The sequence below is a fragment of the Microchirus variegatus genome (assembly GCF_963457635.1).
Source record: "Microchirus variegatus genome assembly, chromosome: 17".
Taxonomy (NCBI): Eukaryota; Metazoa; Chordata; class Actinopteri; order Pleuronectiformes; family Soleidae; genus Microchirus; species Microchirus variegatus.
This window is the reverse complement of record NC_139818.1, coordinates 9,690,504-9,834,682: the sequence shown is the minus strand read 5'-3', so window position 1 is coordinate 9,834,682 and position 144,179 is coordinate 9,690,504. Positions and strand designations below refer to the sequence as shown.

The 144,179-nt window shown below is 40.2% G+C and overlaps 6 protein-coding genes across 6 annotated transcripts; 4 read left to right on the top strand and 2 right to left on the bottom strand.

The window, feature by feature from the left end:
* Positions 1 to 736: 736 nt before the first annotated feature.
* On the top strand, positions 737 to 1,927 carry adrb1 (adrenoceptor beta 1; the record flags this gene model as incomplete). The annotated part of the gene is made up of 1 exon (XM_083903897.1): positions 737 to 1,927. One exon carries the CDS (start codon positions 737 to 739, stop codon positions 1,925 to 1,927), a length of 1,191 nt encoding a protein of 396 aa, XP_083760023.1.
* Positions 1,928 to 24,682: 22,755 nt separating this feature from the next.
* On the bottom strand, positions 24,683 to 49,777 carry ccdc186 (coiled-coil domain-containing protein 186). Its single transcript, XM_083903520.1, has 16 exons — positions 49,713 to 49,777; positions 47,243 to 48,245; positions 46,827 to 46,953; positions 45,046 to 45,174; positions 43,230 to 43,442; positions 42,234 to 42,353; positions 41,442 to 41,546; positions 40,292 to 40,390; positions 38,707 to 38,793; positions 38,476 to 38,618; positions 37,127 to 37,382; positions 36,412 to 36,601; positions 34,010 to 34,108; positions 33,576 to 33,795; positions 28,601 to 28,820; positions 24,683 to 25,654 (listed from the first exon to the last, which is right to left on the bottom strand). The coding sequence occupies exons 2-16, from the start codon at positions 48,223 to 48,225 to the stop codon at positions 25,571 to 25,573; spliced, it is 3,075 nt and encodes a 1,024-aa protein (XP_083759646.1). The 5' UTR covers positions 48,226 to 48,245; positions 49,713 to 49,777; the 3' UTR covers positions 24,683 to 25,570.
* A 766-nt stretch (positions 49,778 to 50,543) lies between these two features.
* On the top strand, positions 50,544 to 62,764 carry tdrd1 (tudor domain containing 1; the record flags this gene model as incomplete). The annotated part of the gene is made up of 23 exons (XM_083903519.1): positions 50,544 to 50,706; positions 51,761 to 51,786; positions 52,057 to 52,126; positions 53,005 to 53,119; positions 53,242 to 53,308; positions 53,429 to 53,509; positions 53,607 to 53,786; positions 53,882 to 54,025; positions 54,167 to 54,332; positions 54,437 to 54,526; positions 55,253 to 55,429; positions 55,513 to 55,620; positions 56,517 to 56,687; positions 57,308 to 57,565; positions 57,663 to 57,794; positions 58,084 to 58,191; positions 58,291 to 58,458; positions 58,619 to 58,981; positions 59,069 to 59,185; positions 59,289 to 59,417; positions 60,534 to 60,701; positions 60,829 to 61,239; positions 62,727 to 62,764. 23 exons carry the CDS (start codon positions 50,544 to 50,546, stop codon positions 62,762 to 62,764), a joined length of 3,450 nt encoding a protein of 1,149 aa, XP_083759645.1.
* A 9,143-nt stretch (positions 62,765 to 71,907) lies between these two features.
* Positions 71,908 to 87,170, top strand: vwa2 (von Willebrand factor A domain containing 2; the record flags this gene model as incomplete). The annotated part of the gene is made up of 13 exons (XM_083903518.1): positions 71,908 to 71,959; positions 75,624 to 75,698; positions 77,438 to 77,571; positions 77,656 to 77,765; positions 79,149 to 79,349; positions 79,672 to 79,805; positions 80,767 to 80,896; positions 81,084 to 81,139; positions 81,551 to 81,658; positions 82,797 to 83,378; positions 83,809 to 84,360; positions 85,210 to 85,332; positions 87,040 to 87,170. 13 exons carry the CDS (start codon positions 71,908 to 71,910, stop codon positions 87,168 to 87,170), a joined length of 2,388 nt encoding a protein of 795 aa, XP_083759644.1.
* Positions 87,171 to 88,465: 1,295 nt separating this feature from the next.
* On the bottom strand, positions 88,466 to 140,792 carry afap1l2 (actin filament associated protein 1-like 2). Its single transcript, XM_083903891.1, has 19 exons — positions 140,702 to 140,792; positions 121,679 to 121,807; positions 114,323 to 114,388; positions 111,289 to 111,380; positions 99,891 to 100,002; positions 97,664 to 97,869; positions 97,375 to 97,554; positions 96,263 to 96,340; positions 96,078 to 96,156; positions 95,877 to 95,981; positions 95,228 to 95,439; positions 93,570 to 93,715; positions 93,348 to 93,459; positions 91,852 to 92,112; positions 91,488 to 91,773; positions 90,647 to 90,820; positions 90,363 to 90,550; positions 88,834 to 89,046; positions 88,466 to 88,759 (listed from the first exon to the last, which is right to left on the bottom strand). Exons 1-19 carry the CDS (start codon positions 140,715 to 140,717, stop codon positions 88,733 to 88,735), a joined length of 2,682 nt encoding a protein of 893 aa, XP_083760017.1. The 5' UTR covers positions 140,718 to 140,792; the 3' UTR covers positions 88,466 to 88,732.
* LOC310939207 (kelch repeat and BTB domain-containing protein 13) lies at positions 107,818 to 111,564 on the top strand. Its single transcript, XM_083903892.1, has one exon. The coding sequence runs from the start codon at positions 107,959 to 107,961 to the stop codon at positions 109,474 to 109,476; it is 1,518 nt and encodes a 505-aa protein (XP_083760018.1). The 5' UTR covers positions 107,818 to 107,958; the 3' UTR covers positions 109,477 to 111,564.
* Positions 140,793 to 144,179: the final 3,387 nt, after the last annotated feature.

The window sequence follows — 144,179 nt, the reverse complement described above, 5'->3', positions numbered from 1 at the left end:
ATCGCAGCAAGCTGCAATGTTGAGTACTTTTGTTTAGTTGATTCCGTCTTCTTCTCAGCCATGACTTCATCCACAGTTTTTTGCATTTCTCAGCACAAAATATATCACACACAACAGCTATTAACCGAGGACACAGACAGTCCACCTCCATGACTGTTTACTTTCTGAAGTCACGTTAAATCGTGTGAGTTTCTGTGAGATCCAAAATCCCTGGAATCTCTTCGCTGAAATGGTTTGATTAAGCACCATGTGTGTGGTCCTGCATCTTGACTGGATCGTCGAGTCTGTGCTTTCTCAAGAATAAAACATTGACAATCAGTTACAAGGTTTTCCTGGCAGTCTTACATTGTTGATGCTTCCTTTAAAAAAAAGCTCAGTGAAAGTGGTGTGTATTTATATCCATTGATTTCGTCTATTGATCATATTTTAAGCTTCAAGTGCTGTTTGCGTCCTTAACCTCAGTGTTGGGACAATTAGTGGTTTGCGGCTCTCTGATTGGTCGCGAGGATCAGTGATGTCACAGCCTGTTGACGTCCTGAATGATGTGCAGCAGCTCCCGCTGCAGGTCCACGGTGAGAGAGAGAAAGAGAGAGAGAGAGCGTGAGGAGCAGTCTGTGGAGCCGGAGCGCGTCAGGAGCGCATCACCCACTCATGGCTCAGGAGAGCGCGTGGAAACGCTGCGTGGATCTGCGTTCATGAACCCGACCTGGATCCGCACTCAGCGCAGTAGCCCGCCATGGGGGACGATGGTGCGTCCTCGCCGCTCAACTTTCAGAATGGCACCGGGGGCGAGGAGTCGGACGCACCGGCGTCCTCCTCCGCGTCCGATCAGTGGATGGCGGGCGTGAGTGTGGTGATGGCTCTCATCGTGCTGTCTATTGTGTTCGGGAATATTTTGGTCATCGTGGCCATCGCCAAGACACAAAGGCTGCAGACGCTCACCAATGTCTTCATCGTGTCACTGGCGGGCGCGGACCTCATCATGGGGCTGCTGGTGGTGCCGTTTGGCGCTGCGCTCGCGGTGCACGGCTCGTGGCTGTACGGCTCCTTTTTCTGCGAGTTCTGGATCTCCGTGGACGTCCTGTGCGTCACGGCCAGCATCGAGACCCTGTGCGTAATCGCCATAGACCGGTACGTGGCCATCACCTCGCCTTTCCGCTACCAGAGCCTGCTGACCAAAGCGCGGGCCAAAGCCGTGGTGTGCGTAGTGTGGGGCATCTCTGCGCTCGTCTCCTTCCTCCCCATCCTCATGCACTGGTCCCGGGACAGCGCGGACACGGACTGCTACGAGAACCCGGAATGCTGCGACTTTGTCACCAACAGAGCATATGCCATCTCCTCTTCCATCATCTCTTTCTACATTCCTCTACTCGTCATGATATTTGTTTACGCGCGCGTGTACAGAGAGGCGAAAAAGCAGCTGAGGAAAATCGACAAGTGCGAGGGCAGGTTTCACAACACCTTAACCGGACTCACCTCCAAGTGCAAGAAGAAACCGTCCAAGATCCTGGCGCTCAGGGAGCAGAAGGCTCTCAAAACCCTGGGCATCATCATGGGGACGTTCACTCTGTGCTGGCTGCCCTTCTTTATAGTCAACGTGGTGCGCGTGTTTTGCGCAGAGGTGGTGGACAAAGACCTGTTCGTGTTCCTCAACTGGCTCGGGTACGTGAACTCTGCGTTTAACCCCATCATTTACTGCCGGAGCCCGGACTTCAGGAAGGCATTCAAGCGGCTGCTGTGCTGCCCGAGGCAGGCTGACCGACGGCTGCACATCAGCTCCTGCGACCTGTCCCGCTGCACAGGCGGCTTCGTCTCAACGCTGGAGCCCGGGACGTTGGGGATGTGGTCAGAATGTCCCGGTCTGGACAACAGTGACAGCAGCCTGGTGGGGCCCGCAAAGCTCCCTCACCGTGAGTCACAGTTGTGAGGAAAATTGTCTATAAAAAAGAAAATAAAACTTTTTATTGGTATGGGTTTACAACAGTCTGGACAAAGATGAGGCACTGACTGATGCACCTTGTGCGTCTTTTCGTGGAAAACATGAAAAGTCGTTTCTTTTTGTTTTATTATATTTATTTTTTTACATTGAAGAAACCAAACATCACATCACCAGGGACTCAGCTGGAAGCCATGTTTATTATTTGGACAAATTATTGTTTCCAAATGCGCACCTGCAGGGCCGAGCCAAGACTTTATGGGGCTCAAAGCAGAATTTGATTTGATCCTCCTTCACAGCACCAACACTTGACTATTGTCAATGATTGATGATTCATGTCAGGGGGTGATTGAAATGCTACTGAACAACGAAAATGGGTGACAAACTTACTTCAGTTGAGAACACCTAAATGAATTTAAACTGTGTGTAACTTTGAAACATAATCAAATGTCAGATGAGCCCATACAACTCCTTAAGCTTAAGCTTCACGTGACTCTGTCTAAGTTTCTCGGCGGAGCAGTGTTTAGACCTCGTGTCACATGGCAAAATCCTATACTGCACTGCACACAGGAATTGATTCATGTAGAGCTGAAACGATTAATCGATTAATCGAGAAAATAATCGACAGATTAATCGATTAAGAAAATAATCGTTAGTTTCAGCTCTAGATTCATGTTGGTAAAGCGAACTCCACAAAAACATCCAGCAAGCAGTTTTATGAGCTTAACCCTTCTTGTCCCCGCCCACCCCTGCTCTGCTGCTGTATGCACACAAACGTTCCCTCAGTCAGGTATGATAGTATTGCCTGACACAGCATACATGTAATGGTACTCAAATCCCCTAAAGTTACACAGCGCAGCTTTAATTTATATGAAGACAACTTTCCTACTAATAAGTTTGAATGAACTTCATTAATTTAGGTGTAACCAACTGAAGTGTGGTAGAATTCGTTTTCAAGCTGTTGACATAATAATTGCATCTAAATGCAATCATAATTGACACAATATGATAATATTTGACAAAAGTGCCCTTTGTGGCCACAGGGGCCCCGAATCTTGTCAAAGTGATGATCCAATTCTGCCAAATTTTGAGTTTTGAATTACATGTTTGTAAGCACTGTTTTTGCCATAAAGCAGGTTTCACTGAAGTGAAACTCGGGTCACAAAGTGTACGGATTTTTGTTTTTTTATTGGGTTAATGTTAAGTTGGATGATACACAGTATGTTAATGGTGGTTATTTATTAAAGGGAGTGGGGACAGTGTCACATGGCCTAAGTTACAGCCCCAGCTCCTTGAGGGGTCACAGGTAATTGTCCCCATGGTTCAGGCGTACTGTGATAAACTGATGGTTATGGGCTATTTGAGGAGAAGTGACTGTAATGTACTCATAGTGCTCACACTATGTTTTACCTCACAGGCATCGGCAAGTGCAATTTGTACGACAGATATTTGTTTATATTAAACATTTCACATTTGTACAATAGACATGTATTTATTCTCTTTAAACTCCTTTTTCAACTACTCGAGTCAATGTGGGGCCCAGTTTGTACATATACAATATTGTGGTATGTGCTGTTTGGTACTGAAATGAGGAATTTGTGCCTCATCCTTTGTCTTTCTCATTTAAGCTTTATATGCTGTTGTGAGGTGGTACGTCGGCTCCTGTGAAATAATAAAAAAAATAAAAAAAATTTACTGTTTGAGCTTCATTTGGAATTTCATTCCGTTTAGGGAGAAATGATTTTTCCTTCTTACGTCCCCCACTTCATTCACAAACAACGTACAAGGAAGAGAATTAAATGCTCAGGAAATCTAAAAATGATTGGTGCAAACATGATGAGATGTTGACCGTGAAGTCACCCATGCAGAGCTGCTGGGATCTAATTGACTTCTGTGGAGAGAGCAAAAGAAGATGCATGTGCAAAATGGGATTGCAATTGATTTATGTGATTTCATACACTGTGAATTGTTGTTAGTTGAAGTGTTCTCATGTCTCACATGCATTCGAGGCAGCACTTCATTAACATTGGGTTATTTTAAGAGACGAGGCAAAAAAAAAAAAAGAGTGGCCAAACTTGAACTGGATCCAACACTTCCCATGATGCAAGTGACCTGACCTCCATATTTCTACCAGAGCAGCAGAGTCTTTCTCTCTCTGTGTTCAAAATGCTTGAAAACTCATCTCTTTTGAGAACACCTTCTCTGTAAAATCTCTTAATTAACTAACTAACTTACTAACTAACTAACTAACTCGTCTCAATCGCTCTCTACTGCTGCATTTTCCTTCCTGAAATTACCTTTCGTTGCACCAGAACTGTAATGAATGTCTCTGACTGCATTGTAGTTCATGAGCGCGTTCTAATGAATCTTTCCTATTACACCGTAACCTTCACATGTGATCACTTGTAAGTGTAAGATTCTACCAAATGACTAAATGTAAAGTAAACAGCGCTTCCTTTTTTTTGAATCTCTCTGCTCAGAGTTTGAAGCCTCGTCCAAAATTCAACTCAGGCCATTTCACCAGGTTTGTCTCAGTTATTGGCGCAGGCCTGGAGGTATATGTTTGTCTGTACACGCTGCGCGGCGACAGGGTTTACTTTGTAGGCACTGAGCTGCCTTGTCGGAAGTCTGCACTCTCTGAGTGCTTTTCTAGTTGGATTTGCTATTATTCAATCAGACTTTGGTAAATCTGCACTGCAGACATCACATATCTCTTATTAGCTGAGAAGCAGCACTGGCTGGGACTGAACTGTTTGTGTGAATTATTATAATTTTTCCTTTGTGGGTTTGATTGGCTCATAATATTTGTCACTGACAAGTCAGATCAGTCAATTTGCTCTTTATGGAATTATTATTGTTAAGTGGATCAGAGTGGTTTTTCATCTTTAAATGGTGTTAAACATATATTAAAAGTCTGGGAAACACTCATCTAGATCATGGCTTCTTATACTTTTCAAAGATCCTTTAGAGTAGTGGGTATCAACTGGTGGCCCGTGGGCCAAAACTGTCCCACTACCAGGCCCGACATTAAGGGTTGGTAGATTGTCACAAAAACAACAAAGTCATGCAGAGTTTTTGTACAATATTGAATAGTTTATGACCCCTGCATTACAGGTTTTCATAATCCTAACACAGATTGAGATGCTGCCTATTTTACTTGAATTCTCCGGCTTCCTCCCACAGTCCAAAAACATGCAGATTTGGGGATTATGTCAATTGGTCTTTCTAAATTGACCGTAGGTGTGAGAGTGTCAGTGAATGGTTGTTTGTCTCTACATGTGGCCCTGTGATGGACTGGCGAACTGTCCAGGGTGTACCCCACCCATCGCCCTATGTCAGCTGACATAGGCACAGCACCCCCGCAACCCTCTGGTGGAGGATAAAGTGGTAGATAATGGATGGATAGTAATCTTCAGGCTCAATACATGAAACACAAGCTCTGGCTGGGCTGTAATTATGGGTAATATATTCACATTCTGCCAGAATTTTCCACAGTGATTAGCACTGGTAGTGTTTAGCACTGTTGCCTCACATAAGAAGATGCTGGGTTCGATTCCCTGTCTGGGAACTATGTGTGTGGAGTTATCGTGTTCTCTTCGTGTCTGTGTTGTTTTCCTCTGGACTCTCTGGTTTCTTGCAACCATCAAATCATGTATGAATGTTAGACATTTTCACTCAGGTTGGTCCATTGTGATGGCGCGCTCAATCGCAGCAGCTCCCCTGACCTCATAATTGCTTTGTGCAATTTCGGTTGTACTATAATGACAATAAAAATCCTTTCCTGAACGGTCTGGGTCTGACCTGCAGTACCTCCGCAGTGTACCAGTGTGCCACCATTTCGGGAAACATTGAATTAGCAGAATTTAACATGTGTACTGGCAAACATCATCTTATTTGCAGATGACAGTCGACTGATATCGATGCACAGCCGATGAGTCGGTGCGTCCCGTCTGTCTTTTGTGGTGTTTTAGTAAACATCACGGCAGCTGGTGTTACTGAAGCAGTTCTTACTGGAGCGATACGCAGCTCTTTCTGGGGGAATATTAATTAGCCCTTAAGCTGGACGTCTTTAAAACGCATTATCATGATCAGTCGTGCTAATGATGCGCTCCCCCAGAAGGGCTGAGCCGTATTTTTCAATTAAAGCGGGGAAAATGCTGAATGGAACTGAGCTCAGCTGTTTTGCCTAATGAACATTGTTTGGATGCGATTGCTGCATAAATATGAGGGAATAAAGAAAAACATAGAGGAATAAAAAAAATAGCAGAAGCAGTGGCTGCCAGTGTCTCACACAGCCTCCTGGCAAAGAGCCACTTCATTATTAAGCATTGTTTGTTTGGCAGGAAGTTTGTGTTTGGGCAGATTAGCAGCGGAAACACAGACACGGGAGTTATAATCAGCAGCTTTGAGAATAATTGCCTCAAATTGGCTTGTGTATCTGTGGACATGTTAACCGCTCCAAATCAAAGTAGATGAATTGATATTGGCTTCAGCCCTGCAGTGGTAACAGAGGTCACTGTGGGTAATCACACACTGTTTACATTCCACAACAGTGACCAGTGATTCACCTCTGCTGCTCTGTTGTGGGAATATTCAACACAGTTGCCAGGATCATACACTCGCAGGCCATTTTATTAGGTACAGAGCATAAGGCATAGGCGAAATAAAGTGAAATAAGCTACTGCTTAAAACATTCCAATATATATAAGAAATTGAGATATCTTTAGATATTTAAATAGTGTTGAGCTTAAGGTATTTGGTTTTATTTTGGAATTAAACATTGCTCATTTATTGAACATTTGCACTTATGTTCTAAATTTTGAAAAACAAATCCATTAAACTGGTTTACTTGGTTAAATGAAGTTCAGTATCACCACACTTAGGCCTTGTTTAGACTGCAGCCATATTTGGACATGTAAGCTTACAGGCTATGTCCCAGAAAAACAAGTAGTCGTTCCAAATGGTTATGTGTAGCCGCATCTCAAACTTTCTTCTGATTCTTAAACTATTGTCTTCCACTGTGGCCATTGTTTTACATGCGTCCCCATCTATCCGGATCTACATGGTTGATGTTGTTCGAGTGGGAGTGACGCAGAAACACAGTATGTCAGCAATGAAAAGACAGCAGTACTTAATAAAGTGGCCAATGAGTTTATGTCACCATTGGATGTTTCTGCAAACCACAGAGATTTAGATTATGATCGCTTTATTATCACTGTAGGGGGAAACCTGGTTTGCAGTGAATGACAAGAACAACCACTTAAAGATGAGGATGCATCAGTTTGTTCAGTGTTGTTCAAAGTGCAGCCTATAGTGTGAGATAAATGTCTTGATTGCACTTGGCACAATAAAAAGTTTAATCCTGTTGCTCTTAACTCTGGGGTAACTGTCTCTCCACCTACAGGGAAGAAGATTCCTCCAGAGAGAGCTGATGCATGATGACTATTTTTGTTTTATTATGTCGGACAGTGACATTTTGTTTATCACTGTGATCCACCAGAAAATCATTTTCCTTCTTTTATAGTTTGCAGCTGTGTTTGAGATGATTGAGGTTCTTCTCAGTCATTGATCCCAGGTGTGCGCAGTGCTCCACCATCTCAACAGGTGAGTCCTTGATTATAACTCAAAGGGCAGATTAGGATTATGAGCTTTTCCTGAAGATCCGCCCCGGGCAAGCCCCCCCCCACACAGGCATGGGTCAGAGGGTGAAAGATCCGTCATGGCGGACCCCGCGCCCACCCGGCACAGGGACCCACCGTCCACCCAGGGCCAAGACGCCCAAAGCCAGCCCCCGCCAAACCACCATCACCCCTCCCAGCAGTCATGGCAAGCCATGGCCAGGTCCCCCGGGGCTCCCTCCGACAGGCCGACAGCCAACCCAACCACCCCCCGCAGCCGACCCCAGCCCAGCCGAGAGGCAGGCGGGACACAGGTACCCGGGTGGTCCCCCCACACCCATCCTAAACTAATTAAGTGCTGGACTTATTTCATATTTAATATCCACACAGATTGTTACTAATCCTTTCATCTAAAACTTATAAACAAGCGTATCATTAACCAAAAGGAATAACAGCCACTGTGTTTTATTCAAACATGCTCTTATTAATAATAATAATAGCAGGTGTGACTCTGTCACCCACACATTAAATGTCTATCTAGCCAGATGTTAATGCAGCAATCATCTAATCACAAAGGTCATTTTTCCATGACATGCAGTGAAACTTTGAGTAGAGTTCAGTCGGAGCCTCTCAGGCAACAGGTGTGAGGTTTCATCCGGTTATTAAATGAACTGTGTCTCCTCTCATCCACATCATGAATATTGTCCACGCCAGCTGCCTCCTACTGCCATCTGCACTTGATTTAAATCTGACACAAACATCACCATCATCCAAACGAATGATCAACATGCAAAACACTGGGACACCTCGGCGAATGTAAATGACCTGCTTTAAATACGGGAAATGCTCCTGTTACAGTGATGCTGGACCAGTGGATGTCATGTTATATAGATAGATAGATAGATAGATAGATAGATAGATAGATAGATAGATAGATAGATAGATAGATAGATAGATAGATAGATAGATAGATAGATAGATAGATAGATAGATAGATAGATAGATAGATAGATAGATAGATAGATAGATAGATAGATAGCCAATTCACTTGTCCTGAGTCGCCTGTCCTCATCATTCATCTGTCCTCATAATTCACCTGTCCCCATCATTCATTCACCTGTCCTAATAATTCACATGTCCTCATCATTTTTCACCTGTCCTCATAATTTATTCACCTTTCCTCATCATTTATTAACCTGTCCTCAGCATTCATTCACCTGTCCTCATCATTAACCTGTCCTCAGCATTCATTCACCTGTCCTCATCATTAACCTGTCCTCATCATTCATTCACCTGTCCTCATCATTAACCTGTCCTCATCATTTATCCACCTGTCCTTATCATTCACGTCCTCATCATTTGTTCACCTGTCCTCGTCATTCATTCACCTGTCCTCATCATTTGTTTACTTGTCCTCATCATTTATTCATCTGGCCTCATCATTTATTCACCTGTCCGCATCATTTATTAACCTGTCCTCATCATTCACCTGTCCTCATCATTCACCTGTCCTCATCATTCACCTGTCCTCATCATTAACCTGTCCTCAGCATTCATTCACCTGTCCTCATCATAAACCTGTCCTCATCATTCACCTGTCCTCATCATTTATTCACCTGTCCTTATCATTCACATCCTCATCATTTGTTCACCTGTCCTCGTCATTCATTCACCTGTCCTCATCATTTGTTCACTTGTCCTCGTCATTCATTCACCTGTCCTCATCATTTGTTCACTTGTCCTCATCATTTATTCATCTCAACATGAGTAAATGTAATTCATTACTTTCCACCTCTGGGCTTGTGACAATATAGAAGACATGCACACAATATAAAATATAAACATATAAAGAAGTTATATGGTTATATTTTTCTTTTCTATTCAATTGCTTTTATTTGTATGTGTAGCATGTAGTTAAGTATTGTCATAATGTAAAAGGAGTACAGTTACTGTACAGTAATAATACAAAAAGTAATACTGAATAAAATACTTAATATAAATACAAATCTGAATGCCAAAAAAAAACCAGTCAGTTAAAGAGGAACTACACACACACATACACACACAGTACTACTTTTTAGACTTTTGGTGGACAACACAAAAGTAGTAATTGTTAACTGAGGTAATTGTAGCAGAGACATCTATGCAAATTCATTCTTCTTCTCAGGTAGCTGGGCGGGAGGAGGGAGGTGGTGCTGGTTGTAATCTGTGAGTAAGACAAACAAAACAATCACTTGTGAAGGCAAGAAATGTCAGCACCTGGAGATAATTACTGCTGATTGCTAATGGCTACAACCTTATCAGAGTGGAGCGGATACGCTACATTTGTGCCAGGCGAGCATAAAAAAAGTGTACTTTCACAACAGTTAGCTAATCTTAAATCAACTCGCTTGTTTGGACACATGAAATGTAAACAGACCTTTGTTGTTGTTTATTTGTTGATTGATTTGTCAGGGACAATGCTGTTGTGGAAATTCTCTGCTGCTGGTGAAGAATGAAATAGAGACTTCTGTCGACCGACAAGGTTTTATTTTCTTTGCAAAGAAATGGTCAATCTGCACACGAGTGCCCTTCGCTGGAGAGAGACCTAGAGCATAGTGAACCCTCCACATTTATACCTGAGCAACTCCCCTTCAGTATTCCTCCAATAGACAAAAGAGTCTGCCTTTCCAGGCCATGATTTCACACTTATTTGTCTACTGTTGGTATCGGGGAGCCGACTCCCTGCAGATGTTGTAGGAAGGTGCAAGTTCAGTCTAGACATCCTAATTACACAATATACAAAACACAATACACAAAAGGACCTAGTATTCTGTGTAAGGGAAAGGCTCTAGCTCTGAGGGCGCTTTCACACCAACAGCAGTTGGTGCGCACCAAACGATCCATTCGAACCAAAAACTCTAGTTCGTTTCGTTTTCGTTGGTGTGAAAGCATCAATCGCACTCCGGTCCGCACCAAATCAAGCGGACCGAGACCGCCAAAAAGAGGTGGTCTCGGTCCGCTTGACTCCGCACCAAATGTCAGACTCTGGTGCGGTCCCTCTGGTGAGAACGCGAACTCTGGTCCAAACCATATTCTGCAGTAAATGCCATGGACATAGCCTACCTTGTAGGTCTTTGGAGCAATCTTCGTCTCATAGTTAGCACGACCACATTCATGAAAATAGCGCGTCTCCTCTGTCTGAAATGACGCGCTATACGTCTTCGCCGACCAGTGCATCAGCAGATTGTTCTCCAGACGCAGCCGGGACTCATTCTCAAATTGGATATTTTGCCAAAAATGGCCAATACAGAGAATGTAATAAACGAAGATCAGAGCAAGTAGCAATGTGCGAACGTGTTGCTCCATAGTGAGTCAAAATTATATACACATTGATGAAACGTCAATCGGGCCAATTTTGGTTCGTTTGCTGGTGTGAAAGCGACCACACTGGAGTCATATGTTACATAATCACAATTGTATTGCCTGGTGCGGATCAAATAATCGAACTAGTGGTGTGAAAGCGCCCTGAGACAAAGAAATTGAATTTGCCATTACAGCGCAAATAAACATTGGGGTCACAAAATCACTCCCTCCACCAAAGTCCATTGACAAAATCAGCGATTTTACATCACAGCACACAGGAGTTGTTGATCCACTGCTGCCTCCACCAGTTCGTTCAAATGTGTTATTTTGTGATCTTTAACTGAGTGTCACAAACTTACCAAACAAGGCAGCAGTAGGCCATCGGCACTGGTGTTCCTAGGAGTTAAAAATGACAATTTTCTCTATGGACTTTGGTGCTGGAGAGTCACAAACTTCACTTCAAATTAGAAATGGCTGTCTAACAGAACGATAAAGTGGCAAACATAGGTTTAAGATATCAGAAACTTAAGCCCACAAACATTTCATGAGATTAGCTGTTTGTTAACTTGGTAAAAATCTGTTTTCTATGTTTTCACTGAGAGCTGTGGCACAGTGCCTCAATCAAAAAACCTAAGCTATCATAATTTAGTGTGTGATAAAATCATATAAACATAGCACGTTTACATACAAACATTATAGAACTGTCAAAAAGTGATTGTGTGCATACATGCAAGTTCCCTCACACTGTATATCCATTGTGAATGTTAATGAAGATGAGAAGCTGAGCTGAGACTAAATGACATGACTGAGCTTCCAGACACCTCACGGCTGCAAAACATTGATAAAGCTCCACTTCCATTGGCTGGTAATAGGCGTGCAACACTGTGAGGTATAAATTCCCACTGTAATTTCTTTCCCCCTTCCTCTCTAAATCACGCTGTGAGTGTCGAGGTGCTGCAGCAAAAGCAGGTGCCGCACTTCATGGCGTCCATCTGTTCGGATTCCCCTGTGAACTTGGTGCGTAGAGTTCTCCATCTGCTCCGCTGTGACTCGCTTCGGTTTGCGGCCTCCGTAAAGGCAGAGCCGCCGTGTGCACTGCGCACGTTCTGATTTAATAATGAAGTTAAACTGATGTTGCAACTTGTGAAGATGTGACCTCTGGATCAGTGCACAGCATATTTATGATGACATAAGTGAATTTAGGAACAGATGCATTGGGAACAGAAAACACAGTTGAGCATTAATCCATCCATCCAGACCATTATCTACCGATTTATCCTCCACCGGAGGGTCGCAGGGGGTTCTGTGCCTATCTCAGCTGACACCCTGGACAGTTCGCCAGTCCATCACAGGGCCAGTTGAGCAATAATCTCCCCATCAAATACTGTGTAGGCACTGATACAGTAAAAATGACTGATCATTTGTGGAATAAGTTATTAAAGAGGCTAATCACTAAGAATTTGGCCCAAATGAAGCTGGAACAGTAACAAAGTCTTAGAAGCTTTAGTGAGCTTATGAATAAGGCAAGTATTTATTTTTTTGCCTTGATTAAAACAAAAATACTTCAGTGAGGATCAACAAAATTCCTAATTATTGAGACAAGGAGGATCACTCTCACTGAGACTGCTGGGGGAATTCCTGTAGTGCACTCACTCTCTCACACTCAGGGTATGAATATGATTTCATTATATGTCATTAACCTTGTTCTTTCACTCCCTCATCTTGCAGGTTGCAGGATCCAGATCCAGTTTTTAGGCAATTATTATTAGTATTATTATCATACATGTCGTCATCACTGTTGTTATTAAGCTATAATTAAAAGTTAATATCAGTGTATTTGTTATCAACGATCTCTGCTGCTGTTTATATCAATGACATTGTAGTTCTATAAACATGTCATCACGGACTCTAACTGTCCTGTCTAAACTTGATACAGTTGTTGTATATCTGCTCCTGGTCTCTTTCTTCTGTCTCTTCCTCATCTCCCTCTTGTCCTTTCTCTATCACCTATATCTGTGCCCCATTTTTATTTCACCCCAACCGGTCAAGGCAGATGGCTGCACATATTTGAGTCTGCTTCTGCAGAGCTTGATGACGAGCTGATCATTTGAGAAAGGATTTGAAACTCTTAAGTCAAAGAATCAAACATATAAACTCACTGATAGAAGCAGCAGCAACTCCTTTGTCATGTAAAATCAGTGATTATCTCTTTGGACTTTGGTGTGGGATAGTGAGAGGTTTAAAAGCAACACAAACTTTCAGTGGGAGGAAGCTAACAGCGAGATAAAGCAGCAGACTCATGTTCAGACAAAGGTCAAGAATGGCGTTATTGGTGTCCATTTGTGACCAAAACCTGGTCCAATGAAGGAGAACCTAATTTCTGAAGAACTGGAAAAGCTTAGGGCTGATATTAAAAAAAATTTGATGTGAGTAGGGTAAATTTCTTCATGTCCGATCACGCTTGAGGTTTCAAGAAGCGACGGCAGTGATGGAAGCAGGAGCAGTGGCGTCCACTTCTAAAGCACCAAGGAAAGAAGACGTGCTGTTTTCACAGCTGCTCGGCACAGACAGATACCATCATACCATCGTCAGCTTCCACTCTTTCTCTCTGTTTTTCACCAGAGATCTGATCGCCACCATCACATAAGTGAGCGTTTTTCAGCCGCAGATGTTTGCTGTTTGGGCTTTTCCACAACCCTTAAGCCATTGTTTCTTATAAAGGGTTGTATAAACAGTCCTGACCAGAACAACATCCTGGAGTTAGACTCACACAGTGGAAAACAACAATGAGTACCTCCGGTAGAAATTATAGATACTGCTGCTACTGTCCTGAAATATTCGGTTATTAGGTTTATTTTGTTATTTATTTATTTAGTTAGTTTGTTTCAGATTTCCAGTTGTCCTGCATGTTTGGATGATCATGTATTATTTATGCAGCGTCGATAGGAGCCCTGCTGATGTCTTAATGGCTGATTTGGCACAATATTTACTGTTTATTATAAATGGCTTGGGAAGAAAAACCTAATTTTCCCATAGACTTCCATTCAATCAGAGTTATTTTTGCAATCAGTGGAGTCGCCCTCTAGTAGTTGTTACTTTATGATGTGTTATTTACGTGCAATAGTGCTTCCATGTTCCTTTTTCAATGACAAATATCACTATCGCCACCTGCCAGTAAAAATTTTAATCTTTCTGTATCTTAAAGAGAAAGATGTTTCTGCACCAATTTCTTTATTTTTTTTATGTTCTTTAGATTTTCTCCTATATGACTTCAGTTTTTTCTTGTGTCTTGTTCGGCATTTACCGTTTTTTTGTTTGTTTTGTCTGTCCTGTTTTCCCTATCTTGGAATCGTCAGCTTCACCCTGATGTGAGTCACCTGTGTCTTGATGTTCACATGTGCCTCATTAGTTTTCTGTGTGTGTGTGTGTGTGCGTGTGTGTGTGTGCGTGTGTGTGTGTGTGTCACACACAGCTGAATGAAGTTCCCTTGATCGAGGTGAAGGGTATAAATACGTCGCTCAGGTCTGAGACACACTTCCTTCTCTCTCTGGGGTTAGGGGTAGAAACACATATGCTCTGTAATTGTGGTTTTTGTTCTGTGTTCTCTCTGGCAAAGTCAATGTATGTATCTTTTCTGTTAAGGTTGCAACAAAAGGGAACGTAAAAGGTTTATCTGGGGTCTCTCTCAAGTGGCAGTAATTCACAAGTCCCTGTCCACAAAAGGAAAAACAACTTCACCCACACAAAATAAATGAAACACAAAATTAAAAGTGAAATCTTAACTTTAATTATGTCTTTGTTTTACACTTTCCTGCTCAGGAATCTTAAAAATATACCAGGCTTACATGAATATATCTGCCATTTTCTAGACAAGAGAAGGGCATTTGATTCTAAATACATTTTACACCTTAACGGTGGTAGGGTTGGAGATCATGGAGAAACAGTTACAGGCTACATTTTGAATTCAAAAGTCCAAGCCCCTTTCTTCAGACTTCCCTCCGAAGCTCTGCCTCCAGAGCAATGAACACTGATTCACATGCAGCATCGGTAACTTTCGGTACTTTTCGATGACGCCAAGATTTTTGGATACTTTTGGACAATGTGATACAGCAAGTACTCTCAAAAGACCACAACGACATAAAGTTGACCACTAGAAACATCACTTTGTAGCATTTGCATCGCTTTCTGGTTTTCAGTTGTTGCCACTGTTCAAATGCAGGACCGATGTTCACTCTGGTCTTGAATCGCTCTGCATCAGTCTTTCCCAAAACTCTTTCATTTGCAACCAACACCTGTTGCTGGCACCTTTTCTGCCACAGCGTTACTGCAACCGTCTTGTTGTTGCCGTTGTCTTCTGAGCATGATTGGTGCACAAAGACATGGCAGTTTGACGCATCACCATCCGATTAATTTATTCAGGCCGTTCAGTATGATTGGATGGTTTTACAGGCCCGTTGATATGCATATTTTGTTTTAAGTTTAAAACAAACTACTTTACTTTTTGACTTTAGACTTTTCCTTTTCATTCCATCCATTTGCATCTCTTTTCTTTTTAAAGGTCATTTTCCTTTTATTGTGAAGCACTTTGTATCCTTGTATGAAAGGTGCTATACAAATAAAGTCTATTAGTATTATATTATATACCAAGTACCATATATACCTGGCAACTTGTCTCTGTAATCATAAAAAGTGAAGATGTATAGATGTTGAGCCTCGGGACACCAAAGAGGTCAATGGGAGAACAACAGGAAGGCAACAGATTCTACTTGTATAGCACTTGCTTCATCCAGTTTATTTTCGATGCTTTTATTGTGTCGTCTAAACATTCTCCAGAGTTGGATGAGCGAACCTCTTTCCCAAAGTTGAAGATGTCGGGTTACTGCAGGTCTCATATGATGACCAGCTGTTTCCATAGTGATGAAGGATCTGTCTGGATCTGTAATATATTAGATGTAAAATGTGCAGTGAACTCTGACAGCTTGAAACTGGCACAGATGCTGCTACTTTTTGCATACGTTTTTCCTGCCAATATGGCGGAAATAAACACATAAAGTCATGTGACATCTGCAACCAGGAACAAGTGATTAAATTTGGATGTGATCCGTATAACGATATCACTGTTTACAACACTCGCTGTCTGACCATAACGTTATCGCTGGTTACAACACTCGCTCTGTGACCCAGGCACGCCGGCAGTGTGTATTTTGTAGGCACTGAGCTGCCTTGGTGGAGGTCTGCGCTCTCCGAGTGCTTTTCTAGTTGTACAAGTGCATCTTCCAAAACATAAACATTGTGAGGGAACTTTCACTTAGCAGTAATTGGTCTGTGATGGCCATGAATGTGTCCCTGTATGTATGTGACCATGTAAACTAAGAGTGTTAGTGAGCACAGTGTGTGGGGGAGTGATTAGAGAAAGGTTGTGATGTTACCTCCACATTTCTTTCCCCCACAAAGTCAGTGGGGGTTTTAACTTCCTTCCAACATCAGTGAAATTATTGACACTGCGTTTGTTCCAGTGTCTGCGCAACAAAACCTGACATCTACTTCAGCATGAAAAACTTTCTTATTAAATGTTGGCAGTTGGACAACAGAACTTCATATGCACAAAAGAGACAGAGAGAAAAAAAAAGGAAAAAGAACAAAGGGGAAAAATAAACTGAAAAAAAACAAACATAAATCTGCTTGCGGTGCCACTAACAGAACAAGGAAAAAACGGATCAATATGTAGTTACAAAAGCCAGTGGGGCAATACATTTAAATAGACTTGATATTTTTCAACCAAGCTCAAAATGGGATGCCAGATTTGTCAGCAAAGACCCTCTAAATGTGTCCCTGTGTACCTTGTCTTGTCCAGATGGAGCACAGTGTTTTTTTTGTGAATTTCCGGGATTGTAAAATCAGTTTCCTGTCTAACGATGTGGACAAGGAGATGACCTGAGCTTGAGATTTATCGTTCGCTCTTCACTGCTCAAAGAGAGCAGTTAAAGGAGAAGAGGGTGACTCCATCTTTAAAAAATAAAACAATTAAAAAAAATCTTTGAGGGAGTGGAATAGATCATCCTTAAAGCTTTAAGTCAAACATTCTTAAATTGGTTCACAATGTCTTGTAATGAGAGAAAAAAACTGCCAGTGGGGTAAAAAATGTATTAGCCAAAAATAGACCAAAAACTAGACAAACCTGGAAAATGTAAGTAATTTGTCTTTATAAAAGAAATGTTGACTTACTTGATTAATCCAGATTTAGGAATTTATACCTCAGATATTCTTATATTTGCACACCAGTCTGATAGTGAATTTTACCTCACAGTCCTGACCACACTGAACATACAATCCAGGAGTAGTTGGACTTCCAGGGTAATTAAGCTCCATCATCTGGGTTTGGGAAGGATTTTAGCAAGTCCATGTTATCAGCAGAAGAGACAAAGTGACCAATAACTTGAAGTAAACTTCCCCTTAATCTGATTTGTTAGGTCACAGCCTTGCGAATTTCTCCCTTTTTTTTTTTAAAGAAAAATAGCAACGTCACAAAGATGCATGGAACAAATGTGACAGAGTAAAAGTGTTATTCGGGAAATGTCGTCAAGTAAAAGTGACCGTTTGTAGAAATATGACAACACGTATGTAGTATTTAGCCTGATGAGTCTGAGTGACCTGCATGAGTGTAAAAGGTGACAAAGTGGCCTTTTGGCACTGATCCGTGACCGTGAAGGCCACCGTGTCACACCAGTAAAAACATCTCAGTGGTGCATCAGATTCCTGAGCACTTTTTGTTGCATCTCAGGTTCCTGCAGCTGGAAACTGGCCATCAAGACAGAGCTGAAGCTGATTTATTGTTATATATCACTGAATATCTTCATTATCTTAATTCATGGTGCAGTCAGCAGGATTCACGCAGGCAAAATACAAGGAATAATGAATGAGGCCCATTAATTGTATTGAAAGACTCAAATTAGTTGATAAAGAAGTGCAAACGTTCATTTTCAATTTCACCTCATCCTCAGTCAGATGAAAGGAATCCATGTGCACTTTTCACCAAAGTCACTTTTCTCATGTGATGTATACTTTTTTTTTTTTTCTTTTTTTTTGCCATATCGGTATAGACACAGATTACTCCTGATCGTTTTAATTTGAAAGGGACATTTTTTAAAAGTACAAAAAGCCTCGCGGTCACCCGTCACAGATGAAACAAATGTGTCGGGCCATGCTCGTCTGATTAAAGGAGCTCAGAGAGCTGCAGTCCCCAAACATTTATATTTCAACAGCCTGGAAATCAACTTCAACAATCAGCCACTTTTCCAATCATCCTGCCTACTGTAGCTTTAATCAGATCTGCTCCAAAGGCTGATGATTGTTTTTTAGAAAAGTGATCTTGCATACTGCAGCTTTAATCTGAACGTTAAATGAACTGATTCAAAGAGATTCTGTTCCTTGATTTGACAGTTCAGTGACATCTGTTTGGTTTGGTAAAAATAACCATCAGCATATGTGAGGCTCAAATAAGAAGCAGTATTTCTCAGAATTGAATTGATACACTAATTATTAACAATATAAAAAGGGTAAATATAGTTTTTTTTTTGTTTTTTTACATTTTATTACATCCCACACACATTTGTGTTTTAAAAGAGTCTTTTTAACAAGTTGGCAATTAAAGACAACATCGACATTGTCACAAAACTGGGTTTTTGTCCCAGACCCTGGCAACAGTTGGTGCCACATTTTAGGACTTTTAAGAACTTTTGTTCAAGATTTGGTCATTTAGATTCCAAGAAAAAAAAAAAAAGCTATGATGTTTTGTCCTGATATTCAATCACTTTGAAAAACAATTGGCCCTGAACCAAACTTACTTGGCAACCCCTGCTTTAAAGGTTCAGTGTGTTCACTGGGATGATGTTAAAGCTCCCACAGACCAGGAGTTCCAATTAAGGCTGTTTTTTGGTGTGTGTCTGCGCCATTACCTTGTTTATAAAGCCCTAAAGGTTCGAAACAAACAGTTCACTCACTGCTGAGAACACTGGGTTTTATTGTATTCTCGGGCTCTGCAATCCATCTGAAAAAGCGTGACGTAAGGATCACGTCTCCTGAACAGCAGATCCTCCTGCTCTGGGCAGTACTCCGGGCACATCCTTTTGTGTGCATTGAACCGCAGAAGAAGAAGAAGATTGTCTGTTGTGTAGGTGTTTCACTTGCGACAGTGTCTTCTGACTCTGGCAGGGAGTCGTGACGAAGCCATTTTTAAACACTGTTAAAACAATGTTTTGATAATGAGTAGCAGTGCATCCATCGTTCCACAGGGGGAGCTGTGCTTCTGAGAGCTTGCTAATAACGTCACTTCCAGGTACCTGGCCAATCACAAGACAGTTGAGAAAGCTGTCGTTGGCTGACCAATCACAACACAGTCTGTCTTCTGGGGGTGAGATTTCGGTCTGAAACAGCGCGGCTGACAAGAGCTTCAGTGAGGAGAGATTTCTATCGGCTCATTTACAGCAACTTGGAGGTTTTTGAGCATAAAAACAAGTTAATGTGCATAAGTAGACCTCCATAACTCACATATATGTGCGATAGGACCACTCTATGGGAGCTTTAACCATGTCAGATTATCAATCACAGCGACACAGATTATTGCCTGGTCTTGTTCGAAGGACTGGCAACACTACAAGTATGACCCCAACCAATCATCGCTCAGGACACAGCACGCTGATGTCATAGGTCGTCAGAAAGGCGGGGCAAGGAGTTGTTAATCATGGCTACAGAAGTGCCGTGGGTGATGCTCATGGTCTCATGCTAAGACACAAAAAACAAAAGGAAAAACAGATAATGGACATTATTGACGGTCTGTCCTTCAGCAAAAACGTGTGGGAATTCTGCTTTGTCATGTTTGTATCTGTATTTTACACCACATCAGGGCACTCTGTTATCCTTTTGATCAAAGTCCAGTTGTAGGAGATGTCAGACTCGGCAGGAAAATTGAAAACATTCTAAGACTTCTGATCCGTGTGTCAGTCACAACCAAATCGCTTGAAAATGGGCCTGAATTTGTGGGGTTAATGATAACTGAAGGCTACCAGCTTCTACTGAATGCTCAGAAGGGAAGGATGACGCGAGAGATGTTCAGCTGCAACGTGCAGCCAAACCCGGAGACTGATGGGCGTTAAAATTGATCAAAAGCCTTCATCCCACCCCAAGCGCTGAGGAAGACGATGTCCAGACACGAGGCTGTGGAGCTGCATGTTACGTGAGAGGAGTTTCATTCATGAATCCACTCAGAGAGCAGCTCAGCACTTTGAAAATTAACATTTGTTTTTATGATATTAATCCAAACTGTGAATGACCGTGACAACAATTGAGTTTGTTCGCTGCAGTTCTGCAGGGAGAAGATGAATCCCCTCAGTTTTCATCTCTGTGCCTGACGTGAGGCTGTGAGTGTGGCACACAAACAACAGCCGATTTGTTTTTCTTCTTATTTTTTTATTTAATTTGATGAGATAAACCAGGTGGATACATGAATATTCCCAATTAAAAGGCCTCCGTTTTGTTCACAGAATCACAGAGCTGAAATTAAAAGACAATAAGTGGAATGTAATAACACTTATTATGGAGAGGATGTTTTTTATCTTAATGTTGCAGCTGTGTTGTTGAATACAAACAAAAAATAGAGAAATAAGTGGAGGACAGGGCAGACGTGTTATCTGTGCACAAACTGCGGTGGTTGCTGCTGCTGTTGCTGCGTTTAAAGGACACAGGCGATGCTTTATGAATTCGAGGGTGGTCATCTAAGCTGATAGGAGAATCTGTTATCAGGGAGCTAAAAATAGTCTGTCGGTAACCATTGGCCTGAATTGGATATTTGAACCTGCTGTGTGTGTGTGTCACTGCGCCTCCAGACAAAATGGGATATTTCACCCATCCGTGACAAGAATTTACAGATGAGGGGAAAAAAAACAAACCCTGTCTTATTTTCCTGCTAAATGATTCATATTTTTTTTTTTTTATGACAGGTGCTGCCCGTGGGTGTTTTTTTTTTCTTTCTTTCTTTTTAATGCTTGTACACGTGCATGTTTGGTAAACAATGACAGGGAAAGCACACGCATGAGAGCAAAAACCAAGCAAAACCAGTTTCATTACACAGAAGAAAGTACACGCTAAATCCTCCCTGAGAGAAATGCAGATTCACATTTGTGAGGATTTGTTGCTTTTCTTTGCCGTGTGTGATATTAGAATTAAAAGATGCAGTGTGTAATTTTTTTAAATTCATATCATTCATTTAATTAATATCTTCGTAAAGTCTGCCCTGTGAGCAAATACAAGTAGACAAAGAAAACATTTTTATTATTTTTTAAAATATATAATGCAATCGCATGGACATTTAATTGATTTGAAACAAAGGAACCTTGTAGTAATGACAGTCATCAAAAATTATTTTATTTTAGCAGTAAAATGATGGATACAATCATTATTTGTATTGTATATCATTACATGTCATGGTTAGAGGTGTAAGTGCAGTATTGCCCAATATATTCAAGTCAAATGCCCATATTGTGTTCACATGAGGGTGAAGTGCTCGAGTGTTTGATCTATTGAATAAAATTAAGGAGCATTTCAGTTTCGCCTTAAAATATGGTTTTGGAATGTGCCAATTTAATTATTAATACTATAAAATTCATAATTATTTCTCTTGTCCCTGGGGAAATGTATTGTTGATAAGTCAAAAATAGACCCTCTAACTGTGTTGGCAGCAATGTGGATGCATTCTCCAGCAATCAGCTGTTTGGCGGCTTGTATTATTCTTCTGTCTAGATATTTAAAAAAAACAAAACAATGGTTTGAATGGGATTTAAAAGTTATGCACTGCAACTTTATTTATTCTTCAAGGGAGAGTCAAAATAAGCACTTTTTGTGGCCTGGGGCTGTAAGTAACTTTGGCCCTATTAATAAAAGTTAATTAATGTTTATTTGCAGCCCCGATGAGAACCTTTCCTCTTTTCTATTTATAGGTTTTTTGCAACTCCAGTGGCCTTAATAATAAATCAGGTTATTTATGAAAGAGTGAGGCTTTCAGTGACATTAAAAAGACAGGTTGGCAGAGAGAAGTTTGCCCTCGAGTTGTTTTGGTTGAGATGTGTATTGGAGTATTCCCATAACACTTGTGTTTAAATCATCTCAGAGAAAGGGGTAAGAAAAAGGTTGCCTGGTTGAGTGACAGCGTCGTAGTTACGTGCGTGACCTCAAGCAAAGCTGACGTGGTGCATCTTACTGAGAGTTACAGTGTCAGGTTATCTCCACATCCACGGAGCAGGGAAAACCAGATGTTAAACTAATCTTCACGTCGGTAAAAAGACGACGTAACAACTGCTCAACATTCAAGAGAAAGTTCAGACTTGTCTCCTTTTTTTTAATCCCTGGAAACACCATATATACAAACATTATCCAGAATCAGCGTTTTAAAAAAAAAAACAGAATTGTACAGAATGACATATCTACAAATGTATATTATAATAATCACAGTTTGAATATTCCACAAAACAGAGCAAGAGGGAGTCATTGCACAGGAGGAAGGAAACCAGAAAAACAAAAGGGACAAACTTCTCATTTTATGTCACATTTTCTCTCTCTCACACACACACACACATTTCTTCATATCCATCGAGTGAGACGCAATGTTCCGTTCATTCATCCATACAGTGCTGCAGCATGGCTTTGTTTCGAGGCTGTGGAAAACGCAGGTGGCACACAAATCAGGAGAAGCATATTAGCATTCCTCAGAGAATTAGGAAGAATAAATTAAGATAATAATCCCATGCCAGTCTTCTTGCATAGGTTGTGTTTCTTTTCACCTGCACCAGAAAATAAACAAACACTCCCAAACTGTCCTGCACCACACAGCTTCACTGTGGCAGGACGGATTCAGTTTGACAGAAACCTAAAGGTAATGTGATGAAGTTGCATAAGTTTTTTTGTAAGTTTTTTTTTTTAGGAGTGGAAAAGGTTTCAGTTTAAATATCAAGGAGAACGAACGTGTTTCGCCATTGTTAACATGGTAAGAAATCAGTTTTTGATAAAATAAAAAGCACAAATGCATCAAACACAGAGAAGCAGCAGCTGCAGCACCAGGAAGGCTCTGAGAACCCTGTGACCTCAATCCCGGAAACTTTCATCTCCCTTCACATAGCTGAGGCCATTTGAGCACAGCCTCGGGGCGAAACGCTGAGGGGATCGGCCTGTAAGCGTTCATGGGCCATAAAAGAAACCATCATGATAGGGGTGAAGAAAAGGAGGCTTATCCTCTGTGACAGCTTCTGCAAGAAGATCAAATTAAGACCAAGGAAAGTTAAGTATTGATGAAATGGAGGTGGAAGTGCCTGGATCATACCTTTTTTGCGTTTGATAAACTAAACAGACAGCAGCATTATTATGTATGGCTGCAAAACTTCATGGATAATAAGGTAAAAAGCCTATGAGGCCTGACAGCTGGAGTGTGTACGCAAAACCACAAGAGGTTAAACAAAAAAAGACTCACGTGCATCACACACACACAGTTTGGACACTTAAATATTCTAACAGCAGCATACTGTCACACAATCACATTCACAACAGAGAGGGGAGGAAACAAACCAGTGGAAGGAACAGCATTGCACTTTGTCCCTGCTTACTTTTCCACAGGAGCCACAATAGCTTTTACTGAGCTACAGCGACACACATCTCCTGTGCTCCCACTTCATTCACACATTACAGATCAACTTCAACAGAGCCGGTGACGCAAGAAAGAACAAAAAAAATCAACAGGAATATTTTCCTTTTCCCCCACCAGAGCATATCCATCGACTGCAACTAACCGCGGAAGTAGTCGTTCCAATTTAGAGTGAATTTCAGCGGAAGTCACACTTGATTTATAACGTCAGCAAAACTTCCCCTGAGGAGTTAATTGTCTCAATCCCTATTTTCAGGTCTTCTTCAATTGAACATCATGTCACTTTTGTAAACTATGCTCCCATTTGGAGTGAAATAGACGCATGAGTGGACACCAGTGTGATTGACAGCTGGTGTCATGGAGTTTGTTTGGCAACTAATAGACAACATCCATTTCTTATGATCAAGTTTCATTTAGATTAGCTGTTAAGTTTTATGTAATCATATTTTTGTTGTTTTTGACCAATAATTCCACAATAGTCCTTCAGCATCTCACTCATTTTAGTGTGAAAGATGCTTTTTCGACTCTTGTTTCCAGCCTTGGGGAAATCTTGGCCATGGTGGAAAACCTTGACCAATCACAGAACAGTTCAGAGAGTGAGAGAGAGGACGCCTCCTACTAGATATACATGTGCCATTAGTGGAAAGGTTGCTATTGCAGTATTGGAAACAGCCGCTTCAGCTGCAAAAGAAACATAAACAAGGAAAACGGTCAATAAATCCTACAAAACATGCGTTGATGTGGGCGGAGCTTATCAGAGACAGAGATGTCGAGCGCTAATCTGGTGTGAGAGGCAAACATTGCAGTGGCAGCTTTTTAACGATGTCTACGACAGGAACGTTTCAGTCTAGTGAGGGAAAAGCAAAAAAGGTCTTAATCCAAAAGTTCTAAATTAAAACGAAGCTGATTACATAAAAAAAGCAAACAGCTAGAACTGAAAACTGACATATGCAATTAAGAATTTGAAGCCAACAAAATTGGAAATAAATAAAGAGAAAGAAAGACAGAAAAACAATCACATTCAATTGGCCAAAATCAAGACCAGCTCTACATTTTAACCAACGCATGACATTACACGACATCAAGTTCTGCACAGCTTCTTCTTCACAGATTATTCCACACGGTGCTGCCGGCCGCGTGAAACACGGCAAAGATACAGCGTGCTTGTGTATGTCGAACACCCGGCGTTGTAAAGATGAGTTATAAAGCAGACACGGTGCGTCACCTGGCCTCTCCAGCTCGGTCTTTTTTAAGTGCTGTGCTGAGCAGTTGATTAAAAAAAAAAACGACAGCACACAAGGTCCCCACGAGCCGGGGGCCCCCGCTTCTTCTTCACTTCTGTGACTTCTTCACACAAATACATGTGGTTTATTGGCAGACGGACATCAGGAGACAAGCAGAGAGCACATGCTGGCTGACGATCAGTTCAACTTAGTTTACTTTATATGCGGCTTTGATTCACTGTGAAGGAGTGAAAATGTACCAGGAGATTCTTCTTCTTTTTTAATATATATATATATATGTATATATTTAGGATAAACTCATTTACTAATTATTTCCCAGCGAGATTTTGATTTACATTCACAATGTATGGCATCTTCGGTCAATCATTTTACAAGGCAGTCTGCGTTTCAAGCCTGAAAAAAAGTGGCCTGTATAGTTTCATGTTTCATGGCACAGGCTCAAGAAAAGGTGGATGTTAGCCAGAGGAGGATTTGTGTTTGGCTGGAGGAGAAAATGGATGTGGAACAATGAAGATGGAATAATTAAAGTTCAAGTAAGTTCAGACGTGTTCCACAACACGGACAGAGACTGAGGGACTTCCATACGGCAACATGAGCTGCTACTGGCACTTGTCAAACTTCAGTTTTGCGCCTTCATATGTTGGGTGAATAATTGTGTGTATATTTCATCTCTCAGATAAGGTTGTCCCTTTAAAAAAAGGTTGTGTTGGAGATTCCTCAGGTACTTTTGGTAGTTGTGGTGTCACTTCCTCCTCACTCCGTCATCAGGGTCTCTCTGCTGTTTTATGAGCCTCTCGATCTCGGCCCCGAGCGTCTGTAGATTCTCCTGTTCAACACAAATCAAACTTTTAGACTCAAATACAACATTTTCAGTGACAAGTTCAGTTTCTACAGAGATGCCACTTGACTAACATTTATTGTTTTAACACCAAAGGCCTTCAGAATATCAACTTAACACTTAATGAGGCAGCATTCGATCAACAAATTGTTGTTTTGTTTGAGGTAAAATCACTGACTTTCTTCATTGACAAAAGCTGCCAAGGGGCAAATTCTTGAGATAGGGGCATTGATGTAAGTGTAAAAATCATTTTTTTCTTATGTGTATGTATATGTGTATGTGTATGTGTGTATGTGTGTGTGTGTGTGTGCGTGTGTGTGTGTGTGTGTGCGTGTGTGTGTGTCCCACAAGCAGCCATGTATTCAGTGAGTGGTGGCAGCACTGAGTAATTGTGTCAGCAACTTTTACAACCACATGAAAAAACACTGTGTCATGAGAAGAACAGTGAGACATGCAACTTAAAAAAAAAAGGTTGCGTTTGTTTGTGTTTTACACTCATTCATTTGAATATTTTTTTAAATTCTGATTAAGTTAAAATTAAGATCTCTCTCCCGTTTCCTTTCTGACAACAGCATATGTGGCTATCAGGTCTTATACCAAATGAAAAATAATGGTCACAAGCTTTGGTGAAACCACTTATCCATAGATTAACATCGAGCCCTAATTAGGCCTTGTCATCGTCTTTGATTTTATTGTCATTTTAATGTGTTCTTGTTCATTTTTTTTGTTTTTTTTTTACTTTATGTTTACTGTCAATCATCTTTCATCCATGAGAAAAGAAAACACTCCCACACTCAAATTCAATGTCCCATTTAGTTGTTCTTTTTTCTTTTTTTTTTTAAACGTAGGCCGACTGGAAGACAAGTCTGACACAAAATAACCACGACATGGCTGCATGTTTGCAAAACATGAATGTTCATTGAAAAGGAAGAACATAAAAACAATGCCTGCACAGATAAATAGGGACAAATATAAGGAGGATGTAAGAATACATGCAGCCAGGGTGAAAAAATTAAAACACAAAATACAACACAAGTTGTGTTGCATACAATTCAAATACAATAAATACATGTAGCGTGAAGGGACTCATAAGTGTGTGCTGTTGATCCAGTACAAACTAATGAAATGACCAAATTTAGCAACAAGACGGTGATAATCGTGGAGCATTTAGCAGCTAATGAGACACATACTTAGCTCAGGGATTGATGTCAAATGTCTATTAGCAGGAGCAAATGAGATCAGTCAAAGAAAATATGAGTCTGTAGACTCCTTTGCACTGGCAGATTTGTTTTATTTTTAGGGCTGTAAAAAACAATCAATCATTAAAGAAATACTAAATTAATCAGCAACTATTTTGACCATTGTTTCTGTTTTTTTTTTTTTTTTTTAAAACATGGTTCCAAGTTTCCTATGTGTGTGTTGTGTGTAGTTTGTGAAGGGTAAATATGGCGCTGCTGCTCTGACACCAAATGAGTACGTATACAAATTAAAAATGACAGCAAAGTATAACGATGATCATTTAAATTGATCCGCTATTCAAATTACAATTTTGGCACCAGGGATTTGTATTGTATTTAAAGCCGTGTCTAAGCACTGTTTATGTCTCGAGGTGTCACCGAGCACGGGTTTGTTATGGTGATGGCAGTGCCTGCATAATCCAACACTCAGTATGTTTGCATGATATTAGAAAAAAAGAATTGTGTTAGTCTGACTAAAACCAGACTCAAAATTGAAGTCAGACTATACACCCAGATATTGCCATCGGGAGTCGAGTGACAACTGCCTGTATACATTCAGTCACATCAGTTTCTATGACGAAAACCCAGAAATAACAGAAGATGCTGGTACACAGAAGAATAGAGACAAGAGAGACAAAATCACGGTGAAATTCAACCCAGTACATTTTTGTGTACTGGTGTAGAGATCAGGTTTATGCTGTTAGCTTAAAGAATTCGATTTTGTAAGTTAATGGATGGTGGAAAAACTGAGAATGGTGCTTGACATAACAACTAACCGCAAGCTAAATTGGAAACTGCACAAAACTAACAAGCTGAAAGGGGGCATCAGCCCTGAGCTTAGTGGACACAGACACACTTGCTGAAATAAATTGATTCCCAACAAGAGCCTCTGCACTGGGACAATAACAGCAGCCCAACCGTAAATGCATTTAACTGTGCATGGAAACCTACTCGATGTGTGGCTCACTGATGAAGCACAACCAATTAATTATCCAGTTTGTTCATCAAAGTTTGAAGAAAGAAAAAAAAAAGGGCACACACTTTTAATATAAGTGGCTCTTTGCAAATCGCTTTTCCACCTTTAACTTTACACAGCTCCCCCTGCTGTTTTAGGGTAAATATTTTACTACACCACCACAAACATCCATCCATCATCAACAGTTTTATCCTCACTTTCATTAAAACTCACAGCTGACGCCCGCCCCTCCTAGACATGTGCATTTGTTTTCAACGGATCCGGCAAACAAAACGTTTTCCTATTTCCGCCATTCAAATACAAACGGTCTGATGTTTGATCGTGTGTGGACCCTCGCTCGGTCAGTCATTTCCTCCTCCTCCGCTTCCTCTTTTTTCACCAGCTCTGCCCTGATGAACGTCTAAAATGCCAGTACTGCTACAGTAGTGCTATGAAGACTGTGAGACCTCCGGATTCTGAGGAATCTGGGTCAGCGGCCCTGATCTTACAAGGCTCGTTTTCAAGGACAGTAAAGGAGGAGAGGAGACAGCCGCCAGTCTCTCCACAACAAGCCATTTAACCATCACAATGACTCTGAAGCTCTTAAAATAGAGTAAAAATCCTGCAAAGTTCCACTTAGATTCATTTGAATGAACCTTGTCACATACTTGGCATCTTTGGCGCATGTGTGAATTGGATAATAATGGTTGGATAATGATGTCTGCAGGGGGGACAACTTACTTTCAGGGTAATATTCTTCAGCAGTGTGTCCTCCAACACAGCCTGCAGCTTTCTGTTGATCTCCAGTGACAGATCCAGAGTCAGCCCGCTGTCTGCTGGGTGGGAGGTGTAAAGCGATGCCATAATGCCTCCCCGCCGGCTCAGGTGGGCCTTGTTAATGTCGGATGCCTCCGACGACAGGGCCCCCGTCTCCTCTCTTAGCACGTAGCTCTGGATAATTCTGTGGATAGTGAGGGGGGGAAACCAGTCAATCCATGTTTTGTTTTTTGTTTTTTAAAAAGAAGGGAATGGAAATAATGCACGGCATCAGCTGTAGAACGCTGAGCAGAGAAAATTGAGAGAGCGGGGATTTATAGGTGAGCACATGGAGAGGTCCTACAGAGCAATAAAACGGTTTCCAGCAGCAAAAGCAGCGGACGCTGCTGGAATAGTAATTCACATCGGATGGCTTACTGAACTCATGTAAATGGGATACATCCATTTATAAAGATTATTTTCATGCCAGAGGGGGAACGAAAGGGGGGAGAAAACTGGCATTAAAATCGACTGCCAGGATAAAATCACCTGAATATTTGACAGTAATCACATTTATTTTAACATTTTGCACCATAGGAAATAAAATGTACTTTTGTAAAATTATTTCAGCCCTCTATAAAAAAATGCTTGTAAATTTGTTTTGAAAAACATGTTAAGACAACATATGTTGCCTCTACATTTTCCCAAAACTATTAAATAATAATAATTAAAACATTTTATATGTGTAATATTTGTGTAATGTTTTGATTTACCATGCAAGGTTTGCTGTATACATGATAACATCATCTTGAGCAATAAGAAAATATTGATAACATTGACCATCAAAAATTGTAATTGTATAGGTTGTAGGACTTCGCACTGCCAATAAAATTTTAATAATAGTTCTCATACGGATTTCTTTCTTTTTTTTAAAGGAAATCTCATTACATCGACAGAAAGGTTGTGGATGGTTTGGTATGAAATGACTACACGCCTGAGTGCATGCATGTGTCTGTGTAAAGTGAGATATATCTTTGTTATCTCTGAAACAATGAGGTAAGGCTATGTTTGCAGTGGAGAGAAGGAGAGAACGTTTCATTAGCTCAGTAGTTCTAAACGTGTTGTCCAATTTCCCAGCACAGCCCAGCGATCACTAACCAACTTGTGCGTTTCATTTAGTAGAAAACAGAGCGATGCCTTTGTGATTCAAATCCGTCCCTGCGTTCTGCATCATTATCGCCGTCATAATGTGCAAACATGCATGCAAAGCTCTAGTAAAAGCAAGAACAGATAATTTAAGTGCATTAGGTTTTGAAACTTGTGACATTTTTCCTGCCATGTGAGTGATGGGATTAAATAAAAGGACAGTTGGCGCCTGAATGCTTTTGCAAAGCCTGTTTTTAACAAACATTCACCCGCCGAGTGGCATTGTTTATATATAATTCAGAGTTGTGTTTGAAGAGGATTTCTTTTTGTAGCGGAGTAATTACAGGAATGGATGAGGTGTGAGCAAAGGGACGTTACTGAATGTTTAGTGAGATCCTGCAGCAAGATTTCCACTCAGTAACGGTCTGTATTTCTAAACTGAGTCAGACTTGTGAAGCGCAACGATTCTCATGTGAGGATTCTCAAGGGAGTAACTGGATTAGAGACTAATACTAAAATCACTACTACAACTACTGCTAAAACAAATAAAAGCTAGTGTACCACATACTTCTCTTCCTGTGCTATCATGGCTTTGCTTCTTAATGTGTGGCAAATACACAAAATGACGAAAAACAGAACCTGCTGTTCTTTTCAATTGTAAGTTTTGGAAGTGCTGAAAACATGCCAGTGACTTTCTGTTAAAGACGTTTCAGGACAGCAGGAAGACTAACACAAGTAACACTTGGGATTTAAACTTTCTTAAAATACAAAAGCAATTATTGTTTTGATTGGAATTATGGTTATTATGGTTAAAACGGATTACTTCTCCAAATAGAGGATGATATCAGACATCATTATATTAAAAATGTATTTTAGGCTCTCTTGTCTTTCACAGAAGTCAACACAATATGTACGCACGGCATAAACTGCAATGCACAACAAATGCATTCAAAATTAACAAAGTAAAGAAGCAACTGCAAAGAAGCAACTGTCCCAATCCACACACACACACACACACGGACACAAGCACCTGGCTCTGCACATGCATGAAATGAGACTTACCTCTAACTAGACTTGCCAGGGTCCATATTTGGACCCCAGTTCCATCACGACAGTGTTTAGTAAAAACAAAAAAAAGTGACAGAAATTAAAGATGTAGCCACACGGTGTGCTGACTGGCATGCACAGCCCGGCGGAGGGGCAGGGGGGCATTTGTGAGTAATAAGTGTTGTGTGATTTTTTTCTTCTCTCTCACTGACGAGGTGTGAGCAATGAGGGCAGCAAGTCAAGCATGCATGAAGTAATGGAGGCGATGGGTAGATTTACAGTAGGGTTTTGTGGATTTGGTGTGTCAGATCAAAATACAAAGCCTAAATCTTAAAACCGGTGCCCAAAAAGTGGCAAGAGACTGAGGGAAGACTGAATCAATTAAGAGTATAAATTACCTGTTTCATGCTTTGATTCGTATATGTACATGATAATAAAAAAACAGCATACTAAAGTTCAAAAGTAGAGATCAAACAGAACATCACTGACTTCATCCTTGACTGAACAGATCCACGATAAGATATTGACACACAATGAGCAGCTGTGGATCATCTATAGCCTGCGACGGATCATAAATAGCTCTCATTTGCAGTTACCATTGATTACAACCTACACTGAAAAGAAGGTTGCTCTGCAGATAAACATCCATGTGCAACCCTCCAGCTTCCTGCTTTCGCTCGCATCCTGTTTCATCAGCATCATTTTAATTCAAGTCACAGCAAAAGCCTATATATTAATATATAATAAAACATAACCACCAGGTGTGGAGGTTGAAGGACAGCCCTTGATACTATTTATTTTTTAAATAATAATAAAATTCTGAATGTTACATGATGTCTGTCTTGTGAATTCTCACAAAAGGGAATACAAACGTATAGCTGCATGACTGCCAAATTACAGTCGTATAGTTTATTAGTATGCCTCACACTGAACACAAGAATGTAATAGGTTTGGAATCAATAAATTATGTCTATCAATCTACAGTCCAAGAAATCATCTTGTGTCTTATGTTGGGCATGACCAACAGCACCAAATACCAGGGTCTCAGCCAATGTTGCCATGGAGAGAAAGTCCACCAGGGGCATGAAATCATCTTAAACTGACCCAGGACAAATTCAGTTTCACTGCAGATTATGTTATTCATTTTATAAACAGCAACCTGGGAGAGATTCATGTGTTTCAACTGTTGGAAAAGTACATGGGACAAGCTGTGCCCAAAGAACTTTGCATTTCTGTGTTCTCATAATAAATGAAATTATGAGTAGTGAATGAGCAAAACGATGAAAAAATACCGTCATTATACAAAGGAGTGGTGTATAACCTAATGAATTTCTGCTACTATGCTTCTCTGACCCTTTATTTCTCCAAAGCTTCAGTGTAGCTTAACTCAACCAGTGTTCAACAGGCTGTCCTGGAAGCAGAAGGGAAAGAAAGGCAGAAAGGACAAATTCAAAACTCCTGTCCACATTCTAGGTAGTGCAGCACATCCCCCCCACTTAGCTGAGATTTGACAGAGCCAATTTTAGCCCTGCAACCGTGGGATTCGTCCTCAATTTTAACTCTTGAATGTAGGTTGAGGCTAATGGATTCAATCCAAGCGTAAAGCTGGGAAACAAGTGAGAACATGAAGAGACAAGATGAAGAAATAAATAGGTTTTGACGCATTGTAGATGTTGTTTGATGAGTAAAGACCACTCACCGCTCTATTTACAAACATTGATTTGGCTTCATGAGATTATACTATGCAGAAAAGTTGTAACCACAGCCTGGTTTATCCTGACATTGATACATTATTCTAAACTCAACAGGAAAGTGGTGTTGTGATTAAAATAGACCAAAATGTCCTTCACTCTGTCAATTTGGTTTAGGTGACGCTATGAATATGGAAGCAGCACCGTTAAGGATCCATACTGAGGTACTGCCCCCCCATAGACTTGACTATAAATAGCTTGGAGTGAAATTTGACACGAATGAGGTTTACAGGTATAAAAATGTAAAGGTGGCAGAGAGGCAGAGAAATGCAGGGAGCCATAAACTGTAAACTGTCTGTTTCAGCATAAAGTGCCAATCAAGGTCAAGGACTGCAGTGCAGTGAGCCTAAATATTTGCTTGGATGTACAGAAAAATGTGTATTAACAAAAAGTATGACATTGCAATGTAATGTGTCTCCAATATACACTTCTTGCTAGTGCTGAGAGCTATGTTAAACCTCGGAACTAAAAAGATACTGAAGGCTCTTTACATTCAGTTGGTGCATGTTTTCCTTTAACACTTTTACATAAGGTAGGAAATAGCCCACACTTGTCAGCTACACTAGAGTGTAGTGTTGCCATTTCTGTTCAAAAGGAAATTTGTGGGCGCACAAGCACCCACTGAATGTCTGAGATCTGTTAGTGCTTCACCTACGAAGGAGGGAATGAGTGGTTGTTGGAGGATCTTGCATCTGTCCTGGAGCGTTCTCTCATTATTACTGAGCAGATGTTTTCATATTTAATGGCTGCTTTTTCTTCTGTACCTATTAGACAAGTAATGAGATGGTGACAACTGCTGCATTACTAACACGCTACTGTTAAATGAATACTACCTGTGAGGTTTGATGCATTGTGTCAGAGGTGCCACGTTTATGAGTTTTTTTCTTTCACATTATCAATGCTGTCAATTTCCAAATGTCATCCATCCACGTTTGAGTGCAAACTGCTCCTCAAAACCTGAGCTGAAACTGAAGAACTCGCTCTCTACTCCCACTGATTTGGTCTGTGTCACTCACTTGGTCTTTTTGCGTATCTCTTCCACAAGTTGCTTGATGTGATCTTCCATGAACTCGATTTTTTCCTGCTTGCGAGCCAAAGCCTTTTGCAGACGGACAATGCGCTCCACTAGCACCGCCTTGTCCACCTGTGGGAAACTGTCTACGACCATCACTGAAGGACCGGACTGGCTCTCTGGTGACCGCTCCTCGCTGCCACTGGGACGTGCATTCAGAGAGCCTGAGGAATGGAGGGGTTAGAGACATGAGTTAACAAAAAATAACCTTTTTTTTTTGCCATTTCCCTTTGTTGTCATGAATTTTATGAATAAACTCTACTTTAGAGGGACAGTTCCCCAAAATAAAGCAAAATAAACAAATATCTTATAAATGTAACTTATAACCGATGTACCCAACTATTCTTTTGATAATACCACTACTATGTTAATACTAACCAAATCCAGGAGCAGTACCTGAGGAACTAGAGCGACTGCCCATACTGCTGACATCCCGGTCACAGCCTCCATTCTCAGTCTGCTCTAGTCTCTTACGGGCTGTGAAAGAGGAAAAAGCACAGACTTATTACCTGTCGAAAGATACGTTAACACCAATAAATCTGTAATATAAGAAGTATTTTAACGACAAAGGTGGTGACCTAAATTGTTTTTATTTATCTGGCCAGTGGTCAAAAACTCAAGTATTTGGTTTAATTGTACTATGAAAAATGACACAAACAAGGAAAGGTATCATTAAAGAGGCTGTAATGAGGGAATACATTAAGCAAATGAATGACTGAACCATAAACTGAATATGGAAGTGTCAGTAAATTCATTTTCTGGAGAGTAATTTGCCGATTTGTGGACTCGTTCCAAAACCAGACCTGGCTGAGCAAAAGACAGATAATACCGACTGGGACTAGGAGTTTGAAATTGTTCTATGGGCGGGCAAAAATTAACTGCATATAAAATTCTTCTGACAAATTATTAGCGTCAGAGGCTCATCTGAAGACACAGTGAAAGTCAAAGCTAAGCATCACTGCTTGACTGAACTCGGTCGACACCCTCTTAGAAGGTGTCTGTTTACCTGAATAAATGTGATGCAGGCTGATTTTCAAGAAGACTGCATATTCAGCGAACCCATCATGCATCAACAAAAAGCTTAAGATGACTACTGAAGTTATCAAACATGACTGCAATTTGCAACACTAATGAATAATAATAGGCTTTGGTGAGAAAGAGACTACTCAGCCCCACATTCCAACTGAAAGTCAAAACCATGTGCATAAAAGATAATAGCGCTGAATTCCATGCTTTAATGTTACCGTTTGTGCCCAGAGAGCAAATAAAGGCAGGTTGCTCCTGGTTCAAAGTATAATCCTAGCGTGAGGGATCATTAGCTTTCTCTAAACCACACCTACCTGTACACTCCCATCTCGTGTGATTCTAATCACCTTGCACTATCTGCTCTTGATCTTAAGTGTGACTGGATTTTAAATCCTGAGTACAAACGGTCTCTTTTAACCAAGCCATTTACATTAAAGATAAATGACACTGTAAAGTCAAAGTAGATGCATTTAACCTAATTTTCAAAGCTTTTAAACATGCATTAATGCATCCATCAACTGCAGTTAAGCAGATACTAGGAGTGGGTTCACACAGCAGGTGGTGCGTAAATCAGTGTCACCACACGAGGATAACAAGGCACAATGAGTGAAGTAAATAAAGAACTGTAATAGCTGTTGATACATGGTCACATTTTGTCGCTGCATTAATATTTGCTTTTTCAACTAAGTGGAGGATTATTGTGGTTTTTTATCAGTCCACACATTTCTCCTCTAACCCTGTAAACCGCGGTTTCTTCCTTTTGCAGCTATTTTTTTTGGAGGGAAGTTTTAGTCACATGATCGCTGAACGTTAGATCTACAGAATAACATATTTCAGGAGTTGCAATTATACTCCTACCCAGGAAACCTTTAATAATTGTCACTCTACAAAGTTAACATGTTTTCAATTTGTGCTCCAGCCAAAGGTTTTAATCACCTCGGGATAATCACACACACACACTTAAAGCCACCTCTTTCTGTTGCTAGATTATTAGTATCATCTTGATTGATTCGGTCACCTTGTTTATTTGCATCCACATCTGTGCTACTTTTTCTTAGTTGTAATAATTAATGAAATTTAATCATTAAGTTGTTGATATAACTAAGGGAGAAGAACTTAATGGGAATGCAAGAAACGAAGGTGGTAGGAGCAGCAGTTGATCCAATCGAGAGAGCAACATCATGTCCATCATCATGATCATGTTTGGTCTGCCAGCTGAACAGGAAACATTTTAATGGAGAATATGACTATCAATCATATTGCCCAACACCATATGACAAAATTCTGAGAAAAAGAAGAGTAGAATGACACTGTACATTTTTGTTGCTCGTCCATGTCACAAAATAGTATTCCGACCAGACTAATCCCCTTCATCACCACAAAGCTGAAATGTCACTTTTAAACTTCAGTAATATGAGCTTCTCAGTTGCACTGCTTCAAATAGCTATTTGTTGTACTTTAACTATTTTAGGAAAAAGCCTGGAGTTTACTGGGTTGGGAATTTGAATGCAGCTTTATTGAGATGTCAAGAATGGTTTGCTGTGTCAGAGAATCACTTTGTAGCATAACTTTAGACTGTTTGTGGGGTGGGGCATCATTCACCTGCCCAAACCAAATATTTGTGTTTTTCTTTCTCTCCATACCTACCAAGCAAACCCTTTTATTGTCTTGCCAGCCCTGAGAGGGTTGGGACAGCGAATCACTGGTCTGAGCGACATGACAGAGAAGTAGACATAATCTGGATCTTTCCTGACCTTGTGTTAGTTGTTTTGTCAGATCCTTTATGTTGGCAGCTTGTTTCCTTTTCTGAGTCACCAGATCGTCTCTTAGGTCGTCTACTCTGGTTTTCAGCTGGGTCACCTCTGTCTGCAGAGAAGTCCGCTCCTGCTGCAGGCCCTGCACTTCCTGATGTCTCAGCACTTCTTCCTGCTTCAGCTGCCGTGACTGGACAAGAAAAAAAAATGGCACTAAGAATGCGGTAACTACCATGACAGAGTACAATGATTATGAAAGCGGAGATCAATGTGAAAAAACAAATTACACATTTAAATTAGAAAAGCACTCACGCAGACTTTTAATCTACTATTAGCATTGATATTTTGGTAACATATAAAATGACTATTTTAGCCAAATAATTTAGGGGGAAAATGCTGTGAAAAAGTTGGAGGCACCTGGGTCAGACAGTGAGTGCTGTAACCAGTGATAGCGTCTACAGATCACGCCCAAAATTATTAATAATCACTTGTTCCTGGTTCCATTGCGGTCATTGCCTGAAAATGTCATCCAAATCCGTCTGTGACTTTCTGAGCTATGTTGCAAACAAACAGACTCCGGCAAAAACATGACCTCCTTGGCGGAGGTAAAAAGATTGACAATGGATTCCAAAATGGACACATTTTAATAACTGTACTTATCTCGAGCCATACGTCATTTCTACTCTTTCATCACATGTACACACAGTCGCCCAACCTTGTAATCTAGAAGCCTGTTGGTCTCCTCCAGCTTTGCTTGGAGCTCAGTGAAGCTGCTGCTGAGCTGATCCAGCTGAGACTGAAGTGCGTTGCTCTCTGACTGGAGCTGGGCGTTTTTGCTGCTCAGCTTCTCAGTGAAGCCCAGCAGCTCGGCCTCACGCTCCCTGCTGCCTTGTATGTCACGGTGAAGGTCGGTCATCTGGTTAGTAAAGCCGTCTGCTTCCTCACGAAGTGATGCAATCTCCTGTTTGTCTCTGTGTGAGAGAGCGATCAGATATTAATAAAGCAGCTCCCAGTAAAATGGGATTATAAACTTCCCTGTGTGAGTGCACACACAGTGGTTCAAGGATTAGATGAAGGAACAAATTAAAATTTTGACTGATTTGACATTATCTCTCCAATGATGTGCAATCATTATCAAATTAGCAAAGCGGAATAAAGCCCAAAAAATGAAAAACAATCAGACACGGTGGCACCAAACATTTTCTTCCTGCCAAGAACAAAAAAAAAGTTGCATGTGGTGAAGGAAAACTGTGCTGGTTGAAATGACAGCCAAAAAGAAGAAGCATTTGCAATAATCACTGTGAGCTGGTGCCACCTACTTATGGCACTCTGGCACACACAGAAAGCAGCATTTTAAATAGTGGAAAAGAAAGTTTCTCTATCAAGTCACATGCTCACCAAGCCATAAATCCACAGAGGGGCCTGACTCCCTTCTCACCCTATGTGCTATATTCATCCCTGGCCTATATTGAAAAAGGAAACTGATTTACATCCTGCACAGTTCTACCAAACGTAGTTATGTCTGACCATTCATAACAGTTGAAATAATTCTACAACACCATGCATCGGTGGATTTGTGTCACAATAGGATACATTGCAATCATGCTATCAAGTCTAAAATGCTTGTAAATGTGTTTTTGTGTCGCTAAATGACACTTCCCTTTACTATTTAAGACTGAAACAAAAAAGTGTTGGTCCTTTGCTGGTAATTATGTTGTCAATACCAAATGCACAGTGATGGTAATGGTGACAGAAAAACACATTGTTCATGGGCTTATAGTTACTTTATCCTGTATCATTTTGAAATAGTTTTGCTGTTTGCCATAAGCATAAATACAGGCCAACAACCACCTAGTCAGAGTGGTTATCAGGTCAGAGAATGCTTCAGCTTACTCTAACTATGTCTGGCTGCAATAAAAAATACTGGACGCCTGTCAGATTTGGGTTGGGTTTGGTCTAAATTCTCTCTGGCTCAGTTGGGTTTGGACAGAAAAATTAGCCCAAGCTGTACTCTAGTGTCTATGTGTGAGTTTCCACATGATTTGTGTGCGTGTGTGTGTGTACCGTTCATGCTGCTCCTCAAGCGTGGTGATCTCATCCAGCTTGTCTCTCTGGCGGCCAATCTCAGCTTTCTGCCGGTTGATGATCTCCCTGTACTTGCTCAGCTCGTCCTCCCAGCGTGGACGCTCGTCCTCTAAACACTTTAACTGCACAACGACAGCCGCTTGTTGAGCTGGAGAGGAACTGATATTATATACACACAAAAACCTCCAAGCACTTGTGTGTAAGACAAACCTTGGTGCGCAGAGTACAGAGCTCATCCATGCCCTCTTTGTAACTCCTCTTCAGGTCGTCCAGCTCCCTGGCTTTTACTCGGTGCACCTGCAGAATGCAGTAGATTCCACATTAGACATATGCCCACTATAATGCATTTTACTTTGCTGCTTCTGTCTCCAAATCCATGTGTGATTACATGGATTTAATTCACATTAATAATTCAGTTCAGTGGTTTTCACGCATCAACTCAAACCTCAGTCACACTTAATGGGATATATATCTTGGTGGGGGGAAATTTAAAAAAAGGAAAATGTGACAGCAGCATTACTTCACTGCAGATACATTTCCTGGCAAACCAACTGATGAATTCATTAGTGTTATTTTGCTTATGCACCCATTAAGCATGTGAAAGCCAAGCTTAATAATATTTCATGTCACGCTTTTAAATGAAGCCATTAATGGCACTAGAGCAAGTCAACTTTTCTATGAAGCCATTAGTATGCCTGTGGTATCCAAGACAACGCGCCAGTAAAAGAGATGACAGCAAATCCATTTACACACTCCATACTGTTTTGATGTAAATGCCCCACCGCAGTAATAGAAACACAGCTGATTTATAAGTGTTATCTATTACTGAGCTGCATCATCACTTGAGCATAAACAAAGGCTTGGACCAGAGTCATCACCATCCATCAGCAGGGCAGAGGTATGTGCCTAAACAAGCTATGAAAATACCTTTAAAAACAATCTACATGTGCAGAAACATACAATGTGTCAGGACTAGAAATACACAATCTCTGATACCACCCAGTTACATGCTTTCAGGATATTATTTCAGCCAAAAATGTATAAATTAGAAGGATTTTATAAAAACATATGCTGCAATTGTTCAATAAAAACTGAAATTAATGACAAAACACAAACCTAAAGATTGAATTTAAAATAAAGATGAACATTCATTACATTTACAGCATGATTTGTAAACATTATATTCAGATAGTAAAACTTTAGAAGAAACAAAAAAGACTGAGGAAGACTGGCAATAAATGTATGATTTCTTCTTGCTTCAAATTGATTATTTCTAGACCACTCACTATATATTCAAAGGGAGGCAAAGAAAAAACAAGCGATTGTTATTGGACCACCTGCGTGTATGCATGTGTGGCTGCAGAGTTAAGACAATTTAACCTTCTAATTGATGAAAACAGCTTGAAAACATTATTATGAGAAGGGCTGGCATCTGGACCATCAATAAAATGCTGAATAATTCTTTAGATTTAGAACAGAATGAAGATATTTCTTGTTTTTTTTATTCTTCTTATTACAGATGTATTATTGAAATAATAGCACACCTGCATTGCTGTTTAGTCTTTGCAGTGTCATCACATGATGCTAATAGAAATGTAATTCACTTACGAGGTATGCCTGTGGACACAAAGCATGAACATAAACTACTGATGTTTATGTTATTGTCGCTCAGCTTTCCAATGTGGACATGATGAAAAATGTGTCACCTGGGGCTTTCATGACAAAGTAGGTGGCTGAATTCATGTGTTTACATGTGTGAGAAAGTGTGTGTGTCTGTGTGCACAGCGGTTGTCACCTCTAATTGGTCTGTTTGTTCCTGCTTGTGTTTCTCCAGCTCTCCTTTGGTCTCTCTCAGTTTAGCGTCCAGTGCATTGGACTTGAGCTCTTCTGATTCCTGGAAGGAGAGAAAAATAAAAGGAAAGAAAGATGTTAAGCATGGTGAGATTAGGATGAATCATCGACGAGGCTCTGAGTTTCAATGTTTACGACAAAAACATCTGGGTGTCATCTTTGATTCAGTTCAGTGCGACCATTTTTCAGTCTTATAAGCTTCGTTGAGAAGTATGACTTTTCAGTTTCCATGAAATGGAATATGGAAAATACGCTAATAATTGTTGCATTGTTGTTATTTCTGTGCCCTTTGAAAAATCCACTTTTCCGGTTTCTCTCATACATTTTTTGCAGGCAGGCAGACATGGCTGAGATGAGATGGCACAATGAACAACATTAATCACCAGGAAGTAATCACATTATGTACTTTTACTACTACATAACTTTGCATCTCTATAAAAACATTTGTTTCATAACTTACAAACACATAGCCTTTACTTGTTGGACTATACAGTCATTTTATGGACTGTGTCCAAGACTAATTATATTTAAAGGAGGACATGACTATAAAACATGAGCATAGATTCACAAGGAGATTTGTGCTTTTTTGGTAAAGTAAATGTACACCAACAAGTTTCCATCAGAATATAATGCTGTAAGGTAACAAATTACTTATTTTGAAATGTAATAAGTTACTTTTAAAGATAACGTTAACCAAACACTGCTGATAAGAGGATGCAACTGTGTGCATGCTCTGAAACAAAGTGGAAACAGAGCGGTAGCTCAAACTCATCTCACAACCAGACAGAAAACTCCAGCAGCTCTTTACTACCATCACTAGGTCCAAATAAAAACTGTGACTCTACTGAAACACAATCAATCCTGTTCACCTGCTCACATGGTCATCCACTCAGCACATGCAAGAGCATAGTAAGCAATACAGCTAAAAATGTTTCCTTTAACCAACTGTTTGCCTGATACAGCTCCAAATAAAGATTTTGATTTGCTCACAAATGCATCCATAGTACAAAACCATAGACACAAACACAGACGTGTTCTTTATTTGCTTACATCCATGCTTGTGAGGAACAGTGTAAGCCACAAATACCACTGACCTGGTATGTTCGGATTATGTCCTGGCAGTTCTTACGGATCTGTTCAGTCTCTTCTTTGGCCTGGGCCAATTTGGATGTGGTCTCTCTCAGTTTATCTTTAGTTTCCTGCACACAGATTGAACATAAGCATACTTCTAAATTATTAAACATGCACAAACACATGTACAAAGTGATTTACACACAAATAATCAGAAAAAGAAACATTAGTGGCTCAGCTCCTGCAGCCTCCAGCAACTTCCTTGGTTTCCTTCTTCTACTCTATTTAGAGTTGTGTACTTGCTTTGGGGCAGTTAAAAATAAAACCATTATGCAGTAATAGGTTTTTTTTTCAATAGCTAAAGTGGTAATGATGACTTCCTTGCAGGGTCATTACTGTACAATTTTCACCTCATTTCATTCCCGATTCAAAACACCCATCTAATTGTGTTTTTTTTTTTACTTATGGTGTGGTATAAAAATGACTGAAGGGGATGTCATTTGTACCCTAGAAACAGAGCAGACGCACTGGTAAACGACGCACTGGTAAACAACGCACGTGGTAAATTGAGACAATCAACATTAGTCAAAAAAATTTAATCTGAAATACATATGCTGTACACTAAACTGGAGCTGCAACACTTTTATGTTGCCATGTAAATGTGGAGATATACGACACACTGTGTATTCAGTGTTATCACTTTATTAAAAAGTAAATATAGTCCTTTCTTTATTGGGTTTACAACCACCTTTTCCTATGAGGTTTCCTATGTAATGTGATGACCTCTCAGCATGATTTATCAACAGACACATTACCTTATGTGCATCCGCCTCACTCTTGAGTTTATTCTGGGCCCATTTGACCTTTATAAGATACGAGTTGATCTCCTCCTTCAACTTTTCCACCTCTCGAGTTAACCTGATAACCTCGCTTTCCTGAAAAGACAGAAAGATGAGTGAAGCAGGCAAACACCCCAGATGGACCAGATGTTTGACTGGCCTGATAAACTGATTCAATCTAATTAGTTCACAAAATGTTTATTAAGCCTATCAGCCCTATCAGTGGTGTTTAGATGCTGCACACTAGAAGCAATTTGTTTTATGTCAAAGTCAACAGTAACATTCAGCCAGTAAAGTCAGTTGACTGCAAACAGACTGCAGTAAAGGCGCCTCTGAAAAGTTTCAGAAGTTAATTCTGCGACTTAAAAACCTGAATGTTTAGCAGTTTGATGAAACTAAGACTTTCTGCCACTGAATACACACAAACACTCCCTCAGTCAGGTCTCAGCCTGTTTTCAGATTGAAACAGTATACAAATAATGCCACATTGTTTCTGTTGTCAGAGACTAAACAGAGGAAGAATAATGACATCAACAACAACAAAAGTCACCATCTTGATGTTTCTCCCCCCTTTATATTCTTTAGTATTCATGCAATGTACACATACTGTCTCCAATCTACACTACTGCTGAGATAAGACTGAAACCAATGTGATAACAACAGGGCCTAGGGTAATATCTGCATGCTGCAAACAAAGTTCACCGTGTCTTTTTAAAAACGTATATAAAGTACAAATATTATAAACAAAGTACAAACTAATGAGGGAAAAGCACTGCATGTTTATGTTCCTGGTAGCAAATTACAATTTAATGCCAACAGCACACTTTAAGTTGAGTGTAAGTTTATATTTTGTCGGACATTAACTTTCCAGCTCAGTGAAGATAAAACCTGGGAAAGCAGACTTGTTATTGAGTCATTATTATGTCATTATGTCATTAGAGGCTTTAAAAACAACTCTGAAACAGTATTCACCTTAGAATCAAAGAGCTGCTGCAGTCTGCCCTTCTCCTGAGCCAGCTGGTTTCCTCGGAGAGCCTGACGGTCCACCTCCTTGGCGGCTTCCCTCAGTCTCTTCTCCAAACTCTCCTTATCTCGTCTCAGGTCGAGGGCTTCTTTCTCCCCCCGCACGTATTTCATCACCATGGTCTCCTTCTCTTGGCGTGCCTCGTCACATTTCTTGTTCGCCTGAGATGGATGTAAACATCATTAAAATAGGTGCAGAACATTTCCCATGCTTAAGTCACCGAGCTGTTTATACTGTTGGACCCAAATAGGGGATTAATAAGAAAGAGCCTGGACTGGCACAAGGGATGACGCTTGAGAAGTTAAAAGGACTTCAGTGAGGATGGAAGATGAGACTTATCTTTTATTGTACGACTGTCAGCTCAGCAACCTATCCAATCTATGGCAATGCCGATTACTAAAAATAAAAAAGATTGACCTTTTTCTCTCTGTCTGATAAAATATGATGGTGAAAAACTGCTTAACCTACGTAACCAGTTACTGAATAACACTAATTGTCTGTCTACAGGATTTTCAATTACAATTATGTATAAAATAAATATTAAATAGATAGTGTAGTGACTAAGCAACATTCATCAGTGCCCAGTGGGGTGCAGACAGTTCACCCTCAGTGACTGTCTGGTCTTTATTTTCATTGCCCTTCCTACAAGTCTCACACCTGAGTGTTCATTCCTCATCCCATCGAGATGCTCAGGTGCCTGAATTTCTCACTTTGCTCAGATAAAGGTCACATCCTGTCGAGTAGATTGCTCCTACATGGAGGCAAAACACTGTTCTAACCGTTACACAGATCCTGCGTGTGCATGTTCCTTACAACAATACAGGTAGGAGATAAAAGAAATACAGGGCTGGTGGCGCAGAGGTTCTAGAAAATGACACGACCAAATTCGAAACCACTTGGGGAACAGCTGATTAGGACTGGGTCACTGTCTTAATACAAGGAAGGGCTGACAAATGGGATGATGTCCAGAGGGACGACTGAGTGCAAAATCTACCTCATACTGTTCAGTGAGCAGTGAAATTAAAAAATAGTGAAGTGTGACAAAAGTGTCAAGAGGAAAAAGTAAAAAGTACTGTACATGGTGATGGTTTCAGCCAGGTGTGTCAACAACTGGCTGAAAAAATGTGCTCTCTGGCAATATTTGCCTGACAAGTAATTAAAAATGTAATGACACAAATTTGATGTGCAAACACTTAAACTGTTCAGCTGTTAGCTTTGTGTAAACGTTCTCAAACGACCTCTGAATAAGATAGTATCCTTTGACAGTAGGATTTATTTTAGCCATTTCAGCAAAATATGAATGAAACATTTCACAGAAAAACATTTAGCAAACCACAGCACACAAAAAGATACCTTATTCTTGTCTCACTGCTTTAATACTGGAAATTGACCATCTAGAGTAGTGTGCATACTTTAAACCACACACATTTATTGACGCTGTGTGTTGTGGATGACGGGAGTGTGCAGAGTGCTGCATTGTGGTTTGAAAATGTCTTCAAGTTGCTGGCTCAGTGTGGTCCTCACACGACAGAAGCTGTGTGCCTGAGATACAGCTTATACATTATTAACACAAATAGTGAGCATTCATCATACTATTTTATGTCAAACTTAAATCCCTAAATAAGCAATATATTTTTTAAATTTTTATATCATTGTCTACAGTAAATGCAAGGAAAAAACACCTTGAACCTTTTATGCTGCTATTTTTCTTCTTCTTTTCTAAGGGTATTTCACCGAGTCATATTTTCTTTGTTCCAGTTATACCTGTTCTAGTCGGTGGGCCATCTCCTTCTGCATCTGCTGGAGAGTAGCCTTTGTAGCCTGGTCCTGATGGGTGAGCTTATCCCGCGACTCATTCACTTCCTTTATTAGCTCCTCCACCCTGCCCTCCAACTGCAGGAACAGAAAGTATCAGCAGATAAAGCAACTTGTTGAGCCACATGCAAGTCTGGTAACACATCCGGGCTAACCTGCTCGATGGTAGGATATGTGACCAAACATGCTGGAGGCAAAACTACTGAACACAGCACATGAAGATGAAGCAGTTGATTCAGTTACTCATACAACTATTGTCTGTAAAGGAAAGACATTTTGACCTTGCCTGCTCCTTAGTGTACATCAGTATGTTGTCAGTTGCAGGAACTTAACTGATATTGGGGTATTGCTGGGTCATTGATTGGTTACTGTATTTGTACATAAAAATGTAGTACATAACATTAACAATTATAAGGCAATGTTTGTTATACAGCAAATGAGTTCACACAATGCTGATAAAGCCCGTCAGCTCCACATGACTCACTCTGTGTTTCTCCATATAGTGGTCAGGTCGATAGTATTGCACAGCAAACAGAGGCAGAATAATAACTTACAAAAACAAATGTTGCACACTACTGTATATTTTAAAGCTGTAATTTGCTAAATTTGTAGATTTAAAAAAACAAACAAACCTGCATTTATTAAATGTCTTTTTTCATCTTGTGATGTTGTGTTTGGTTGGGGAATTTGATCTGCCTATGATCTTTGCCACCCATTCATACCTATGTGAAGGTCTGCCTTTGATTTTTGCGTATGAATGGGTAGCATTTTTCTTCACCATGGTTACCCAAAACACTGAGACAATTCCAGTTCCAATAACCCTTCCCAGTTACACTGCACGATTTGATGTATGATTTGTTGGGGCTTTCTTCAAACTGTGGAACAAGTTTGGCTGCAAAATTTGAAACGTGATGGATTCCGATATGTGTTTCGATAAATACATGACTGAACATGATCACTATTGATCTGACAATGCTAGAATCATTTTAATAAAAACCTGCAGATTGGTCATTAAACATTCAATGTCATGTCTGACTCTAGTAAGGGCAAAAGAAGATGGATCAAAGCATACATCTGAGCATATGTAATAAAAATCCCTCCCAACTGCCTTTGCTTAAACAATGCTCATACAAATGCTGTTACCAAGAAGGCAAGAGTCAGTTATTGTCTCCTCTATGGCAACAGTGTTGCCAGACCAGACCCTATGAATAGAGAACCACTTGAAGTGGAATGCCAGCTGGATAGTATGCTTATTAAATCAGAGTGCAATGAAAACACAAAACAAGGAGGTCACCTAAATGAGTGCAGTGACAGTGATTTTTTGGAGTGATAACATTTAAAACAAAGGGTAGGGCACAAATGTATTAGTGACCTCAAACTGCTTTGATATCTCTCCAGTCATTATAAACCATAGCAATAAACTATACACTGAACTGTTTATTCATCCAAACTCACAGGCACAATGCAAATCAGTATCTGGTACAGACAGGAAGTCAGACAAAACATCACAATGGAATACCTTCCATGATGATGTAAAAGATTGGGTCAAGAGGATTTCCATTGTTTTAAAAAAAAATCTATGAACAATGGGAACTGTAATCCTGAACATGGCTAATTATTTTAGAATGTGTTTTTTTTTTCTAGTCAAATGACATAGAAAGCCCACTCCAATATAGTCAGTGCCATGTGATGTGACCATGTTAACATGAACAACAGAGAATGAAATTAACCTTTTTAATGGTGGTGATGAGCTGTTTTTCTGCCTCTGTCCTTTTTTTCAGCTCGTCCCTCATGTTGTCCTTCTCCGAACAGATACCCAGGATCAGCTCCTGATGCCTTTTATTCTCCTCAAGTAACCTAGACACACAAAAATGTACCACACAATATTAGCACACAACACAAATTCCGGTCAAATCCACACAAAGCACTGAAGAATGTAGACTGATGTCATTCAAGGCAGGAGACAGAGAATGATAGAGAAATGAGGGATGTTCAAGGCCAGTCATTACAGATACCATAAATACATTTTACTTTAACTTTAAAAGTTAGGTTGAACTAAAAAACAACAACAACAACAATTACCAAGTAGGTTAATCCCTTTCTAATCTGCCCCAATTCAAAGGAGGATAAGTGAATAGCACTTTACCTCTGAATAGCTTTCTCTTGTTGTGTATACTTGTACTGCACACATTTCTCTAAGACCACCATGCAGCCTTCCTGGTCTGTAGGGAGTCCATTGACAGGTGACCTCCTTTTCCTCTCGCCTCCACTTTCACCCTCAGGCAGTTGACAGGCCAAAAGCTCAGACTCGAGCTCATCCAACAGTGACTCCTGTGACAGCGAGCGCTGGATCTGGGAAATGAGCTTACGGCTGCAGTCAGTGTCATACGGGCTGGATGAACAATGAGGGGGGGCTGATGTTTTGGCAATGGTTTGTGGACTGGAAGCAAGTGAAGAGCTGACAGTGTCGGAGTCTGGGGTTGACGGGCCATTAGAGATCCCAAATGTGGTTGTGGAGTCGGTAGGGGAGCTTTTGGAAGTGGATGATGGACTTTCAGCTGAATCATCAGCAGCAGCAGGCAGTGACTCAATAGTACAATTAGTAAATGAGTCTGGTGGCTGCTCATTGCAGTCTGAAGCTGTGGCATGAGCATCCTTCATTTCATCAAAAGTCAATACAGTTTCTATTGTACCTTCAAGAACAGAAGGAGAGTTTTCTGCCAAATCATCTAAAGAAGTTTCAAGGGCTAGTACAGCTTTGTCATCCTCATCTGACAACAAAGATGTCCGGCCTTCCACAGAAACTGTGTTGTTTTGAGAGTCATTATCACCACACACCTCACTCTCCTCCACCTGGTCCTGACTGCATGTTTGAGCTTCCGGCTCTACCCTTGTGTGGATCTGAACATCTGTTGTACACTTGATTAACTCCCTTTCAGGTTGTTCACCATCCTTTGGCAGGCTGCATCTTTCTGCTTCCTCTGCACTATTGTGATTTATTTGTTCTTCATTTTCCACGTTGGCTTCGCTGTTGTTGAGCTGATCCACAATAGGACATCCCTCAGTCAAAGATTCAGCCTCCAACCTGTCCATCGTGTGAGCATCCGAAGCAGGACCAGGCTGGTCCATGGTCCTTCCTGAGGTTAAATCTGTCAGAAAAAGTGGCAGAAGGAGACAAAGGGGAGAGAGGGAGACTGAGTGGGAGCAAAGACTGCTGACATTACCCTGCCACAACAGTTTTCCTATCACAACCTTAAACCTTATGGATGTCATCAGTACAGCAACATATTGCTCTGTGGATATTGTGTCTGGCTGGTTAAGACTGGTACCCTGTGCAGAGACATCATGGTCACAAGTTCAACTCCACCCCTGGCAGGTTGTACTCAATATCCTTGTAAGTCACTTTGGATAAAATCATCTGCTAAATGACATGTAATGTGTCTTCCTGGTTGTGGCTAAAGGTTCAACCTCCTGTCGAATCAGGAAATATCCCAACAACCCGCCCATAAAATACATATTACCATCAGTGTGTTCATTTGTGAAGTCTATCTGACACATATCTCTAAGGCATGCTGAACACAGATTGAGGTGTGGTCAAGTCTCCACCTGTGACGTAAAATGATGCGTGTAGGTGTGTGGTGCAATACGTCATTCAACTATGATAGGTATTCAAGATTGTAACACAGTCTTGTCTTCAAAAAACATTACTAAAATGTTAACAAAATAAACATATTGAGGACACAGACAGTTTTAAAGTATATTACCAACTTTACAGGCAATATGAATACTGTACTCAATAAAGGTATGTAAAATGATGATGCCTGCTGAGATGACCAAGTGTAGCTGGAAGCCATGGAAACTTTAATATAAACTGTAATTACATTGACAGTATGTCTATTACACAATAATTCCTGTTCCAAAATCCCTGCAGTATCTTTTTTCCTGTTACGTTATCTCTATCCTCCACGAAAGGTCACTACCTAACTACAAAGAGGAATCTTAATTAAGCCTAAAAAGACACCTGGGAGCCTCGTAGTTACAACAGTTTTACTGTGACAGCTACATACAGCGACAATATCCCGGTTTTCCTTGTTGTGCAATGAATGCAGCACAAGCTACAAGGCATGCAAATAGCCGTATTATTGTGACAGATGTCATTCCATGACACTGTCAAAAAAAAAAAAACGTAATACCAACAGAAACGTAACAGCCTTACTATATCATAGCTTTACGCTGCCCATGTAATGTATTAACGATTGGCATTTCTATTCACCGCTGCTTTAGTAACACCGGTTCGTTTGGAGTTAATGTTTAATGCTAACGCTGACTTTAGCTCGCAAAATGTATAGTAGCCACGGCAATGGATTAAGCAAATATATAAAACACAGCACAGGGGAGGACGAGCATATCACAAACTAGAAACAATTGGATCGGGAGTCACAATACATCGACAGCAGCCTGACATATTGTATGGAGACACTGCCTTCTTTCGCTTGTTAAGCTAATGTTGCTAACTGGAGTGCAGTCAGCCCAGGCTTCAGCTAGCGCTGCTAATGCTAAGTTATATCACAACTGACACACACGGATCGGTACAATATCACTGTATTTCCACCCACCGAATGCGAATAATCCATGAAGTCGTTCGGTGAGGAGATAAACGAAGTAAAGGCGAACTTCGGGTTCGCTGTCAAACCAGCTGATACCCCCAACAAGTCACTCTGATATGACACATCAACAAATATGGCCACTGAGGGAGAAACGATGAGGCGACATTAACCAATCAGAAGCCAGTGAGGAGTTACGTTGGTGTGACGTCAGCAGGTACGCCAACCTATTTATTTTTTTTACAGAAAATATAATAATATGATAAACACACACTGGTAAAAACAACGGGCTGCACACACCCTGTGTATCAGATTATTAGAAACACCAAGCTGATTTTGAACTATACATTTTCACTGTACCACAGTATTTTGAACACGGTTGATTCATTTTTTTAATTAAATTTTATTACATACATTTATACTTAATACAGTACAGACACACATTCTATCATCTACGTATCAAGTTGACCTCAGCAGGTGATTGCGCATGCGCAAAGCAGGTCAGGTGCTAACAGGTCCACCAACACGTGTGCTCGACCAGGTAAAATATATACCACGCAACAAAAAACTTAATCATAATTTATTTAAATATGATATACATGGATAACGACGTTGTGTAGTGTATTATGTGTTATGTTTGATGTTGTAAGCACAGCCATGAGCTCGTTCTGAGTTAATTAAGGAGCTAATGTGTCTGTGGCTAGCCCCGTTAGCTATTGTAAGCTTAATTAGTTGCATTCGCAATTAAGAGCAAATGGAACTATTCCACTCTCGTATGATATCGCAGTTAACTACCTTGACGTGATACATTTCCTTGTCATTGTTAAAAGGTTAACAGTCGCCATGAACCGTTCATTGTCCCCAAACATGCTTCGACCGAACCTTCCCCTGAGGAAGCCATCCTCGGGCCCTATCATGGCTGCTCCCACCGCAGTGACTTGTCCGAGGTTCCCCGGGCCCGGTGGCGCTTCACCTCACCGGCCCGCTGCCCCCATCATTGGAGATGGTAAATTATTGACATCTTAAAAGACTGATAGCAACAATTATTCTACACTTATTGTAGAATTTTTTTTTTCTTCTCATTTGTACATTTGTTGTCAAAATGGCATGCCTTTTTAAATATCCATATAATAATAATATATATATATATATTTTTCTTTTTCAGGTTCTGTGCATTCACCAGTAACCAGGAATCAATCTGGAGTAAGTGTCAAAATATGCCTAGTAGTTTGAGGTATAGACACTTCAATACTGACTGAAAAACGTGTGCAGTCATGGCGCTTTAGCATTATATCATTCTAGCACTACTCGGCTCTACTCAACTCAAGCACATATTTTTCCATTATTTCATAGTACCTCCTCAATGTGCGTGGGTACATCATAGCACTGCTGTGACGTTGCTTTGTACAAGACACAAACTAGTGACAAGCAAATCAGTTGTTTTCAGTGTTCTTAATCATGAGAATGAGTTCATTAAAAGATTTGTTGTGGATTGTACACAGTACTTCCCGCATAATCCGAGCATAGACTCCGTCTGACACAGTCTCTGAATTGAAATGGGCTGAACAGGTTGTGATTCAGCACTCAATCACTGACTTTTAGCCAGTGCTATCACTAAATACACCATACTCCTCTGTTAGATATTGAAATTTTAGAAATGTCCTTGCTAAATGTTGTAGATTAATTAATTTCAGGATTTTTAAGCCTTTTTAACTGCTCAGCATTGTTCTGTTTGATTCTTCTGTGGGATGTCGCGCTTATGACTCTTCCAGTGAAGACAATCAGTGGCGACCAGTCTTGTTTGACGTCACAGCAGGTACCAAAAAAGATACCAGATACTATCGCTAATGGAAAAGCCCAAAAGAAACATCTGGTGCAGCAGTTTGACAGGATGAAAGCTTGATGCAAATGTAGCCACTGCCACAACATAAACACTGACCAACATGCAATTCCTTCTTTTCCAATGATTAACATTTTATTTAATCTAACAGCAACAGGAATCATGCTTTGCTGCTCAGCTACTCCCCACTGAGTTCTCTTTCTGCCTGTCGCTCACACAGACCAGCACGCAAACATTGACCTTTCAGTCAGACTCGTTACAAATGCAATTTTGTTCTTGCAAATAGAAATGTCCAAATGTATTGGCATACAGGGCAAACATATGAGATCAGATCAGAAGTGGTCACAGGAGACTCATCCAGGACACATAGCAATGTCAGGAATGAACAGTCCTACAGTGATTTGATCTCTTGGGATGGATGTTAATACCATGTTTGAACAGGGTCGGGATTGCAGCTCAATATCGTAAATCAGTGTGGCTTGTTAAGATTAAAATGTGTTTCTCACCTTTATTCAGCCTTCACAGCTGTTGGGATCTGTGCCCCCGGAGCTGACTGTACACTTCTGCAGCTATTGTGGTCAGCAAGGTAATATTTACACTACAAAGGTCAAACAGTTAAAGCTTTCACACCAGAGTCCTCATAAACTGGACAGTGGTGATTGTCACAAAGTTTACTGACTATTACTGTTTTGAAATGTATTGAAACACAATAACCGATGTGATGTTTTAAGATAGTTATGTCCATGACAAAAACAGATCAACATTGATTAAAGTTAAATATTAAAAATGCTTCAAAAGCATTTAATTTATGAGCTGCATGTGTGTATCTGTACTTTGTGATAATTGGAATGTATTAAATATAAGTGATTATATTTGTATTCTGTCATTGTTGGTTAACATTTTTATTCACTACTAAACCTTAACTGTGTGTGTTTTATAAAGCCTCTCTGATACGATTTGCATTAAAAACCACACCAGGTTGTTCCCGACAGCAGAGTTTCATAGATGCAGCCTCTTCTTTACAGCCCAAATACTAGGTTTCTGTAGAGTGGCAGTGTGTTTACAAATGCTGATATTTCAAGCTGGTTTCCATGTTAAGATTAGTCCATCTTTACTTTTGAGACGTGCTGTTTACTCAAGAAACTCTCATCTCACCTCGCTGAGTGTGTGAGGAGCTGCCACTGCCACTGCTCACACACAAGATGGGGCAGAAGCTTTTGATTTAATATCAGGGAAGTGATTATTGCGGTGTAAGTGGTTGTGAAATGTATATTGTGATAACGGTACATTATGATAAATTGCACAGCCCTACTCTATAAACTGTTACCAATTCATTAGTGTATTATTTTCTGTTGTGATTATATCTGCGCTGACTCTTCGGTTTGTGTTATGCAGCACCATTTAATCCCTATTGTTTTTTTTCATTAATTTAGTTATGTCTAATTCACTGGCATTTACTGACAGGGAATTTCAGATGCAAACGTTGCAAGACGACGTCTTACTGCTCTGTGGTGTGCCAGACAGAAGACTGGAAGGCGCACAGACACATTTGCAAGTCTATTGAGCCGCAACCTGCAAAGTAAGCTGGCTCAAACCTGAGTCTCACTCACTGTCAGCTCTAAGCAAGTTTTAATAGAGTCAAGTCAATACATCATGTGCAATAAGTAATGCAGCTGCTTGTTTGTTTTGTTTTTACAAAAGAGAGAACCCAAAGGACATCACAGCTCTGCCTATGTCAAGTGACCAGACATGTCAGTTGGATTTGAAGGTAATGGCTCAGCTATGATCTTGTAATGAATGTTTTCTAGCACCTCATTTGTATGGTTGGACACAATCTAAACATGTAAAACTAATCTGAAATCGCTCTTTTTATGTCTGCTGATAAAAGCCTGTTGATGACACCAGCCTCCAGAAAGTGCATTTAAAAGACTTGAATATGGGTGAAGTCATTTCAGGAACAGAAATCCAGGTACAACACACTTGATGTCTCCTAAATGTAAAATCAGATTTCTCTTCTGAAATACCAAAGTTTGCTGTTTGTTGATTGTAACTGTGTGTGTTTTTAGGCATCCGTTTTAGAGTTCTACAGCCCTGCCAGGTTTTATGTTCTTGCCCAAATCCCAGAGAAGCTGGAAGCTCTGCAGGTTATCAGCACAGAGCTCCAGAAAGCCTACAGTTGCCCCTCAGTTACTACATATGTACCCTGTGTTGGTGAGGTTTGTGGAGTGCAGTTCTCCTGCGATATGGTAAGCAGAGGTCCTTTCAGCGGATCAACAAGTGTCTTGAGAGGTCACGTACAAATGAGTCTTTGACCATGTTACTTGTGTTTTGGAATATGTAGAACTGGTACAGAGGGCTGGTCAAGACTTTGTCTGCTGATCAGAAGATGGCAAAAATCCTTTATATTGACTTTGGCAATGAAGAGGATGTCCCTGTGGAAAGAATCAGACCCCTGACTGGAAAAATCCAGCCATTTTCTCCATGTGTGAGTGTTGCTCGGCACCATTCAAATAAGCTGTTTTCACAAGGCTCTATAGTGGCAATGATGTGTGATGATGTCTCTCACCATATGATTTTCATTATGACTGTTTGCAGTATCTTAAATGCTTGCTTCTGCTGTGTCCAGGCAATGGAGTGTCGTATAGCTGGAGTGGTGCCATCGACTGGCAACTGGTCAGGGGATTGCTGTACAACAGTGAGACAGCTACTGACTGGCAAGACAGTGACTGTTAAGCTCCTGAAAATATTAGAGAATGGACACATCAATGTTGTAGATATTCTGCTTTCACTTGGTATGTTATATAGAACTGTGAAGGATAAAACAACTAAATCAGTTTAAATGATGTGCAAAAGTCAAACTCAACAGCACCTTTCTTGTTTGTTTTATTGATTCAAGGAAACCAGCTGAGCACATTCCTCATTGAACATGGCTATGCAGTCGAGGAACCGTCAACAGTCAATGTCAATCCAACTCGGCAGGAGATAAGTAAGACGGTCCACTCTGGAATTAATGTCACAGCAGCCTTGCATTTCTTCCGAATCACTGGAACTTTATCTCAACTATGATCAATCATTGTACTTTTGTGCTCAGCAAATCACAGAGGCTGTTTCATCATTGGTCAGTTAGATCAGTCTTAAGAACTGCAGGACACTCATCACAAACAGGGAATAACTGTGAGGCTCCTCCCCCTCCAACTTGTTTTTTGGATATTGGTCAGTTTGAACTGGCGAGATTATAAGTGAGCCATCCAATCTCTAATCTAAACACTCTTCTCATTTCAAATTAAGTAAAATTGGCCAATGTAAGAGACGTATTTGAGAAATATAGCTCTCCAAGATTTTAACTACTTACTTTTACTTTCCTTTTCACATCACCTCATTTGAAGTTACTTTCCTCTTATTTATTGGTATTTTCTTCCTCCCCCATCTCAATGTGTGCATCTCACTTACTGACTCGTGAAGGTCTGTAATTTGCATGTTTTTAAACTTTATCTATTGGACCTGCAGCTGAACAGAATGCATGCAAAAATGGTCAACCTGAAAATAAATGATTTTGCAATGCTGTTTTCAAATGCCATTACTTAAGAATTTATAAATTGTATACACTGGATAGACAATATTACTCATCACGATAACTGTTCATACAGATCACTATAGATTTATAGCACTCTAGGCTTCTTTCAGCATAGATGTTATCCATGCTCCACTTTAGACACCATGACGAGTGTGTCTTTGGAAAACTTCAAGCGCTGCTCCAATGGGATGGATGACAACTCCTGGGCTCAGCCTCCTGAGCCGCTGAAACAGGTCGTTGGTGACTCCTTCTCTGTTGTCATCACCTACTTCCAGTCGCCCGATGAAATCATTGTACAGAAGGTGGAACATGCCAGTAAGAAACTTTTATATCCTGCTGCATTCATCATAAAGCTGCAGACTTTTAACAGATTTAACTTGAGAACTTTGTGTTGACAGGGGCAATTCAGCAAATGCTGTTGAACCTAAGGGAGCACTGTTGTCAAGTTACAGCGCCCCACAACTTCAGACCAGCACCGAGCACTGTTTGCTGTGCCCAGTTCTCAGGTAAAACACATGGTCCTAACACCTGATGCTACTTTCCCATTGCTATGTCAACATTACATACTAGAGTTTGACCAATATGGGTTTTTCTGTGGCCGATTTATTTAGCAAAACTGTTGCAGGATAGCAAAAAAAACATACATTATTTAACTTCAGTAACCAGTTATTGAACTACACTAAAGGTCTTTTTCTCCACTCTATAGTTTGTCTACAATGTATTTTCAATACTAATGTATACATTAAATATTAAACACATGAAACGGATCATCAAAAAATAAAACTTGGCTTCACGTTTCTGAGAGCAAATTGTTTTAATTTGTAATAATGGTCCACTAAAATAATTATAAAAAAAAAAGAACTTCACCTCTATTACGTACATTGCATTATGAGTTTATTTGATAAGATAGTCCTTTATTCGTCCCGCAGTGGGGAAATTTACAGGGTTACAGCAGCAAGACAGTAAAGATGAGGATAATTTTAATTTAATTTCCAGAGTACAGTATGTACTAGATATTTACATTTTATAGACAGGGATTGAGGGATATTATATGTTTATATTGCACTTTTGTAAAAAGACAGTATATTTCACATGGGATGAGGAGCCTGGTTGTGTGGTCTACTTAGAGCAGTGCTTGTTGGTGATACTATGCTACATTGATTAATCCAACAGTAATGTTGCTCAACAAGTCAACACATGATGCAAAAACAAAATCAGTTTTCAAATGATCAAATATCTCATAGGTTCAAAATTATTTGTTTTCGTCATGAGTGCTGTATGCCTTCAGATCAAATACAATGTTTCTTCTGATTTTAAAACAATGTTTCATGTCAGAATAGTCATTGTAATCATGGTTGACATGTTTTGAGAAACCTCACCTTTCCTTCTGCGTCTCTTCCAGAGGACAAGCAGTGGTACAGGGCCAAAATTCTGGCCTATCCATCAGAAGAACTCGTCTGCATTGGCTACCTGGATTTCGGCAACTCTGAGGTGGTGGAAGTGGGTAACCTGCGGCCTATCAGCCCTTCATTACTGGCACTGCCGATGCAGGCTATTCCATGTGGTCTAGCAGGTAGTGAAATAAAATGTTTTAATTGTTTAAAAATGTATTTGTACTGTGTATATATAATGTAATGTATAATGGCTCTGCATTAAATTGCAGAAGATAATTTTTTCCCTGTTCCCCCTGACATTGCCCCTTAATTCATGTACATGTCTTCCAGTGCTTGTTGACTTGAGTGTATACTGCTGTTTGGTGTAATCATTTATTTACCCTCTCTGCTTTAACATTCATCATTTTGGACAAGAACAGAAGGATGGGGGAGGTTGACATTTCACTAAAGTTCAATAAAATATCACCATTTAATTCTTGTAAAACCAAATGGGTACATGTGCTGACCACATGGATCAGAAAGTAAGACTTTGTAGCCAATCTGACAAGGATGCTTGCTGCTTTGCTGCTGATGACACTGGTATTAGTCCTTGCCAGAGAACTAGCATCTATCCTGGTGTTATTGAAACAACTCCGCTGTGGGAAAGGAAGTATCCCATGTAGTGACACAGAAAATCCAAATTTTATACAAGCAGTTCATTTGAATAACTCAGAAATATTGATACAAACATTGTGTGGTAAACTGAAATGTCATATGAAAACACCATCCTGTGTTGTCTCTTCTGTGTGGTCCTTTCCAGGTTTGCAGCCTGTTGGCGAGAGATGGTCAGATTCGTGTCTGTTAGCTGTGCAGCAAAGAATCTCAAACAGAATACTACACATTGACATCCAGGGAGCTCATGAGGGCAAGGCCCTCGTGGCCTTGATTGATGAGGCCAGTGATCCTCAGGCCAACATAGCCGAGCTTCTGATTTCTGCTGGTTTTGCTGCCCCCGTTACCATTACCACCAATAGTGACCAGCAGGGTGACCAGACAGTTATTTCTGCTGAACCACATGGTGAGAAGTGTCTGAAATAAGTCTCAGAAACAACTACTTGAGGATCCTTAAGTCTGTTAAAACACAAAGTGTTTTTGTGTTGAAATGTGCTCTTCAGTGCCCACCCCTGCCTGTGAGCCTCTGGTGTGGTATTCCAGTGAAATTCCCTGTGATGGCCAGACAGTGGCGCTGCAAACCACTTTTGTGGCAAGCCCTGGAGAATTCTACTGCAGAATTAACAGTCCCACAGGTATTGCTTCCTCAGCCTAGAGAGCCACTGTTTTTAGTTTTAGACAACAAAGCAAGCCCATTATTGTGTGAAATTACTTTCTTTTCAAGTATTTCTCCAAATTAGCCTCTTTCATATCAGACATGTTGACTTGTGACAGTAGGACAGCTGTTCCTGTTTTTACATTCTAAGAGTTTATTTAATAATTTATACCTTTGGTTTTCCTGTGTCAATGTTTTCAGTTAAGTACTATTGATGTTTCTTTTTTTTCTTTCAATCCTCACTTTTTCTTTCTTTCTTTCTGTATCAGACCATCAGCGTCTGCTAGATCTTAGGGCTGAGTTGAAGCAGCACTGCGAGTCAGATAACTCACCATTTGAGCCCAAAGTGGGAGACCCCTGTTGTGCCGTGTGTCCTGGTGAGACTGAATGTTGTGATACTGTTAATTAATGTAATTTATAATTCCGTTTTCATAATGTCTTTTTTTGTAGCGCTAATGTGTGTCTTTGCTCCCCAGGTGACGGAGCATGGTATCGGGCGATGGTGAAAGATCTGACTGACAGTCAAGTGTATGTGATCATGGTGGATTATGGCTTCACCATTAAAGTAGAAAGACACCACCTTAGATCCATTAAACCTCAACACCTCACTCTGCCCTTCCAGGCGATTTGCTGCTGGCTCTCAGGTTTTATTCTGTGTGTGTGTGTGTGTGTGTGTGCATGCATGAGTAAGATGCTGAAATACAGAGAATGAATGTGTATTGGTAATAGCCATAAGAGTCATATTTCTTAAATATTCTCACATTAAAGTAAATAATACATTGCATATGTTTTGTTTTGACTCAGGTGTGGAGCCCCTGGGCTCAGAATGGAGCAGTGAAGCCTTGCTGTGGTTCCAGTCTCTGGTGGATGGCAAGCAGCTCTCTGCACGCGTCCTTTCTGTCACTGAACAGGGTCATGGTGTGGAGCTGGAGAGCCGAGGTTGTAATGTGGCAGCTGCCTTGATTTCTGAGCAACTAGCCAAAGTTCCTGGAGAAATTTTGAGAGCGACACATGCAATCGCAGGATCTGCAACCATCAACCACGAGAGTGCAAAGGAAAATGAGCACAGTCATGGACGGTCACTGGCCTCAAACCAAGCAGGAGATAAATCTGAAGAGCTGCCAAATGAAGTGCAAGCATCAGTTCCATCTGAAGGTCAGCAGGAGTGTCAGTGTTTCCAACAAGGAATGTGTACTGGTTGATATTAGGTGCCTGCTCGACTTCATGTGGGGGTTCTTTTTTGTTGTTTTTCAGCACCATCTTTCCCAGTGGACTGGAAGACAGTGGAGCTGCCTCTCAACGAGACCTTTAAGCCATGCATTGCAGCTGCCATTAGTCCTTCCCTCTTCTACATACTGGCTGCCAGCCAGGGTCAGGGCACTCACCTGTGTTGCTATCTGACATAAGATGATGGACACATTTCTTTTGATATTTGATATCATTCCTGTTGTAATTGATGCATTTTTGTCTGCAGTAGACCAGCAGAAGCTTCAGCTGTTGATGAAGGAAGTTGCTGCCTACTGCAGCAACAACCAGGCCTCTCTATCCTCTGTTGCTCTGAGCAGACCAGGTCCCGGGGCTGCCTGCTGTGCCCAGTTCTCTGGTGAGGAAACTCTTACTATTCATTGCACACATGATGATACATTTAACAGATCAACCTAACGACTTGTCTTTTGTTTTGTGGGTGTATCTGTTTTCTCAGTCATATTCAGCCTGCATTGGCAGCCATCTCTCTTTACAAGCGCAGCTTTATTGTTTGCTGTTTTTTCCATCTGTCTCCACATAGAAAAAAAAAATCCCTTCCTGTTTGCAGTGTGTTAATATCACTTGGTGACATAAAATAAACTCTGCTATGCTGAGAAACACAGACAGTCGTATGGCGATGATGGGCTTAATCAGTATTGTTTCAACTAATTTTACAATGGTTTACTGTTGAAATGTACTAGGATATTCAGACAATAGGTTGATTGGTTTAATAGGAAATTGCATCCAGAGTTGAACTCTTACTGAGAGCAGGGGAAAGTCCCATCATCCAGACTTTATCGCTGCCCAGTACCCATTGTTTAATAATTGCAGTAGAGAGACCAGCTGTTCTGTCATCGAATTATTGTTCACAAACACAGTCCATCAAGATGAATGTTTTCCTCTTATTCTTGTGGTCAACTTTCAGGTTTGTTCTGCACTCATCTTTAGACCCCACCTGCAGTTGTTACCCCTGCAGTCCTAAGCTGGTAATTTGGTGTCTGCTAGTAGATATAATTACACAGCATGTTCTCAGTGGAGCGTAGGAGCGGCTCTTCTTTAAACACAGTATACAAGTAGGAGACTATGCATTGGCATACATTCCATAGTTCAGCTAACAACAGGGTCTGATTTTAATGGATTTTCTTGTGGTGTCTGTAGCTCATAAGGTTTGAACAGCAGCTGTGTAGGTGGGTTCATCTGTGTCACTTGGTAACTGATGCATTTTGTTTCACCTAATGGTCAGTAATGAAATCAGTGATAAAATGATTTTTTTTGTGTGCTGGCTCCCATATTTATTTTGTTGTGACTATAATGAATACCTCTGCTGTGTTTTTGGCCACATCTGATTGTTTGTGTATGAGCAGCCATAAGAAAATGTTCATCACTCAAGGAATAAATTCTTAGATTTGATGGTTATTTTCAATTGTTCTCAAAAAGCTACCAAAATATTTAAATACACTTTTTCCCCTGACAGCTGATAATAACTGGTACCGGGCAGTGGTCTTAAACATTGGTGAGAATGAAATGAAGGTAATCTATGCAGATTATGGCAACTTTGAAACAGTGCCATTCTCCCGAGTGTTGCCCATCCCCCTGCACCTGCTGCAGCTTCCGTTTCAGATCACTCGATGCACCCTCACTGGTAAGGATTTAGGGCCATTATATGGCAATGCTATTTTTGCCTGAAATCAATTTTACACAAGACTTTATACTTAGTCTGTTGCAATTTACTCCTTCCCCCAACCACTCTGACCTTCCCATGTTCTTAGGTAAGGAGCACTTTCCTGTGGACTGGCCAGAGGAAGTGCAGCAGTTGTTTCAAATCATTCTCTCAAATGGCGTCCTGGCCACCGTTCAGTCCGTTGATGAATCTGCTAACATACTGTCACTTACTCTACCCACTAAGAGTGGGGAGGGCCATGTTTCTGCCATGATACTGGATGCCCTGCAAGCTCTTAACGATAGAAACACTTGTCCAAGCCCCGCCCAGAAGCCTGAGCACCCTGACAGCAATTCACCCTCTGCCATCACTCCAGCTGAGCCTTCCTGCCCACTGCCCACACCTGAAAAGCAAAAGGAACAGGAACACACAACTACCACCAGTCTAGTCATCGCATCAGAACCTACCACTCAGATTCACCAAGAGATTAAAAATGCTCCTGTAGAGCGTTTGGTTCCAGGTATTATGGAACATTGTTACAAGTTGTGCCATACTTCATTTTTTTTCCCTAAAATCCTTATTTAGGTTCATAATAATGTCTCTTAATGAATGATTCATGTTGGCTTATGAGGTTAGAGTTGTAAGAATTGAAATAAATGAGCAGTTCTAACAATTTTTTATTTCAGAAGATCCAGTGCAGAAGACTGAGCCAACATGCAAAAGCACAGACATAAGTGGTATGTACGCACAACGACAAACGGCTCATCTTTAAAAAAAAATTGTTTTACGTGACTGTTGGAGTTGGTGTTGCATTCAACTCTTACTATTTGTATCCCAGATCCTCAGACATCTGGCTGCCGTTGTCTTAGCCTGGAGACCAAGGTCAGCTCTTTTAAAAATGTGTTTAATTTTACAGTTATATCTTGGCAACCTATTAGCATTGTGCTTTATTGTTCATGATAATACCTGCATACTTTTCTTAACAATAGAGTGCCATGTTTTGATCAAATTGGTATAGCTGGATGTTAAAGTCGTGTCAACTCCATGACAACAAAAGCATGGCTGAAAGCCACACCTGTTCTCACAGCACTGCTGGTCGACTGTTGTCTTGTTTGATAAATGTGTGTCACTGGGTAACAAAGGATTTCAAACACCAAAGTCACAATTGAACAGCAGTGGGTCAACATCTCCTGTGTCTGCTTTGATGTAAAATTGCTGATTTTTCTCTATGTACTTTGGTGGATGTGAGCAGTTTACAAATGACACATACTTAAGATTATTGCAAAGAACAGAAGTAAAAATAAAAAATCGGACAATATACACTTAGTATAGTGGCTAAGATCTATTTGTATGCCGTGTTTCAGTGAGCTTGTCCCTGCAACCACTATAATTTAACCATAATGCTGCTGCTGCCACCATGTGGTTATAGATGTACTATTAATTAACTTTTCATCAGCTCCTTGGGGAAAAATATTGGAATACACCTAATTTCTTTGCCTGCGATCATAAAAAAAAATCATGGAAGTTTGCCCGAAATATTGTGATACAATTTGATGCTTCTCTTTATACACCCACTGCCTCTACATTCATGTTAATTGCCTACTTGGGAAGAAAAAGTGCAATTTCATATTTAATGATTGTTGTCTTCCACAGATTGATCATCTGGAGCAGCTGCTGCTCCTGCAGCTTTCTCTCATCAAGCAGTTAGCTGGACACACACAATAAGATTCAGCACATGCATAATTTGACTCTCCTGTTTGTCAACTTGTTTTTGTTATGCCAGAAGTTGCCCTGTTATTTTTTTAATTTTGTCTACTTGACAGTAAGATAATGCGCCTTTTGGATATTTGTGTTTTTAGCCTGCAGTGCAATCATTTCTTTAGGTTTTAAATGTTTGGAGGTTGTCTTAAACCTCGTACAAAAAAACTGGCAGAAATAACAGTAACACAAAGATGTTTAATCACAGTTATTGAAGAAGTGTGTTTGTCTCCTGTACGCGTGCTGTAGCTGCTGCCATCTGTTCTTTGTTCGACAATAATGACTAGTTCAGCTAGGGTGTTCAGCCTTGTTCATTTCTGTTTGACGTGTGCTTCACTCCATATAAAAGTTCTGTGATGGGAAATGATTGTGTGGAGGTGATTTTTAGTTAGACTGCAGATTTCACACCACTACAGTAAAACCAGCCATTCTGACAAGTCAATAGTAATAATGATACCTGGGTTACTTTTAGCTTGTTGAATTTCAGGCTACATTAATATGATCAGTGACATCTGTGCTTTTTCTACTGTCAAAATGGCTTGGTGCAAAGGGAACTTAATAAAGTGACCAACATACAATTAAAGTAATTAATATGAAGTTATTTAGTAAAGAAAATAGTACTTTATATTGAATACCTTGTATTAATCAGGGTATCCGCGGGGTCTTAAAAAGTCTTTAATCCAATAATTTGAATTTAAGGCCTTAACATTTCTTAAATTCTCCTAAAATCTCATAAAAGGCCTTAAATACAATTTTGAAAGGTCTTAAAAATCTATTAACGTCACTTTTATTTAAAACATGCATAAACTTCAGTCTCGCTTTGAAATGTTTACATTTTTGAGGATGCAATAACATAACTACAACATGGAACTAAAGTAGGCCACCTGTGTTGCCAGGTGAGAATTTATCGAGCACCACTATCTCGTATGCTGTGCGCGTGCCACGGTGTCTTACGGCTTAGCATAGCATCAGCGATAACTTCATGAAAGACCACAGCTAAGCACAAGATGGGTAAGGCTCCAGTTTACCTTCATGTCTTTTGTACTTTTTTTGCCAGTATGGATTTGAAATGGGTCTTAAATTGTATTCATTATGGTCTTTAAAAAGTCTTAAATTTGACTTGTTGAAACCCTGTTAATATATTGGGGCTATTAAGTTGAGGTTTCTACTTTTAAAACATTTTTGACAATGTGAATATAGGGTGTAAAGGATAATAAAGTCAATGTCTTTTTAGATTAACATAGTGACATTCAAAGATTAAGATGACAAACAGAATTGAAAATATGGCTACTTTGATTCAGAGAAGGTGTCATGAATGCATTTTTTCGTCTTGGAGATGAGAGATGATGAAGTTTGGAAGGCTGCAGTTTGGGCTCCTCCCTGTCTCCATACCTGCCCCGTGTCTGTATACCACCGGAGACAAATGAGAGCGAGCCGGTGCAGGAGCATCAGAGGTGGGCATGGCGAGGAGGAGGGGTCGCTGCTCTCCTGTCCGGACTCGAAGCAGAACACACTGGTGCAGAAGCACAGCTGAGAGGACTCACGAGTGTTTGAGTGAGAGAGAAGCACCTGATATTCACGGACTTGGAGCTGCGCAGGGTAAGAACATGATGTTTTCTCTGCTGTTGAGTAACGTTTGTTTTGATGGTGGAGAGCGCGACCTGCTGTGACCTTACATGCGTCTGCATGTAAAAACAACGGTGACTGCAAGACTCAAATTTTCCATTGAGAATGACGTCACTTTTATCCATTAATGTGTATGGGATTACATTTTAATTCGAACTAGTAACAATTCTAGTGGAACTGAATATGCTGAACTGGAATTATAAACTGCCGAATATCTGAAGTCTGAATAGATTTAATTCCAGATATCTAAACTGTACTGTAATGTACAATTATTCATAATTTGTCCCAGAAAAAATACAATTGGGGATTTTGAAGAATGTTAAGAATATCTGGAACTTTTACTTTGGCTGCGATTATAGACCTATGCAATACTAACTAGATATTTAAAGTAGGTTGCCATAGTGATTGTGACTGAGGGAAGCAGCCATTCAATGACAGTTAAAGTCATACGTGATGTGTTACAGGATGTCACATTTGAATCACACATCTGTGTGTAAATACTAAAGTAGCATATGCAGAGGTGGACTTGGTCTTAAGATCATATACTCAATTAAAAGTAATTTTACATTGATTAAATGTTTCTTAAAGGGATCAAGGTTATTTAAAATAGGTGTTATATGAGGTACTTAGTCATTGCCAGTATTTACATACATTAGACGGTGTTCTGGAAATGGAGACATGGGCAGAACTGACAAGTGATTTATGACGGCAGAGGAAAAAACAACCTGTAGAAAAGGCAAAACTGAAAAAAAATGTTAACTATGTTGTGCTGTGAGACTGCTCCATATTTTCGGCTTATTCTAATGCACCATAGGCACATTAGTGTATAAGCTGTGCTGCAATGTAGCGGATCAGCCGTTTGACTTACTTACTTACTCTGACACTGTCAAACAGCATGCTAAAATGAAAGGATTTTAAATGTAGTACACAGTACTTTTTTTTCCCCAGTTGGAAACAAGAAAACAGGGACATGATTTACATGTTGTGTTGTAGAAGACCCATCTCCAAACAGGCAACATGTTGAGAACTGTCTCTTTGTAACACCATCTCTTACTTGTAGTAGTTTGTGTGTATGTATATATATATATATATATAAGTTCATTCTGTGGATTTTTATTGCAGGTTCTGTGTAGAGTAGAGCTTTTTTTCCTTTGCTAAAGCACACTAAAAGACAATCACAGTAACAATAGTCAATGTAATTCTTTATTTTTCAGCTCTGCACATACAAATGAAGTCACAGCATCATTTTAAGTTGTAAGTAAAAGCAGTGGATTCCATTAACCTATTTATTCTTAAGTCTGTCATCAATGTGTCTGCCTTTTTGAGTCATTCTTGGCTAAAGTTGCATTGCAGGGTCTTGACCTTTCAACCGCCTCTTAAACCTGCCTTGACCCTTGACACATTTAAGAGTGAGCAGATGTTGACAAAGAGCAGCCAAAAAGTTAAGATGCTGGATAAGAAAACTTGGTTAAATGAAAGCAGTTTTTTCACATGCTTAAATGCTGGCTCATGTTTAACAGGGGTGTTTCAAAAGTCTTTGGGGGTCCTAGGCAAAAGAGCACCCCACAGCAAACTGAACTGATTAAAGTTGTTGGTGTATATGGTCTAGTTAGTTGGTATAATTGGTAAAAGTGCATAGCCAATCTCACAAAGCTCTTATTGTGGTGCACTAATCAGCTGTTTTTGGGGGGCCCTCTCAGTTTGGAGCCCTTGACAGTTGCCTGCTTTTCCTTCTCTGTTATGATCACCTGCCAAGTTTGATCATTTTTTACCTGACCATCATGTAACATTTCACCTCTCATCCAAGAAGATTCTTCAGTTCTAAAGAAATAGCCTCTTGGATGAGAGGTGAAACATTTTCAACCCGACTCAAGTCCTGAAGATGACTTTTTTTCTGTGGATTTATGAGGTGCAACACATAGTCAACACTGCCTGAGGTACAGTATGTGCACCCCCTGCTGGCCTCCTGCACTGAGAACCAACATAGGATAAGCATGGTTGCTCTGCCTGAATATCTGCTTGTGAGAACAAGGAAAAACCAAGTGGCAACTGCCATGACATCACCCATAAAAATCCCAAAAATTCACAGACTTCACCCGCTGCTAATGGACAGTGCCATTGTCAATCACACTGGTGTCCACTTGTATGTGCCATTCTTTATTGCCTATTTTCCTCTAAATAGGAACATAATTCACAAAATTGACACCATCTTCTGTTGAGGAAGACCTGAAACTATCAATTAAGACATTAACTGAGACAGAGCCTTCTCCATTGTAGCCCCCTCCCTCTGGAACTCACTACCCAACCCATCTACAACTGTTATGACGTCTTTTGTTTTTCCATTCTTGTGCTTTTAATGTACTTTGAGTTCATGAAAAGCTCTATATAAATTGAATGTATTATTGTTTTTATTTACTTAACAGGAAATAATAATAATTCATTATATTTGGAGGCACCTTTCATGACACTCAAGGTCACCTTACAACAGCAAAATAATAATAACAACAACGGGTAGAGAGTTAGAGGGAGTAGGCCTGTTTAAAAATGTGGGTTGTCAGATGGGATTTGAAGATGGGGAATGAGACAATGTTCCTGATGCCGGGGGGGAGGGAGTTCCAGAGGCGGGGGGCAGAGCGGCTGAAGGCTCTGGCCCCCATGGTGGTCAGACGGGCAGGAGGCGCAATGAGGCTGGTAGATAAGCCAGATCTGAGTGTCTGGGAAGAGGTGTTGATGTGAAGGAGGTCAGAGAGGTATGGGGGAGAGAGGTTATGGATAGCTTAGAAGGTGTGAAGCAGAATTTTGAAGCTGTTGCAGAACAGACGTGATGTGATTGATAGATTGGATCCTGGTGATGATGCGGGCGGCAGAGTTCTGAACCAATTGGAGTTTATAGATGGACTTGTGGGGAAGACCAATGAGAAGGGAGTTACAATAGTCAATGTGACCAGGGTGTGGACCAGGAACGCAGTGGAGTTGGGAGTAAGGGTAGATGGTAATAGGCTGACCGAGTAGTGTTATTGATGTGGGTTCGGATTGAGAGAGTGCCACCCAGACTGTAGGGAGGGGCATACCAAGGAGTCATCGATGGGGATGGTGAAACTTGGAGTGTTGGTGGGACTGGATTTGGAACCCATGAGGAGAACCTCGGTTTTGTCACTGTTGAGTTTCCGGAAATTGGAAGAGAACCAGGTTGTGATTTCTTGTAAACAGTTACAGAGGGAGGAGGGCGGGAAATGTTTACTGATGTACTAAATCAAGTAAGAAGTAGAAGTTAATGTCCCTATCGAGTTGTTCCTTGATTTATCTCGCCATTAGACTGCCTTTTCCAGCCAGAAAATGTTTAATAGCTCACGCTCACACACCCAAGTCCATTGGGAAATTCCACAGGAACTGCTGGTCTACTGCACATTTTACTTATTGCTAGAGGGAATAGTGTGTCCACCATAATCCATAGACTAATCTATGGACTATGGTGTGAAAGAAGTATAGCGGTTTATATAGCGAAACAAAGTTTCCATTCAGAAGGCTGTGAAATTCTGAGAAAAATAATCTATGGCTATTAGACTTAAGCAAACACAGATTCTATTAGATGAGCCTTTTGGTAATGGCTGTAATCAGTTATTCCTCGTCTCTGTTGGAGATGCACACTGTGACAGGCCACACTTCACGCTGCCTCCTGCAGCCATACTTCAAAAAATACTATCTCTGCAGAATAATTGCACACAAGGAGCTTTCAGTAAAAATATAACTTTATCAGATTGCCTTTTTCTTCAGTTTCCTCATTGCCCTTAAGCCTTGCATCCTCTGTGTGGAGTTGCCTGTTTGCGCTTGCGACAAAGTCTCGTGTTTAAATAATATACACCAAAACATTTTTGAATTACAGTTTTGGCTTTTAATCACAGCCTCTCTTGAACCTTGTGGGAAAAAAAGTTTCCACATTTATTCTCCTGTTTTAAAAGTGGCTGTACTTCAGGTGAGTCATTCTAAAATCATTTAAAGAGGCAGGGTGTCAACATGACACAGCTCAAAGTACAGGTTAGGAGACTTGTGGATTTTGTATGAAGTTGCTCCAAAAGCTCACACTCTTATCTAATGATAGATTACAAAGTGGAGGAACTTCAAAACCTGCCAACCAATTGAACTCAGAGAGCACATCCATGTGTGCGGCCCTTTTAATTTTGAGAATATCCCCTTAACCTTAGTCGTTTGTGTTTATTTTCCTATTGGTGAGAAATGTCATAGTTTATAGTTTCATTCAAGTTGAGAAACTGTACACTAATACATACTTCTGTAAGGAAAAGACCATTCAGGTCTTGAGCAGATCTGATTAAAGATGCATTAGGTAGGATCATTAGATTAACAATCCATTGAAACTTTTTAATTGTATATTTTACTCTAGGAAATTGATAATAATGACCATTGAGGTGACTTTTCCTTTTCACAGCTAATTGTTGAATTTAATCTTCATGTTGTTAAAATAGTCACATGTTGGGATTACAACTCTAAGATCCTCCATTTCTGAAACTGTACTCAGGCTGACACACAAGTTACGGCAGTGATAGCACTGGTTACTCAATTTCATGAATCTATTTTATTCCAATGGACAAGTTTATGATTCAATTTGATTTCCAGATGAGTTGATTGAGATGTCTCTGTTTCCATGCCAATCTTGCATGGTTATTTAACGACTTTCACATAACTAATCCTGCAAATTGTACATTTGGATCCGTCTATCCTGGTGTATGACACATTGATGCCATTTTTATTTAATGTAATATGTCCACAGAACAGTTATGCAACAAATATTTCAAAGTTGGACCTTATCAGCCTAGAAGTGCACAGACATTTTGAAGGAGTCACCATTATGGCGGGCAGAGGGTGCTGTGAGGATAAACAAACTTCTCTGACCAACAGCTTGTGGTCAAGAATTCGATGGCCAAGTCTGGCATGAGATTTGTGCTAAAGATTCAGGAAATGGCATATTTGATGTAAAGAGTATTGGATCTTATGGGGTTTGATTTCTTTGCATCATAGGAAGTTGTTGCTGGTTCAAATGTATCTAAATGGGTGATGGGATGCTTGATGATTCATTTAGTGCTCAAGGAGATAATGATGATGATGATTCAGGTTCAGTTACTTGATTTTATCCGTTGTCAGATGATGGTACTTCATAGTTTTGTTTTGGGGTTTTTTCCAAACAGAATGTCAAGAGTAGGAAAATTTAATGAAGTGAAGATTTGTCTCCACAACAATCAGCACTGTAACAGGTGAACATAATACAGGAAACAGCTGGAACTGACAAAGCAGAAGTTCGGTCAGGAGAAAAATGTGACTCTAATGAAGGTGTTACCTGCTGTAACCATGACAAGTGTGTGCAAACTCTTCATTGTGGTCATAGTCTGGTTTCTCTCTCAGTCTCAGGTCATGTCATTTACATTTGCTGAAAGGTTGCTATGGAATTATTAATCAATAATGCCAAAAATATTCCACCTATCCCAACTTTAAGTAGGCGGTATCTTATTTTGTCTGTCAGTGTAGCCAGAGAGGGAGGGAGACAGAGGGCTGGAATGATGCAGAAGAATGCTTGTGAAGAGGCAGCCAATTTTAAGTAGGCAGGTGTGTGTAGTGCACGCTTGTATAGTCTATACCATGTGTATACTTTATTTGTAGGCATGCATGCTTCCCTCTTCTTCCTATAAGACTGTGAGTGTGTGAGATACATTTAAAGGGTAGGATCGAAATCTCGATTCATATCAGTAACTACAAAAATGAGGCATCAATAGTCCCCAGTGATGTTTATCAACCCAGGCCTCCTGCATGCCTGCTCCGTAGATCTGTATCAGGCACACGCACACACAGACCAACACAGAAGACTCTTCTTAAAGCTGAGCTCCATCCTGCACACAATCCTATCTCTGTTTCAGAAATACACACAGCCTCTTTAGGCACAGACTTTTGAACAGGCAGGACATTATGGTCGAACTTATCAGCAGCCAGAGTTAATCAAACCTTATTTTTCGACTTCATATCCAACAATTAATATACAGAATAAGGCAGGTAGCATTGTTGAGCCTGGATTTAAGTTAGACTTGGACTGATACTGGATTTAAAGGTTGATATAATTGCAATAATTAATAGGAAGGAAAAGAACCATCACAAATGAAAGGGATTTCAATCACTGTGATGATACTTTGAAAATCTGCAACAAGAATAATTTCAATGTTTTAAAGATGCAAAACTGAACATTTTATCAATAATTGTACCTTTTTTTTTAATACTACCATACTTCCTTAATGACTAATTCGTTTGGCATCTATTACCACAAGGTTGCAGCAGCAGCAACATGTACTTGGTTAGTGGATTGCACGTGAGTTTGCAGAACTCATGGAATTTACAAGGTTCACTGAATGCACCTCAAAGCTCATCACACTGTGGAGTCTGCAAGGATTTACACTAGCTCTTATTTTTCAGATCCTTCATGAATCTGGCAGTGGAACACATTATTTTATTTCTTTTGTTATAAATCTTCATGAGAAAGCAATGTCAAAAGTGGCTCTTATAGTAAATGGGCAAATCTAAGTGTTTACTAGAGGTCAAAAAAATCAATTAATGTAAAAATTGTGATTCTCATTCTTATCCTTATTTCATTCAAAAGACCGTACAGCATAGTAGTAAACCAAGGGGTGTCATACACTCGTATAACATTTTCAGCTTTTATACCCAGGATACTTGTGCAACTTCAGCTTAAACTACTTTTTCCTTGGATTTGCTTGTGTGAAGCAATTTTCAATTAAAAAACGATTTATTTTATTTAACTCCTTTTTAAGGTTGTATAATAATGGTGGCACAAACACAACACATACTGATCCCCAATAAGCCTTGATTTGACTGTTATTCTCCTACCCACCACAATGCTGTTTTCATGGGAAAACAATGGACTTCACTTGTGTATGCTAAAATTCTCATGTTCCTCTATGGTGGCTGTCGGTCATCAAAAGTAATTTGTTCTTGTAATAGATCTACACTTAGCAAACATGTTAAGGATGTGCTGTTAAGGGCTTTTCTACTTAACCTGGTCTAGAGGCTAAATGTGTAGCCTGTGGCTAAAAGCATGGGTGTTTCAGGAAGGCTCCCCCTGTGCAGCATACCTGAAATAAAATACCATGTACTCTTTACCTGAATATTCACAACATGACATTTTTAGTACACTTATTTATTCTATTGAGTCATAATTCTGTAAATTTTAGCTGTGTGTGAAATATTGAAAACTTTGCCATTTTCCCACCCATGCAAATCCGTCAAGTGTTGCAGAATATGAGTGAAAGCATGAAATGACCTGTGAAATACATTTAATTTTATTTTGCACATTTAAAACACTGTACGGCTGTATTGTTACTTTGAAGTCTAAGTTAATGACACATGACTCACTCTGAAGTTCTCAGTTTAGCCGTGTTTTGTATTCATGTCTGTAGTGGATACCCAGTGATGCATTTCCCCGTACGAAACAACTGTTGAAAGCAAGCATTTGCAAAATGGGCCTAGAGTTGTCCTTTCAGAATGCTCTGCAGGCTCACCTGAGGGGGTAGCTACACTGGAAACACCTGTCTTTAAAGTCAATAATGTGAAAGAATTTATCTCTCTTTGCTGTGACCTTTCTGTGTAAGTTGTGGTCAAATGTATTGTGTGATTAATTGTATATTGTGTGACATTGCAAATCTGGGAGAAAAAAAGTATTCGACTGTATTTTTTTTCTGTATGATTTTTCTAAGCTTATTCCTTGGCTTATCATTCCAGGTGTCCCAACATGCACCCTGAAATCCATCTCTCCCTCCTCTTAACTCTGCTGCTTCTTCAAGGTCAGTGGAGTCATTTTGTTTGCGCACTGTGTTGCGTTGAGTTTCGCTTGAGAAGTACCCTCTCTACTTCTCTGGTATTCAAAATATTCCCAGGGTTACAAACAGTTGCATATTGAAAATCATTTGTCGAGTGTAAGTCTGGCTGATACAGTTTATAAGGTTGCCATGATGAAATGATTAAAAATGCATATTATGATAAATGATTGATATAGATTTTTGTTCATGAGTGACAGTTGAAGAATCAATAGGTGGCTTTAATGGTTAAACATCCGTCACTCTTCATCCCTGTCCTCTCTTGGAGTTGAGCCTCACCAAACTAGTGTTTAATTCATGACTGCAGCTTCTGCTATCTGCTCCACTGTAACCTGATTTTCTCGTTCCCTTGCTGCAATTAACTGGAGGATACAAACACACTGGTCGAATGTCGCTGCCCAGAATCGTTTCGACCTAGAGCAAAACGATGAGATACCAGTAAATACCATCAGAAGGCAGTTTCTCTGCAGATTCAAACACCACCACACACTTTTAGTGGTGTGTTAATATGATATTTAGATATTATTTTTTAATGTATTTAAAAATTCTACATATCTTTAAGCGCAGTTATCACAGAGACTGGATACAGAAAAAAGCATCAAACAACATTTCTGAACTTCCTGGCGAATCATGTATAGTTTGACTAAAGTTGTGCTGAATATGAACATATAGATGTTATTTTGACACGCATGTTGACAGGTACGCTTGTAATAGTGTAATAAAATCACAAGCGAAGTGAACTACAAAATGCTTGGTTGATGCTCCTGTGTTCGACCTGATATTTTTCACAGGGTATTTTACAGCTTTAACCTGTCGAGTCCTCCGAGTGCTGAAGAATTCCCATTATCTTCTCTTCAAAGCCATTTCCTTCCTCTTGGGCTCAAAATGCTGCTCGTTTCCAAGCTTTTATAGCTTTTATAGCAAATCGACGGTTGTTCTCCTGGAGCCAGCAGTAATGGTATTTGCCTGTGGGGGAGAGGCGGGAGTTTTGGGGCTGTACAATCTTTAAGTTGTTTTCAAAAATGACAGCTTTAGCACCACGTGAACTATTTATTACTGGCCACTTTAAGACTTTGAACCTGAGCAAACCAGACTGTTTTCACCTTGTCAAGACGCCCCATTCTTTCCCCCTGTGCTGACAACACAGATAACATGTTGCAGTGCTCTGCTGACAGGGACTCCATGTAATCCAGCCTGTCAGATTAAAGTTCACACATAGGAGGAAGGAGCTGATTTCATGCGAATGTTCCTTTCATCTCCCAGACTACATTGGTGGAGGAAGAGACTGGTGGGATTAATGTCTATTAGATATAACCTCCTCAGCCTCATTATCTTTCACCTCATTTCCCTGCTATAGGTTTTCATTCATAGGCATTAAGGATACACAGCCAGTTTTGCTGGAGGCACTTTGGCTTTAACAGACAGTTTTTGTTCAATGCAATGGGGCCTCACTGACCATGAGAAAGCAGCTTGCCAAGACCCTAAAAACTTTCACTGTCTTAAAGACTGTCTGGAAGACTTTAGGCTGGGAAAGAGGTTGGAATTAGGGGCGGAAGAAAGGGTCAGGATTGTGCAGAGGTCAAAGCGTGTGCCTCTGGGTTGCAGGTGCTACTTTTGTGTTATGATTATTAGTTTGTTTCTTTCATCCTTTCCGTGATATGATTGAAGACTTTTTTTATGCGTCATCTGTCTTTTAAATTTTCAAAAATGATGTTGATGGCTCACTGACTTGTAACAAGGAGAACTGAGCCTCGATCACTCCCACTCTGCACCTGAACCTCTGTCTTTGCACCATAGAAGTTCGGTAACTTCGATTAGTATGTAACTCTACATTGGATAGGAAAGATATTTCATTGTCTAAAGCTTTCTTTGCAGCATAGTAGTGGGTAGGTAGTTGTTGCTGGTGCTGGAGTAACAATATGTCCGCAGAGTGGGTGTGGTGGAACAAACAATGTTGCCTATATTGCACCATCAAGATGGCAATCTTAACTAGTAAAGCAGACCTCCGCCAAGGCAGCTCAGTGCCTACAAAATACACCCTGCTGGTGAACCTGGGTCAGACAGCGAGTGTTGTAACCAGTGATATCGTCTACGGATCACAACCAAAATGTAATCACTTGTTCCAGGTCCCATTGCGGACCTTTCCTGAAAATTTCATCCAAATCCGTTTGTGACTTTTCGAGTTATGTTGGTCACTAACTGACAGACAGACAAACAAACTCCGGCGAAAACATAACATGCTTGGCGGAGGTCAATAAGACACCACCCCTGTAAACTGGTTTGTCTGTTTACTTTCATCCAAATATGGTCATATGCAGAATAATCGATAATCAGACTAAGACATGCAGAGCCCCCTACAGTATACATCTTAATCAGATTATATCCTGTTGAGTTTTCACTGCATAATATGAAGCCTAGATGTGAATCCTAATCAAGCAACCTGTGTAAACATCATCATCTGAATCAGATGAGACAGCTGACATCTGTACATGAAACTTTGCTTTTTGACCTTACTCCTTTTTGAGTCGAGGAACAGCTGTTAAAACAGGAGGCGGACAGCAGAGACTATCCAGCAAAGTGGGCAGGGATGTACTGAGAGTTTCTCTCTGCTCTGATTCAAAAGAAGAGAAGGACTGTTCATGTTTGTAAAACCATTGAAGTGCTCCCTCTCTGTCTCTGGGATGGACAAATATCTCTGGGGTTAGTGGGGACAGCAGCGCCAGAACAGTAAAGTCCCATGTCCCTCTGGCCGTCCTCTCTGGTCTGTACGTGTGCATGAACAGAGCAACGTCCCCGCCAGTGAATGGAGCCAAAGAATGGCTTTCTTCACTTGTCTGTTCTCATTAGCTGCAGATACTCAATTATCCACCTCAGATGGGGTCAAGTGGGAGTCACTGAAGTTCATTATTCAGTTCATCCCAGTTATTTTATTGTGTTGGATTTAAAAAAAAAAAAATCTCTAATGATGAGTGACACAGCATTTATCCCAATGTGTGCCAAACACATGAATATGGGGAACACCAGACTGACACAGACCCTCATTTAGTATGAACAGAGTTGCGGGCTTGTACACGCATGTAAAAACCCAAAAGTGCCTCTCTGTGGACCCCACCCACAGTCACTGATATCTTAAGAATATGTTTCTTTATCTTTAGCTTTATCTTGCCATCTGAGAAACATTTCATCCTGGAAACAAGTTTGTAAACCTCTCACTCTCCCTACAAAGCCCAAAAAGAAAAGTTTAAGCTCAGGGCGACAAGGGTGGTCTCCTAAGTGTATATGTCACTTGAGCAAATCCAAACAAAGGATTTCGAACAAAATAACACTTAAACCTAGTATTAGAGTCAGTATTTTATGAACAACTCCTTTGTGCCATGATGTAAAATGACTGATTTTCTCTATGGACTTTAGTTCCAGTTGGGAAAAGCTCCCTAGATATAGAAGCACGCATATTCTTATGATGTTGTAGATTTAAATAAGTGTATGCCTTTTCCAGCAAATTCAGTAACACTAAACTGAGATCAGTTTAAAAGTGCTGTTAGCATCATACGTGTATAGTACCATGTATAGTGCAGGCAGTATGTGTGCACATTGATTTAACTGACCACCTTGTTTTTTTTGTCTCTTCTAGTTCAGCAGGGCACCGCCGTGCAGGAGATCCAAACCAGCCATGAGAACATCTTAAAAATCAAATCTGCAGGAGAAAGTGAGTCTGTTACCAAAACTGCGGTGAACATGGCAGGCAACATGGAGAACGGAACATGACGGGTGTTGTAAAATACGACGCTGATGAGTTATAAATAGAAAATTACAGTCATTTGAGTGATTTTAAAAGGATCCTTTAAGGTGGCAGGTGGTCTTATTAGCCTGACCTCCATATTAACAAAGCCAGTGACTGACAGACAGACGGGACACACTCTCCACCTCTCGTGGACCCTCTCCCTGATCAGATGCACATTCTAACATGACAGAAACACTGGGGATTATTTGTGCCGCCGGCAAGTACAAACACGCCCGAGGAAGAAAGAGTAATGGTAATGGTTTTGTGGAAAAGAAAATTGAGCTCTGGCATGCTCAGCTTTTATTATGTGAAGGTATTCTTTTCATCTGCAACAGGTCATTTGATAGGTAACCGGGATTATCCTATAATATCACAGTGTCAGAAAAGGAATCTATGTGCCAGGAAATGTGTTGATTTGGACCAGTGCTTCAGAAAATCTGGCACATGGTTCAATGGTGGATTTATTGCAGATGAGTCAAATAATTAGAGCTGTCGGCGCTAACACATTAATCACAATTTATTAAAGGCCAGACATTATAGTTTTTATTATGTCTGAAAGAGAAGGGAGAGAGAAAGTGGTGTCAGTCAGTGTCACACTTTTAAAAACTGTTGATGGTCACCACTGTTTTTGTCCAGTACAATTATTTGCTTTATCTTCACAAAATCAATGAAGTTCAGAGTTCAGAGCTTATATTCTGAAAACATGTGAACTGATTCAAATAGATTATGTTGGCCATATTGACAGTTAACTAACCAACTAAATGTTTGGTTTGAAAAATTAAAATAAAAACACTGCTGTTGTCATGAAGACAGCCAGTTTTGTTGAGTAAATTAAATTCAAATTAACTTTATTTATATAGAACCTTTCATACATATAAACATGTAGCACAAAGTGCTTTAAATTAAAAGAAAAGAAAATTGACCCCCCCCCCCCATAATTAAATGGAGTGTGGCTGAGCACTGATGGACCAAGTGAGGAAACACCAACCTATGGGAGTCATCCCCCCTGAGAGTCGTCCAAGGCCATGACTACAGGGGCTGCTGCCGCTGCAGAGACCACCCCGACCCAGACAGCTAGAGGCCCATACCACGGCCAGAAGTCCCTGGGCTGGGACTCCCCAACTATCCAGGCCTGGACAACCCCTAGGATGGCACCCCCAAATGCAGGACAGACAGAGCTCCTGGAGTGGAGGGTCCCCATGAGGAGAACAATAGAGCTGGAAACTAAGAGACAATAAATGTGTACTAAAAGAAATGAAAAAGAAAGGGAAAAAAACTCCTAAAACAACATAAATGAATGTTAAACCGCTGCAAGCAGCATTAAAAATACATGAATAAATAAATAAGTAAATTAATAATAAAACCCATAAGAGAAAATTAATAGCCAAAGAAAAATGATAGGACAGCATAAATGAGAAAATGTCAGTAAAATAACTGATTGCGTATGTTAGGCTCAAAGAAACAGTTATTCTTAAAACTCAAATGATGCACTGTAAATATTAACGGTACGAGTACGTACTGTCTTCGTAACAAGCTGGTGATTAAAGACGACATCCACATTATTACAAATGTACTTGTTGATCCTTGACTAGTCTAGAATGAGTTTGGATCTACTATGTGTTGGGACTGACCTTTTAATGTCTTGTGTGTGCTTACATGGACAGTTATGCAGTGCTCAGCAGCTATGGATATTCTCTTTGTCATGGATGGTTCCTACAGCGTGGGGAAGGGCAGTTTTGAGAGGTCCAAACACTACGCCATCAAACTCTGTCAAGCACTTGACATTGGACCAGACAAGGTTTGCTCCTTTCTTCCCCCCCTCTCTCCTTCTCTCTCTGCCTCTTTCTGTCATGTCGATCAGTTCTCATATACCTGTGTCCAGGTGCGAGTGGGTGTGATTCAGTTTGGCTCCAGTCCTCGGTTGGAGTTTGCTCTCGACACGTACGCCACAAAGCAAGAGCTGAAGAAGCACATGAAGAAGATTTCTTACAGGTATGATCTTCATATACATGTATCACCTGCAGTTGGACACTGTTTTAGGACGCTTGACAGTTTATTTACAGTGTAATTTGGGGTTAAATCTGTCTTGTTTTTCCTCTGTAAAAGGAATATGTTTCAAAGAATTTAGAATACTAAATGTCTAATATATAAAAGCTCAAACCTAGTTCAAACATTGTGATGATTTGAGCAGTGTATTAACATCAAATCATTCTGTATGTCCTGTTCATATCCTGCATATAACATGATGTATAAAGTATATGAATAGAGGTGTAATCTCTACTAAAGTTGCCTGGCGTATTTTCAGACTTATAACCAGATTAAACGAGTTGGAGATAAAGACAGAGATTAAATAGAAACTTGTTTTGACAGGACAGGATTTATGTTAAAGTCATGTTGATACCAAACACACACATTATGATTACCTCCAGAGGCCAAGTAATACCCAATGTTCCAAAAGGCGAAAAACAAATTCATTTCAGATTAGAGGCACAGCACAGGTGCTCACTGGATAAGAATGGAACCCGAGGAAGAGGATGGTGATTAATCTGAACAGGGCTGTTTTGGCAGGGTGATTGAACTGCTGTGGTGCTTCATTCTTATGGTATTTTGACCAAAGCATGACACAGACATGTTCATTAGGACACCAGGGAACTAGGTTAACTTAGAGAAATAGAGTATGACTCCTTTAAGCACTGAAAATTCAAAATAATTTAAAAATAATAATGTCCTGACCCATAAACTCAGACACCAGATTGAGTTTAAAAATTATATATGGAGCTATCCAATTTGATTCATCAGTGTCTAAGACAGAACTTGTCCAAGATATGAGCACATCTTGTGTTGCGTAATATGTGTTTATGCATGAAGGGGGGAAAAAAGCCCTTACAATTTAGTCTGCACTTGCATTCTAAGAAACCAATACCTTGTACTGGTGACATAAATCAGTGGATGAGAGTTAATAAGGTTATAAAGTTAAGCCTGAGGTGCTTTTTTTGTTTTGGCTCTCTCCTCCTGTATTTTCAGCCCCAGAGAAACTGCAGAAAGGGATGGAAAAGAAAGATATCACATCACTGTCTTTGTTTAGGTCACTGACTTTGTGTGAGTTTTTCACTGTCTAGTAGAAAAACTGAACGAGGGTTTCTGTCCTTGAGGGGCAATTATCTCTCTTTGAAAGAATGCATGTGTTTTTAAACTTTCATGTGTCTTGAGGTGATGATTTTTCATAGAGCCATCATCTCAGTCCAAGAAAAATAATTAGCTTTTCACCTTGGCCATGACCAGAACATGTTCTCTTTAGCCAGTATTGTTCCAGAAATGACACACAAAAACACTAACGCTATTGAAAAATCACTATTTCATCCTGTGAAATCCCAGAGGAGGCAGCACCCAGACGGGCCTCGCTCTCAAGTACATCCTGAGGAAGAGTTTCCCCGGTGGTCGTAACTCTTCCTCTTCTGTGGCCCGCATCGTCATCCTGTTATCAGATGGGATGTCTCAGGGTAACACAGCACAGGCGGCTGCACAGCTCAAAGAAACAGGGGTGGTCTTGTTTGCCGTCGGCGTGCGATATCCCAGGTAAACTTGATAGTCAGTAACTACATTATTTTGTCTCTCTGTTATCAGACGCTATCAAATATTTTTTTTTTCTTATGTTCCCATGATTATTTTATTTCTCTCTTTCACTTATTTTCTGTTTGGACATGGGTTTTATCCCAAAGCTTCCAGAGGTAATTCTGTACAATAACCAGTATTATAAATTATATCATTAAAACATTATGATCGGTGTGTTTCGACTTCATGAATTTATCTTTGCATTCAAATAGATTTCTGCTAATAACGTAACTTTATTTTTTAAAGGTTACGACTGCTTTCTCTGTTGTTTTCTTCTGTGTTTCAGGTGGGAGGAGCTTCACGCCCTGGCCAGCGAGCCAATGGAGAGCCACGTGTTCTTTGCCGAGCATTTCTACGATGCTGTCAACGGCCTGTACACAACACTGACCACCTTCTCCGTCTGCAATGCTACACCAGCAGGTGGGACTTTTTTTGTGTGACATCCAACTTATATACTTAGTTTGATGCCATTGGGCTTTAAAGTTGCATTATGTAATAAATCTAAAGCAACTGGCCGTAACATCCTCCTAATATGTCACAGAGACTCAGGAATAATGTTCATATAACAAACTGAACTAACCAACAACAGAGCAGCCACAATATTTGCATTAAAGAAAATCTTTTGCGGACTGCAAATCATGTTTATGTCTTGAAATCATGTTTTGGCATGTGGCGCCACCTACCGCCGTCTACCAATCATTGCAGTCAGTAGAGTCTCAGCTGCCAAGCAAACACAGGTTGCCAGTTATGTCTGAGCTACAATGGCGGAGCCGAGAGCACGGATATCCAATACCGAGGGAACAGTTTAGAAATGATATGTATTTTTTCCACACCTGACCCTACTAGGGATCCGTAGAAATCTTACATTTGATACTTGGCCAAATTGGAGTCCTCTTTAGGTCTTTGCATGTATATCACCATAAACTATATAACGTTATAAAAGGGGAGGCGGATGCGACTCGCCGAAGTCTTTTTAGTATGAGTGTATTAATCGTTTTTGGCCACATTTCTACATATGGCACCTTTAAATGCATAGCATAGGTTTTGGTTGTTGGTTGGTGGTGGTGGTGGTGGAGGAACTTGTGATTGTACAAAATACATCTGCGAACTGTTAGACAGCGTTTTCCAACCAAAAAAACTGAGGTTTGTCAACTGCTCACTCACACACCAAAGTCTATTCAGAAAATCTACATTTTTAATTTGTCGGGACATTAGATCGGTTGGTCTACAAAAAACCTAAACTTACAATTTAATGATTGAAATGAAGAAGCAAAGCATTATTTAATAGAGAAGGAAATGGGAATCTTAAAATAATTGCAGTTCTCCCTTTACCTAACGATTTACATTTCCATAATTCTTCCATATCTGTGTTTTTCTCCAGGCTGTCAGGTGGAGTCGTTTCCCTGTGAAAGGAAGACACTGGAGACAGTGAAGGAGCTCCAGGGGAATTTCATGTGTTGGAAAGGCAACAAAGGTTATTCCCCATACACGTCTCTCTGTCCCTATTACAGGCAAGTGACACCATTTTAACACACTCTAGTTGTGTAAAAGAGCCCTCTGAGAGGTTTAACTTGAATACATGATGAATGTTACCGTCATCCTTTCAATGTTTTTCTCCAGAGGCAAGTTTGTTTTTACAAATTTAATTCAAACTGACAAAATTTTAACATTTTCTTTGGTCAAATCTGCGTTTTGCAGGTACAACAAGGCTTACAGGAGACACCAGACAGTTTGCCATCGAACCATCTGTCCAGGTAACTATACTGTCCTTCCCCTTTGATTCCTTTTCTGACTTTTTTTGTAATAGGCTATATTAATTTAGTATACTGAAAAGTTAGAGCTGTAATATCACATGCACAAGCAGATTGCAGGCACGTGTGTTAACAGCGTAAAGTGTTAAGACTGGAACATAAGTTTTATGAACATCATGTAATCATCATGTTTCATGTAAAAAGAGCTGAAACTAGTGATTGAGACTATTAAATCTTCATGTTTACTGATGTTATCAATCAAGTGAGACATTGATGTTATGGTTCTTGCTTAGATTTGTCTGCACAGCAATAGTCTGAATTTAATTTAATTGCCAATTTATTTTTTCTACTAACTTTCATATGCATCCGTCATCTTTTTGAACCATCACTTTGTGCTTCTGTCTCTCTCTGTAGATCCCTGTGACTCTCAGCCCTGCATGAATGGTGGAACATGTGTATCAGAGGGTCCAGAGGGCTACCACTGTGTGTGTCCACCTGGCTATGGAGGAGACCCACACTGTGGTTTGTTAACTGTTTTTTTGTTTTTTTTAGGCATGTTTTTATAGATACATTCTGTGCTGTGTGTGCCCCCCATGCTGTAATGCAAGCTTGAGACAGGACAGTTTGTTCTCACTGGAAACGTGTCTGCCATTTGGGACACATGGAAAAACTGATTCTAGTTACATAACAAAAGGCTCACAATTAAGTCAACAATATCTTACAAATATGTTTTGTGCTTTTACACTGTCTTTTCTTAAAGGTGCATTATGTAATAAATCTGAAGCAACTGGCCGTAAAATCCTCCTAATATGTCACAGAGACCCAGGAATAATGTTCATATAACAAACTGAACTCAACAACAACAACAGTACAGCCAAAATATTCACATTAAAAAAAATATTTTGCGAACCGCAAATCATGTTTATGTTTTCAAATCATGTTTTGGCATTCGGCGCCATCTACCGCCGTCTACCAACAATTGCAGTCAGAGTCTCAGCTGCTGAGCAACCACGGGTTGCCAGTTACGTCTGTCAGAGAAATGGCAGAGAAAACGAAACCTAAAAGACCTCGGTATTTTGAATTTGAGTGTAATAACCTTTTTTGGCCACATTCTTACATATGGCACCTTTTGAGTTTGTAAGCTGTTCTCTCACCTGCACCAAAATCCATAGAGAAACTTGATCACTTTATTTCGCTGGGACACAGGAGCTGCTTATCAAATGCTGACTCATTTGGTAAGTTTGTGTCACTTGCATCAAATCCCAACAAATATTTCAAACACCAAAATCACAAAATAACACATTTGAACTTAATAACAGAGGCAGCAGTGGATGGATATCTCCTGTGTGCTGTGATGTTAAATTGCTGAGTTTCTCTATGGACTTTGGTGTGGGGAGTTAACCTAATGACACAAACTTCAGTTTCCTGTTTGAAAAGTCCATCTATTAATTAGCAAGATAAGCAGGTGTAGATATTATTTGACAACCTTTTTAGTGGCTGATATTAGTGTATCCTAGAGTCCCTGCTGGCAGTCGTGTTTTCAGTGAGCGCGAGCCTGGTTCTCTGTGAATGTGGCCTACGCAGCTCAGTCCGTGTTGACTGTGTATCATACAATTATAGTAACAATAACTAAGTAACAGAACACTCCATCCCTCCTCAGCTCCTCCGTTATCCCTGGACTGCTCCGTGGACTTGCTCTTCCTGCTGGAGGGTTCTGCCTCTTTGACCTTGGAGGGCTTCCTCCGCCTCAAATCCTTCTTAAAGCGCGTCCTGCAGACAGTGATTGGTTCTGACAGCCCCAGTAAAGTCGGCTTGGCCGTGTTTGGTGGGGAGGTTCAGGTAGAAGCCCAGGTGGGTAAGTTCAAACGAAATCTGAAGGGTCTGCTCAAGGCAGTGGAGGCGCTTCAGTCAGTCGGCGGCGAAACCAAGACAGGACAGGCTCTGCGGTACGTCACGCGCCACGGCTTCGTGAGCGCACCGGTCTTTGCCGATGTCGCAGATGACCTTCCGCGCGTGGTGGTGCTGCTCACTGCCACCCCTGCTGTCGACGAGGTGGTACAGCCTTCCAAATACGCCAGAGACCGAGAGATCTTTCTTATAGCGGTGGGACCAGACAACTTAAGGGGACAGCTGAATAATATCACAGGAAATCCCCAGAGAACCCTCACTTACACATCACCTGACAAGCTGAGTGCCAAGATCCCTGAGCTCAAGGCCAAGATCTGCAGTGTGGACACACAAGGTGCGTAATGAGCAACACACAGTGATGGAAATTCACATCATAGGTGGGCTATTCTGGTCAGGCTGAGGTTTATTTGAATATAGTATATATAATACTATAGCCATACACCATATCAAGTTTACATTATGTTTCCAGTCAGAATAGAAAAACCTATTCTTAAAATATCGTAGACTATCGATTTTATCCAGTGATTAGTGCCATGTTTTGGTTAGATCAAGCCTGTATTTCTCAAGCTGATTCTTAGTGGAGTGGATAGATGCCCATTCTGTCAGCACTGACTTTGTGTCCATAGTACTTCATACAATCACACTTGCAAAGTATCCTTTCAGTCAATGTTTCATATTATTATATTTTTTAATTTGTGTCCCTCCATAAATATTAAAATGTAATCTTACAAATCCTGTTTTTAACATTTGAACTCGTTGTCTAGGTTGTCTGGGCCAAGCCGTGGACCTGGTGTTTGCTGTGGATGCCTCAGGTGGAGTGAGCAGTGACAACTTCTCCATCCTGCTGGACTTTGTGCGCAGCCTCACCGTGCAGTTTGACATCAACCGTGACGTGGCCCAGGTGGCACTCGTGACGTACGGACGGAAACCCACCACCGTTTTCCACCTGGACACCCACGAGACGGGTTCCGCCATCCTCAAGGCAGTAGACGAAGCCAACTACATGGGCGGAAAGGCTTCAACCGGAGCAGCTTTACTCCACGTCCACTCCAGCGTCCTGACTATTGCCAAAGGTGCACGACATGGAGTCAACAAGGCCGTGGTGGTGCTGACTGATGGTTCGGGTGGAGGCGATGCCCTGGTGCCAGCACAAAAGATCAGAGACAATGGAGTTTCACTGTTTGTGGTCGGTACTGGAGACATCCAGAGGGAGAGGCTGCTGCAGATTGCCGGTTCAGAAGACCACCTGATCACTGCGTCGTCTTATGAGGATCTCAAGTACTTTGAGGATGTTCTGGTACAGATGCTGTGTTCAGGTGAGCCGCATGCTTCGAAATACTAAATCCAGTACGTTTTTGTCTGATTATACTCGGATGTATGTTTCTTTAAATTTTAGGGCATGGTATGGTATGGTATAGTATAATAATTTTACATCAGTATTTACTATCTTGTAGATTCAAGAAGGAGCCTCACCACATGAGATATCATCAACCAACCATTAACCAACAAAGAACATATGACAATCAAAAATACAGTCAGTCTTGAATTGGTTAGTCCTAATAAGTGTAGCTTTTTTTTGTTTTTATAACCTTTCGTATGAACTTTATGCAAAGCCAGCTTTACATAGGCCGCCGTTTTGCACTGCCATGTTTCACCATGAACAGATGATTGTTTTGAAGGGAAGACGTGCTACGCATATAAATAAAAACTGATATAAACTACAGAAGAAGGAGGAAACGGCAAAAAGAGTTGAAGAAGACTTGTAATGTTGTTTACATCCTTTCTGGGATGCAAAGGCCACTGATGTGCTTTGGACAGGGAGGAGTGGGTAGAGTCTTTTTGACTCTATATTCTCACCACTAGATGTCACAAATCTTTACATAATAAACTGTCCTGTACTTGAAGTGAAAAAAGTACAACAAGTTCATTCTTTTGGGTTCTTTTTTCTGTTGTTTATAACTAGAAAACCAATATTTAGTACATTTTTGTAAATACGTTTTCTCCGTGTATTGTTCTGTGTATTCATGCGGAGAACATCCTGATGGTTTTAGTTTGGTTTAAGAAATAACAAAGGAGGGCCTGAGGAGTCTCTAACAAAAAAAAATATGATTATGAAACTTTACATTTTGCTAATCAGCTGTTCTCTATTCATGTATTCCAATCAGAGATAAAGAAGCCAGTAAACCTGTGCAGCCCAAACCCATGTATGAACGATGGAGTGTGCGTCCTCTCAGGAGGAAGCTTCCGCTGTCAGTGCCAAGGCTACGAGGGACCTCACTGTGAAACAAGTCAGTGGTTTTCATTTTAGTCGCTTCTCACGAATTTCACATTACATTTTCTATTCCCTTCCGTTTTAAATATTCTTTGAGACATTTTTTGTCTTTCTCTCTGTTGTTAGTAGGATTACTCCAGAAATGCTGAACCTATTTCCATAAAACTTTGTGGAGCAGTGGGGCATGGGCCGTGAAGGAAGGAATCCACAGGATTTTTGTCTGCTTTAATTTTGCAAGAGAGGCTCAAGGGTTGGCAGGGGTTTGCCAACCCTTGAGCATATGCATGTCATGAGGAAATCCTTTAAGTTTGGCGCAAGCTCTGAGTTGAACTCAAGGCTTAACTTATTAGATTATGGTGGTCAAAGGTCTATGTCATTGTGACCACAAAAAAAACATTTGCTTTGTGAATACGTCATCTTAAGAACGCCTCAGGAGAAGCTTTTCATTACTTTAATTTGATACAAATTTTCACATTAACTCACAAGTTCACTGCATGTCCTTTGCCTCTTGGATGTTTCAAACTGTAATATGTAACCTTTAAAGGGGACAAATTATTGCAAAATCAACTTTTTAATCATTTAAATCCTTGTATTTGGGACTATCAGTCGCCAAAGTGTGCAAAAAGATGACTCACTCATGTTTTTATGGTCCTCCTCAGTCTAAGTACAGGAAATAAAACACGCAATGTTGACTTCCGCACTCATAAGGACATCACAATGCACTAATTGTTGTCTTGCTCATCTCTGCTTTGTCCGTAAAACACGTGAGTGTGCTGGCGAGGGCAACAGTATCCAAAAACTGGAAGTCCGTGAAAAGTTCTATTCTTGGCTCCACAGTGCAGCACAGAGTTCTACACAAACTTCCAGCCTCAGAAGATTTATCTGTCCAGTGGATTCATGTTATATATGACGGCAATGTGCCTGCTAGAGCCTGCAAATTATCACTTTTCCAAATGCTAACTGCTGTTAGCTCCCAGTAGCCTCTGTGGGTGATTTCCTGTTCGTTAAGTTTCGTTTTACCTTTTTTTTTTTTAAGGTGGACCTAAAGAGATACTACTAAACAGAGTGTTCTGAACAGGGCTGTTTTGGCAGGGGGATTGAACTGCTGTGGTGCTTCATCCTTTTGACCAAAGCATTTCACAAACATGTTCAATTGGACACCAGGGAACTAGTTTAACTTGGAGAAATAGGGTATAATATGAGTCCTTTAATGGTTAATTATAACGGTGTTTGGTTTCCTTTCACTCGGCAACATGACGATTTGTTTTATGTCAAGATCAAACAAAGGCAACATCGATAATGCTAGTAAAGCAAGACGGCTGCATACAGGTTGGAGTTTGACTGAAAACGCAAAGAAGCAACCACGGATTGTTAATTCTACTGCACAAAAAACACAGTGGTTCAATAGTTTGATAGGATAAATGCTTCTTATTCTCTCCCATCCCTGCATTACTGCTGTATAAACACAATGTAAATGCTCCCTAATTCAGTTTTCATAAGAAAAATGCAGCATACAAAACATGAAGACCAAATGGAGGCAGAAGAGCAACCCAAAAAAAATCCCCCAAAAGTTACACACTGCAGCTTTAAGTCATTTGGAAAGAAACTGTTGGTCAGTGGAGGCCTACAACATCAGGGCGGTACTTTTAAAAATTTAAAATAAAATAATACTTCTTCTGTATTTATGCAGAAGTCACCAATTCCTTTGTGTTTGTGTTCATAGGAAGCAGGAGACCTTCATCCAGGGGAGATGTTCCGAGGTCCACTGGTCTCAGGAGGAAGAGCAGACAGAAGAAAAGCCACCAGGAGCTGCTGCACCACTACAAACTGAACCGCCGGAGAAACGCTAACTGACACATCATATACACACACACTATCCATGGAAACAAATCACCTCTGGACTCCTACACTTTGGATTAAAGGGAACATTAATGTAATTGTTTCAGTATTTAAATTTGAACATGTGCCTTCATACTGTATGTATCTCTGCTGTTGTCTCAACATGAGTGTCATGTACTCGGAGATGTAAACTTTTATATTATATTGTATATCTGTGTCGTGGTTTTTCTTCTCAGTGTTAAATCATCTCAGCATTCTTTCCTCATCCAACTGAGAAAAAAAACATTTGTCTCAAAGATGTTTTATACGGAGTTGCATTCTAATTTAAATAGGCCCTTTAAAAAAGTTATGTATGTAATACTGACATAGTTTACTGCATCCACCACTCGCTATTGAAGTTTGATGTTTGTAAACTGCTGTAAACACTCTGCTGCACCAAAGTTCCTAGAGAAAATCAGCATTTTTAGCTCACAGGGACACAGCAGCTCCTGGCTTTTTACTTGCTTCATCTGTAAATATGCATCACTTGGGTTCATCTGAACAAAGGATTTTAAACGTCTCCTGTGTGCTGTGATGTTTAATTTCCAGGTTTTTTTTCCTATGGACTTTGGTGCAGGGGATGCATGATTTACAAACAGCAATTTTCCAATCATAGGCTAAGTAGCTAAAATCTGTTTTTCCTTGTGTTCCTGTTACCAGCCATGTTTTCAGTGAGAGTGAGGCTGGGTCTCAGTGCAGGGGGGTGCACAGCGCTGGTGTCAGTGCCTTAAAACTGCACTTAAATCTCTTTAAACTGTGTTTTAAGGCTCTAATGAACACAGTATTTTTTTTATACATATTATGCATTAAAGTTGCCACAGACATATTATTACCACTCTTCTACTGTCTTCAACAATATCTAATAAGTAAAAGTGTCTGTTTTTAAAAGGTAGATATTTCATCTCAAACTTTACTGTCATTAGTGAGGAGTTCACATGTTAACGTGTTTCATGTGTCCTCTGCACGTGACCCTCGGTTTATATTTGATATGTTGATAAGGTTTGAAAACATTTTTCAGCCGGTTTTGTTGTCAGTACATTTTTTTTATTTGAATAAAAAGTGCATTTCTAGCTAGCAATACAAGCCAAAAGGCCAAAGAATGGTGTAAATATATTTACATCTTGGCTACCAGCATATATGAACCAAGCTACAAAAAGTGTACGCAGTGGCCATTTTACTACAAGGGGGGTATGCTGTCTCACACTTCAGTGGTGTCAAATATTTGGCCGTTTGTAACATCCTTATGAAGAGCAATTGTTAAACTGGCCGAAATTCTCCTTCATCAAATTCCTTCTTGGAGTGACGAGAGAAACGAGAGAACTTGAAAAGTCATTTAAAACCAAGATTGTCCAGTGGTATTTGAAAGGATGGGTTGCATCCTGCTCTGATTGGCTCTTCATACTCTTGGCATTGGAGGTGACGAGGATGAAGGATCCAGAAGAGGGAGGATGTGTATCTTTCAAACGTGTCTGTTCTTTGCTTAAGTGGGACAGATGTGTGGATTTAATCAGGTCACAGGAGACCAAATTGTTCCCCTCCTAAGTGGTGGATTTCTTTTCCCATTCCTGGAAATACAAAGAAAAATCATGAAGTTTTTATTCAAAACGTCTTGCACTCCATATGAAATCTACAGCCTCACCTTAGCTTTCTGCAGAACGTTGCCTTTTGTGCCCATGATGGATGAAGGTCTGCTCTTTAGTGCAGAGGCTGAATTGACAGGTGATGCCTGGTCCACACTGAGGCTGTTGTTTGAGTGCTGGGATGAAGACGATGATGATGATGATGATGATGTGGAGGAGGAGGAGGACAAGGATAATGATGGCTGGGGAATAGGCAGGGTTGTTGCTTTAGACTGAGGACAAAAGGATAGAGAGGTAGTTCAGGTTATTTCGTATCCCTTTGAAATCAGGGATTTTAACTCAGAACACATGACCAGTTGGTGTAGTGCAGCCTCGTTGAGTTATTGTGTGTAATGTAGGTTGAATTTAAATGAACACAGAATCACAAAATAACACACCTGAAGCTTGTATGATATCTTAAGAACATGCTTTTTGCTTTATCTGGCCATTAGACAGTCCTTGCCAACTGGAAACTGACTCTCTTGCACCAAAGTCCATGAACAAAATCAATGTTTTTAGTTCAGGGGGACAGTAGAGCTGCTGGTCTACTGCTGCCTGGATCAGCTAGTGTAACTTAGTTAAATCCGAAGGAAGGCTTTGAAAAACCAAAGTCACTAAAATAACACATTATCATACAGATTGAGGCAGCGATGAATCATCATTTCCTGCTTCCTGTGACCTTAAATCACAATTTTTGTCACTGGACTCTGGTGCAAAGTGACACAATCCTTGGTTACAGCAAAGTGAAGTGCATAATCTTTAAAGCGGACCTAGACCATAAGTTCCAATTAACGTTGTTTTTTAGTGTGTATCTGCGTCATTATCTGCTGAGAATGCTGTGTTGGGCTCAAAGGGCTGAAAAAACCCGGTCCGGTTACGTAAACATCGGTTCTCCGGAACAGCAGATAGTCCTGCTCCGGGCACTAGTCCGGGCACATTCTAACTCTGGGTCTGACTCCGGGTCAAAGTCATAAAAGGGACTGCGGCGGGGAGTCGTGAAGAAGCTATTTTTAAACATTGTTAAAACAATGTTTTGATAATGAGTAGCAATGCATCCACCTTTCCAGAGGGGGGAGCTGCGCTTCTGAGAGCGGGTGTGCTGATTATTGGCCAATCACAAGACAGATAGGAAGGCTCTACTCTGGCTGGCTAATCACAAGACAGTCTGTCTTCTGGGGGTGAGATTTATGTCTGAAATATCGCGGCTCAGAAGAGCGTCAGAAAAGACAGATTTTTATCGGCTCGTTTACAGCAACTAGGAGGTTTTTGACCATAAAAACAAGTTAATGTATGTAAGTAGACCTCCATAACTAACATATATGTGCAACAGGACCACTCTATGTGAGCTTTAAGATGGTGCACACTGAAGCTGAGGCTTTTGTTTAGTGGCTAAAATCAGGGTTTTTTTTTCTGTTGTTCCCAGTCACAGACATGTTTTGCTGAGCTTACATGCTCCAACCTCCACAGTCACACCCCGACTTCAAAACCCCTGAAGTATCCCTATAAAGTTAAACTTGGGCTCTGGAAGACAGGTTTCAATGGCACTAACCGTGGGTGTTTCCTGGAGGCTGCTGTCCAGCGTGGTTCCCAGTGTGAAAGGCCCCGACTCCACCTTCTTCAGACTCTCCTTGACCTCCATCAACCGAAGCTCCACTTCAACCCTGCGTCGCTCCGCCTCCCGACACGCCTCCTCCCTCTGCTTCAGACGAGCTTCTATTGAGGCCTGCTGTTTGGGATCTGAGGGTAACGGACAGCCACACAGTCAGTCAGTCATGCCCATCAATTTCTGTTTTTTTTTTTTAATCACAAGTGTAACAGGAAATGCATGTGCACCTTGGCAGGTACTGAGCTCCTCTTTGGTCTCTCTCCTCTCCTTCTTCAGGTTTGCCAGGCTGCTCTTCACCTCCTCCCTTTCTTTCTCCAGGCGGTCGCGCTCATCTATGTAGCGCCGCATGTCTGCCTCTGTGCGGTTTTTACCCAGTTTCCCTTCGACTGCACCAGAAGAACCTGAGGATGGAATGTTGAAAGTCTGATAAACTGACAAAACGTTCATTTTAGTCACAAAAGGAACATCAGGGGAAGATTTTCCACATGCTTCTCAGATTTGTGGGTGTTTATCCTGAACTGCTTGATTTGCCCTAATTTCAGAGAAAATTCTTCAGTTAATGCCAAACACACTCAAAACTCCCAGAGCTTGGTGACTTATCTTTGGAATCTTGCCTCTCTGCCATCTTCCTGTCAGTTGTAGGATTGTTTTATACATTGAATTTTAATGAATTAATGTTGCCACATGACATGGTCAATTATGCCAGACAGCCTTTTCATTACTATTATGCAAATGAGTGATTTTCCATATAAATTATGCACATTTTCTATGCACTATGTATTTACGTTTTCTACTGAGACCTGAACATGTTTAAACTGTATTATTTTTGTAATTAATAGAAATCATTTCTTTTTAAATATAAGTCTACCTTCCACTGTGAAGCTGTGTTTAACTGCAGAAGATGCAGCTTTTCACTAGAGGGAGCCGTGGTAGTGTTTTTTATAGAGACTGGGCAACTGGTTGACTCATGTATGTATAATAATATTTCAGCACTTATCAGTTATGTTCTTATTCCTACTTGGAACACAGTTTCCACGGAAGCCCATCATCCCAGTTTCATCCTCTCACCTAGGGTATGAGCTTTGGGCCGCAGGGGCTGGGGACTGTGGGGGAACCCAGCAGCTGTGAGAGCTGTTCCTCCTTTGTGGACAGAGGAGGTAAAGGCCTGTGGGATTTCCACACTCATCCTCTTGGGAGTCTCCTGGCTTTGGGATGTGGTTTTCAGTGGTTGTGTTTGCTGTGAACTGGCACTCGATGACGACACTTGCTCTGGTTTGCTGGTGGCAGAGGTCGAGCTCTGCGTCTCATTTGACACAGGCGTTGGCTCAGGCTCGGGGGAGTTATTGGAGCTGACCTGAAATCAGTCATTTCATGATAATTAGTTACAGACACAGACAGACAGGCAGAGAGATAGAGTGCAGCTCAAAATCACCTCTTTAAGTGGACTTGAATAGTCTTTCTGTTCTTCTGTCTGGGCTGGGGAATGGCTGATGGTTTCTTTGGTGGGCGGGGATTTACTTCCACTGGAAGAATGGAGAAATGACCGCACAGTTACTAGATCCAGGTAAACTCTGTGTTCACTCTCCTGCTCTGTTCCCACTGAGTCCTTGGCATCCTGTGTGCATGATTCACTCTGCTCCTGAAGGTTGTTGTTGTCGTCCTGGGCGTCTGTCGGGCCGCTCTCCTCAGCATCCTGCATGAAAACATGGACGACGTTAAGAGATGGAATGTGGCCAGATGAAGTGAGTCCATGCAACTGATTACAAAACAACAGGGCAGAGGTTGACGTGGTTGTTTCTCTCGGCAAAAACAACCACGCCACATGATTTCACCGAGCCCTTTGTCTGTTTTAGGTTTACAGTAATCAGAAAAGTTTGTCAACCTGGACTGTCTAAACTCTCGGGTATGTCATTTATTATGTATGACTGAATTTAAGTCTGGAAAATTCAGTGATGTGATGGATCAGAGTGTTCGAGTGTAGCAAGAATGTTCTTGGTTCAAATCCAGGTTCAACCAGGGTCTTGTTCCCCCTCCTGCTACTCCTGTCACAGACATGGAGTTTAGGATCATTTTAATTAGAGACACACTTTAATGCAGACAGTAGGTGTGAATGGAAGAATGAATGGTTGTGTTTATATGTTTGTCCGGTGACAGACTGTTGACCTGTCCAGTGTGAACCCTGGCTCTCCCCCAGAGTCAGATGTGATTAAAGTCTTAGAGTGAAAGCAGGGAGCTTTGGAGGATAGGCGGCACAGATAATGGATGGATGGGGAAATCGGTAATTCATCCCTTGTAAAGGATAATGGAGAGCTGGTGCCGTGTGGGGCAAAGGACCCATTGCAGTGACCCGGATTTGATTCCACCCACGGTCCTTTGCTGAGTGTCTTCCTCTCTTTCTCTCTCTCTACCTTCAAGCTACTCTTACCTATCTCATAAAGGCAAACAAATCATAAAAAATAAATTGATATTTGAGCAGAAACCATCAATAAATTTGTCATTATGAAATTCATTGGTCATCAATTATGTATTCACTCTGGACAGACTGAAAATAATGTGCACATTAGTTAATAATGAAAACAATTAGCTGCGTTTGAATGAGATTATACATCACTGTCCTTTCAATTTTAATACAAAGTCAATTAAGATTCAGTGGAAGTCCAAAAGAAAAGCATGCAAGGCACTCCATTATTGCAACTACTACTACGATATTTGCAATTATAAAATGTATTAAAATTATATTAATTCTATTACTGATGAGCACCTGTTTATTACAACCATTTTGTTGCACCATTCTCCTTTTTATTAACCTAAATGCTAAATATGTCTCCTAGAATGATTTGAAATTGTGGAAAATGAATTTATCAGATGAATATATGTACACAATGTGTTGCCTGATAAAGGAAAAAGATCAAGTCGTCCTGAACGTACCTCTGGATCAGCTAAAGATGCAACATCATCATACAGTTCATCTGAGTTTTGAGTGACGGAGGTTTCGGTGTCTATGTAGGTGTTTGGCTCTGAGAACCTTCTCTGCATCAAGCTGGAGAGAGACACACAGATACACAGAGGCTTGAACGTTGTCGTTGAAGGTTGTCACATGTACAACCTGAACTGTTCCCCTTTTAAATAGACAGGAATTGAGTCATTTACTATAAGGAAGTCTTGGCAGCATTGACGATGCTGGTGATCCGCTCTGCATTGACGTAGTCGTACGTCAGCTCCTCTGGGTCCGTCTTGGTGCCCATTTGTGACAACAAGAGGCCGAGCCAGTGACCCATGTCTGCTGATGTCTTAGCCTGGAAGAGGTGGGGAGAAGAGAGTGGCATCAGTGCAACAGCTGGGGGTTTCAAACTTGGAAGTTAATGTTGTGTATCTGCTACAGAAAAGATGCAGGAAACAAGACCCGGCAAGCACATGATGTCAGATTGTAGGGAGATTAACCTGTTCCGAGAAATTCAATGTTTTCACAGTTAAAGTTGCAACTGTGTAACTGTGATTTGTGTTGTTGCTGATGTCACGCAATACTATCAGACCTGACTGAGAAAGCGTTGGTGTGTTGGGGCATATATGTGGAGCATTATTTCCTATCAAGCTGCTGAACTGGGTTTTTTGAGCAGTAGAATTCACTTTTTCATGGGCTCTTCTGTGTGTTTTCAGTCATAGTCCAACCTGTTCGCTTCATCTCGCTTCACTAGCTCAGTGTTGCCTCTGTCTATCTTCACATAAAACAAATGACTTCCTGTGTGCAGTGCGGGAAAGTCGCTGGGTGATATGAGATCTAAACACCCTTAAACTGAGAAACACAGAGAGAGTCATGTGGAGCTGTAGGTAACAGACATTATATTTAAAGGTAACACAGCTAAGCTGAAAAGAATATGTCCTTCTATCCGTCCCTTCTGTTTGCATCTTTCTGCAAGTCATTGTGTAGGAGCCATATACAGTATATATAACTTCAAGCAGCTGTTGAGGTTCCCATAGAAACAGATGATTTTGAAACCCATCGTGTGTAAAACGTCTCTTAACACCAACAACTCTTTACAGCTCTCTTCACTCTCCCACTCTCTCTCTTGCTGCCGTTTCCTTCTCTTTCTTCATGGGGTTTATGCATCAGATTTATGTCGCCAGACATTTTTATTTTGTTTACATAGTAAGCTTCCTCTCAAAAAATACAAAAGGCACGCAAGCTGCCATAAAAACATGGCACGGCAATATGGCAGACTTAGTTAAAGCACAGAATACAGAGCCAAAAGTAGCCATAATTAAGCTTATTCTAAGGCTATGGAAACCATACAAAAGCCAATATGTACCACTGTCGGTTAATGTCTGTGATTTAGTAAAGGGTGGAGAAGTTATTTTAAAATGAGATTAGTTAAGCTGAATTTCAGTTTGTAAAATTAAAAAAAAAGGAAAAACTGATAATGAAAGCATAAATTTCGTCAGAAACAGCCCTCGAGACTAAACATAAAATTCCTATGACTAAATATGCACTACAACAGGGTGGACCTGGAAGACTAATGAAAATGGGTGGAGCAGTTTTGTAAAACACCCCCACCCTTCACACACACACACACCCACACACACAAGCATACCATGACTGCATGCACACATGTATGTAAATTAAAGGCAACGCCTGACGTCAGCAAAAAGTGGTGTGTTAAGGATTCTTATACACAACTGTAGGCTGGTTTTCTTTCTAAGAAATGCATAGTTCAGACAGATAATGTTTTATAATGTTGTGTAATGATCTTTGTTGAGCACCTTTCTAGGCCCATACGATTCTTTCAGCCAAATAGTCACCAGTCATCTACCTCTAGTGTTGCAATCTGTGCACCGTCCATGTCGATCCTGAAGGAGTACAGGTGGTCCGGGCTGGGGTCAGGCAACACACTGCAGCCTTCCAGCGTCAAAGCAGGCTGGCTCACTTTGTTTTTGCCCTTGTCCTGGTAAAACCACAGCTGACCGTTCTTAATAAGACACCAGCAGGTTCGCCATTGGCTGTTCACCAGCACGTTGAGGTAGCCTAACACAGGAGGGAGGAGGTCAACTGAATATATGAGGTAGCAGTTTCTTTTCCTGGCAGCTGATGATGATGTACTTAGAATCTTAAAAAAAAAATGGATATTACAGTTTTTCTGTTTCGATTTTATGAGGTTTCATTCTCTGTACCAAAATCTATAGAGAATATAACCAATTGTACATTATGTCACACAGGTGTTGTTGATCCACTGCTGCCATCACTCAGTTAAAATGCGTTATTTTTGTGTTTGAAATCCACAAACTCCTGTGTCTCTGTGAGCTAATAATGCAGAATTTCTGTATGATGTGTGTCCCCAATGGTAATCATGTTTACTGCAAAAACCTTGGACTATCCCATTAATGCCATCAAGCCATTGGTTGTTACTGGTTATTCTGCTGCTAGTATGAATACCAACAGAATACAAAGTGACCCATAATCACCTGAGGTGTTGACACATTTCTCTGGACTCTCCAGTGATGAAGGTTTTTTCTTGCCGATGTTCATGAGGTTGCTGAACTTTAAACCTGCACCATATTTCTTCTTCACTGAAAAGACGAGAGCAATTATGACATTTATATGGTTATATAGAATATATTTCAGACACCAGAGCCATGCCCTTAAATCAAATAATAAACTCTCACCGTCTTTGTTTTCAGGTGTTTCAGCGTGACTGTCAGTGCTGCTGCCACTCTCCACCGAGTGTCTCTCACTCAGCTCTCCCTGTGTGTTTATTTCTTTGCTTTAGTCATTTAGAAGGCACGCTCTTAAAAATGAATAGTATTAAATGTAACTCAGCTATTTAAACACATTTTTGTGTCAAGCATACCTTAGTGCAGATGAGCTTCGGGGAGTCGGTGACATTGTCACAGTTTTCAGCTGGCTTTGGACTGATCTCCTGAATCACCTAATGAACAATTGAGAGTTTTAAACACAGCAAGCATTCGTTCATTACATTTATCACTGATTTTAAACCAATCACAGCTGTAAGTGGGTGTCTATTTTACTCTAAATGGGAACATAATTTACAAAATGTGACATCATTTACTATTTAAGACTTCATTCTAGTCACTGGGACCATTACATCCTCGGGAAAATGTTTACTGACGTTATCAAGGCTTGTTTTACTAAATTTTGTTTGTCCTACTTTAGCTTCAGGAGGAACCTAAAAGACCACAACCATTTTTTTATATATCCTTTCTATGGGAAATGTGGTATATATTCTAAATACGCTTGCACTGTCAATATCATTATTTGAACTAATTAAATAATTGACTAAACAATTCAAACAAGTGACTCAAAGGCACTGAAATCATTAAAGCCTTAAAGAGAAATTCATTTCATACCCACATGTATCCAATAAATGGAAAACACTGAGTCAGGTAATACCACAATAATAACTAACCTATTCAAAGTCAGCAGAGTCAGCAATTCCAACTTATAACAGTGATATAAAACAAGATGTTCAATTAAAATCCAAATCAATTTTAAAAATACCAAGAATGAGCAGTGGGCACTCGGATAGAATTAACAAATTATGACCATTGGTTAAACAGCCATAAACAAAACTAAGTTTATTAGATTAGGTATGCTTTATGTGTGTTTGTCTGTATTATAATACAATATTGCCACAGGCTACATCCATGAGAGCTCAGGTAATACATTCAAATGTCATTTTGCCAATGTATAGGAAAGATTGTGCAGGAAACAATGCAAATGGTCGTGTGCATGTTTGATATCTGGTGCTCTGACCAAGTGAACTCTCTTAACTTTCACTAATTAACCTTTTCCCCAATCTGCAGGTCTTCACACAAAAAGGCCCTGGTGATCCTGGTAACCACTGCTCCCTCCATACAACACACAGCAGCCAGTTCTGCTTGTCCTCATGAGTGACTAAGACCTAATACGAATGGTGGTGGGGTTTTTTTTGTAGCAGCTCACCTTCAGCCACTGTTCTGTCTGCTCTTTGCTCTGCAGGCCCAACACGATGGCCTCTCCTCCAACAGGAGTGATCTTCAGCTTGTGCTCTTTCCTCTTCATCTGCTTCTCTTTGTAGACCACACTGCAGCCCAGCAGACTCACATCCAGCAGCGGCGTCTGCTCTTTGGAGCTTTTATAACACTGATGGGAGCAGAGGTAACACTGACTTAACTCTGGGATTCTACAGCAGTTTAAAACCATCTTAATGATCACAATTATGTGACTAATTTTCACACTGTCTTGTACCCACCAGCAGGCGATGGTCTTTGATGACGCACAGCTGTTTGGCCCACTGGCCGAGCCACTTCTTCCTCCACAGGAAGGCGCAGATTCTAGCATCCTTCATCAGCTCAATGGACGCCTCTGCCGATGGCCACTGATGCTTTGCCGACTTCCCTCTGGTCACTTCCTCCTCGTCGTAGGACTCGTACGAACTGCTGACGACCTCGCCATCATCTAAAGGCAGAAATCAATGATCACCATCACTGCAGATGTTTAAGAAGAAAGGGTGAGCTTTATGAAAAAGTGATGATGATGATGTCATGAGGTTTAAATTGCGGCACAGGGTGATTTGGAAGGGGCACATGAGGTAAAAAGGATAGTTAAGGAAATTTAGATTATGATGGAACTAATCATTATCATATCTACTATCATTATCTACATGCAGGACCTGGTTGATTCTATACAGTGAGGACTGTGGGACATGTAGGCGTGTACATGCACAATGCAACAAGCAATGACAAGAAGAAGACACACACAGTCCTGCAATTATACAGTGAGCCATCCCTGCTAATAACAGCATAGACCACACTGACATAGCTCTGCTCGCTCACACACGGACCTAAGAAAAAGACAACAGCAGCAGGAGATCATAAAATAGAAGAAAAAATAAACAAATATTTAAGAAGCAACGTTCACCTGAGCAACAACAGAAGAACAAAATAAATTAAAATAAAGTCATGGCCTCTTAGTCTCAGTGCCTTTGATTTAGAACATGGTCTGTCTTGCACCGCAGGACATTGCTTTCTCAGAGAAGCAAACATCTTTCCTTCACAGTCGACCACAGACACAAGTGTCACTGTCAGTTTCCCCCTTTGGTTCACAGCTCGAGTCGAAAAGTGACACTTTTCTAATGAACAACGGACACAACAGAAACATCTGACGCCACTGATCTCATTCTCTGGAAGGGTAATGACGTTACAGCAGTGAGCCACAAACATTACCCCCAATTTCCATGATGAACCAGTTTCAAAGGTCTTTCATTTGTCACATGCTCTGCTCTTAGTTGTGTTTCCATTGCTGTTGTTTACTGTAGCTTGGGATTAATACTTTAGCTTTGACTACTGGAGCTTTTATTTTTGTCTGTTGCATAGTTATTATTTCTATATTTATTCAGTTGGAATATTAAAGCTCCACTGTGTAACTTAAACACTGCTCGTGTCTCTACCCGTCAAACTGCAGAGCTTTCTGAAAAGACAACTCTAGGTCTGTTCTTTCTCAAAATTAATTTCGGTATCTTACGATGATATTTCAGAGAGCCAGGGATAATTGTTTAACCTAACGCTAGCTGATAGCTACAGTAGATTTACCAGTTTAGCTGTTACTTTGTGTCGCCACAGACATGAAACCAAAACACTGCTGTACTGAGAAACAAAGAGAGTGTGGGAAATGTGAAGCTGAACTCATTTGTCATGAATTAATGGACTGTGTTTACATTTAAAAGTTACACACTACAGCTTTAATGTGAGTAATAAAAAGGTAGAAATGCTCAAAAACAGCAATGAGAAACAGAAACATTATTAAAAGCAGTGGGCAATACACAAACAACTTTGAAATACACGTACAAATAAGCAATAATCACACATTAAAAACTGGTTTTAATGAAGAATTTACGAATTGCCTTAGTTAGTTTTGCTATTTTTTATTTGTATTATTTACATTTCTGTTTCAGTATACGTATGGTTTGTTTAGTTGGTCATTGTTCATTTGACTGAGGGCTAAATCCATACAGATGTTCACATTGGTGAATCCATTATACTCAGGTGAGCGGAGTGAAGGGAGAGAAAAGGTGGAAAAAGGGGGACTATTATTTTTGTCCAGTGCAAGGCAGTGATTGAAGTGTTTGTTTGCAAAATTCAGCAATAAACCAGAAAGAGCACAGTTCTTATTGACTTTGCACTTTTTCCCCATCACAAGATTCTTTCCCAAACTGCCTCAGTGGCCATTTGCTTTGACTTAAAGCTAATTATTGGTGATTTTATTTATGGTTGATGATGTTATTATTCCCCCTTTGTTTGCTCTTTGTGAACACAAATCAAACATTATTTGTATTGCAACTGTTGTTTCAGTGACAACACTTATGGCCTCAATCAACAAAATTATTTATTCTCATCAATCTTGCTGTAAATAATCTAAACTGTGTCTTTATCAAGCCAGTATGGGGAAGAAGAAAGATGACAAGGAACTACATTTCTTACCATTGACAGTTTCCTCGTACGGCTGCGCCTCCTCATAGTAACTCTCTGAAGTGTCTGCACTGGGTGAGGCAGGAACTGCAGGTAAGGGGAACGGCTCCCGACCCACCACTCCCTGATAAGATTAAAGAAGGATGGGGAAAGGATGAGGGATTAAAAAAAGAAAGACATCACTGAGGGATGTAATAGCCTGCATGTGTGTATGTTCTATGAATTCCCCAAGGTATGACACAAACATTATTAACATGTGTTGTTCCCCTGGGCGAGAATATTGCGGCTAATCCAGCTGTCACGTCAGGAGTAAGAAGGGAATTCCTCATGTAACCAATCCTGGGCTGATCCAGTGCACCGGAGATTTAGGTTTGCCTTCAGGGAAAAGTGTGTGTGTGAGCATGGAAAAAAGAGGGGGTATTTATATATGTGTGTGTTTGTGTCTGAAGAGTGAGAATGAGAGGGAGGGGAGTGTGTGTGTGTGTGTGTGTGTGTGTGTGTGTGGGCCCAGTGGCTTTCCTGAAATCAATCAGCAGTCTGGCTTCACTTCTGTCGCCCTTCTCGTCTCCTGTGTGGTAAAAACTGTCTGTCTGTCTGTCTGTCTGTCTGTCTGTCTGTTCCTGTGTATGTCAGTGGAAACCACCAGACTCACTGTTGTTCGGCTGCTTCAGCAAGTCTCAATTCAACTAAACCCAATTCAAGACTTTTGAACGTATATTCGACTAAAGTCAGCTCCACGCAGTCATTTTTTAAATATAATTTGAACACGTGCCATCACTGGAGATTGTTATATTCACTATTTGGATTTGACTGACAGACTGACAAAAACATGGATAGACATGCACATTAAAATGAAACTTTATTACTGACCAGGTGTATGTTTCAGGCCCAAGACTTGACATTCTAAAGACAAAAAGAGCAGCTTTGGCTCAAAATGTCACCAGATCACTTGGTCAGTAATAGTAATAAAGGCCCTGTTGATACCTGTTCACCTGTGGCATCACAATGCATTCTGACATTCTGAGTGTCCTGTTATGTTTTGGTTGATCATATCTAACGTCCCCCTCTCCCCTTTGACGTCACGACGGGTGGCAAAATTTACTAAAATTATGTCTTTCATGAGTTTTTGCAGAACCATGCCCACTGTTTCTATATGTGTCTGCGTACGTGTGTATGTGTCTCAAACAAATAATCAAAGCCCCACTTGCGCTGCTGTTACATTAAATATAATTTTATCCATTAGAAAAATAATTTCTAATAGACCAGTATTTAGCACACTCTGCTAACTCAGGGGTGTCAAACTCATTTTCACTGAGAGACATATCAGGCGGATGCTGTCACTAGAGTTTGACACGTGTGCTAACTGATTCTTTGAACTGAACTGAATAATTTACATATCACATATAAATGTGAAGGATGTCAAATGTTAAACGACCTGCTGGCATTTGGCGGCACAGACTGCAGACTCACTTGTAGACCACCTTGAAGGTTTATTTTTCATTATAAAGCAACCAGTTTTTCTGATCAGTATCTTTTCAGGCATCATATACCGTCACATCTGGTAACTGCAAAAAAATAAACAAAACAAAACAAAAAAACCTCACGCCATCTAGAAAACAGATCAGGTGTTTCCATTTGAGGGAAACACTTTGTTGTTAGAGGGTAACGTCTGTTATTTCATCTTCATGAGACTCACCTTGTATTTATTTTTAAAACAACATGCTTCTGTTTTGTGGAGGCCACCTTCGTGACTCAAACAAACAAAAAAATCTCACTAGATGGAATCTCTATGGTGAAATACGTGCGATAACTCAGTTACAGAGCGGGAAGTAAAGAAAATGACGAAAGGTAAAAGGTAAAAGAATTTCAGACAGTCGGTCAATGTGGGACACGTGTCAGAAGAGTCACCTGAGGACACAGCTCACACACTGAGCTTGGATTTCAAGGAATATAAATATAAAATATAAATATAATAAATATATATATGATGTGGAAAGGTGAAATTACAAAACAGAAATGTATGCTGTTAAAATTACAGCAATCACAATCGGAATCACTGTGTTTTTGTGTATTTTGGTGTGTTCACTCTTACTATTACACAACAAAAGTTTTTATTATTATTATTATTGGTAAATTAAACATTAATACATGATATATTAAAATAATGACCTGGATATCTCTGGCATTTCTTATCAAAACAACATCAAAAATGGTGTCCTGAAGCCAGTCAAGTGTTGGACAGTTATGCAACTGACAGACAGACAGACGTCTCTTACGTTCATAGATAAATCATGTTGGAAAAGTCTGATGCTGTTGTTTATATTATGAGACCCTCTGAGTTTCTTCTCTCTAATGTTTCCTCCCTTCAGTGATCTGAACATGCTGTATCTGTATTCCTTCATTTTGACTTTATTCCCCCCCTAAGGCTGTCACATTCTCTGGAAGATCACAGGAATAAGAACTGTAACCTTTACACAGTGGATACTCGTATATCATGTGAACCATTCAAGAGCCATGTGGGTGGGTGGTTCTGTGGAAAAAGAGCTTTCTCATAGTCAGACATCTAAAAGTGTTTCATGAGATCAAAGACTGGGAGTGATATGTATATAAGAAAGACTTTTAACCCCAGAACCCTGAACTCCGCTGTAAAAAAGTTTTACTTTCTTAAATATTCAGAATTCCTTGTCACAAATATATCACTTATTTATCACCACAGACAAATAAATAGTCACCCCGACCCTAACGTGGATCACTGACACAGTCACAGATTATAACGTCATCTGAAAAATCATCGATGTCATGTTGTGTGACATCAAAATACAGAATTGACAGCAAGAGTTTGTCAAATATTAGATTTACTACAGCAAAATAATATATTTGAATCAATATGACCGATAGATCAAATCTGATACAACAAAGTATTGGAATAAATGTCCAATCTCACAAATATAAAGCAATGTGTAACTGTGTATGTATACTGTATGTTCTGTACATGCATGTTTGTTTATTTTGTGTTTATCTACAATTCCTTTTCTCAAATATAACTTGATTTTGGGGGTGGATCACGTCCAGTGTGAGGCAATAGTGAAATTAAACTGAATAACACTAGAGGAAACAAGGTGGAATATTGTATTTGGTGGTCATCAGCCTGTAGTGGGTCAACACTACAACAACAAACTGTCAGAAAAAACCAAACCACTTTTCTCTATTTGCATGACATTTGACAAACACACAACTTCTGGCATGGGCCATCGGTAAACAGGGAATCCCCCCGGCTTGTGAGTTATTTTCCCACCATATCACTTTAGTGAAGTAACGCATTTCCAGTAACACGGAGCAGATGCCGTAAGCTGTCATAATAACAGGCGTCATGTCATATGGTGGAGATTTGTTTGTGCGATTAGCCCACATGCCAGAAAGTGGAGGAAAGGATCCACGAAGAAATGTGTGGGACGGAGATGTTATCACTGCGGTTCAGGGGGAGCAACATCAGTTTTACATTATGGGGCCGAAGAAGAAGAAGGATCAGCAAAAATGAATATTAGAATGTAACGTGAGTTATAATTGTATGTCTATGGAAGACATTTTTGTGAAAACTGTGACCTTATTATTACAATTATCAACTAATAACAGCTGCATTCCATTTAGGCGAGTCACTCACTCATAATATGTTCTGCATGTTGCTCATTGTTTTGCCTCCACATTCTACCGAAAATGTAAATGACTTGGCAGAATTTGTTCCAATAATCGCATTATAATATTTTGAGCATTACAACTACATCACAACTAAATATTGATTACTCCTCCACAAGCTCAACTCGAATCTACTCATTTTCTTTTAGCTTTTCCAATAGCGATATCACCTAATATCTGGTACATTTTTTAGTACGTGCTCTGGCAAGTGAGCTGAGCTGATACTAAAATGTGACATTGACAGACCGCCGGACACTGACTGGTCAGAGAGTGTCGTCACCGGAAGAGTCATGAATGTGACGTCCAACACAAGAATCAAACCGAACAATGCCAAAATGATCAGTTTATAAAGACTTAAAAATCCTGAAAATGTGTGTTAATCTACAACATTTAGCAAGGACATTTGTCAAATCTCGATATTTAACAGAGGAGTCTGGTGTAATTAGCGAATAAGCTGGCGATCACGAGCAGCTGTATTTCAGCTAAATGACTGTGTCAGACGGAGAACTGATTCTGCTGATTCAGTACACTGAAAACAACTGCTTTGCTCATCACTTTGTGTGTTTGTGTCGCCTATAAATCATGGCATTTTCAAACCGCGTAGAGTAGAGTCAAACCGCGCAGCAATCCGCCGTGCCGAGCTGTGCCATGCCGAGCCGTGCTCCAACTGTACATTGTAAAAGTGTCATTGCAAGAGGCTTTCACCAATCACAGGACAGATTAGGAAAGACTGGACCCTCCAATCGGCAACAACTTCCTACTCAGGCAAAGAAACCGAAATATATATATATATATATATGTTAAACAAATATAATTCATTCAGGTAGATTGTGAATTGTGAGTTGCCTCTCTGCTCAAGACATAGTACTATACTAGATATTTACAAAGATAATATGTGTTTCCTGACATCCTGTAAGGCTGCATGTTGCATACTGGACCTTTAATCAACAATTCCTTATCCCTCATTCATTCCAGGCTTGACAATGTTAATGCAATAAGATCGTTTGAACCTTGATACAGAACAATATAGAAGATACTATAATCACAAAAAAGAACTGAAGATCTTAAAAACCATTTTTGTTGATATTAAGGAGAAATTATTTGACTTCATGTAAAAGAACGAGAGGCAACTTCAAAGCTTGAGAGGAGACTTTAGCGATGAAAATGACCCTTTAAAAAATATACACAACCTTCCTGACAGTGTAAACTGCTCTACAGCGAAATAAAAACCCTGCGGTCTAAGCATCTGTTATTAATTAAAACAAAGAGCCAGGCATTCCAGAGCAGCAGCAGCAGCAGCAGCAGACCCCCAGAACACCCACCCACGCTTATCTCTGTCTTTTTTTTTTTTTTACTCTTCCCCTTTTTAACTCATCACCAAAAAAAAACTAAATCAGCATGTTGTCTGGGCAGAGGCTAAAGAGGAGCCATTCCAAATACCAGCTGGAGTTATATTAAAAAGACAAGGGAGGGACGACATGCAAGGTGTGTGTCTGTAAGTGTATTTTTCCCTTTTCCCTGCCACAACACTTTGCAATCTCTCCAGCTCTGTAATAGCCACTTTAAACCTCAGTTTTTTTTCACCACACACACACACACACACACACACACACACCCTCACCACAGAAACGCCGGGTAGAAGGAATGGATCGAGGAGTCGGAGCGTTAATAACAAAGCAAGAAGGGGGGGTGAGGGGTGAGGGGTGTGGCAGAGGAGCTTAGAGTAACGAGTGGGAAAAAGAGCCCAAAAAACGAGGAGTCAGAGGAACATGGAAAATCCCTGGTTCCCATGCCAAGAATCCGGTGCAGTGAATACACACACACACACACACACACACACACACACACACACACACACACACACACACACACACACACACACACACACACACACACACACAGCAAGAGAGAGAGTCTACATGTCTTCAGAGTGCATGTATTTCCTTTTGATACACACTAACCTTAACCATAACTACGAGCTGCCTTTGCCCATCACCTAAACCCTAAACTACAGTATATCTAACCTTGCTCTAACCCGTATTAGAATTAGTGACATCTAATGATGAGACTGCAAACTCCTTCTTTCCCAACATGCATCGGTGGACAACGATGGCCTTCAAATACCAGAAAGGTTGTTGTTCTTCTTCGTTTGTGTAGTTAGCTTTTGCTTCAAAACGCAATACACATGCTCCAGCTGGTTTGTCCATGTGGGCTGCCAGGGCCGGCCCAAGCCTCCATGGGGCCCTAAGCAAAATTTGATTTTGGGGCCCTCTGTTACTGCCAATAATTATGATTACTGATCATTCACACACCTACTATACTAAAGGTGTTCTACTCGAATACGAATACACTTGTAAAAACTAAATCTGAGAACTTTTTGTTGCATGGAAGCAGACTAATTGAAAAATCTTTCAATTAATATTTGGCAAACTCAGCAGCTCCCCCTACTGGCGACACAGAGAATCAATACATAAAACCAAACGGTTTATATATAAAATATTAAGATATTAAGGTCTGAAAATCTAAAAATGTGCACAATCTTTTTGGGGGATTCAAAATACACTCCTGTTATACAAAGATTTGACTTTGTTATGTAAGAAACACAGCATTAAATGAAATAAACAAATACATATAAAACAAATGCTTAAATAATAATGTAAATCAACAGAAGCACCCAGAACAAGGTAATAAAAATGGTTTATAAATAAAATATAAAGTTAAATAATCACATCAGACAACTATGTAAAAACTGTGAAAAAGCTTTGGTAAAAACGGGGAGAAAAAAAATTCTAGATAAACTATAGCAATCCAAACTTTTATTTATTTATTTTTAGTTAATTGCTCTTAGGGGCCCTCTAGTAGCCTTGGGTTGGCAAGATGCCGGGCAACATTGAGCAAGGCCTTTGCATAAAGTACATATAAATTGTTTGATGGAGAACATGAGGTCAGTTGGTGTAATAGAAGAGGACACCTATAAATTATGTCTTCACCTTTTATTATGATAGCTCGTGTCATGGGGTCGAAGGTCATACCTATATTTCAATTCTCTTAAATACTGCTCAGGACATGCCTGCCGTGTACACTACCCTGGTGTTTTCAAGCCCCCCCAAAATAGAGACGTTTGAAAGCACCAATTGTTCTGTTTCCATTTGAAAACTCTCCATTCACCTCTTCATCGGTTCTTATTGGGAAGAACTTGTCAGCTGTGATCAAAAAGCTCTGGTAACACTTCATCCACTGCAGGTCTAAACAAAAATCTCCATTGTACCCTTTTCATTACCTATAACTTCTGAAACTAAGAAACAACTGCAGAGGAGAAAATCTACTTCCTGTTTACACTAGCAAGCCACCGTCAAGTGTACCTGAATGTCATGTGATATATATACGTCACACACACAAACTCACACACACACACACACACACACACACACACACACACACACACACACACACACACACACACACACACACACACACACACACACACACACACACACACCACCTTAAAAAAACATTTTGCCAACATGACCTCTCAAGGTCAAAATGTCCTCTCAAAGCTATAGGCATGAATCAAAATGTGTCCTGACAGCATAATCCAGACACACACACACACACACACACACACACACACACACACACACACACACACACACACACACACACAGACGCTCCGAGAGGAGAAGTGTGATCGTGATAAAAATATTTGTTGCAGCTCAGTTTCAGCAGAACTCTCTAGGCCTTTGCTCTCTCTGCAGTAGTTGTACCACTGTATTTCACAAAACACTAAAATCATCATGAATAAAACGTTTAAAAAGGGCAATAAATATCAGCTGTATGGTGGGAGGCACATACAACATTTACATTTATTATATTATACATACATTTATTATATTTGCCTCTTTGGAACATTTTGACCTTTCCTGAACCGTCATTGTTTTTCCTCCATTTTTTGGCATAAATGTTTACTGATCATCTTTAAAGTTTCACTATAAATAAAGAAGACCTCCGTGTGTGCAACTTAAATAACCCCTTAGAACAAAACTGGATTTAAAGGGGAAATGCCTAATCATGAATAATTCAGTAAATACTGGCCTTATGCTAGCCAATCATATCGTGGTTATGATAATCACCAGTTGCCGGCAGCCACATTACCACTTGCTACGCTTGTCAACAGTGTTCCTTTCCCTGCCTGACGCTTGCGAGTGGCACAGCTGCTATCTATAGTTCAACTCTATTTTCAGAACACGCAGACAGGACGCAATGGAAGTCACACAAATCTTTATTTATCATCCAGCTCTGGGGAAAAAATTACCAATCTACACTCAAGTCAGATGCTGTTTAGTCACTTAAGAGGCAGTTTCCTGGAGAATAAAGGGTCTAGGAGGTCATGGATTTGCTCGAAGGCCCGAGAGCCAACCGGGATATTCATTCAGAGAATGCAACCGTTGATCCAGAGGAATGGGAGCACGAAGTGGGCTGGGTGAGAGTGAGGGTGGAAGAGAGCTGGTTCACTGTGGATCGAGCCTTTCTGGCGAGGTACAGCGACTACTTCTGTGCTCTCTTTCAGTCCGGGATGAAGGAAAGTTACCAGGATGAACTCCACCTGAAGGCAGGTGTACGCGCACAGGGGTTTCTCATCGCCCTCTGCGTCTGCAGGGGAGAGATTCCCACCATCACCGACCCGGACGAGCTTACAGATGCAGTGGAGTGCGCTGCTTTCCTGCAGGTTGCACGACTGGTGCATTATCTTTGTGACATTATCGATTCAGACAACTGCCTCTTGCTTTACCAAGCAGCCTCCATCTTCGGGGTTCAGCTACTGTTTCAGAGTGCAGCTCTCTTCCTCTGCGATGCTTTCTATGATTTAAAGGAAGAGGCAGAGAATACGATTCCGAATGAACTTCTTCAGTATTCTCAGTCTTTGTCTCCTAGTAGCTATATTGCTCTCGGCACCCACACTCCTTCCATGGAGCTGCTACAAGACTCCTTCAGATTTGTTTGCTATCTTGATGAAAAAGAAGGCGAGTGGAAGCATTTAACACACCTCCCGATTCTCTGTAGCACCTCCAGGGCAGGTGTGGCAGTGCTGGACAATCGCCTGTACATTGTAGGAGGGGTTCACGGTTACAATAAGAGCACAGTAGACAGCAGCTTTTGCTACAACCCTGACTCAGGGCTCTGGACTGTACTTCCTGGTCCCCTGCAATCAAGGCACAACTTCACCCTGGTCGGACATGAGGGCCGACTCTATGCCATTGGTGGCGAGTTTCAAAATCGGATTATTTCCACGGCAGAGAGTTATGATGTGTCGAAGGGCGAGTGGACATTTATACATCATGCACCAAGGCCTGTAACGCACTCTGCTAGTGCAGTTGCAAGACGGAGGATGTTCTTTTGTTTCTGGAAACCACCACAAACCACAGACATCTACGAATATGTGCCAGTGAAAGATGAGTGGAAAGTCACCACCACATTGATCAGACATCAAAGCTACGGCCACTGTATGGTAGCCCACAGTGACAACTTGTATGTGATGCGCAACGGGCCTTGTGACGACTTCCTGCGCTGCCTAATGGACTGCTACAACATCACGACAGGCCAGTGGACAGCCTTGAATGGACAATACATGAACAGCAAGGGCTCGCTGTTCACCGCTGTGATAAGGGGGTGCTCTGCATTCACAGTCAAACACCAGCTAACTCTCGAATACGCCATCCGTGGAAATGGATGGAAGCCCCGCAGGCAGATGAAGGGATTTCCAAAGAGTGGCTCACTGTGGACGTGTTTACTCAGGCTTCCCAAGACGGGACCAGTTACACCACAGCTGGATTCGGAAGGGAAGGAAGAAGAAATGGCTTTGCCAGACACATCTGAGGGATTTGTGGAAGCCATACCGCAACTGTGAAATTACAGCACAACTGAAAAACAACGTGTTGTTTTTGAGGGTTCCTAGACTATGAGTACACAAGTGTAAAAAAAGCAAATTTGATAGTGAGCGGTGCGGAAGGTTGTGTCGTGACACAAGTGTTCCTCTTTTCACTTTCTCATGTACCCACACTTGTGCACACACATGCTCACATGCTGACACTCGGCATTTGTTCTGATTAGCAACAGCTGCTACCGTAGTTTTTATTAAGGGAGGCCACTGTGCATGTGTGTGTGTGTGTGTGTGTGTTTGTGTGTGTGTGTGTGTGTGCACAGTTCAAAGGCGCTGACGGGATGTTCTAAACCTCTCATTCTCCACCTTTTTTTTTTCACTGAAGTCACACTGGGCCAGTTCAGGAGCCACTGGTCCACCAGTCGCCGTTAAACACAGCTCTCTCCCACACTCCTGCATGCATACTCGCTCAGGTTTGTTGCTCAATGAGTGATTAAATACCTGTTTCTATGGGAGAATACATTTCACTTGGCCTCAGGCCTGTGGCTAGTGGCCAGTGGGAAATGTTTTTTTTGTCTTCCATGGCCACAGACTGCATTTATTTCAGTACTTAAAAAAACCAAAACTGTGGAATTCTCTGGCAACATGTGATATCAATCCATAATACTTTATTTTGAATACTATTGAGCACTTAGTGATGGCAATGTTCTTACTGTAGTAAAATACTGTACTGTAAATCTCATTTAAAGTTGGAATTTGTCTTTGGGCTCCTTTTCATTACACTGTACAGTACCTTGTAGAGTTTAGCACTCTTGCTGGATTTGGTTATATTATTACCTTCCCCATACTATAATGACAGAGGCTCACAAGGCGACAGCATGTGTAAGTTAACCCAAATACTTTTGTGTTAATCCCCTGTAATGGAATGAGGCATGTAATCACTTGCCCAAACATTTACACATCACACATAAGCATAATGATATATCTTAAGATTGTTCAAGGTTTTTTTTAAGGAGTGGTCGTACACCTGATACACTGAGGCTCGCTTTTGTTGAAAACATGGCTGTCAGCACGCACACAAGGTAAAACTGAAAATTCTACAGCAGAAAGTCTATGGTATCTTCATGTTCATCGCTTTTTCTGACTGTTCGATAGCCTTTTCCGATAAAATAATGAAGTCATTCTGTAAACCATTTACTCACATGCACCAAAGTCTGAGAAAATCAACCATTTTAATATCACAGCACACAGGAGCTGTTGATTCATCTACGTCACCAAAATTCATCAAATGTGGCAGCAGCAGCAGACCAGCAGCTCCCTTGTCATCACGAGCTAAAAATGCAGATTTTCTCAATGGACTTTGGTGTGTGGTGTGACTGTTTCTACAAAACTAGAGAAACTTTTCAACGTATTCAAAAGATATTGTGGACTTAAACAGGTTAAGATCTTTAAGTGGCTAAAGTCATTTTTTTCACTGAGAGCGAGTCTCCGTGTGTCAGACTAGTTCTCGATGAAGATGCCGCTGACTATGCATCTCCAATAAAACCACAGTTCCAAAAACCTAAACCATCCCTTTAAAGTTGTGACTCGTTGTTGCGCTGTAATGCTGGGATTGAACAAATATGTGGCGGATGTGTTTTATATTTGTAAACGTGTGTGTGTGTGTTTATTCCACTATTAATGTCATTACCAGAAATGTAATTCTCTGTATTCTGCCCAAGGCCTACAGATGTCAAATAGTTTATAGCTGCAGCACTGTGCAGCTCAGAAGCCGAGCACCGTCGCTGTTAATCAAAAATGATAAGAATAAATAAATAAATAAATAAGTAAATCACTTACTGTCCGGGGGGGCGGCAGGTCAGGAAGGCTCTTCTGTGGGACGGGAGCACCCTTAGCTGCCTTTCCATTCAGCAAGACATCTGATCGTTCATCTGTAAGATCATGAAAAAAGAAAATTTAAGTGGGGAGTCAATAAATAAGAGCAGAAGTAAACGCACAGAAGAGTGTGATAAATTGAAGAAATGATTCACCGTTGAATTTAGACACCATGCCTTTAAATTCAGTGCAAACACAAGACCCTTCTTTGTTACAGTGACCACACAACACCATATTATATATATAAAAAAACACAGAACAGAAGATTCTTCCATAAGAATGAAAGAAGTATGGGTTTTATGGTGGATTCATTATTTGCCATTCATAATACCATGACCACATTTAATTAAGCTGTAGGGGCTTAGCTGAATGAACAATATAAAAAAAAAACATTTTTTTCTTTCTCTGGACAGTATGGAAGTACAAAAATCAGAAAAATATTAATAAACTTTTGTGGCTGCTTTATCACTTTATCTTTATGGTGTTACTTTAATCATGTTCTACTTCTAAACCTCATCGATAAGTTACAGTGCAGATTTGTCAGTGATACCCCGCATCGCATGTAAAGCACTGTGAAAGCAAGAGCTTAACTTCACATCAACATTTTTTAATTAGTGTTCTCCTTCGCATTAGTGTCCAAAAATGTAATTTAGTCATTTAGAAGGCAAAGAGCGTGGCCTTAACACAGGTTAAACCTTGACTCTCACATCTGGGGCTCAGTCTGTGTGAAAGAAAATCTGTGGCTTTGTTAGTGTTGCTGCTGAAAGTATGTGCGTTAAGTCTAGGGCTCCTTCGAAAACCACATTCTTCATCACTGTCCAAACAAAACAGGTCAGTCTCTCAGATGGTGCATGGCTCTGAAGAAACAGGCAGGAAATGGTGAGTGAGGGGGAGGGGGGGATGAGGGGGCCACGGGCGGCTTACTGCTGCAGCTCCTTCTCACGTCTGCTGCTCACTGCGATCTTATCAAAGAAATGAGTATGAGATGCAACAACATGACAAGCATGCACAGGTGTTGCAACACCTCGACCAACCTGAAAACACCATAGGAGCTTTTGAGAATAAACATTTTCCACCAAATTTACAGTAAATAAATTACTGAACTCAAATGAACCTAAATGAACATGTATAGCAGTACCTCTTTAACATGCCCGTAAATGCTTTCAAAAGAACACATCCTTCCTAATATTTTCAGTTACAGAAAATAAAAGCTTCAGCATTTTTTACATGGGACAATGAACATTTTGTTTTTTTACGATCATCTTTACCAAAAATAATGGTGATTTTTCTTAAGGTCCTTAAACATAAACGGGTGGAGCCATCTGTCCAAAATCTGGTTCTTATCTAAAGATTCTACAAAAAGTGTACAATTACTTACCAAAAAATGTCATGTTGTACTGTTCAAAAACAAGTGACATGTAACTAACGATACATAAATTTAGCGATAATTTTTAGATGAGAAACAAGAAAAAAAAAATCATTAAAAAAAACGCAGGCTCCCCCTTGTGGCAACTCAAAATAAATCACACGTTCTACTTGTTGACGGGACGACGGTGGCTCAGTGGTAGAGCGAGTCGTATTTCAACTTGAAGGTTGCCTGCGTGTGAATGGGTATGAAAGGTGAATGATAGAAAAATGTGCTGCATATAGAGTGTGTGAATGAGTGTGAAAGGCAAAAACTATCATCATGTCATCATGACTAGAAGGGTATAAATAAATACAGACCATTTACCATCATATGACCTTCACAGCATTTTGAAGTCATAAACATAAAATATCAACAAATGTGTCTATATCCCAATAATGAAAATGTACGACAGTTACCTTGTTCTGAATGCTTTTTGTGCATATAATACTGTATGTATAAACAATGTTAACCATTTCATGAAACTGTGACATGTCACATGTATGTGGATACTCTTAGTTCTTCTGTTGCATTGGTGGTTCATGTTGGTTTTTGGTTTTACTTTGTATTTTATTTCCTGTTTTCCTTGCGTCTTCCCCTAGCATTAACATCTGTGTTTCCCACTTCCCTGATCACACTCACCTGCCCTAATCAGTTGCACCTGTGTCTTGTTATCTCTCCTTCCTCCTGTGTCTCAGCTGTGTTCTTTTGAACCTCAGTGTTTCAACATGTAACTCTGTGACCTCTGACCTGGAACTCTGTATTAAACCTGTGCCTTTGAGCCTGACTCAGCATCTCACTATCTCCATTTGGATCTTCCTTCTGTTGGAAAGTGACAACGGAGACTGATAGGTGGGTATTTAAATTGTATCTGATGTTAACATGAGTTGAGGTCAATGTAATAGTTCAGGTTATTCCATGTGTGGCTGTGTGAGGTACTGACACAGATGTTTGCTGTCACTGAAAATGTGTTTTCTGCCCCTTAACTAAAGGCTAAACTCATAAAATCTAATTTGTTCACCTCTTAATCTTGTGATTAGACAGCCCCTTTTCACTCTCCAGCACCAAAGTCTATAGAGAAAATCACCATTGTCACTGGAGCTACTGGTCCACTGCTGCCTTGTCTGGTAAGTTTGTATGAAAAGACTTTTACAGATGTCAACAGATTCAATTAAAAGTTACAAAATCACACGTTTGAATGTGCCGATCTTAAACCCTAGTGTGCAGCAATGCAAAATTGGTGAATTCCTCAATGGATTTTGGTGCAGGAAGTGAGTGGTTTACAAAACCACACAAAGTTCACTTTACGGTTGAATAAAGGCTGCCTCAGGTGAGATAAAGTTGCAGAGATTTGCTTTTCTTATGATATCATATGCTTCAGCTTTATCTCTTTTGAATTATCCCTTTTATGAGGAATAGCCAAAGTCATTTCATGTATCATGTTGGAAATCCAAGTATTCTGTAGCTGCTGCATTTTGCTTGAAATGTAATATTAAATCCAGTACGGTACATTTTTCAATAACAATATTGTTCTTCACATATTGCATTTTACTACCTTTGACACTTCAGTGAGGAAACGCTTGAAACTCACACCTTTGTCGTCTTTGTCGTTCACGCCAACAACCACTTTGTTCATGTAGATATACTCCTCGTCTGCACCTGCATGGAAGGAAGTAAACGTGGTTAACAGCTGACATCAGTGAACCCTATTTAATAACCCACAAATGCTGACGGTCTGCCTAACTATGGAAACTATATGTGGAAATGTGTGTAATAACACCAAACAAAGCAAAAACATTTAAAAATGACAGAGCTATAGTAGTAGTCTTAGGGTGCTTTCACAGCTACAGCATTTGGTAAACGTGTTGGTGCGCACCAAATCGTAATGTGCCCAGTGGGGATTGACACTGGGCAGAGGAGGGCGCAAAACCGCGGCGCTGACGTTCCCCGCCTCTGACGCGGCCGGTAATCCCGTATCTCATCTCATATCCATAATGCATTAGACTAGACCATTTCGTGCCATTTGGTTTGGTTGCTTTCACATCAGAGGAACCGCACCAAAGTAGAGCGGATAAAGCTGTCCGAGACCACCCCTTCAGGCAGGTCTCGGACCGGTTTGATTTGGTGCGTACCAAAGTACCGAGATTGCATTCACACCTACGCAAACGAACCGACCACAGCATTTGGTGCGCACCAACACGTTTGGTGCGCACCAAATGCTGTAAGTGTGAAAGCATCCTGAGTTTCTACACTGAAGGAACCATGTGACTGCCTGTGTCCAAAAGTTTGTTGTTGTTTTTTTTTGGTCCAAACAGAGGACAGATCTTTAAAACTCATGATGTATGAATCATTATAGCTTGAATCAAACTGAACATAAACAACCTGTCAGGGACACAGGAGAACTAGCTGCTCACTAAAAACCCAGTTGGACAGGTGAGGGCCCAGCTGTTAAAAACATCAGTATTCCCAGACTCATTATAGTGTTCTTTGACTTCCAGAATCCTCTGGATTGGGACAAACCACAAACTTATTGCCTAAGAATGATGAGCTGTCAGATTTGGTTTCATTTAAATAATCAGGCAGATTTGGGGAATTAAATAAAAGCTCATTTGACGTTCAATCTCCAAATCATCAAATACCTGCAGCACTTTCTTAAACTGCTCTTACACCATTGTAAAACGTTTCCAACAATTATACAGTCACATGGAGAACATGAATATTTCACTTCCAAGGGAGTTTACACAGAAAACTCTTGACTCCACCTATGTACCAAACAAACTTTAATCATGTTTTTCAACAGACCAGGATTAAAGGAGAACTTCAACCAAACAAGTGGCCCATTGTGCGGACAGATGGGCCCATTATTGACACCCACTGTTACTGTGACGGCATTCATCAGACTTTAGTCAGACAACTCCTTGGCTGCACAGATGGAGTACTGTATCACGTCTAACTTTGAAGTTTGCACAATGAGACATACAGTCCTGAACTTGATCTATAGACTTCAAAAGAGTTTACTCACTTACAAAAATGATGATTGCACTTTAGTATCGAATGATATGTCCACTAGAGGCAAGTCAGACATGATACTACTTTATATTAAACTAAGAAAATGATCTAGGTACAGTCATGGTTGGGGATTCCTTTGAAAAGCAGTGCAGGGGAAATGGAAAGTTTTACGTTTTATGATGAGAGGAGTTAAACAGAGATTGTGTGATATAAATATATTTACAGGTCAGTGTGAGGAGTCATATCATTTATGCAAAAAGTGAAGACAACAAAACATTATGGAATCTAATGTCAGCCTTAAACTGAGGCCAGAAGCACCTATGCTGCAAAGAGTTGGATATTAAACACTAACGTAATTTTTAAAATTTGTAATTTTACTTTTACTTAAGAATGTTTTTTGTTTTTGTCTTAACTACATTTTAAATCACATGTGTTGCTAAGTTAAAAAAACCAGTTGGCCTGAATTTAAATAAATGAAATAAATAAAAAGATTCACAAACTTTGGTAGTGAATGACGAGTACAGGTGAATTGACATTAATTACGGAGAAAGTTACACATTTTACCCATTTTGACTGATACATTATGTGTTTAAATATTTTATTTTGACTTAAATTTGTAAAGGTTTGCCTTTAGAGTTGTGTCCCCTTGTCCATTTTGTATGACACAAGAAAGAACCCCAACCTTGTTGAAAAAGTAACTCAGTAACTTTTACTTTTTTAGACCAGTACTTTTACTCATACTTAAGCCAAATGTTATCAAAGTAGCGGTAATTTTACTTGAGATAGAATATTTCAGTACTCTTTTCACATCTGACACACACACACTCTCATGTAAGGGAGATATTGCACACAGCTCTATGCAGCAATTTTTTTTTTTAGTTCAGTTCGAAGAAGTCTTCCAGTTTTAAAAGTGAAAAGTGAGTGGAGGACTGATGTCGCAGTTAGCCAGCAGAGGGCGACTCCATCAAATGTAGGTGAAAAATATGGTGGCCCAGAGGTGCAAAACACAAACCCGTGTTTTGATTTGCATTTGTGTTTTGTGATTTGTGATTTGTGATTTGTGATTTGTGATTTGTGTTTGAGTTTGAGTTTTGCGTTTGTGTTTTGCGTTTGTGTTTTGATTTGAGTTTGTGTTTTGATTTGCGTTTGTGATTTGCGTTTGTGATTCTGTTTTGATTTGCGTTTGTGATTTGCCTTTGTGTTTTGATTTGCGTTTGTGTTTTGCGTTTGTGATTTGCATTTTTGTTTTGTGTTTTGTGTTTTGTGTTTTGTGATTTGCAATTTGTGTTTGTGATTTGCGTTTGTATGATTTGTGATTTGTGTTTTGCATTTTGCATTTTGCGTTTGTGATTTGCATTTGTGATTTGTGTTTTGTGATTTGTGTTTTGCACCTCTGGGCCACTGTAGAAAAATCTTGAATAAAATATCATTGACAGCTGCTACAGTATCATCTAATAGGTGCCTGGCCACAGGTGACATCTTGGAATGTACTATTCAAAAGATGAGCATAATGGCCGGTCACATCTTGAATCCTCAAAATGGCAGGTTATTTTGTAGCCAGAATGTGTACTGTGGGCTGCATGTGGGTGCAGCCTGTACAGCTGATCATGAAACTGTGCATGTATTGTCCACATGTTCTAACTGATGACGTTTGTTAAAATAGCCCTAAAACACAATCAAACATGTTTTAATGCAGTTGGCAGGTTCTTAAGGACAGACAGCTTCAATTCCAACATATTATTATGTAACAACCTGGGGATGAGACTCAACAATCAACTTTTCTGGTGATCCTGCCTCCTGCAGCTTGGAATGGTGGAATAATTACAAACTATCAAAGACAATGTCATTACACAGCCACATCAATAGTTTGAGTGCCTCTTTTGCAGTTGTGGTACAACAGAGTGCAGCTGGTTGCTATAAAGTGAATTTGTTCCACAGCTGCGGTGCAGTTTTCAGGAAGGTTGTTTGATTGAATTAACAAAATTTAGCTGACTAAGATTGTACCCTGAGAGGAAATCAAACAAAACTCTAACCTTTGGTGATACTCTAGAGAAAGTTTTCGCCTTTGAAATGGAGATCGTGAGGTGAAATCAAACAGCGGCAGCAGAATGAAACCATGTTTTGCCTGTACAGTGAAACCAAATTTTAGGGGAACAGAGTTGAAATGCTATTAATAATCTGTTTCTCAAAGGAAGTGAGCATCCCTAGAGGATAAATGCAGCTTCGGAAAAATGATACAGCTTGGAGCCAGGAGAGGAAGTATGCAGAGACAAGTCCAGGACCTGAACATGGAAGTGTGTGCGTGCGTGTGTGTGACCTTGTCAGGTCCAAAACCTGGTCCTGATGAGGCAGAACCTAACTTCTGAGAAACTGATTAAGTTTAGATCTCAGATTGTAACTTTGGTTAGGTTAGGGTTAAGTATTCACTGGTTAGGGTTAGGGATAACACTTTGTTTAGGCTGTCTAAATGTATGGAAGTCAGTGCAGTACATTTTTATTTGAAAACAACTTCAGATAAAGAAAATATTTTTCTGCTGCGCATTAGACATACTTTTCATCCTAATTCTGCACAAACACAACTGAAATGTGTGACCATTCACACATGGTATAGACAGAAAGCTTATTCTCTCCTCTGCAGTTGTTTACCCCGTATACTCAGAAAGTATACAAGAAACAACAATGGTGAAATGTCAAAGCGTGGACTTCTCTTGTGAGTGACGACGAGGTGAAAATGAAAGCCAAAGTAAGAGTTTTTCATAGTGAAGTTGTGGCCAATGAGGAACAATCAGGGGGTGAATGTGGGTCATCAAGTTCAAAAGTCTCTTTTTTCTTCTTCAGCCTGTGAGTTTTCAATCGAACAAGCGGCCATAAGCACTTTCGAACTCCACTGGTTGGGACTGTCAAACAGCAGTGTAATGTGGCCGGCAGGTGCATCCGGAGCAGAGTCATGTGTTTTTAAATGAAAATGGGAGTCGTGCAGATGTAGCCTGAGGTTACTGGGTCATTCATTATCCCCAGTTAATCACACATTTAGCAGCCGAGGCTTAGATGAGGCCGAGCGTCAGACCACTTCACAGTGAAACGAAGTGACTTCCAGGCATCATAAATCACCAGTAGTTGCACCATTTTCATGTTGAGCCAGTGAGTAGAAAAATAAACGTGTCATTTGTTGTTTGACAGGACACTCTAACGGGCCATACATCATTTTATGATGAAGCAAGAGGTACTTTGTATGAGTTTAGATTCCTTGTCAGCGCCAACTAATAACCACAATCGGTCACGTAATTGAAATGTCAATCTGATAATCTTGCAGTGGAGGTAAGAATGCACGCAAAGGTTTAGCTCAGTGACCCCAAAGAGCTATTAGAGAACCGAAATGGGATAAAAAGCCCCAGATGTATTAGTTAATAGAAGCCTGCAAGGGTTTCAATGTAACGCTGAGAGCTTACAATCGCAAAATAATAATAGAGTGGGCTGCTTGATAGGCCAAAATGTCAGTAATGTAAGCTCAATGAATTGTGGGAAAGAAAACGCTTGACCATATGTTACATAAGATTGAGTGCATGAGGACAGACAAACTGACACGTCTAACAAACATTTCAGTGACCAGTAGTAAAACATTTGCGGTTCGACCTCAACCAGTGTTACAGTCATGTAGACACGTAAACCACAATATTAAATACAAGGAAGATTTATAGTGTGGAGAAGTTTCGGATTATTTTACTGGAAATATGATTTTGTCCAACAACACCAGCAGGGATTGTGGCAGATTAAATAGGTGCATGTAGTAATTTGAACCTACAAGTTGTAATGTATGCTGCGATCTGTTTGACCTTTCCAATATATCGCCTTTACTTTAAAGGATGGTTTGTGTATAATTTTAAGTGTGCATGTACCTCATAAATAGCCTGGACTATCCCATTAACTAATGAAACAATACCATTACAATGTGAGTGACTGCCAACACGACTTGAACTACTTGAATGTTAATAAATGCAGAGATGTATTCATATTTCAAAGAGCCAAATGTCAACTCATAACTGAGAGCAGGCAAGATTTTATCACTTAAAGGAATGGTTTAAAGCAAAAATAAAAATAAAAATGTTGCTAAATCATTGTTTACTTTTGAATCATTTACAATACAAATACAATGTATCTCTAAGTACAATATACTTAGAGATGTTAATGTAAATTCGGAAGTAAAAAAATGTCCAGTAGTTTTATTGTCTGGTTTGTTCTCTAAACCTCTTTCAAGGTTATTTAAAGCTGCAGTAAGGAATAGTAGAAAAAGAGTTCATTGTATTTGAGGTTACTCTGAAGCATAGTACTACTCTCCGTGTCCCTGTATACAAGCACTAGTGGGGAATCAATATATTAAAAGAAGAGTGTCTCTGTTATAGGCGGAGATACAGTATGTCCCTTTCAGCTTGTTAGTATAAGCTGCTTTATTTTCAACCCTCTTATGACGTCAAGATAATCAGGCTACCTGGATTTATATTTATTTTATGGCTGTGGTATTGTCAAAAAATGTTCAATGAGTGCTTCTGCTACTTTTTCCAAGATAACTTTCACTTTCAACATCTGGCAGTTATTCAACCATTTAGGAATACAGTACTGAGAAGCTGGGTTAGCTGGTGAATCTTGTCTGTGATTGGACAGTAATTCCTCAGAAGTCCTGAGAGCTACTGTAATCTCAAGTATATGTGCTAAGCTCTATTTCTCTGATTTCCATCCATCCATCTTCTACTGCTTTATTCTCCACATGAATGTGCTGTGTCAATCTCAGCTGACATAGGGCGAAAGGTGGTCACACCCTGTACGGGTCCATTGTTTTTAAATTTACTTGATATCACAAACAGACTGGGAGTTACTGTAATGAGAAGTACGCATGCCGAATCCAGTCGGCGACAACAGAATTGGTAACAGAAGTTATTTTGGCTGGTGGAGCCTAGTTTCAGTCTCCTTGTCAGTCCAAAAATGCACCAGTCTGAATGTTGCACTGTTTTCTTACTGTTGTTTTCTTCTTCTGTGTACGAGGCCTGTTTGGGTCCAATTGAATGTATGATGTAATATGACTCGCTGCCACATTATCTGGGTGTGTTAGTCCTACTTTGACTTTGTTTGATTTAGCAAAGTTTCAGTCAGACTGACATGTTGATATGTTTTAAAAGTCCAGGTTTAGTAAAACTAACACGTTAATTAGATTCTTTGTTTCTAATGTCATGTAAACATATCGACTGATTGCTGAAATAGCAAACTTCCCATAGGGATGCAGTTTGTAAGTGCAGCTGCTTCGTAGAGCAGCCAATAGGGAGCGTCCTGTCTCTCTTATCTGCCTCGTGATTCGTCAGCGTCTCCTGTCACAGGCCATATTTCCTCAAGGCTATAAACCAGAGGATGTGCATAGGTCTGTTTCTGTCTCAGATCACTTGATTTACAGTAAACTGGAAGGTAGTATGATCAAAATATGTTGGCAGCCCCAGCTTTAACCATCCCAACTCTCTCTTCCTCTAATGCTCTTCTCCACATTTTGTTTCCAGACCTTCACTCCCACTTAGTTTTAATTTCTAGTCAAAACAAAGGTAATATTCACCAACAACATTGGATCCATGGATAAAACTGCAGCGACGACATGAAGTTTGTTTTTTTTTGTTTTGTCAAAGGCAGCGAGTCATGATAAGCACTCCCCACAGCATACTGGCTGCTCTGACACATGTATCAGTAAAGCCCCATTGATAGAATGGATGTTTTCCAGGCTGTAATATGTCTTTGGGGAACTAAGCTGTGGAGCTTAGTCTAATCCACATTCTTAATGAAAAATCTCCTTTGTTGCGGCGCCCTGCTGTATTACTGTACACAGTATATCAGTCTATTAACATGTCTGTAGTACTTCCTACTCTGTCTCTTTCAATGCTTTAGCTTTATTTTTTTTCCTCATACCGTTGGAGATTCTGTAGGATTGGAGAAGATCAGTGAGCAAGCCCTTCTGGATGGTAGCGTTGCCACTCAGGTTCTCCCTGTCCAGAATGAGCAGGAAGCGGTGGAGCTCCATCAGGATCTGGTCCAGCACTGAAAGCACAGACAGACACATGGACAGTAAAGTCTCAGAGGTGTTGCAACATAAACATATTGCAGATAAATGCAGAACGGTTTGAAACATTTCTTGGTGTGGAAATATATGGACATACGTTTTAATATTAAAACAATGGCTTTAGGCCAGCACTACCCATCAGCATGAAAAAAGCACCAATGAGTAAAAAAAAAAAAAAAACACTTCTGATTTTTCTGTGCAGAAATATTGAATGGAAATTTATGGCTGAAGACACATAGTTCAGCAGAAGGGCATGTCTTTTATCAGTGCTTTCAGCTGCTCGTTTGTTAGCTGTTTCATTCTCACCGTTTGGCTTTTTCTTCAGTTTAAGGCTCAGTGCTGTGAGCCAACATTTACCATGGGAGAAACCCTTCAGAGGTTTTCAGCTGGCAACAGTCGATAAACAGTCAGACATCATGTTGTCAGTCACTCGTGTCTCTCTGGCGGTTGCAGATTGACAGTTGTACGTCTTTTTGAGGTTGCTTTGGGAGTTACAGGGGTTTAGTGAAAGGTCAAGTCCAGAGGGCGGAGCCTGGGTCCGAGTTGGCGGGGCCAGAGTGTCTGGGTGCGTCCCACACACATCCTTCAGGGGTCAGAGCTGCGCTCACAGCCCGCTCCTGTGTGTGGGGATCTCTTTGTATTTCCCGTCGCTCTCTCTTAAACTTCATGAATAGGCCCCTTGCTGCAGTGGGCCCCAGTGTGTAAGCACTTCAGCAGAAGATGAGACAGAGAGGAAATAGAGAGTTGTTTTGAAGGGAAAGGTGGGGAAAACGTCAGCGACCGCATGTCAAATCCCCAAAGAATCTAGGCCATCTGCTAATGTTGCAGGTATACATAAAAATTAACAATACATATAAGAATATTTTACATATTATTAAATTTTCTTCACTCAGCTGTCTGAGATTCTCCTCCTTCACACATTAAACTGTATGTGTATAGTAGACTCCTGTTGTGAGGCTGCGGGTAACAATTACTCATGTTTTAGTGGGGACTAAAGCAAGTAAACATCGCTTCTCTAGATGTTTGTTGAACACGAGGTTTGATACCATGTTTTTACATTTATATTTATAAATATTTAAATATTTAAATTCTGTATAAAGACATGGCGAGCTATCCAGGGTGTACTCCGCCTATCGTCCTATGTCAGCTGAGAAAGGCACAGCACCTCCCGCGACCCTCCAGTGGAGGATAAAGCGGTAGATAATGGATGGAAACTCTGGGAAGTTCAGCTGTTTTGGTCCCCACTAAATTATCTGTTATGTGTGTGCACTCGCCTCCTGTGGCGAGAGAGAATGTTGCTGATTTGTATATGAATTGAAGCCATTTAAACATTTAGTGACTTTAATAACATTATTTACCATTTTTAAATGTCACCACGTGGATTCTAACACACCACATTCACATTTCCATCCTTTTTTTGGGGGGGTAAATTCTGTTAAAATTTGCTCGTGTTGACCTCTAGTGTCATTTAGGACAAGTTCACTTCCTAAAACTGTGGAGAAGCAGCATTCCGTTTCTAAACTCCACAGATCTGGAACAAACTTGTGGACAATGACAGTTAAGCTAAAACTAATTTATTCTAAATTCCTTCTTTCCTTTCTGCCACAATCATTTAAAAAACAAACAAACAGATATTTAATTATTTTTTTCCCCTGTAACCTAATGTGTTTATTTCTTAATTGTAATAATTTTATATAACTTTCAATTTTTTTTCTTTCTAAATGCCTATTTTCTTTGTATTAGCCAGAATAATGCTTTAATATACAGTAAGCTGTTGCCTTGCTGTTGAAATGTGCAGCACAAATATCCCTTGTCCCTTTTCCTGCCATGGGAATAATCTAAAGTCAGCAGAGAGCCTTCTTATCCATGACAACCAAACTGCTCGAACTAAAATGGTAATTAAGTTAAAAAGGATTAAACAAACCCTTAAAGAAACTACCACTAAAGTGTGAATACTTTCACCTCCGCATCAAATTAAAAAGCCATTGCAAGGATAATAAATCTGTTCCTCTGTGTTTAAACTCTTCTGAAATCCGTCAGTCTTGTTTTTAGTGGCTCCTTCCGGCTCAAACTGATCACGAACCAAGACTTGTTGGGGAACACATTCATGCCCTCTCCATTCTTCTTACACTCCCACGCATCAAGCATTTTCGGCAAAGGGGGACATTTCTGCAGCGTAAGGCGTCATGCCATGATCAGATTCGCCTTTCAGGGATAGTGAGAGGCGTTCCCAAAGTAAACTGCCATCTTTTTTTGCACATCACCCAAGCTGACTCAACTTAAGCTGAGAGGACGCTCACTGTGAGGGGGACCTACAGCGTGGAAAACATCACCGACTGTGACATACAGAAACAAACACACCGAAAACAATAAAGACTCTCCAAACATTTATCCACGGCTCTTTGTGTTGAAATGTGACTGTAAATGCTTCTAACCACACACGTTGGCTTTCATTGCATTTCTAATGGTTGTTTAGGCGCTAATGTTCATTCGCCTCAGTCCACATTTTTCCGGCTTCTCCTCCACTGTGTGTTTGCAGAGATTGACTCGGATGGCCTTTTGGATTGGAAGACCCTGGGAAACCAAGTCAGCTGACAGGACAGGAAGGTCTGCAGCGGGCCGTCTCTGTGGGCTACGGGTTGGCCAGACGCCCACTGCACATCCAGTGAGTGACCGCAGCCTCCACAGCATAAACAATCCCCTTCTGTACAATGGCCCAGAGGAATTTGAGAAACTTCAGCCAGTCAGATTACCCCACTGTTTTCTCACTAACAGTTGCAACTGAAAATGTTAGAAATAAAACAAACAATAAATAAACAAGAAACAATAAAATAAAGCATCAAAATGAATTAACTTTGACTGAATAATTTAATTTAAATTTAATTTAATTTAAAATGACTACACCATGCAAAAGGAAAATTTATCTTCCTCATGCCCAAGGCTATATTTCTTGGTTTGTTCCAAACAATAGATTTTGTTTTGGATTTACAGTAGCTGTGGTGAAAACAGAAGAGTAAAACTCAAGACGTGGATTTGTATCAACCTTATCTGGCTGTCTGAGCAGCCTTGTTGGACTCTTCTCTACGTATTAAAGATTTGATCTGACTATTGCCAAAGAGATGAGAGCAGAGATTTTACATAATCTGACTCCTGTTATATCGGTGCTCATCTGCCATCTGTTTGACCTTGTCTGGCTGCAGTCAATGGAGACGAGCTTGTTCGTTAAGTTTGACTTCAACTGTTTTGTATTAGCACTTCAAAAAGAGCCATCACCTCCAGTGTCTCTGTTAGTGTGTGGACGATAAATTTGCAGCTTCTTTTCAGTCTTTAAGCGCCATCATCAAGCATCTGCTTCACTTCCTGACTCTCTATTTGGAGTAAACCATTCCAAGCTCTATCTGAGGTTTTACAGTAAAGACTAAAACAGGACCTAATGGTATAAGCTCAGGTTAACAGGTTTAACCTTTTTTTAAATAGAATATTTAAATGTAATCTCTGACCGATTATTAAAAACACTATGGTATATGTGTTAGATTAAAGGTTTCCGGCACCAAAGTCAATGGAAAAAATAAATGTTTAAAGCTCACAAGGAAACAGGGGCTGCTGATGCCTCCGTTGGTTAGTTTATGTCACTTAGATAAATGCAAACACAGGATTACAAACACTTAATGATTTTTTCTGATTTTCTCTGTGGACTTTGTTGAAGAGAGTGTGAGGTTTAATGTCTAAATGATGAATATATTATCCTCAAGTAATTGTAGACTTAAGCAGGTGTTGACTTCATGAAATGAGAGTTCTGTTACATCTGTTTTTCCTTCTGTCAGCTCCCATGTGGGTCAACAGGGATGACAGTGCACTCTCTGAAGTCAGGCTGATAAGGTAATACCTCATTCAACCACACTGAAAAAAAACATACTATCCCTTTCACAAGTCCTGTTTTATGTTGTTGTTTTCCTTCCTTTCTTAAACAAATGCATGTAAAACAATTAATAGAGTTATAAAAGTAAGATTGGGAATAACCAAAAGAAACAAAGTATGGAGGAAAAAAATGATGTCAACCATGCACACACACAATAGTGTGTTTGTAAAACCCAAAATAGAACAAAAGTGACATGAAAACTAACTGAAACAAGTCATAGAATAGGTCAATAGGCTAAGTGTGACTGACATTCACGAAAAAATAGGACGACTCTCAAGTCTGCATTGAAATCCTTTCTGAAAAAGAGCTTTTCATTCACAGAGGGAAATGAATTGGACTTGACTCTGCCCCACTATTCTCCATGTAAAAGTGGAACAAATCCTCAGCTGAACAAGAGGGTCTTGTCAGGATCCTGGCAGCTCCTCCCGTCCCGAGAGGCGACTTGAGCTTCTGCATCATCACTGACCGGCAACATCTCAGAGCAACAGAGAAGAAGCATTTCTTCTTTATCAAATCAACAAGACAGACAAGTTCTGATTTCAGTCAGATGGCTTCACGGTTACATGCGACAACTGGAGCGATTATTCTCAGACAACTGTACTGAAAACTGAAAATCTAAACTCCTGTTCTGAAAAGTTCAGAGGTGTCACTTGCAACCAGGCTACTATTGGACAATACCAGCTGTCAATCACACTGTTGTCCACTCACATGTGTCGTACTTAATTGACTATTTTCCTCTAAATGGCTACATAATTTACAAAATTGACACCACATTGTATGTCAGAAGACCCTGAACTACTAACTGAGATCATTAACTCATCAGGAAAATGTTTACTGACATTATAAATGTCTATTCAAATCTCTTGAGGTCCTCTTACACCCACTGGCCTCGCCCCCTAGGGGCTGTGCAGTATATTCTTACATCCTCATTAGCTTCACCTGGAAAACCAGAAGACTATGTCTGCCAATACAGCTCAAAATCAGATTGGTCTGGAGCGTCACTCTAGCCGTGAAAAGAGGTTTTAATCCAACACATTAACTGTTAACAACACAACTTAACCAGTCAGTATGTATCAAACATTCTGCCCATATAGAAAAACAACCCACAAGATTTTTTTATTTACATTTTTGCAGTTTGTGCATAGTGAAGCATGATGTATGTATGATATATTTTTGAGACTTTCTTGATTCTTTTTTCAACAAGGGATCCAGTGAGTTTGACTAGTATCAAAAATGGATTGATATATTGGCACATCCCTAATTATTTTACTATCTCTCTATATTTTTTTATTTTGTTCTCTCTGAATGAAAGAGGCAAAAGCCAAACTGTTACTGGTTACTGTTGTAAAAAGCAACTAAGGACACATTCTTAGGATTCTTCTGATGTATACATCCTCCCCATCTGTCTACTTCCAAAACTCCTCAATTTCCAACATACCATATATTTTTGGGCAGCCCATGACCGAGAAGAAAGGAATGGGGCTTTTAACTAGAGTGTTGCCAGTTTAAATCCCAGGAAGGGCCAATCTTCATGGCATAGATAAGTGCTGCCCACTGATGTAGCGTGTATATGCTCATGGTGGAGGTCAAATTCACTATCAATAATTGCTGTGTGTTTCAAAATAACATCAATTCATGCTCCAGGAAATATCCTGTTGTTCACTGTTGCACTGTTTCTAATGCTCTCCAGTCATAGATATGACTTTGATCTGTACCAGTAAAATGGGTGGAGAATGAAAGAAAAACAAAAATGAGATGAAATGTGAAATCAAAGCTGAGTATTGCTTCAGTGTGATGATGCAACAAAGGTCGCTGAAATGTAAGCGGGGCCCCTCTTGCTTGTTCAGCTTGGAGCTGCTGGTTGAGGTCTGTTTGGGACACTTCCTTTGCTCTCTGAATCACAGTCATATTTTTGGGATGTGGTGCAGATGTTGAAAATAGACGCAGATGTGCTCATAAGGTTTTCCTCACGTCTGGTTAAAAAAAAAAAAAGTGAGTGCTACATTTACTGAGCGGGCTCCTTCCGTCTATGTGTGCACCAGTGTTTATTTTCATTATATATCTCATATAATGGCACAAGGTTTGTGTGCTGGTTCGAGGAAGGCATTTCTGTATGGAGTTGGCATATTATCTCTGTGTGTGTGTGTGTGTGTGTGTGTGTGTGTGTGTGTGTGTGTGTGTGTGTGTGTGTGTGTGTGTGCGTGTGTGCGTGTGTGCGTGTGTGTGTGTGTGTGTGTGTGTGTGCACGGGTGTGTACGCGTGCATGCGGGTGTGTGTGTGTGTGTGTGTGTTTTTCCTGGAATTCCAGCTTCCTCCCACATTCCAAACACATGCAGATTGAGGTTAGGTTAATTGGAGACTAAATGAACCATAGGTGTGAATGTAGACATGAGCGGTCGTCTGCCTCAGTATGTTGGCGTAACCACTGGCGACAAACGTGGGCATTATTGTGTCATGTTGGGAAGAAGAAGAAAAAACAGGCCATGGATACATTTGGAGGAGGTGCACATTTATTTTCAAGCCTGGCAAAGAAAAGTAAACAACAAAATCCCTCAATGAGTTGAGCTGCTCGGGGAAAAGACACTCATACGGATTCAATATAACTTCTCACTCTAACTTTGGTTTAACGTTACCAACAAAAACTTAATGTGCAATGATGTCATTGTGTTTTACGAACAAAAAGTCCCATAGTCAATAAAGTCAGAGTGTATTCGAAGAAACTCGGGCACCTTCTCATTAAAACTATACTCTATAAAGTGGATTTGCCAAAAAGTTTCTCTCCTTTAGGGAAAAGACAATAACATAATAGAATATGGTTCATATGAGCGTTTGATTCTTACAGTTGAAATGCTTACATTTTAATGTTGTAATTTCATGGTTTAAAATGTGCTTGAACTTTGGATACAATACTTGCAACAGTGACTTTAATTCTTTCAGAGCAAACATCTAACTGGTGTTGAAAAGTTTGCTTTTCAGGAATAAAATAAGTCAAAATGAAAACCTCTCTGCCAGTGACTAACACAATTTTGGATGTTTATGGCATAATACAATCTATTTTATTATGATATAGAACAAGTAATATATTCATTTTGCATATGTATGCATTCTTTTACATTTACCGCAGCAGTAAGCTGTTGGAAAAAGTGCAAAAGTTGACCTTGAAAGTGCTAAAAAAAGGTACTTAAATTTGAACTTGGAAAAGGTGTATAAACCTTAATGATTTCTCACTTTGTTCAAGATTTTTACCTGACATGACCTTTTGAATTTAGTCCATGAATAATACATTTATTCATACTGTTAAATAAGAAGAGAGCATTCCTTTTGTGGATTGTTCCTTTGTAACAGGGACAAAAAAGTCTAATTTTAATTTATTGCACTACACTGGTGTTGCACTACATGAACTGGACGTAGTTTTGAGGACTTTCCAGGAGCCTCAACTCTTGGCAGTTTGGACATTTGTGATTATATTGTTTTACTTTGTAGGTGCTCAATCAGCAAGTGTAAACACCACTGACACTCTGCATTTTGATAACCACAAACAATAGCGCAACCAATTTAATTTGAATCCATTGCTTTAAAATGTAATGCATCAAAGTGATGAAAACTGAATAAGAAAACAGTTTGCACTGTGCTTGTTTAATATGATTAGGTGATGATGGGACACTAAATCAGCCTTAACTGTCTTGGCTAAAAGAAAAAGTGAAATATTTTCTCTAGTGCATGCAGCAAGTGTTTTGTAAACCCATAAAACGTGTTTAGCGCACAGCTATCGCTATTATTCAGGATGAAGATGAATTTGACACTTTATATGAATATGATTTCAGCTTTTTTGACTCCCTTGCAACAGATAAAGACAACATATTGCACTTGACATCTTTAAAAGACAAACAAAAAGTTGATCTGTGTGAGTAATGTGAGCTTGAGTTAAACTAATGATGTATAAAAGAAACCTGGTATCGTTAGAACCAATGAAACAGACGCTGCAATCACATTTATGCTTCACAAAATTGCCCAGAAATATTTCAACTTTTCCTTTTTCAACTGTGGCCAATCAAATCAAATGATACAAGTATTTCAACAAAGATATTGGCCAATCAAATCACATTTGTGCACGTTTTAAAGCTTTTTATCATGTGACCGAGTTACAACTCCTCTCAAAGGGAAGTTGTGGCAATAAAAATAGGAACCAGTGACCAACATAAAAAAAAAAAAGCCTGGACGCCCACGACGTTTTTACACCCTTACAGATTTAAGGTGTTTCTATTTCAGCAGACAAAAAAAAACAATCTGTCAGAAACAGAACTTTCTTCATTTCACTCATACAGAGCAAACTTCACTGAGTGACCTCAGGTCATTTTTAATGTTGGAGTAGAAGGAGGAGCCACGAATGACTGGTTTGTTCCAGACTGGCCTCGCTCTGGTGATAGCAGCAGATAACTGGCTGATGCAGCGCCTGAAGGAAAGCATTGAGCATCGGCTTGATTTGTTTTTGAGCTGTATTGGCAGACGATTGTCTGTCTCCCTGCAGCCCACTGGGTTCAGCTGTGGGGCAAGGTCGTTTTGGACATGGACAGATTAGTCCAAGCTGTGTTTTGCTGTTATTGCCATAGAAACGTGACGACAGAAACAGCAAGTGTCAAGCTGATGATTTCAGAAAAGGCTCAGTCTGTGTCTGTGTGAGATAGCACCAGTGAAGTACAGAGGGAAAGAAGTCGTCGTAGTGCACAACATTTTTTGAAACATGGCTGCAATGGGGCTCAACAGAAAGCCAGTTGATAAGAGGCTATAATTAGAATTAGTAATATTTGCACACACATCAATTAGTTAATTTTTCCTCTGCATTTAACACATCCTGGACACACACCAGTAGTGAACGCAAACAAGGCAGGTGCAGGAGCAGTGGGCAGCACAATCTGTGTCTGGTGAGCAACGGGGGATTGGGTGTCTTGCTCAGTGGCATCCAACCCTGGGCCGTCCCGGGATTTAACCAGCAACTTTCCAGTTACAAGCCCACTTCCTTTCCTCTTGGCCACAGGCTGCAAATACAGCCTTTTTTCAACAAGACACATTTGAGTTACTTTGTTAACCACTCGATTCCCAGACCAAAGTCCATTGAGAAAATAAGCAATTTTATATTGGGACACAGAGGAGGTTTTGCTAAATGTCTGCCTCTACGACTACTCCAATCAGGATATTAAAGTTGGTGATGTTAAAGGAGGCATATTATACCCTATTTCTCCAAGTTAACCTAGTTCCCTGGTGTCCTAATGAACATGTCTGTGACATGCTTTGGTCAAAATACAATAAGAATGAAGCACCACAGCAGGTCAATCACCCTGCCAAAACAGCCCTGCTCAGAACGCTCTGTTTATTAGTATCTTCTTTAAAAAAAAAAAAAGTAATACAAAACTTAAAGGGACACTGTGTAGTATTTATGGGTTTATATGACCCAAAATCCACTTTTTTATACATATTATGTGCTCCTGCATTGTCTAGTCGCTGTATCATAGTTTTTGTTTAATTTTCGTAGTGTTTCAAAAAATCATGTAAAATAACATGGTCGTGGGCCGCGGTTGCATAGCCACTGTTAGCAGCGAGACGCCATGTTTCTACCGGAGCCTGTAAGGACAAACGCGAGAGAACAAATCAATCGTCGCTTTACTTGTAGCGGAAGTCCCGCCTCCACTCTCCCCGCTTCGTCTGCTACGGCCGCGGTAGCTCGCCCTCTCCCTCGCCTCACGAAACTCATCTGCTGACACGGAGAAATACGACGAGGACGACATTTGACCAGCTGAGGATAGGTTTACAGAGTGACATAAACTTCAGTTCCTGTTGAAAAAGGCTGTCTAATGGTGAGCTGAGAACACCACAGTGATAAACTCATCAGTCTCTCAGTTATATTGGATTCATCAGTGTGTCTCTGTCATCCATCTGATGTTCTCTTATTGTCTTAGTCATCCCCCATTTTTTTTATGGCAGTCTGAAAACGGCCAAAGTCTGTTCTCATTGGGTATTTAGTGTTTTTTTCTTGCTGCCTCTTCTATCTGCACTTGTTTCACTTCTCTAAACTACAGGTCTGTACATTCCTGACTTCATCACACCGCTCTTCCTTTGTTTGAAGATCTTTCTGCGTGTGTCACAAACTACAGCCTTTGTGTACATTTGGAGACAGACAACCTGATTGATGTACACGCTGGTTTTGACTTCATGATGGTCAGAGGTGGTGCTCAGATTATTATGGGTTATGAAACTACAGTAAAAATACAGTCATAAAATGTACCAAGCTGAGAGTCATCTGTTTATTGTGAACAGAAAACGGATAACAAATTGGCAGTTTTTTGCACATTATAGAATAAATGGATGAGGCTATATGTCGTAAAGGGGTTTAAAGATTAGAGAAACTATGTGTGATTTGAGGTCAGAAAGAGGTCAGATAGTGTGCTCACACATAGGAGGTTTTCCATCGCAGAAGCCTCAGCATTTTTCTCTGGTTTCTGACTTTTCTTCAGGATTAATCAGTGAAATCATTTGCTGCATGTTAGTGTGAAATGAAAACCTGCTGACATTTTGTTCTTTTTTACTTTGTTGGTGGATGAAAAACAACATACTCCAGCTATGACACAGTTAAATATTATCCAGATTTGGCCAATTAAAGGAGACGACATGAAAAGAGATCGAAGAATCAGTGTCATATGAGGAGAAAGAGAAGAGGAATCAATGAAGGCAACGGATTAAGGCACGAGTGGAATGATCGTGTGAGCAGAGTTACAGCAAATGAGCCACAGACTGGAGCCATAACTCTGACCATGGAGCAAATACAGTAGTGAAAACAAGAGGCAGTTAGTTCACTTCACACCACTCTTTTACAAGTGTCTCCTCTTTCTTTATGTTGTCAACTGAATCTTGCATTTATTCATCTCACATTTTATTTTTCTCAACACTTTTTTTGTTCTTTTCTTCACCAAGTCTGTCTTCAAATCTAAGCTGTCTCCATCACACTTACAGTCTTGTCTTTCAGCAGCCCTGTGGAAAAGTTAGGCTTTTTATAGTTGAAACATGCTAAACATGCTCATGGCTCGAAAAGTACATGTAAATCTGTGGCGACTTTGTCTGGATTAGGATGCAGAGCATGTTACTCTGTGTGTTTGTGTGTGTTCTTGTGTTTGTTACCTCTTTAGGACATTTGCTGGCATAAACACTTATGGCCAGTCGTCTTCATGGAGACCAAAACCTGGTCCTTATGAGGCAGAACCTCATATTTGAGGAATTGGATAAGTTATGTTAATGTTAATGTTAGGCTTAGGCATTAACTGATTATGGTTAAGGTTCGGGATAAGGCAGGGATAAGTCCTAAGAAGAATAGCTGTGCAAACCTGAGTGTGTTTGTGTGTGAGATGAGGGAAGTGAAAAAAGGAGCACAATGAATGAAAGTGAAGCTGAATTAGTAAACAAATAAAAGATTTTATTTTGTTTACAGATGTGATAGCAATCAGACTATACTTTTTGACTAATATTAATCTATTAATGTTTTATAATTTATATGTGTTCACATGTTTATAATTGATTGATGTGTTCGCACACTGGGGCCAACTGCTGACTCAATATGTGCTCCAGTTTTAAATTCACTGGAATGTTAACTATGATGAGGGCAACATTAGATAAGACACAAGACAGCTGTGGGACAAATGTCAACAACAACAAATCTCTTCAATAAAGGAAAATTGTAACTCAAAAGGAAAGTGAAAGTATCTCTTAAATGAGGTTGTTTTCATTAGTATTTCTACAGTTACCACTGATGAAAGTGTAAAATAAGAGGTGTCACTGTCTTATAGACATATACCTGCGAGACAAGATAGATAAGAAAGGATAGAGTTTCCCTTAGTTCGACAGCAGGTTTCAAGAAGTTTTATGGTTTTGGTTTTACAGTAACTTGATTTTTGGTTTTGGTTGACACAGTCCAACAAAATCTATGTGTTGCATGCTTCACTATGCACAGACTGTATGAATGTAAAGGAAAATCAGTGACAGCGTTTTATCTGAGTCATGTTATGGGATGTTTATTTCTTTTTTATGAGAGCAGAACTTTTGTTATACAGTTGCAGACGGAGAATTATGTCTTTGTAATTTCTTGAAATGGCTAGGTGGTTAATGCATCTGCACAAATGTGTTGTTAACAGCCTGATTGTGTAATAGATGTAAAATGAATTGTTCGGGGTGATATCAGTATCAGTAGAAACAGTTGGCAGTTATTTGCTTGATTCAGAAAGTATTACAAATGAGAAACATTATTGTTTTATCATATCTGTGACAAGATGAAACTGAAAGTGAACATGTTTAAACTTCTCAGCCTATTGTCGTTCTAGAGCCATAGAAAGGCAATTTAGTGTGGACAACAGGTATATTAGGAGCAGAATTCATATTTAAAAATGGAGTATGGACGTAACCAAGGAGGGTGGAGAGGATACACAGTGTAATATCAAAAGTGAAGGCAGTACAATGTTGGCTTAATGAGACAGGAAGTGACAGACTACAGGCGGCTGCGGAAATTAAAACTAACTAACAATGCCACCTCAGAGTCAGCCACATAAAAGCTTCTCTGCTTGGTTATTATCCCACAGATCAGTGGCTGCAGGGAAAGTGGGCACTACAGAGAGTGCATATGTGTCAATTACAACAGTTTGAGCTCCTGTTCTCAGCACCTATTCCTACAGGTACCCAGTCAGATTGGGGGGGTGGGGGCACTGTACTAGTCTAATCCAAAAGATCTGTACCCAATAAACAAAGCAACGTTTGAAGAAAGACCCAGAGGGCGAACAGAGCCAAACTCACACTGAGCGCCCTGCTGCCACAGAGCAGGAAGACGGTCTTTCTTTTCATCATTTTTATAGCTCGGTCCAGCTTCCTGAATTACCTGCACTCCACTCACTCCCTGTTGACAAAGTACAGCTCATGACACACATCCACATGAACTGGCAGACCCCATGCCAGTCCCAGTGGCCTTCATCTAAGCCTGTCTCTCATGGGGGACAAACCCACTGACTCTGTCACCCACTCATCCGGCACTGAGAAGCTCACATTTCAAACATGATACTAGGGCTGCAACTAATGACTATTTTCTATTTTTTCATATTAATTAATCTTTTGATTATTTTCTAAATTGAGGCCTTAAAGGGGCATTATGTAATAAATCTAAATCAACTGGCCATAAAATTCTCCTAATATGTCACAGAGACTCAGGAATAATGTTCATATAACAAACTGAACTCACCAACAACAACAGTACAGCCAAAATATTTCCATTCCAAACAATATTTTGCAGACTGCAAATGATGTTTATGTTTTGAAATCATGTTTTGGCATGTGGCGCCACCTACCGCCGTCTACCAATCATTGCAGTCAGTAGACTCTCAGCTCCCGAGCAACCATGGGTTGCCAGTTACGTCAGAAAACAAAACCTAAAAGACCTCTTTTTTTATTATTTGAATGTAGTAAACATTTTTGGCCACATTCTTACATATGGCACCTTAGAATTATCGGAAAATTGTGAAAAAAACAAAGACAATAGGTTTTTCCTAATCCCTAAAATGACAATGTCCTCAAATGTCTTGTTTGGACCACACACCATGTATATGTTTTTTGTTCCTTATTTATTTGTATTGTGGAGGAAAAACACAAAATAGGACAGATTAACAAATTATCAAAATAGTTGGTGTTTGTTGTTATGCCATTCATAAATGTTTACTAATGTTCTAAACTCAATCAGTGGACAACTGGTCAGCTGACTCTTATAGTCATACATGTTATTTTGGCAGAAATAACTGAAGACAAAAGGAGCCACCATCATAGATTAAGTCCTCTCTGAAGGGAAACACATCTGCAAAGACAGTGAAGTCATCACAGACAATTCAACATAGACATGTCTCAACCAGAAACCAGAAACCAGAAAAACAATCGAGGCTCAAAAAAACAACAACAAAAAAAACAAGAAAGGTTATAAGTACTAGTGATGGAAGTGTCCCAACTTGTAAATAATAATATAGGACAGAAAACCTGAACACATAATGCCTCCGGCCATTTATATTGCCAGAGTAGAGACATAACAAACGTGTGTGTGTGTCTGTGTGTCCACCCCCATCATTATTCCCAGGGTACATGTATGTAATGCAAGAATTCAGACAAATTTAAATAGTGAAAGAAAGCTATGTGGAAAATATAAATATGTCTATGTATGTGGAGTTTGATTTTAAATAATTCTATAAAAAGTGTTTCAATCATCACTTGGCTGAGGCGCTGACGTACGTCCTCCCCTGCTGTGCTGTTTCCCAAACATTGTCCGATCACGGCCCAAACAAAGGTCACTGAAACTCAACACACCTCTGGACTGTTTCACTAATCCAAAACCGGTTTCTGGCAGAAGGTGTGAGAACCTAGTGACATGAGATGCTGGAGCGTTTCTCTGCTGTGAAAAACCTGCGTGAGTCACGTTTGAGAAGCACAGAGCACATCCAGAATACTAAACAATACCTCTCCTTGTCACTGGCCTCCCTGAATTTTCCCAGGTTTCCCTTTACTGTACCCCTGGCCTCTGCTCGCTGCCCCCGGCTGTTAGTATCTGATTCAGTGTCCTGTTGCTGCTGCCAAAAGAGTAAACTCCTGTCCTTATTTCAGCTCACCATGACAGCTCATTCTCTTCCATGCAGTTTCCTTATTCTGCCACTATCTCTCATGACATGCTCATTGCTCACAATGTCATCAGATTGTGAGTAAGGCATGTCTATGTTGAGATCTCACTATCGTGTTTCATGCTTCCTGTTCACTTTGTCCCAACTGGATGCGTGTTTACTGAGATACTGGTCATTTTTATCTGGAATCAGCATGGATATGTATTTGATTATGTGATTATATTCAAAAAAAGATTTACAAAAAAAAAAAGAAAAAGTTTTTTCATAAGTTGTGATGGCAGCAAGCATTTGGTTGATTTCAGTTTCAGGGTCAGTGAATGTATCTCATTCGCTGCTCCTCTTCACAGCTCACAAATGAAAAACTGTCGAGACCTGCATTACTCACACTAGCGCTCATGCACTGCAGTTTGTTTTGGTTTGGAGTGGAGAACTGCCTTCTATCAAAAGTATATCTGAAGTAGAAAAGTTATGGGGTGGGCTGAGGGTTTAAGTGACAGAAATTGTATATTTTGGACATATTTCACATGTGTAGAATTTTCTTATGTCATAGACACTGTAATATTTTGTCTGGATGAACACTGACCATCTCCTCATAATGCATTCCTTTCAGTAGAAGGATGTTTAATTGTCTTGCATTAAGCTAGAGCATAGTGTCTGGTTGCCATGGAGATGACTGAAACCCTGTTATGAGGGTTTTTTCCCAGGAAGTTTTTCCTTACCCTGGCCGAGGGTCTAAGTACAGAGGATGTTACCAACCCTGTGAAGCCCCGTGAGAAAAATTGTGTTTTGTAATTGTGGGCTATATAAATACAATTTGATTTGATTTGATTTGAAACCTTTCACTGAGGCTGCAGCATAAATTGGAAAAGCTTTTCTATTAGTGGTCCTTTTCTTACTCACCGTTTACAATTATTTATATCTTGTGTCTGCATCTTTGTTTTTTAATGCACCAGACGTAGTTACATTCCTAATTGTGTCGTTTGCAATGACAATAAAGGCATTCAATTCAATTCAAATCCAATTCATCAATTATCATAAATGCAAGCATACAGGCTGGTCATGTGTTAGTATTTTTCATGAACATCGAGTTGTCTTTTTGGATTTAGATTGATATTTCAGTGATCATCTGCCTCCTCTGTGTATCTCGTCTTGTGTTTACTTCCTGTTTTACTTTGAAAAAAAAACATTCTTTTGCACATTCACCCTACTTTTCCTTTACCTGTCCCAATTACCCACACCTGTTACATATTAGTTTACATGTGTCACCTGCGTCTTGTCATCTCCTCCTCGTCTTTATGTTTCCACTTGCCCTTTGCCAGTTCTCCTCCGTCTGTTCCAGCTACCTTCTCAGTTTGTTTAGGCCTTATCCACACAGAAACGGGGCTTTCCCCAAACAATCTTTTTCTCTGTCATTTTTAAAAAAAGTTTTCCATAAACACGGCATTGTTTCAAGAAATGTCTTCATCCACACGAAATGCCCCAAAACGACTCTATATGCCAGGCCTGTATGTGGCTCTGTAATTTTGCTACACCAAAAACAGAGAGAATGCACTTAAAGCATGCACCCCATGTGCAAAACATTGTTTTTAAATAAAGCGAGTATACAATTAACCAGGAAAGAAAATAAAAGTTATCATAAAACAAACAAACTCCAAACGCAAGATGAGGATGACGACAATGACAGTAATGAAGATAGCGACAGTGAATGCCAGCGCAACACAGAGAGAGGACTATGACATCACTGTTTTCCCAATATTGGTTGTACACATGCCAATATGATACAACAAAAGTAAAATAAAAATAAAAATAAAACTTGATCGGATTCACCTAGACTCCACAACCAGATGGCAATTGGATAAGCATGAATGTGGGAAGCATGAATTGGATGTAAGCATGAATGAGTGGTTGTAAGGCATGTAAGGTAGAACAGAATGAATGTTGGATAGCTCTTTTGCACAAGCACATGGATGGTAATTTGCACAGAAAACCAAATGTTTGGTGTATGTACTTTTTTGTGCTTTGACTGTCTCTTTTTATAATGCTTGTATGTTGTATGTTTTTACTGTTGTCATTGATGCAGTGACTTCCTGATACCCAAGACAAATTTCTCCCTGGGAAGACAAAATAAAGTGACTTTGACCCCTTAGTCATCTCAGACTTGGGGTCTATGATGTTTTACCCTGTCTTCAGGTCCCTATACCTCAACAAAGTGAAGATGAATGGGCTTTTTATGCATGTCTGCACTTTGTATCCTCTTGTTGTCTCTAACCAACAATGATGTGATACCAGTGTTTTTAGTACTCAAACCCAGGACTTGTGTCTCAAGAGCTGAAGACTCTGACTTGGAGTTGGACCAATGACTGCAAGAAAACTTGAAATTTCAGGACAAGGAGTTTCTTTTTTAATTGATAAATATCTCTTTCGTTGTAAGCTGCTGGAGCTTCCAAGTTACAAAGAGAATTCTGAGCTGATCAACTTTACCTAATATGACGTGTTTCCTGTCATTTTCCCACGACCCATTCTCTGGGAATGACGGCAATTGATGAATGAGGTGAACGGAGACCAACCCACTGCTAATGAGATCCCCTCACCGAGAACACCTCTGCTTGCAGCACAGCCTATTTACTCAGAGGGAGTGTGGCAGTAAACAAACAGGCACATCCAGTCAGCAGGAGAATGTCGCATAGTGATTGCTGTCTCCAGTTTGTCTGTCTCTGTTGTTGTCGAGTTGCCTCACCTGTGAGTGAAGCTGAGATCTGATGATCGACAATCATATTGCTCCTTAGATACAAAGATAACTCGCCTCCTCTCTGACTCATCAAAGTGAGAGAAAATGTTTTTTCTCCATTGATGTTCACACAGCAAGGCGAGGTCTCTCGTGACCAATTATTCTGCACTGACATATTCCAACACTTGGACTCCACAAACTTTGTCTGTCCCGATCAGGAAGCATTAAACTGGCCTTGTTCATCCCTCGTGGACAAATAACCGCAGGAATTTGAGGAATGCTCCGAGAACAATGTTGCTGCTATTAGAACTCGTCGGTGACCACAGTGTAAAACTGCTTTACAGAGACCAAGACTTGGAGGAGGAGAAGCACTGAGGATTAAGATACATCTTCACATCTTTCACGAAGAGGACGGCCAGTCAACGATGTTTGGGTTTGATGAAGCTGAGGACTCACTGTGTCTGTCAACTGGTGGTTTATTTACTGTTCTGTCAAGACAGACAGCCTAACCCTCCTTTAAACCAGCAAATGGGTCTCAGTTGTATCCGGTAAATGGTCTGTATTTACTGTATATAGTGTTTTTCTGGTCTTAATGGACACTCACAGCAGCTTTACACTACAGTTCTGCCATTCACACATTCACTCAGCGCATCTATGTGCGGCGTATGCTCTATCACACATCTTTCATACCCGTTCACATGCTACCAGCATAGCCGCACGCTGTCTTTCCCGAAGGCACATCGACATGTAGACTCACGGAGCAGGGAATGGAACCCACACCCTTCCAGTTGAAAGTCGAATTTTATTCTAAACCTACGTTATTTACGCTTATTCTTATTTTTATTTGTTTTAACACAAAATGTTAAGCTGTTTTACTCAAGTCAATTTGATGTTTTGATGTGCGACATTATGTCACTATTGTTTTAAATAGATTTTACTTATACTTATCTGTAATTGCATTAATTGCATGTTTTACTTGCCTTAAAATCACATTACATTAACTCATTTGTTCAAAAATATGAAATTATTATCAGTACATTTTTATAGTAATAGTACTGTAATAGTAATATATCTTTTTTGTGAATAAAAAAAAAGTTTAGAGTTAAAATGAGTTTTAACAACCTGACAAAAGTCAAAATTAACAGATATCTGTCAGTTTCTTTAATGTCCACTTTGTCACAATAAGTGTTGTTAAACATAATAAATGACTTCACATCACTTAGTGGGGGTATCGTATCACACCAGCTATTCAGAAATAACAAATAAACCTTTTATTTCCTTGGTGGTGGCGTTATTACCAACAAAAACAACCCAAACATCTGGCTGCTGGCAAACATGCAAGTGACTCGTATGCATCCAAAAACAATAAATGTCACGTGGATGTGGGAAGAAGCAGACACTTTAAGAGCGTTTCTCACCAAACCTCAGTTTTAAAAAAAACAGCCATTTCTTTGTCTTTTTCCTCATCAGGCTGCTCTGTCAGCGATGAGAGCTCAGTGTCCTGTTATTGACACAAACTTGGAACTTGGAACAAACTTCTTACCTTTGTGTTTCTCCATTCTCTGAAACTCGCAGTTTCACCTTCCAGTCTCCCCGCGCTAATATCCTCCGCTCATAAAAACCTTAACAATCCCAACAAGAAAAAGAAAAAAAAAAGTTTTGCTGACAAGTTTGTGAGTGACGGGACAGCGGCTTGTGCGGAATGCAGCAGCGGCAGCAGCAGCAGCAGCAGCCCGGGGTTCCCTCCTCCCTCACTCCCTCACACACTCTGAGCATGGAACAACAGCGCTCCTCTCCTCTTCTTCCTCCTCATCTGCACCTCCTCCAACCAACCAGCAGCAGCAGCAGCATCCACGCAGCAGGTCCACACTTCTGCTGCTTCTGCTCCCACCTGTGGACTCAGGGCCGGCCCAAGCCTCCATGGGGCCCTGAGCAAAATTTGATTTTGGGGCCCTCTGTTACTGCCAATAATAATGATTATTGATCATTCACACACCTACTATACTAAAGGTGTTCTACTTATTCTACTCTGTCACAAATACGCTGGTAAAACTGAATGTGAGAACTTTTTATTTGACACCAGATTTGCAAATTTACTGAAAAATCTTTCAAATTAATATTTGGCAAAATCAGCAACTCCCCGTACTGGCAACACAGAGAATCAAAACATATAACCAAACGGTTTATAAATAAAATATTAAGATATTAAGGTCTAAAAATCTAAAAATGTGCACAATCTTTGGGGGGGATTCAAAATACACTCCTGTTATACAAAGATTCGACTTTTATATGTAAAAAAAACACAGCATTAAATAAAATAAACAAATAAATATCAAACAAATACTTCAATAATAATGTAAACAAACAGAGGTACCCGGAACAAGGTAATAAAAATGGTTTATAAAGTTAAATAATCACATTCGACAACTATGTCAAAACTGTGAAAAAGCTTTGGTAAAAACGGGGAGAAAAAATCTAAATAAACTACAGCAACGACGCTTGAGGCCCCCTTGTGGCCACAGTGGCTCTTTGGGGGCCATTCTACCATTGTGGAGAACAGCTTTGCATTTTAATGCAAATACTAAGGGGCCATTATTTAGAAAGTGGAGATAATTTTCTATTCAAGAAGAGCTGGAACTTGAAACCATTTATTTTATAGGAAAGTGTTTTACGACATTATAAATCAAGTGAGAAGCAGGCTGATTTTCCTATAGACATTCTTTTTTGCAACCAGAGTCGCCCCCTGGTGGCAATTCAATATGCTCATAAAGCCTGGTTGGTCTCAACCAACAAACTGTGAGACTTCTACTTTATCTGCAGTCTCGTTCATGTTCACGCTAAAAACTGTTTTTTGCATTTGTTGATCTATTTCCTCATCATTCTTTAAGCTATCAGAAAAAGTGCACAAACAACATAATTGCATAATAACATTATAACTGGTAATTGGTTTTAAGGTGGAGGCAGATAATTGTAAAACAAACATGCAATTTGTTGTCTGCTAAACTTATTACAAATGATCACTGATTGAAAACAAGAACATTTGCCACATCGGATCAGAAATAGAAGAAATGGTGCCTGAGAACAGAAAAAATCCATATATATTTTTGACATATACAAGGACTGAGAGTTCACCGCTGTAATTTTACAACCAACACCGCCTAAACAACAGTGCATGACCCTGGGAGAGGTATGAGAGGAATGTAAAAATTATGTTAATATAACTATCTCCAGAGGATAATTACAACGCATGACTGATGGTTTTATCTTGTTATCGTGTGCGCAGAGGCACACAGCTAATTCATTTAGGCCCCACTGCTGCAGCGAGTATGTGGTCACGTGATGTTGGTTGATGATGCATTTTGTGATTTGCCTTATCTGATTTGTAGTGTAATTTAAAGCTGTACTGCATAACTTTTACTGTAGGTATAAATGCACCTACCTACCTACATTCATACAGTATATACCTACATACCTACAGAGGACATTACATCACATAAATGTTCTGGAGACTTGATCTAATCTAACCATTATTTTCTACTGGCCTAAACCTAACCCTCACCCTACCAAACTCTAACCTCAGCCTAACTTTTAAACATGTTTTCACCTTAAAATTAAGAAATGTATATTATGGGGACATGATTTTTGTCCCCATATGGGAGACAACTCCCCATAATGTGACTGTGTTAACAGATTTAGGTCCCCACATCATAAGGAATACCATGTAAACACACACACACGCATACACGTGATAAAACCCCCCTGTGTGTGTGTGTGTTTTGGTATTTGGGGGAATTTACACAGGCTATAAAAGCCACAGATTCCATTGGACATTTTCTCATGTGAAACTGCAGTCGTGGGTCAACTTGAACTCTCAGTGATTTGTGCGTTGTCATCGTCTTTCTCCTTTGTAGCGCCTGAGCAAGTGTTACTAAAGTTTTTTTTAAGGTATTTATAAGGACTTGACCATATCTAAGACTGGAGAATAATGTAAATCAGAGGCGGAGACAAAAATAGACCAGGAAGAATGATTAAAATGGCTGACACGTGTAAATGTGGTGCAAGGAGATGCTGCTGACAAGCAAATTTCACATCTCTGGAGCAGCCACAGCAAACACTCAGACCCTTTTTTTAATCCTATGGAGAGCACACACACACAAACACTTTGCCTGAAGTCCATGTGCATTCCCGACAGCTCAGTGCTTCACAAACGACCGAGGGACTGATCCAGAGGACTTCTTAAGATCCATTTGAAATTGTATTTGTCTGCCAGTGAAGCCAATAATGTGAGCTCATTTGGATTCTAAAACGTCTCAGAGGTGCACTTTGAATAACCCATAAAGCTGCACTGGAGCTGCATTGTGATTTGACCGACTCACATAACAGGAAGTTTGGTGTAGATGAGAGTCTAAATCAATGAATTTGTCAGCAGGGGCATTTCAAGGGATTTTGGGGGCCCGAGGCAAAAGGGACCAGAGAAGCTCTACATCAAACTTAAAAAGATAACACAATTAATCTCTTTTCCCTCCTTCATGTTTTTGCGTTTGCCTGCTTGTTTTATATATTGCCAAATGATGAAGCTTTTTAGGATCAGAATCACAATCTGTCAATAAAGAGTGAAAGCAGATTCATTTAAAACATGAAAAGCAGTTTCTTTATATGAACTAACAAAAAGGAGACAGTACCATCCAGGCATGATGACATGCATAGAAATTTGAACTCCTGTTTTAAAGCCTCGAGATTTGCAATTTGACCCAGGACAAGATTTAGATTTTAGATTCACAGGCATCACCTGCAACCAGGCTCCTAGTGCCCATGCTCTATTCTCTATTTTCCTCAAAACTGGGACATCAATTGATCAAAATTTACATAATGAGCTATTGAAGAAGAAATGGAAATTAATATATTGGACCATTAACTTCTCATAACTTTGTTTACTGATGAATCAGATAAATCGTGAAAAATAAGCAAATTTTCCCATAGGCTTCCATTTAAATTGACTTATTTTGGCAACCACTGGAGTT

Coding starts and splice junctions, on each gene's coding strand:
- ccdc186 (XM_083903520.1), bottom strand. CDS start 48,225: ATGGACCAGCCTGGTCCTGCTTCGGATGCTCACACGATGGACAGGTTG. Junction 43,443..45,045: donor TGGCCCACCGACTAGAACAG/GTATAACTGGAA, acceptor CATCCATCTCAG/GCGAACAAGAAATGTGACGA. Junction 41,547..42,233: donor GTGAGGCGGATGCACATAAG/GTAATGTGTCTG, acceptor ATCTGTGTGCAG/GAAACTAAAGATAAACTGAG.
- LOC310939207 (XM_083903892.1), top strand. CDS start 107,959: ATGGATTTGCTCGAAGGCCCGAGAGCCAACCGGGATATTCATTCAGAG.
- afap1l2 (XM_083903891.1), bottom strand. Junction 111,381..114,322: donor GAACGACAAAGACGACAAAG/GTGTGAGTTTCA, acceptor ATGATCTTACAG/ATGAACGATCAGATGTCTTG. Junction 88,760..88,833: donor ACGTTCTGCAGAAAGCTAAG/GTGAGGCTGTAG, acceptor TTGTATTTCCAG/GAATGGGAAAAGAAATCCAC.